The sequence below is a fragment of the Neodiprion pinetum genome, chromosome 2 (genome assembly GCF_021155775.2).
Source record: "Neodiprion pinetum isolate iyNeoPine1 chromosome 2, iyNeoPine1.2, whole genome shotgun sequence".
Taxonomy (NCBI): Eukaryota; Metazoa; Arthropoda; class Insecta; order Hymenoptera; family Diprionidae; genus Neodiprion; species Neodiprion pinetum.
In genome coordinates this window covers 10,050,577-10,171,422 of record NC_060233.1, presented here as the reverse complement: position 1 = coordinate 10,171,422, position 120,846 = coordinate 10,050,577, and the positions used below count along the sequence as shown (strand labels likewise).

Here is a 120,846-nt window from a genome sequence, read left to right as displayed (position 1 = left end):
AATCCAACTCATGGCCCATTATCAAACAATGGCAGACAATAAATCAGAGCTTTAACCACAGTCTAAATCCTAAATGGAATCGGCGCAATCAGATATTAACTTACCAACTCTACGTACCGTATGACTCGACTCAAACTAACCGTGGTTTGCTACACAAAAGTATTTTGGGTTACCTTAAGTTGTACCCAAACAAAAGCTCATTTCCAAGAGCTACACAAAAAAGCGTTTAATTAGCAGATTTTCTATCGGCTGGGTTATCAATAAAGTAGATTGCTAACATCACAAGAAAGAGAACTGAGCATTAATCCTCCGTGTGAACACTGGGTCTTACAGGAACGGTAATCTTCTAAATATTAATTTTTATGAACAAGACTTCCAAACTTTTGAATCTACCGAATTTTGGATAATGCAGTCAACACTTTGAGAAGAAGCCCTGAATTTATTCTGATTTCTTGAAAGTCTGGAACACATCGAAAAAGTGTACCGACGAAAGATGTGAAGAACAAGTATTCACACGAAGGGCTAATGATCATTATACCCTAACCAGCCATACCAATCTTTGAACGCTGATGACATTACGACGTTTCGTAACATCTGCTTTTTGTAGGAGGTGTTAATGAACGACTTTTCGAACACACTGTATAAAGAGAATGGAAACGCCAAATGGCGCGTGGGTGATGTGTCGGGGGTGGTGCCAGACACCGCGTCAGTCCCGAACCCTCTCATGTTAGTTCAGAGTAGGGTGTTACCCCCTTCGCCCCTCACGGCCCTTGCCTATGGTCGAGAGTGAGACCTCGGGAACACCTAACAATTTCTCCTCAGTTATGTGGCGTAGTCGTGTGCCCGAGGAACCCTGCATGACAAAGTTTTGAGGGATGTTTGTTCATGGTCCACGTCGAGTTTATTCCGCTGAATCTTCCGACGAGTCGGAAGAGGGAAGTGGCGAAGAAGGAGGTCCTGGAGATGTTCTTCAGGTCATTTTTTTCGAGATAACAGAACGGAGAAAAAATTGAAACCAATTGCTTCTGATTTTCATTGGGACGTGTTAAACTTTTCAATCGTCTGATTTGTCGTCTTACAGAAACGCAGGGAAGAATGCGAGCGAAAGGCGCGACGTGGCGAGATGGATCCTCGTCTGGAGTTCGCGTTTCAGCTTCTCATGGATGCGACGGGACTCCCACGTAACGAGGTCATGGATCACGTATTCGAGGGGGATATGCTCGATGAAATCAACCACCTGTTCATGCCGCACATGAGATGCACCCTTGTTTGGTTTTACCAAGAAGTAGAAGAACCAGAGCCTCAACTTCCGGTGGACACGGTATGTTACGATCTTCACTGCTCTGCAATATTTTTGTGTCCAACCAACCAATTGTAAGAATATCGATCATTCTCTACACGTGTTGGCATCAGGGTCCAACGAAGACTGGCGGCTCAAGAACAGCACCAGCGGCCTCGGTACCCAAACCTAAAGAACCCAAAGAGCCACCGAAAAAAAAGTTGTTTCTAACAGACGGATGGCAAGTGCCTTGCTCTGGGATTTGTATATACATGTTTCGGTGAGGTTTTTCATATTTTCTTGATCATCTATTATCTATATTCTGTTGAAAATAATTTGTAAATTTATCGGGTAGCATCAACACTACGAAGCAACTACCAGAAGAAGGTTTTCACCGAGATCTTTACACAGGGATAATCGATGCCATCGCGGTTGGAATGGTCCCCTCTATACAGAGAATCGTGGAACATGTCTTCATGGATGCCTTGGCTCATCCCGGCATGGAGGACGAGGATGACTGTCCAATGATCAAAAGTTTATTGCTGCCTGGGCTGAGGTCATTCTGCAGTGCTTTGAAAGGTTAGGAGTTTATGAGAAATATAATCTTATAGGAATTTTGTTATTCACTCAGAACTTGTGGTTTTATGCAGTGTGTGAAGAAGTGGCGATAGAGGGAAGTATATTCGACGATGGAACGACCTTGATGGTAGATGTGCACAATTTCGAGGAGGCCAAAGCTTTCTTAGCGAAGGAAGGCGCCGCCGGCCAAGTCGAGCATAGAGTGAAGTCATGGATCAAGAAGTTGAGAGATTTTATGTTGGAAAGTAAACAAGTCAGAAGAGAAAATGATAACTCTGGACCCCAACAAGAGTTGGAGTACTGGAAAAGAAGGGGTGCGCAGTTTAGTCAATTGACTAGACGATTGCAGGTACAGTATACTTGCATTAGACAAACTTTTATCTGACGCAACAAGTTCGGATGGTTGGAAGGCTGGCTATCGAGGATACAAAGTTTTCTTCTTTCAGCAAACTGTTATACATGTATCGAACTTGGTTCCAATGTAATTTTCTCTCCGATCACGAGGTTTTTTCCAATCTGCTTCAATGCAATATTCGTCTCTGAAACACCGAAACGCCAGACCAAGTTCCTAGGCCATGCATTCCTCAAAATCTCTAGATCTTATCGAAAACTATGATTAAATCAGATTAAATACAGTTCCACAGTATTTCTACCACGAAAGTCATTTATCTCTGTACTCATTTCAGGAGCACGAAGTGCGGATGTCTTTACTCTGCCTGCAAGTGGCTCGATCAAAGACGATTAAAGATTGGGTAGAAGCTGAAGACGAGGTCACATATTGTTACAATGAGTCTAAAGACAACGCAAAGTATATTCAAGCGATGGAGAAGTGTTGTCATTGTTTGTATCTTGACGATCCGGTAAGCTATTCACGTTTCGTAATGACCAATTGTAGTAGTGTTTGGTATTACTAACTCTTCAGATTTAATATTGTGTTATGTCTGCGATAGATGATTTAATTATTTAGGTTCTTCCTCCACTCAAAGTACCATTACACCGGAAGGTGTTGAGTATATAAAAACGAGTCATGGTTTTATAAGTAAAATAGAATTGATGCAGAAGATTGCTTCGATGCTATTTCTTCACAGTCATCAATGTTCAAATGACACTTATACCTAGTCAAACGTGTGAACCATTTATGTTTTGAACGTATAATGCTGGAAGTAAAAATTATATATTTCAGGTAAAAATGAGGGACTCTCTGGTATCCTTGCTCCAAACCGTTCGCCTGATATACAGTGTGTCTCGATATTACAATACTTCAGAGAGAACTAGTTCTTTGATGGTGAAGATTACGAATCAGATGATCGCGGCTTGCCGAGAGTATGTGACGAAAAGAGGCCGGGAAACTGTATGGGGACAAGACAGGGCGGCTGCCAGATCAAAATTGAAACACTGTCTGCGTTTGAATAAGTGAGTACTCACAACGGAAATCGAGGGTTTAAATGTACTGCGATAAAATTGTGCTAATGGATGAATTTGTAATCTGAACAGAGCCTACAGAGAAACTTACCGACTAGTTCGGTGCTCACCTGCAGTCACGGAAGAAGAGTTCCGCTTTTCTGAAACCCATGTGTTTGGTAGATTCGATTCATTCTGTGCTCGGATAGGTAAAATTCTGAAAATGTTCGACCTGATCGAGGACTACCAGAGACTGTTCGAGCGCCGAATGGAGGGATTACTTCTCGGCGAATGTAAGAAGTTTTGGTTCCGTTCCAAGGTATTTTCAAGGTTGATTAATCGCCGGATATCTTTTAGCGCTGGACGAAGCCATGAAAATATTCGAGGAAGCCAAAAAGTTGGCCACTAGTAAATCGTACGACTATCTCGACCCAAGAAACGTGGACTTCGACGTGGATTACGATGCTTTCATGGCCAAGACTAACGTACTGAAGGAAAGCATCGGCGATATAATCGAGAAGAATTATGCCGACGTGTGGGAAACACCTCAGGGTATCAGGTTTCTGACGAGATTCGAGAAGGTAAGCGCGCAATACTGAAAAAAAAAACAAATCGGAATTTACCGCTTACTTCCAACTCATCTAGATTCGTTTATTCCAATACAGGTTAGCGAAAAGATCCCTCTGACAAAGCTGGACGAAAAATATATTCTGGCTGTTCGCTACTGTGACAAAGAAATAGAACGAACCCTAAAACTCTTTAAGCGACAAAGGGACGATCCACCGCTTCCCAGACACATGCCACCAATCGCTGGCCGTTTAACTTGGGCCAAGTCCTTGAAGTAAGTGAATAGAGTAAAAACAAATGTTCCGTTTGGTCAATGATGAACGTTACTACTTTTAGAGTACATTTAGACGATTTAGCGACATCTGTATCAAGTCACCCGGTGTTGAAGGCTTTGCCACTGACGGTCGATCTGGTGCGTAGATACAATCATGCCGTTGCAGCGTTGCTTCAGTATCAGGTAGACATCGCTGAGGTTTGGACGCACCAGAATTCCTGGATTGTGGAAGACTGCTTGAAAAGGTGAGTAGGTAACGTGGTGTTCAGTTTTGGACTTGAATTTATAATCGACTGTGACTCAATTTCGGTTAGGCCTTTGCTGACGATAGATCAGGAGTCGAGCAAGGTGCGAGTAAACCTTGAGAATCGCATCACTCTGTTGATTAGAGAAGCTGACTGTCTAGCGAAACTTCAATTGGAAATACCGATAGTTGCTCTAGCGATTCTCTCGAAACGGGAGCACTTTACCTTGGTCACAGATTCCCTGCAATCCATCATCGAGAATTTTGTCAGCACTGCACGCCGCGTTAAACTCGAAGTGAGACCTTTGCTGTTGCCTCACTTGGTAAGAGTCGCCTCTCTGCTAGGGCCAGGGCTAATTTCCCTGACTTGGACAAATCCAGCGTGGAAAGACTTTTGTGATAATACTAAAGAGGAGATTAAAACTTTCGACATATTGATAACAAGGGTTCACGATGTCTATACGAACAGGTAGGAAACCGTTTACTTTGAAACGTATTCAGATAAATGATAAACGACTTTTCAACGTGGTTCTTTCAATCCAAAAGAATTCTGCAAGTCTTGGCGAGCATGCAGAAGATCAGCCTCCATGCCTTGCCAGACGACGAGCCATGGGGTGTGGATGATTTTGTTGAGAGAACAGAAGAGGCCTGCAGAGCTGCGGCAGTTGACTTGCATCGAAAGAGTCTAATGGTAGAAGAAGCAGTTGAGGAAGTGTTAGAGTTGGTCAGAAATGCCGCGACCAGTTTTAAGAGTACTGCAGAGACCGATCAATTTGATTTCCTGAATCGCGAAGGTAATATTCAAACTCGCACAGAACTCTACATGAAGTAAGACTTCACTCTGAGTAAGAGCACTCTGAGAGTCGTTACATTCTCTAACGATTCAACAACTCAGACCAGGAGGGGCAGAACGGTTCCGACGAGGGCGGGCAACAACAGCAACAAGATTGGTCTGTGGTTTGGGCGTGTTTCGACAACCCGCATCAACTCTTGGCAACCCCCGGTGGCGGCCTTTCAAAAGGCATGCAGGAGATGGTGCGCAACGCCGTCTCCGAAATGAGAAGATACTATTCAAGAAAGGTCGTCGACGTTCTCATCAAAGTCACTCGGAGCTCTCTGGACGCACTGAGAAAAAGATTTATGCAAGAAACTGACAATGGTACGGATGACAAGAAGAGCGTCATTAAAGAAAAGCTTGAAGCTACTCGATGCTCGTTTTTACAGAGGATGTACCCCACCCGGTATTTTTACTTCACGCTACTCTAGTGATACCAGCTGTTACCGTACGACCGAACCTTGAACAAGTTCAAGATTCATTGAGTTCAGCGGGTAAATGTATCGCAGGAGTTGCTAGGGGTGTAGCGCAGTGGAATGCTGGCAAAAGCAAGGCGACAGAAAAGGTATGCGCATTATAGGCATATGCCAATAATCCCATCGATCTCTTCGACCTTTCATTGTAACTCAAGCAATTTCTGATCTATGTATGTACGTACTTCTAAATGTGCTTCTCTGAATCACCTTTTCTTACTACACTCTGGACTTTACAACTTATTTACTTAAGCTGATGCTTCGGAATGAAGTCTGCAGATCTTTAACTCTTCTGTAGTCTTGATTCTATTCTGTACTTATGTGGTTGGATGACCAGCCCAAATGGCAATTTCAGATGTGACACGTTATTTAGTGACGACACCATAACTGGGTATATGACCCCCTGTAGTTAACTTTGTGGAATGATCGTCTGTATTTATTAGTCGTTGTTTCACGTCGCATTGTGAAAAGTGTTTCTGATAACCCTAGATCAAGAAAAATTTAAATATGAAGAAATTTTTCACCTTTTCTATTCAATAGCAAAGCATTGTTAACAAGGCAGTCTTCGCAGATATACATTAGGTGAAATCAACGCCTGACTCCAATAATGGTAATCGGTAGGAGATGAACATATAAATGGCTTTGAAATTCTGTGGATTGTTGTAAGGTATTACATGTTGTAACTGAGATTCATTGTTTGCATCACCGAGTACTGTGTCTACTGTTCTCTATTTTCTCTTTCTATCTCACCTGTAATCTACTATTTTCTCTTTCTGTCTCACCTGTGGCATAACTCACCATCAACAAATGGCATGGTCTCTACGCTTTCACTGACTCTCGCTGTAAATACCACACTACTTCTGTGTACTGCACCTATTTCTCCACAATCGATGCTCATCGTAGCCCTCATGGCGAGGCCTTCCTGGAGTGCCTAAACGAAATTTATTTCACGTCGTCACGCTGGCTGAACAGGTAGCCGCTGAACATCAAGCTCGAGAAGCGGAGGATCCACGTGCCAGGCGAAGGCGCCTTTACAAAGTCGAGTCCGAAGAGAAGCCTGCTTTTCCCGTACAGCAAAGGAACTTTCATGCTATGGTCATGGAGAACAAAGAAGTTGTTAAGATGCTTTCCCTGCTAAGCTCATGTACCCAGGAGTTAAGACAGGCACGTGAAAATCGCATAAACAATTTGCTGATAAAGTTCTTTTCTCAAAAGGCTTTTTCTTTTACAGGATCTGACTAGTTTTCTTGAGCGCTGGAAACCTTACAAATTTCTGTGGAAGAATGAACGAACGGTACGAGAGTTATTGCAAATCGCGTTACCTGAGTTTGAGTCAACCCTGAGGAGACACGGCGAACTGGAAGATAGACTGGCCACTGAACCAGACATGGTTATTTTTGGCACGTCGATTGCCGTTTCGACGGAAAAGTTAAAGTACGGATTGTATACCGAGATTAAAGGTAAGTTTCACAGATTGAGGCTCGTGACACCTTGGCATTACAATAATGTTAGAATTGTCACAAAAATTTCTGCGAGTTAATTTCATTGTTGTAAAAATTGCTGTTCAAATAATAAAAAAATTTGGTACGTTAGTTTGCATGTCAATAAACTGTAAAACTGAATCAAGTACGCAGCGGCACTTGACAATATATTTCTATATTTCAGGATCAACGCACAAAATTGGTCAAGCAATGAAGAAGAAGTACAGGCGAGAGATGGAATACGTCTATGCCGTGATGAATGAGATGGAACGAAAGCTTGATAGGCAGATCCGCGATTTGGATGACGTTCGTTTGATCATGGACACGTTGAAAAAGATTCGCGAGCAAGAAGTTGACATGGAGCTAAAGATTGATCCTATTGAAGAAGCTTTCAATATCGTTACGCGGTACGAAGTTCCTGTTGACAGGGAGTGCTTGGAGCAGGTCGATAATTTGCGCTACACGTGGCAACAGCTTCAAGGACGAGCTTTGGAGAGTCACGTTCTATTGCTGACGTTACAGCCACAATTCGAAGAAGAATTACGGAACAACTTGGAGAAATTCCGAAGTGATAATGAATCCTATTGTGAAGAATACAGGCACTCGGGACCAATGCAGCCTGGCCTGACGCCTAGAGAAGCCTCCGACAGGCAAATATTATTCCAGAATCGATTCGATGGGATGTGGCGCAAGCTACAGACTTATCAGAACGGCGAGGAACTGTTTGGCTTGCCGACGACAGATTATCCGGAGTTGTCGCAGATAAGAAAGGAGTTGAATCTACTTCAGAAGCTTTATAAGTTGTACAACGATGTTATTGACAGAGTCAGCAGCTACTATGACATACCTTGGGGAGAAGTAAGTTGAAACGGTTGAAGTTACCTTGGTGCAATGGAACGGTGGTTGCTATATTACATAATCATGATACAGAAATGTTTTTTTGTCAGGTCAACATTGAAGAGATTAATAACGAACTGATGGAATTCCAAAATCGTTGCCGGAAATTACCGAAAGGCCTGAAAGAGTGGCCAGCCTTTTTCGCATTGAAAAAAACGATAGACGACTTCAACGACATGTGTCCTCTTCTAGAACTCATGGCGAACAGAGCAATGAAACCACGTCATTGGCAAAGAATCGTCGAGGTCACTGGCCATACTTTCGACTTAGACAGTGAAGGGTTTTGCTTAAAAAACATTTTGGAAGCTCCGCTTCTCAAGTACAAAGAGGACATCGAAGATATTTGTATATCGGCAATGAAAGAGAAGGATATCGAAGCGAAATTACGGCAAGTAGTGAATGAATGGTCGGCTCACGAGTTGACCTTCATGACCTTCAACAACAGAGGCGAATTATTACTGCGAGGAGACACCACTGCAGAAACTATCGGCCAGTTAGAAGACAGTCTCATGGTTCTTGGATCTCTTATGTCGAATCGTTATAACGCTCCGTTCCGTAAACAGATACAGCAATGGGTTTCAGATTTATCGAATACTAACGAAATATTGGAGCGGTGGTTACTCGTCCAAAACATGTGGGTATATCTGGAAGCAGTGTTCGTCGGCGGTGACATTGCCAAACAATTACCAAAGGAGGCTAAACGATTTAGCAAAATTGACAAGAGCTGGCAGAAAATAATGCAGAGAGCTCACGAAACACCTGGCGTCGTTCCATGTTGCGTGGGTGACGATTTGCTCAAACAGCTCCTGCCGCACTTGCAGGAACAATTAGAATTGTGCCAGAAATCACTTAGTGGGTGAGCATGAAAAGTATAAACAACAAAACTTGTATAAAATGGTGTAGAAATAAATGACGTACCTTGATTGATGCACGTATGAACAGATAAACATCGACTTATTACAGATACTTGGAGAAGAAACGAATGATGTTTCCGAGATTCTTTTTCGTATCCGATCCGGCATTGTTGGAGATTTTGGGCCAGGCGTCAGACTCCCATACAATTCAGAATCATCTTTTGTCAATATTTGATAACACCAGGTATGTGAGGTTTCACGACATCGAGTACAACAAGATGACGGCGATTATTTCTTCGGAGGGTGAATCAATTGTGGTGAGTAAGACCGGCTGTAGTTTTATCCGGTAATCTGTTCAGTTGAAGGCACGACAAACCGATGACGAGGCGTTTTACAGCTTGAAAGAGCTGTTCGAGCGGAAGGCTCCGTCGAAACTTGGCTGATGCAACTTCTCCAAACTTCCCAGCAGTCTCTACACTCTATTATCCGCCAATCTCACGCTATGATAAACGACCAAAATTTCAATCTGCTAAGTTTTCTTGACAAAATGCCCGCTCAAGTAGGGATCCTTGGTATTCAAATGATATGGACCAGAGATGCTGAGCTGGCGCTCATGCAGGCTAGGGCGGATAAAAAAATCATGGGTGAAACAAACAACAGATTTTTAGAGCTACTCAACACTTTGATCGACCAGACGACAAGAGACCTGACAAAAATTGATAGGATTAAATTTGAAACTTTGATTACGATACACGTTCATCAAAGAGACATTTTTGATATTCTGGTAAGACGAATTGATTAAACAACAGCTACATCGCCCAAACATTCAATGAATTCTCGGTAACGCAGTCATTCAACTTCCTGCTCTCAGTGCCGAATGAACGTGAGATCAGTCAATGACTTTGAATGGTTGAAGCAATGCAGGTTCTACTTCAAGGAAGACTTGGACAAAACTGCGATATTCATTACGGACGTTCAATTCACTTACCAAAATGAATACCTTGGCTGCACGGAACGATTGGTCATCACTCCACTGACTGACAGGTATACAATTCTACTTAAAATGAAACCGACGAGCTATCCCGAAGAAGCTCACACAGTCCAAAATTATGATTAATTTTATTTTTCATCGCCTTTAACCGATTTCAGATGCTATATAACTTTGGCCCAGGCCTTGTCGATGTCCATGGGAGGCTCGCCTTGTGGGCCGGCAGGTACTGGAAAGACTGAGACTGTCAAGGATATGGGAAAAACATTAGCAAAGTATGTCGTCGTATTCAACTGTTCCGATCAGATGGACTACCGAGGCCTCGGCCGTATCTATAAAGGTTTATCACAAAGTGGTTCTTGGGGTTGTTTCGATGAATTCAACAGGATCGAACTGCCCGTCTTGTCTGTCGCTGCACAGCAAGTTGCTGTTGTCTTGGCCGCGAAAAAAGAAAAAAAGAAACAATTTGTATTCACCGACGGTGATCAGATCGACATGTGTCCCGAACTCGGAATATTCATCACAATGGTAGAATTTTCTCATACTTGACATTGCAGTAACGACAATTCAATAATTGCGATACTCGTGCTTCAAAATTAATTGACAATTGGTTGTAATTTTTTTTACAGAATCCAGGATACGCGGGACGCAAAGAATTGCCAGAGAACTTGAAGATTCAATTTCGTACCGTAGCCATGATGGTACCCGACAGACAAATTATTATTAGAGTAAAGTTAGCCAGCTGTGGTTTCCTCGAAAACATCACACTGGCTCGAAAATTTTACACTTTGTACAAATTGTGCGAAGAACAACTCACAAAACAGGTACATCTTTCCTTTTACACGTCGTTGAGTAGAAAATGACAAAAAAATCCACATACTTTTCTTTAACATGTTGTAGGTTCATTACGATTTCGGACTGAGAAATATTCTGTCAGTTTTGCGAACACTTGGAGCATCAAAAAGAGTTAACTCGAAAGATTCGGAAAGTACTATAGTCATGCGAGTACTCAGAGACATGAATCTTTCGAAATTAATCGGTAGCTAAGTTAACTGTGAAAAGACGTTAAGCGATCACTCAAGCACTGTAGAGTAGAAAAGTTGCATAGATTCACAGAAAATGTATGTTATTTTAAACTATTCCTTTGCGAAATAAATCAATACATAATATGGACGAGATTCTTGAATACGCTTAATATACGCATAATATTTCTATATGCTTATAGATATATTCATACTTATACTTCTTTTTACATTTATGCACACAGAAAAAAAGTAAACAATGTACTTTGTTCTCACAGATGAAGACGAACCGCTGTTCATATCGCTGGTGGCTGATTTGTTCCCAAACCAAGCGCTTGAAAAAACAGCTTACCCGCACCTGGAGACAGCCATTGATCAGCAGGTGCAAGAAGCTGGATTGGTTTACCACCCTCCATGGGTCTTGAAATTGATTCAACTGTATGAAACGCAAAGAGTGAGGCACGGAATAATGACTCTGGGTCCTACTGGTGCAGGAAAAACTACGTGCATTCACACTTTGATGAAAGCTTTGACGCAATGTGGGGATGCCCACAGGTAAGTATGATTTTTCGGTGTTTATTATCTAGTGATATGGCACCATAACTATTTCCATCGATCTATAGGGAGATGAGAATGAATCCGAAGAGTATAACTGCTGCACAAATGTTTGGCCGGCTTGACGTGGCCACTAATGACTGGACTGACGGAATTTTCTCTGCACTATGGCGGAAGACTTTGAAGCTCAAAAAAGGGGAACACGTGTGGTTGGTCCTGGACGGGCCAGTGGACAGTATTTGGATAGAAAATTTGAATTCCGTGTTGGACGATAATAAAACCTTGACCCTGGCCAATGGAGACAGACTAGCGATGGCTCCTACATGTAAGATAATTTTCGAACCCCACAACATAGACAATGCAAGTCCAGCTACGGTATCACGGAACGGAATGGTTTACATGAGTTCATCGGGCTTGGATTGGAAGCCGGTTGTTACTGCGTGGTTGAAAAGTCGGGCGACTCTGGAAGAGGAGGTCTTCAGCGAAATGTTCGACCAATCATTTTCTCAGCTGTACGCTTGGAGTACGCAAAACTTGGTATTTTCGATGAGGATACTTCAGTGCAACGTGGTTCGTCAAATGCTTTGCCTGTTGGAAGGTTTGGTACCCCCGGAAGTTCCCGTTGAAGAAGACGAGGATGACGAAGACATCGAGAGAGATAAGCCACAGCCCATGTCGGCGGAGCATCTGAGACGGTTTTACGTTTTCGCAATGATTTGGGGTCTTGGAGCCTTTTTGGAAACTGCAGATCGACTCAAGTACGATGACTACGTGAGAACGAATTTGACGGCGTTCGACCTACCTACATCGGAAAAATACCCGAAGGCTACGGTCTTCGATTTCGTTGTCAATGACAAGGGGAAATGGGATCCTTGGGCGACTTTAGTTATGAATTACTCGTACCCTGATTACGCTACTCCAGATTATAGCAATATCTTAGTACCGATTCAAGATAACGTGAGGATTCAATATCTGGTCGACCTGATCGGACGTCAGGACAGAGCGGTTCTGTTGATTGGAGAGCAAGGATCTGCTAAAACAGTCATGATGAAATCGTACATGAAAAGAGCAAATCCAGAAACAACTTTGGGACGTTCGTTCAACTTCAGTTCTGCTACAACTCCGTATCAATTTCAAAAGACGATTGAAAGTTATGTTGAAAAACGACTTGGTAATACCTTTGGGCCACCGGGTGGAAAGAAGATGCTTGTATTCGTCGACGATGTTAATTTGCCCCAAATCAACGAATGGGGTGACCAAATTACAAACGAAATTGTCCGACAAACAATGGATATGAAGGGATTCTATTCCCTCGAAAAGCCTGGTGAATTCACAACTGTTGTTGACGTTACGTTTTTGGCTGCGATGGGACAGCCGGGGGGTGGACGAAACGACATCCCTTCGCGTCTGAAGAGACAATTTTGCATCTTCAACTGTACAATTCCGAATGACGCTTCGATCGACAGGATCTTCAGCGTTTTGGGCGAAGGTCACTATAATACAAAAAGGGGGTTTTCAACGGAGGTCAGGAGTCTCGTGAAAAAAATGGTACCGCTGACCAGAGTTCTCTGGCAAAGAACCAGAGCCAAGTTATTACCAACGCCAGCCAAGTTCCATTACGTTTTCAGCCTTCGGGATTTATCACGCATCTGGCAAGGAATGGTTGGCACACTATCAACGGTCATAGAGAGTGAAAGCGTTCTCATGCTTCTTTGGAAACACGAATGTACAAGGGTATTTAGTGACAGATTTACCTTGCTAACGGACAAGCAATGGTTTGATGAAGAGTTAGTCAACACCGTAGAAGAAGTACTGGGGACCAATTACGTACCTATGATTGATAAGAATCCAGTCTTCGTTGACTTCATGAGGTAAATACTCAATGCAGCTCACCAATGTGTACATGCTTGCGTTAATACGAGATTTCATCGCGCGTTTATTCAATTCTGTTTTTCAGAGACGCTCCCGAGCCGACTGGAGAAGAGGGAGAAGACGCTGACATGGAACTACCAAAGGTTTACGAACCTGTTGAAGAGCACCAAATCTTGAGGGATCGATTAGAAATGTTTTTATCCCAGTTTAACGAAATGCAGAGAGGGGCTGGTATGGATTTAGTTTTCTTCCCTGACGCCATGTTACATCTGGTTAAAATTTCGAGAGTCATCAGGCATCCAAGAGGGAACGTAATGCTTGTTGGTGTCGGTGGCTCTGGTAAACAGAGCTTAACGAAGCTATCGTCTTTCATTGCTGGATATAAGACCTTCCAAATTACATTGACTAGATCCTACAACGTGACAAACTTCCTTGAAGATTTGAAATTTCTTTACCGCTCGTGTGGCGCTCAAGGCAAAGGTACGACCTTCATATTTACCGACCTTGACATCAAAGAGGAAGGGTTCCTCGAATACTTGAATAACGTTTTGAGCTCTGGAGTCATAAGCAATCTGTTCACAAGAGACGAACAGGCAGAAATAATTTCCGAACTTACACCGGCCCTGAAAAGAGAAAATCCTAAGAGAACGTTGAACAACGAACTTGTCATGGAATACTTTCTCCAACGAACTTGTCAAAACTTACACGTGGTGTTCTGTTTCTCTCCAGTTGGTGAGAAATTCCGAAATAGAGCCCTCCGATTCCCAGCTCTCATATCCGGATGCACGATTGACTGGTTCCAGCCCTGGCCAAGAGATGCATTGGTCCTAGTGGCCGAGCATTTCTTGCACGATTTTGAAATCGCCTGTACAGATCACGTCAAAATGCAGTTAGTCAACGCATTAGGCTCTATACAAGATGTAGTGGCAGAAACTTCAACCGAGTATTTCCAGCGGTTCAGACGAGCCACCCACGTTACCCCAAAATCTTACTTAAACTTTATTGGAGGATACAAAAATATATACCAATTGAAACAGCATGAACTTGGAGAAGGTGCGAGGAGAATGGACACTGGACTTGCTAAATTAGAAGAAGCATCAGTGTCTGTAGAGCTGTTGAAACAAGAACTGGCTGTTATGGAACAGGAATTAGCACACGCGTCACAGAAGGCAGAGACCGTGCTTTTGGAGGTGACTGAGCGAGCAATGCAGGCGGAAACTTTTAAAAATCAAGTGCAAAAAGTGAAAGAAAAGGCAGAGGTATTGGTTGCCTGCATTGCCGAGGAGAAAGCGGTAGCTGAGCAAAAGCTGGAGGCTGCGAAACCAGCCCTCGAAGAAGCTGAAGCTGCCTTGAATACTATCAAGCCGGCGCATATAGCTACTGTCAGAAAGTTGGGCCGACCCCCGCACCTGATCATGAGAATTATGGACTGCGTACTGATTCTGTTTCAACGAAAAATCGGATCAGTCGTTCCCGATTCTACGGCCTTATGTCCAAAGCCCTCTTGGGCAGAGTCACTCAAAATGATGGCCAGTACAACGTTTTTGCTACAATTACAAAACTACCCTAAAGATATAATCAATAACGAAATGGTCGAGTTGTTGCAGCCGTACTTTAAGATGGAAGACTACAATATGGAAACAGCAAGAAGAGTGTGTGGAGACGTGGCCGGTCTTCTCTCATGGACCAAAGCCATGGCCTTCTTTCATTCAGTGAACAAAGAGGTTCTTCCACTAAAGGCAAACTTGACTTTACAAGAGGCTAGACTCAAAGTAGCTATGGAAGATCTTGCCAATGCGGAAAGAGAGTTGTCCGAACGAGAAATGGCCTTGCAGGCCGTTAAGGAACAGTATGACGCAGCTGTGTCAGAAAAACAACGTTTGACGGATGCAGCCAACGTGTGTCTTAGAAAAATGACTGCTGCTACCGCTTTGATAAATGGTCTGGGAGGTGAAAAAATTCGGTGGACACACCAAAGTCGAGAATTCAAAGACCAACTCGGACGATTGGTTGGAGACGTTCTACTAGCAACCGGGTTTTTGTCCTACTGTGGACCCTATAATCAGCAATACAGAGGTGGGCTCGTCAACTCTTGGATGGATATTTTAACCACTCGAACTATTCCGTTTACTAAAGACTTGAATATAACTAACATGCTCGTGGACTCTGCCACGATATCGGAATGGACCCTGCAAGGTCTTCCGAACGACGAGTTGTCCGTGCAAAACGCTTTGATTGTGACAAAGTCATCGTCATATCCCCTTCTGGTTGATCCACAGAACCAGGGTAAAATGTGGATAAAAAATAAAGAAACGTCGAATGAGCTACAGATAACATCTCTCAATCACAAATACTTCAGAACTCACTTAGAAGACAGTTTGTCACTAGGAAGACCGTTACTTATTGAAGATGTCGCGGAGGAACTCGATCCCGTTATTGACAACGTATTGGAGAAAAATTTCATCAAGTCAGGTTCTATCGAGAAAGTAATAGTTGGGGACAAGGAGTGTGATGTTATGCCTGGTTTCATGCTCTACATCACAACTAAATTGCCGAACCCAGCGTATAGTCCAGAAATATCAGCAAAGACGTCAATCATCGATTTCACCGTAACTATGCAAGGGTTAGAAGACCAGCTACTCGGTAGGGTGATTCTGATGGAAAAGGCTGACTTGGAGGCTGAACGTGTTGCTCTATTCGAGTCAGTGATGACGAATCAAAGATCAATGAAAGAGCTTGAGAGCACTTTGCTGCACAGATTGACCTCCTCTGAAGGTTCGCTGGTAGATGACGAAGCTCTGATTCGTGTTTTGCAGGAAACAAAATCGACCGCAGAATCGGTTAGTGAAAAACTGCAAGTTGCTGCATTAACGGAAAGGAAAATCACGATAGCAAGAGAAGAATTCCGTGCAGTAGCTGCTAGAGGGTCCATCTTATACTTTCTCATAGTTGAAATGAGTAACGTGAATGTGATGTACCAAAACTCTTTGAAGCAATTCTTGACTATATTCGATAACTCGATAACGAAATCGACTAAGAGTGCAATCACTAATGAACGGATAGACATTATTCTCAGACATCTGACCCTTGAAGTATGGGGATTCACATTGCGGAGTTTGTACGAAAGGCACAAGGCACTTTTCACGCTCATGCTGGCAATGAAAATAGACTGCCAGCGCGAGGCGATCTCCCACGCAGAATTTATGGCATTTATAAAAGGAGGAGCGTCTCTGGATCTCAACGCAGTAGCGCCAAAACCGTTCAAGTGGATACTGGACATAACTTGGTTAAATCTGGTGGAAATCAGCAAGCTCGAAGTATTCTCTGAAGTGTTGACGAAAATCGAATTCAACGAGAAAGAGTGGCGGCAATGGTATGAAAAGGAGAAACCCGAAGAGGAGGAACTACCTTGTGGTTATCAAAAGAATCTCGACGTCTTCCGGAAATTACTGTTAGTCAGATCGTGGAGTCCTGACCGAACTCTTTCTCAGGCGAGAAAGTATATAATAGAATCCCTGGGCAAAGAGTATGGCGAGGCGAGAATTTTGGACCTAGAAACTACGTGGTCGGAGTCAGAACCAAGAAGTCCTCTCATTTGCATTTTATCCATCGGGTCAGATCCAAGCCCGCAGATAACTGCGTTAGCGAAACAAAAGGATGTTCGTAAGTAACATGACACACTAATGAACGGTGAAAGTTGATACAATGAAATATGCGGAACGTGTTTAACAATTTACTCGTGCTACAGAACTCAGATCCGTTTCGATGGGGCAAGGGCAGGAATTTCATTCTCGTAAAATGATCAGTGATGCTATGGCCACCGGAGGATGGGTCCTCCTGCAGAACATTCATCTGTCTCTTCCTTTCTGCACTGAAGCTATGGACGCTCTGGTCGAAACCGAGAACATTCATGAGTCATTCAGACTGTGGATGACGACGGAAGTTCACGCGCAGTTTCCAATTGGTTTGTTACAGGTAGGTCGGAGTAGGTACATATTTTCTTTCGTCGACAATAGAAAAAATCGCTACCGTGAGTAACCATTCTCACATCTCTCTACTCAAATGCAGATGGCCATCAAGTTTACAAACGAACCACCGCAAGGCATAAGAGCAAGTTTGAAGAGGACGTACCAGGGGGTGACACAAGATGCTCTAGATTACAGCACGCAGGCTCAATGGCCACCGCTTTTATACGCTGTTGCATTTTTGCATACCGTTGTACAGGAGCGAAGAAAATTCGGACCACTAGGTTGGAATGTGCCGTACGAATTTAACCAGGCGGACTTCGCTGCGTCGGTGCAGTTCATTCAAAATCATTTGGACGATATGGATCCTAAGAAGGGAGTCTCTTGGCCGACAGTATGCTACATGCTTGGAGAAGTAGGAAATCGTTACTGATTTTCGTTGATTATGATACAAATAAATTTTCCACAGCGGAGTTGAACACGAATTTTCATGCATAATTGTTTGACGACAGGTTCAATATGGAGGCAGAGTAACAGATGATTTCGATAAACGTTTATTGACAACATTTACGCACGTATGGTTCTGTGACGTTTTATTACGACCAGGGTTTGAATTCTATCACGGTTATCGCGTACCTCAGACTCGAAACCTGCAGGGGTACATTGATTACATAAACAGTCTACCAGTTTCCGATACGCCAGAAGTATTTGGACTGCATTCGAATGCGGACATAACTTACCAGATAAACACCGCAAAAGGAATACTAGATACAATTTTGAACGTACAGCCGAAAGAAGGAGGCGCCCAAGGTGGCGAGACGAGAGAAAGCATCGTTTACAGGCTGGCTGATGACATGCTATCGAAATTACCACCCCAGTATAACGCATTTGAAGTTAAGGAAGCCCTGCAAAGAATGGGAGCTCTACTTCCGATGAATATTTTCCTGCGTCAAGAGATCGACAGGTCAGTGCTTGTGCTTCGAAGTTCATTTCTACGTTCTTGCAGACCATGTTTACAAAGAAGATAACAAAGTAGTAGCCAATGGATTTCATTCCAGGATTTCGCGTGTGATAAAGGAAGTCCAATCGACTCTAAGCGATCTCAAATTAGCCATCGATGGCACTATAGTAATGAGCCAAGGCCTTCGGACATCGCTAGACGCGATGTACGACGCTCGCATACCCGAAAAGTGGCAAAAGATATCGTGGGAGTCTGCAACTCTGGGATTTTGGTACACGGAGCTGTTGGAAAGGGATGGACAGTTTAGGCACTGGTGCGCCAACGGTCGTCCGAACGCTTTCTGGATGACGGGATTCTTCAACCCTCAGGGATTTCTAACCGCAATGAGACAAGTGAGTTGATTCGCGTATACTATTTGCGAGGCTGAAAGGATATCATAATCGGCTAAATCCATTACAACAGGAAGTGACCAGAGCGCATAAGGGGTGGGCATTGGATTCGGTGGTTCTTCAAAATTTGTTAACCCGGCACAATAAAGAGGACGTGAAAGAACCCCCACAGGAGGGAGTTTACGTCCATGGTTTATTTCTGGAGGGTGCATCGTTGGATAGGAAATCAGGAAAGTTGGTAGAGAGCAAACCAAAGGTGCTTTACGAACAGATGCCAGTTATATACATATACGCAATAAATACAACGGCTGGAAAAGATCCAACGCTCTACGAGTGTCCGATTTACAGAAAACCTCAGAGAACTGATCAGAAATACGTCGGATCAATCGACTTTGAAACTGATCATAATCCTCGGCATTGGACTCTGAGAGGAGTCGCGTTATTGTGCGACATAAAATAAAGGACCATGGGGTAATAAAAACTTACATACATGTATACATTACGTGCAAAGTTGGAATAATTTCATGTAATTAGCAAAGTTATTTACGTGGACTGCATAATTGATACATGGATAGTATTTAATTTTTATAATAACTACTGGAAGGAACAAATCATGCGTACGTACATGTCGCAGGTAAATTTCAATTTCGGACTGAGTTATCTCAAGTAAAGTAAATTAATTTTTTGCGGTTACAATTATAACGTACACACACATAATGTTACATCCTGATACGAAATAACATCAAAATTCATTCACACATATATATTTTTTTTTTTTTTTACAAAATTCATATTTAAAATTATCTGCGTTCAAATTTGAAAAACGCGACTAAAACACTATATTAAATTAATAAAATAATTCGATGTACAAATTCAACGTCTGTGCAAATATTATACTATTACTTAATTGTAAACGTACTTGCGGTGTATACGACCAGATATACACGGCATATATCTTAAACTACTTGAATAAAGAAATCCGTGGAATAAATATTCATGTAAATATTGGACACGTAATATTAACCAGGTGATTAAATATTCATTTCATGTAATATCTCATCAATCATTCAATTTGGTACCTGTTTTACTATCAAACCGTGCCACTTGATAAAAAGCTATCGATTTACTGTACATCAGCGCTAAGCTAAGATAAAATATTTCATACACATGAAATACAATACGCACATTAGAGCGGTCCTTATTTGGGTTATTTTGTTAAAAAAACAGATATTTTAAAATAAATTTTGACCCGATTAGGTGGACACTATGACTATTAAAAAATGTGCCAAATAAGGACCATAATAATACAAGCAAATCGTAAATAAAAATGTAATTCACTGTAAGTAACTTTTTATATAGTAAATCTCAAGAATATTATAACAATTGTAAATTTTTTATAGAAAACATTTAATTGGATAAATACCGCTGTAAAAAAGATTTACCAAGCAACCGAGAATTCTTGCACACAAAAAATTGTAATGCAAATTTATTTCTCTGTTTATAGAAGTATTATATCATAAGCTTTGAGGAGCACTTAAAAAATTCTACATTATAGTCACTGTATAATCTCTCTCGTCATTTTATTCAAAACAATGGCTATAAATCGAAATGTCAACGCATTTTTATATAGCTGCACCAAGAAATAAGTCGTCTAGTCACTGCAATTAAAAATCATCATTAATGTATATATATATATATATGTATGTATATGTATATATTCGATTGCAGCAAGGCGGCTTCCATTTTGCAGCTTGTAACTGTACATTTATTTCATTCAACGAATAATCTTGCATAGTGCGATAACCGACGTTCGAGCTTTTGCTGCCAGTAATTTGAAATCATACTAGCAGCATATGCAGAGTAGTGGCTACTTTAATAATGGCTCCGATTTTTGCTTTTTCTTCTTCATCTCCATAGTTCATTTCGATTAATGCTGGACTCGTGTCCAAGCTTAAGGCCGCAACGTAACCAGCGTTATTAGTCGTGTTCAGGCGAATTTCGTTCATCTCAATATTTAGAGGTATTAATATTTCTCTAAACTTTGAACGTATTGTTTCATACGACGATTCGCTATCAGACTTCAACTTGGCATCATTAATCAAATTGACAAGCTTTCCGATTGCCTCGTACCTAACATTATTTTCTAAGGTATTCTTCACTTTTATATGGTACTCAGATATTTTTACTCCCAAATTAGGCTTTTTTATAGCCGGCAATTTAGTTAATTCGGGATACTGGGATATTGCTACATTGTCTAATTCATCATCATACGCAGTTTTCTCGTTTTTCATATAGATGCTAATATCTCGGATTTTCCCAGCGACTACATCCGTGATGCGATCCATCATCTTCTTAGCGGCCTCATGTTTTGCCTGTCGCTTAGTAGTCGCAATACCTCGTTCTACAAAAGTTGAAACTATGCAATGAATTGTAAAAACTCTTGCATGAGGTGGCCCAACGTCGCTAACATTCTCGTAGCGAGGTTCTTGCAAATTGTTATCTGCACATAGTTCCTGAAAATTGAACACTCGTAATTTTTTATCTATTGTCCAAAATATCCACAAGGAGCAGTTCTTATTGAATTCAACAAGAATGCGAATTTTCATCCTGGTCCCTGTTGATTTTTTTGCCTTTTTATACAATTCAGCGTTACAAAGTGTCAGTCCTAAATTTTTAAAGAATGACTCATAAAGAAAGTTTTTAAAAACTCGAAACTTTCGTACAAAAGAGTGAAATTGTTTTACGATAACATTTTTCATAGGTCAGTCAAATTTCGAGCAATACGTTGCTCTATGAACTCGAATTTCAAAAATCTGATTTTTTGCATGGGTGTCATGAGAAGACCCTAGATTTAAAAAATCCGTAAACATTTATGGTTGATCCTTTCAGAGTGTACTTGAATTGTATCGAAGTATAAAAAACTTGGAAGGGATCGTGAATTCAGTTCTTCTATTTGATGCGTTCGCAATCACAAGTATACCTGCAATGTTCCTATTGCGTTGATAAATGCCATATTCGACGATGTTTGTGCTGCAGTGGGAGCCTCCGCTGTTGAAGAATTATGTTTCGGTGACTGAGCCGGGGATGCCGGTAGTTGGGGATAACCATTTACTTTAGCAATAGTTTCTAGCATTGCTTTGGCAGCTTCGTGTTTGGCATCTTTTTTACAACGTCCCATTCCAGTTGCAGAGAGACCGTCACACGTAACTTGATAGGTGAAAGTATTCTCATGTGACCCGCCTCCATTGTGGATAAGCTCATAGTTGGGTATTGTACATTTTTTCACCATCATCTCTTGAAGAATGGACACCGGAGTTTTGCTCATTTTGTAACCTGTAATTTCAGAGAAATTGATAATTTTGTAACAGGATATCAGTTTCAAGTTATTAAAACAATATTGTGAGGATACAAACTAGCTTGATATCTTCTTCAAATGGCTATTCAAGTATCACTGTGCTGACAAACATGTTCAATCGTTCCTTACTTGGAATTTTTACGTTTCAGTACTTCTATATTTCTGTACAATTTATTTATATTAGATTACATGAGTCTGGAAAAAGAGGCTAGTGCAGAAATCCAGGATTTTAGTAGTAAAAGATGAATAATAAAAACTACTGTCGTTGCATTTATTAAAAAATTATACGTTGCATAGCAAACGAGTGTCAGTGCATGCTTGTTACACAACTAGACCAGAGTCTCGGTGACTATATCTTAATATTCTACTCCTGTAAAAATATTGAACCTAACGATAGGCAGTCATAAGCCCAGCAGGCTGGTTTGAAGCAGAGCGATAATCAGCATCGATGTATCAATGTTCATTGTTTACATCAGTATCTGTTGGCGCGTTGATACTCTTGACAGGCTTCAATGTAACAAGTGTCATGCGCTTACACTGAACCGACAAAGGAGACTGAAAACAATTCAAGTTCGAAGAATATGATAACGGACGTATTCGTAATGAGTCGCGAGCATGTTTTACTATGCCCTAGAAAATTTGAGTCTCCATGTAAGGTTGAAATGTTGTTCCGTCGAAACTCGGTACCGAAACTGGAGCGAAATGAAGGAAATACGAACAACTGTGCCAGGTATGCAGCTGCACACTGCTTTCCTAACCTAAAAATGAGTAGGTTCTGCTGACACTGATATTCGGTTCGTGTATGCAACTTAAACGTGGGAAAATGTGAAGTGAGCTCTTTTTCCATCATGATATTCGCAGACGTGACATTTGTCATTCTCAAAGATCGTATTTGGGTTGATTCCGATCGGTAAGTTGAATTCTGATTTCAATTGAAATTCATCAGTAAATTTTATACTGTATGAAGTAAATTTACTTACTGTTTTTGTGCAAAACTACTGGCAAGGATTTTATCACTGATTACAAGCGTATCGATGGAGAGAATCGAGAAATTTTGAAACGACACACTTGTAACCTCAACTTACAAATTCTCTGGCGACAATCATCTGGGAATCCCACGGTCAGTAGGATCGTCAGAATGGGTCAAAGACTTGTTGCCATGCATTTCTTAAAGAACAGCGTTGCCATTATCAACTGCAAGGCATTCTGACGAGAGGATGCGTGCATCGGAGAAAACAGGAATGAATATTCTATAGTTGGTTCTTATCGACCGAGGGAAATGTCACTAATTCTCACTATTAGCAAAACAGTTATCTGCAACGGCTACGGACTACGTTAATTTAATCGCACGATTATTCGAATTTACGAAAATGATTATCAATTGCAACAATGTTACCGAAGCATGCATCATACAATTGTTGGTTCAGCAGCATGAGCGATAATTTTTTGTCGACGACAGGTATTTGATAAGTCCAGTTTGACAGTCAACCGTCCATTTAAAAAAAGGGAATCTATCTTGCTTAGGGGATTCTACAGGGTAATATTTTCACCTACCGACAAAGATCGCAAGATCTCGTTGATCGTAATATACAAATGATCCAAATATTTATTTATTTTAGAAGAAAACAAATAGGAATGTCTTTTGTTTATCTGCTATTCTATATAATAAAAATAGTACAAATACATCGGGAGTTCTCTGAATTTTACTCAATATTCAACCTTATTCAAAGAGGACATGCAGCTTCGTAACACGCAACTTCATGAGTGTCCTAAACGAGAGCTGCATCGGAGCCGTAGGCATCCTTATCTAGTACTATACGTCAGACAAAGATGCCTATGGTCCGAGTGTAGTTCTCGCTTTCCACGCCAGGATCGCATTTTTCGCTCGTTCCCGCGGTCAGTTTTTACACGTCTATGAATATAGAGACTGAGCGTGCCTACAAGAATCGCCGTGGGCGGCCAGAAATGACTCTACCGATGAGATTCGCGTTAATTTTGACAAATGGTCTGATTTGTCATCATGCTTACGAAATAACAAATATGTGTACGGAACAAATGCTTCTGCCCGGAATAATAATTGCAATAGTCCCGGCAATACCGGGTAAACTGCTATAAAGTATAAATTGTCTCTATGGAACAGGATGATTCCAAACGATTGATTAATTTCGTGCGACAGGGTAGCAACGGAAACTTACGATTAGCCGAGTCATTAGCGTAGACAGGAGAAAATGCCCGTCGGTTGGGACAAATAGAATCGATTTGGCGCTGCCGTGAATTTTGCGCACGGTCTCTATAAGAGAGTATGAAGAATCGAGTCCAGCGTTCTCAACATGATATTGAGAATTCTTGTGCTGTACTTCGGTTACAATCCAGATAATGCAGCATGGCGTCTTGTAGATGCAAGATGGCGCGCGGTTCGAAAGTGGAAGATGGAATGGAAAAATTCCACGCGCAGTAAGCAAACCTTCGACATCCAAGTGTCAGGGCCTTGAATATCACAAATGGTTTCTGCTATCTCCGGCGCATGCGACCATGTTCCCCATCTGTCATGGATCCCGGGAATAGTTTGCTATCGCGTATACGGAATAATGAAATACGTTCTCGATGAAAAATGTGGCGAACAATTGAAAACACAACAGAAACAGAAAGTGCAATTATGACTTGGTGTTAAAGCGGTGTCAAATTAGTGATTTGAGGTTCACAGGCGTGGAAAATTGGCGTTTAAAAATGAGCCTCGCTGGCACGGGCTGCTTTCTGTCATTTCGGAGTCGGGAGAGAGTGGAAACAGTAAGTAATTTCCCTACGTTTTTCCACTCGCTTTTTTTCAATCATTTTTCTCCAAACTCCCCCTTCACATCGGGCAGAGAATAACCGATGTTTGCGTTTTTGCCTCGCGAAATTTCTGAGAAAACGAGAATTTCCGTCGTACAGTTTGTTCGAGCGGTAAAATCCACTGAATTCAACCACCAAATTGAACAGTATTTTATCACGCTTCGCCGCAAGTGTGTGTATATTCTTACCTGCGCGTACACAATGACCGTCTGTTCAAAGAGCGGCAAGATACCGTCTGGATTGACTGTTTACATTGTGACGCTTTTCGAATCAACAAGCGGATTTTTTAAATTCCAATTAAACCCCGCATTAGTTCGCTTTGCTTTGATTTTTCACCGCATCACGCATCGAAACACGTCCGTTTGCGTTTCAAAATATTGCCGCGATTTTTTTTTGCATTTTATTTTTATTTATTTATGTATTTTTTTTTTTTGCACACAATCTGCGATCGTTATTCCTTCAATTTGATTCACTGAAACAGTATTTCGTCACGATTTTTCTTCGCCGCTGTTGGTCAATTCGATAAAGTGAAAGTGTAACGAGATTTCTCGCGTTGTGTCGTGTATATATATACGTTACACATTCACTGGCATTCTTATGCATAGAAGTATGCACAACACGTAGGTGTGATTGAAATACCGCGGTTCGCTGACACCGTAATAGGTCTTTCGAAAATTATTTCCACTCACCTTTAATCGATTATCCGTGTTAAATACGATTAGTTAATATTCGGCTCTCTATGACTGCAAATGACGCTGTTATGGACATCGCGGTATCGATACGAATAGTTATTATTTCCTCGGGGCGCTTTCCTCCCTGACCCTATTGAAAACAAATAAAAGTCAGCTGCCTGTACCATGAAAGGTTTCCCCCTTTTTCCTTATACATCGTGTACTGTTATTGCAATCTTTCGACTAGACCAGCAAACGCGATATTTCGTTCAGCCTTATATCTGGTAAAGGTCATGCAACATCTGCCAGCGACAGCCACATGTTTTCTTACACTTTCATTGTGATTATTTTAGGAAATATTCAATTTCGTTGATAATTAACGGTTTGGCTTTTTATAAACACATCTCTATTTGTCATAATGAAAAATACATTATAGGTGATGTATAAAAATTGGTGAGTCAAATATTTTTCCAGTTAAATTCATTCGGTGAATTACATTCTTAGCTACCAAGTTATCGTTGATGTAGATAATATTTTTTTCGCTCTAGCAGAAAATCGTTTGAATAGAGAAAGTTTCTACAAACGTTGATCAAAGGTACAAACACAGCTTTATTGTAAAACTTAAAACTTATTGTTTTTCCTGACCTACATTTTCATCAAAAAATCACCCAACCAACCAACTTTACTGTAAACATCAAGTATGAACAATTGTTTTATATTCGTATTACGACGAAAGCTTTTCTTGGAGAAATTAGGGAATTTGAGAAATATATTCAGAGGATTTGTTATTCAAAGTCTTCTCGAATCTAGTGAATTCGAATTATTCACTATACCTTAAAATCTGAGAAATATTTTTCCCTCGGTATTACATGAATATGACATTGTAAAACATGAACGAAAGCAAAAATGCAAAACATAAGAGCAAATAAATTTACGAATGAGCAAATAATTATACTCTGTCATTCCTGCGGGTAAAATTGTTTTTATACTCCTTCGCGGTTCGACTTTTATGACATGTGAATATATCACACACACACACACACACACACACGCACACATATGCGTAACAACATTACAATGTGCGTATTGTAGCAACTACTAAAAGACAAAAATATCACATATTATCCGGCCGACACCGTGAAACGTGTTCATGGTTTTCAAAACTGTTTTTAATGACTTCAACACAATTGCATCACCGAGTCAAAAATAGAAAAAAGATTTGACACTTTGCGTTGTGTTTGCGCTAAATTTTTTTCTCCATCAAGGCAGCGGCAGGTGGGGGGGGGGGGGGGGAAGAAGTCTTCGACGAACTTGAAATTGTTTCGCAAAACTTTTATTTTTTTTTTTTGTGTCTGTGCACATGTAATATATACGGTATAATGTACGTATAGCTATAAATAATTATAGATCCGAGAGACACCGAGCCTGTCATATTCGCGAGAGTTACTGCATCGTAGATTTAATTTGAATTTAGATGCCGAGTTTGTAATCTGATAATCGAATGAAACCTTACATTCCTATGCGGCGTATTGCTATTCGTTGTTTAAGGAGAAGTAGCAGAAGACAAAATAAAAAAAACAATAGGTGTGGGTAAGAGTCAGGATTCAAAGATATAAGGGTAATTTCTAGTTATGGTTACCGTACACAGTCCTCAATTATTTTCACTTTTTGTACGAGGCTGAAGTTGGTAACGATAGCGTAGCGAAACATAGAGGGGAAAAAAATCACTATTTTGAAATTTTCTAGTGACTTTGGAGTGGCTAAGTTTTGAAAATATGAATCACCGTTTTGCCTTAGTATAATTTACTGCATTTAAGAGGTTCCTAAAATTACGAAATACGAGGTTTTCTGAAAAAAAATTAGTAAATATAGTGAATTAGGTTTAACATCGCAATAGCCTGAAAACGTGTTGTTGACTACTATATATAATTACACTAAATAGTTACTAGTTGTACAAAATTTTCGTCTAATACCGAGGGTATTTAAATCGTAACTGCGACGATACCGAATTTACTAGAATTTCCTAATATATAACTTTATAAGTAGTGAATGAAATATTTCTTAGTTAGGGAATCGATATCGACAAATATATCGCTGCATTGATCCATCGGATAAATAAAAAATTTTTCATTTTTTGATCGATAAATTGCTCTCAGCAAGAAATTGTACAGCTCGCGCATTATATATTATTACATATAACAAGTAGGTGCGTAAATCCTTCAACGGTTCCGTGATTAACATGTGTAGTTAAAAGCGATAAGTTATCGTTAGAAGTTTTCGCCTCGGAGCCATAAATTTGGGATTAACACTTCAGTCTTTGTTCAGCCAACAATCATATTAATAAATTTTTTCTATTTATATGAGGCATTCCATACGAAATAGTACGATTTTTTCATTCGCACTTCATCCTACTAAAAAGATCAGTTTTAAAAATCGTTTCTGTGTTGTGCCGTTTTTCTGAATTCAAGACCCATCTGTGTGAATATAAATCTAAAAAACCTTTATACGATGTGAAAATTACTAGAAACACATTAACCACAACTGTTTTTTGCACCTTTTAATGATCAATGTACAATGTCGAAGTCGATAACAATTTTCAAATAAACTGTCTTGGTGTATAAAAAAAAATTCCGATGCCAAAAAGGTACAATTTCCTGAGATCTCCAATTTGACCAAGAAACACGCATGTGTAGGAAGTCATCGCATAAAACCCTTGAAATAATCACTGATTTTCAATTTCTTATGAAACTATTGCCTTTACACAAAGTCAAAAGATGCTACTATTACAGTGTACCGAAAAACAGTTGAAACAATTACAGATCATTACGAGGCAAAAAGCATTCAATTTCACGCGGAATGGCCCGTACACAATTTGAACGGTACAATTGATCACAATTATTCTTTTCACAAGGGACTTGCTAATATCCTAATTTTTTTTGTAAAAAGGAGACAGCGTTAACGAATGAGTCACCCCGCGGCTTCGTTTAATGTTGAAATTAGCATATTCCACTGTCGTTCAATTTGCTCGGTTGACGACGGGATGTAAATGATTTGATTAATTAATCGTTCAATTAATCGGCGACTAAAACAGGAAGAGCGTCGCCGTTTCGTTGTTTAACCTCCGCTGTCGTTGCTGGTGCTGTTGCTGCAGTAATTTGTTTCATTTTACCGTGTCGTTACACCTATAGCTGACCCCGATACAGTGGCGAGTTAATTCCCGTTACATGTTTCAGGATTGAAAAAAAATTATCCAACCAAAACCGAGCGATCGGTGCCGAGCCATCTATAATTCATGACTTGTACGAACAATTTCCCATTACATATTAAATATACAGGAAAATTTTATACCTAGATTATATAAAAAGGGAAATATATTCAAGCAATCTGAAGAAAAATACTCTTTTCCTACAGTGACTGAAATTTTTTGTTAAAATGCATTGTATATATATATACATATTTAAACGATTCATCTATATTCGCATTGCAGCCGGCAACGATAACCTTAAATGGTGACCGGTAATCACAAGACGAGAGATGACTGAATTAGTGGCGTCATTGGTTTTTTTGAATTTTTGAAGACCGTCGATTTTCCAGTCTCTTATGAGTCTATTCTACAATCATAATTATGCGTGCATCGTGTTTGCTAGATTTAATTTAAATAAAACACCAACCATGGTTTGATATTGTAATGTATTTTAGATTCTGTGATATCACCTGTTTAATTTGTACTCGACCGAATCTGCGGAATAATATTGATTTTTATTCTTTCGGGAGCATCCCTTCATCAATGCGAAAGTAAATCCCCCCCCCAAAAAAAAAATAAACCGACGTAACTTCGCCCTCGAACAATTCTTCCTCTGTATTCAAAACACGGATCCAAGATGGCGGTTATTATGCTTATGAGCATCGGGGTTCAGAACGTCCCAATAGAATCAGAACTTATCAGAATTCACCAATATTTTCCTCTTACAACACCCGTTATCGCAACCCTGAGAAGAATTTCATTTGTTACATTTACACTAGAAAATCTGGTGAATTGAGTATCGTTACAACAACAGTTCGAAAATTTCTACAGGTACCAATTTTTAGGGACAATTTTGTACGAAATGTTCCGATTTGTCTAAAAATTTGTAGGAAATTGCAGAAATCATTTTCACCATGGTACACAAGAAAATTTCGTTGAAATTATACTGTCAAGTATGAAAGTATGATTATAGTTGTCAATAAGGCATTTCATCTAAATATATTTGTTTTTTTAACCACAACATTTTCGTCAAAAAAAATTCGGTACATATACGAGTGACTGTAATAGCGACGAAAATTTGCAAAGTGGTGATTTTTCTTCAATATTTGGTTATGTCAACGTTTGCTAAGTTTGTTTCATTGTTTCTCTGCCCTTTCGTGCAGGTGAGTTTAAAAACCTGCAGTGGCGTTACGAAGATTGCTGCATCAACTTTTTGTCATTTCATTTACATTCCCCCCGATTATTACGCCGTCGCTCGTTCGTTCTTCTCGTACGATTTATAACTTGAGGCTTATCCTTACAGCGTACACAAAGCGGCGTTCTCTCACGGTATTTATCATGCACGGAAATGATGTTATATGCTAATTTTGACACATAGTTATGAATTTTTAAGTGGGCTTTATTTTTCATACGAACTCCTTGCGCAACAGATTTGATATAGGATTCGTGTCTGTTGGCAAAATTTGATGCATCGTACAGCATGAAAGCAATTCAGTCAAGGAAACTTTGCAAGTCAGATGACTTGACACCGTTGAAATAATTTTCATCATGCGAAGTTATGCTTTGGAAGTCAGTTTTCATTACAGTGTTTCGTTTACAGTCGATGCGGTACGTAAATGAAGAATCCACATTCGTCATGAGATGAGATAGCTATCGATACTTCGGATTCGGATCATGTATAAGTGGCAATGAACTTCGCGTCACTGCTTAATTTACACTGTTAAAAAAGTTTGTTGGAAATTTACTCAAATTGTAACGGAAGGTTTATCTTTTTACGGAAGAGTAAATTTACTTTAATTTTTTCAAGTATTCTTTGAAAATTAATTTTTTGAATTTACCGTAACATTATCGTAAATTTCTAAGTATATAATTCATGCAAATCATTTTTTGTGAGCACAAACAGTATTTTAACAACTTGTCAGTAGCTATAATCGATGAAAACGCATTTTAGATTTTTTAGAAAATCGAGCTCATTATTATTTGTTCTTAACCAGGACTCGAAACCCCGTCGTTCGCAATTTCCGGATTACTAGTTGGACACCATATTTACTAGGCCAAACTACTTTGTTGAGAAACCATGACTTTATTTGATTAATAATACAATGTACGGTCCACGCGGACATGGAAAATAATACAGTCACCGAAAACTCATCAATAAGATTATAGTTTTAGAATTCATAATCACGATACAATTTTGAACAAATCGACAAGAGCATTTAGACTATGGAATTTAAAGTTCATATGCGACATTTCCGAATCTAATTACGAGATATTCGAAATCGCAGCGTGAAATTAATATAGATGCATACTAATTTCTTTTGCTGTAATACATTTTTAATTTTAACAGACTGTAATTGAATTTCTTTGGACATTTATCACGTGAATTCTGCAGAATGTTTAGTAAACTTCAAATAGCGTATAGCAAATGTATAGTAAATTTACAAATATAATGCATTCATTACGTAATTTAGTAAAGTCGAAGTACGCTTTTGCGTTTCTCGAACCAAGTTAAGCAAAATTACCAAATTTTATTGCAAATCTAATGAGAACGCATAGTAATTCAGTTCAAAACATGAAATTTGAAATTTAGCTACAATTTTGTGTAGTGAATGTGTGGTAAATTTACAAACATTTTTCACAGTCTACGCTCTTTGTCTATGGTCCACTTCAATCCAAGAAAATACTCCGAAATGGGTTTCTGATGAGAATAATTTCTTTTTAACGTACAACTATATTCTAATCTCGAAATAAGTATTCTTATTGGCACGCTATGAAAATATATTGCATTGTAAGGTACCAGCTTGGCAGCTTTGTATAGTTCGTTGGCTGCATTTAAAAGTTTTCCCGTATAACACAAGTTATAAGTTTAGGATTCATTTGGCCTCCTTTTACTCTGGCAAAACGAGTGAATACTAGATAAACTTTAGATTAAGAAATACTTTGCCCTTAATAGTGGTACATGGGTTCACTATATATCTGTCCCATTAATTTGAGTAGGAATCAATTCAACGGTGAAACGGAACTCGACCCACGCCACGGTTAGGTTTTGATTGCGACTCGTATCCAAAGTTTCGATCGATCGAGCTCTTTTATTACGAGTTCCGATCATAAACGAATTTATACCTATATTAGAATATTTATTGCCTCAAGTTCATCATCTCATGCTCTCAACTAGCTCGTCGTACCTTTCATTTACTCCCCAATACCTTATTATTATAAAGCTTTCGATGAAGCTTGATGCCGGATTGGAACTTCGGGTATAGCAATGTTGAATAATTGATTCTCAGTAGTTGACTATTTTTTTGGAATCAAAACTGGAACGAGTTTCCTTTCCAAGTCAACTTTATGTGCCAACGACTAGCGACGCAAGCGACGGGATAAAGAAACGATACGTTGATCATGTACACATAAAATTTCTGTAGAAAGAAGACTCGTTTTAGTTTTGATTCCAAAAAAATAGTGCTCTACTGGGAACAATGACTCCCAATCTCCCACGTCGGCTGCATCGCGAGTCATTGTCACATAATTCGTACACATTCAAATTCACATTTTGTTTCGGACCGAAAACAAGGTAGCCTTTTATGAGGGGGCATTAATGCATATTACTGTACATGCTATAACTTTTAGTTACAAGAAAAATAAAGGGGTTCTCCGATAATAACGCAAACGCAGCGAAACACAGAAAATAAAGGGCAAAATCGTATATTCAAGAAAATGGGTGCTCTCAAGTTAACGTCTAGAGAAAGACTGTTTTTACAATAATGACGGTTGGCGCAGCAACCTGAAGTAATTCATCTATTCGTAACATGCTTTTAGCTCGAAGGGCTAAGATTCCCTAGTTTAACCTCTTCCCGGCAATCGTCCCATATTTGGAACGAACGCGTGAAAATTTCGGCCCGGAAGAGGTTAAATGTAAATGATGAGAAGGTACATACCTTCGTTAGAATTCTCTCGCTATGAACTTGCATCGTGATCCGAGTCAATAAACTTGCATTAATACCTCTGACATTCGTTTTGTCCGTAGAAGACGCGTCATTGAGTGGCTGAGGTAGCCTTCCAAAAACAACCAGCTTGGACCGGGAAAGGGTGATCGAGACGAGGGGTGCCAACAAGAGGATCGAAGGTGTCGGGACGGTGGTACGCAGAGTGCTTGTCTACGGGTAATGAGGCAGGTGGTGGTGCTGGAGCCGGCGGGCAGCGTCCTGGTCATCAGACAGACGTCCCTAGGTGGTGGCGTGACTAGCGTGACGACGTCGAGTGCAGCTTCGCATCAGAATCACACCGTGGTGCCGGTCTCAGTGTCAACGAGCGACCAAAATCAGAACAGAATAGTGGTCGTGAGATCGTCGTCGAATTCCTCGACGACGGCCTCGGTCAGTCAGAGTGCCCTTCACTCAGCACTGCAACAGGCCTCCCGGAAGGCGATCAAGGCTGGAAACAACATCGGCAAGCCAACCTCCGTCACCACAACCGCGAACGGTAACTGTAACAACAGTCAGATAGACGGAGGCTCCAACTCCGGAGCCTTAAAGGACAACTCCTCGTCGGGAAATGGAAACAACAACAACATCAACAATAGCGTCAACAACGTCAACGTCACGGTCAATGCCAATAACAGGATAAACGGAGGGTCGTCCAAGGTGAACGGAAACGGCGACGAGGACGCGGGAAGAGGTGAATCCGGACTCGGTGCATCGAACCGAAAACTGACCAAAGAGACCACCAGCCTCGAGGTCAAACCCGACATCGAGACCACTTCTGGTGAGGATTGTCTTCTTGTACGTTAGATTCGAGCGCGCGTTTCTTACTACGAGCGGCTGCCGACGATCACGAGAGATTCGTACACGGCAGACGTCTTGTCAGCATCGATTCCGCGTTATCTTGACTCCTCGATCTGCAGACCGATTGGTCTCCTTGGGGAGACCCTGTTCGGTCCGCCTCGGCTCTTTGCCAATTTATAAGAATTTCATGACGTTTTTATGTGTGCCCCTGTCGACGTGTTGGCTTCCGAACCCCTCGAATTTGGCAAATCTCGGGCGAGAGTTTGGCCGGTCAAAATCAGCCCCGGTCTCTGGCTGATTCGGAATATGACATGTGATGAATAATTCTACGATTCAGATCACTTCTTGTGAGGATATACTGTACGATTTATGGCGCTTCTGGGATTAGGCAGTTTTCCGATTCTGAGGTTTCTTGATACTAGCGCTAAGAACAGTTTTGATTTCACGTAACTCGTAAGTACAAGTTATTGAACTCTGAACAAAAAAACTTGGAAAGGTGTGCAACTGCTTAGACTCAATCCAATCGTAGTCTGTCTGATGCTTTAGGTTCGTCCTTATTCCCGACAAACAATTTTGATTGGTATTTTGAACTCATTTAGCGATGCTTGCTTTTTGTCAGGTCAGCGTTTCATAACCGGTAACAAAGTTGTTCAAAGTTTTGTTACAATCATTAAATACCGTATGAGTATAAATGCTGTAGTAAGAATCTATGCATGTATGCAAACACGTGAACACAGCATCTCTAATATAATCGGTGCAATGTTCATTATCCTGTACTTACACTGAAGTACATATAGTGCAGCTTAGATACTATACCCGTCATGCTGGGGCCGTACAGCATTAGTAATTGCGAGATTAACTATTGTTTAGGTATCGTCTCGCGTGTAGGTATTACAAATCACTCCCTGAGGTGCTCCAACTGCTAAGACGTGGCGTTAGTGAATTAGTGGATTAATGCACGAGTATCTATCAGTGAGAACTCATTGTCAGTTCAGTGAATACATTTTAATGACTTGGTACATACACGCTGATGATAAACCGTAGAATGCAATGTGCTGATAGGTCTATATCAATTTTTCAATGACCCATTTTTTTGGGGGGGTTTTCAAACGAAGACTAATAGAAAGATATGGCTTACGGTAAATCACTTGCCTGAGAGAAAAAAGAGAGAAATCAAGACTGCAGAGTTCCTTGATGAAAATCTACCTGAAATGAAAAAGAGTATATAATCTGGTACGAGAATTTAAACATGAAATTCTGAAAATAAGTACGATCTCTACACTTCGGACCAGCATCTTGCTCACATCGCTGTCTCACGATCAAATTATAAGATTTAAAATTATTCAAAGTAAGTGAAAAAGTTTAAAAATGAATGAAAAAAAAAGTTTCTTGCTTTCGAAGATTTTTGTCGGATGCAGGTAAGCCGAGGTGTAGCCGTGCCTGGATCGGGGGGGAAACAAGCCGTTCGAATCGGGGCTTTAGGTGTAGGGTAGGTAAATGCTGTCGGATGGTTCGGGTGGCGGCCACCAGGGCGGCGTCCAGGCTAAGCTAAGCCTGGCAGCAACCCTTAGGTAACTATATCCGTGACTGACTGGCTCGCTTGATATCGACCCTCGACCCTGCACGAGTCCGTCCAACCTCCGACCCTCCGACCTCGAGCGACCCCGAGAGGCCTCCTCCGGGGGTAGAAAATATCGGGGGAAAGAGAAACGGGCCTCGTAATAGCGATTCTAATTTCCGAAACGATTCTTAATGATTGGCCTAAATGTAAAACAGGCGTTACACACAACCAGGGGTGTCCAGGTGTCCGTGTACTTTACACGACTCCGCGGGTTGCGTAACCTGAAAGTATCTTCCCACCGTTCTCCAGGTACCGGCAGAGGCGGCGGGGGTTGCAATCTTATTGATTGTCTTAGCCTGAATGTCTCGTGTAACGCTAACGCCTAACACCCCTGGGATTCTCGTGTAGGTGCAGGCTAGGATAGGAAGGAAGGAAGGAAGGAAGGAAGGAAGGAAGGAAGGAAGGAAGGAAGGAAGGAAGGAAGGAAGGAAGGAAGGAAGGAAGGAAGGAAGGAATGAAGTGAGGATAGTTAGGTGAGAAGAGAAAGAAAGATGAGACAGAGATAGAGACAGACAGCTAGTTGAAAGAGCCGTTGCCAAGTTTCTATTTAAAGCCAAAGGGTAGCGGGTTGCTGCTGTTGGTCGTCGGTAATTTACGAGCTTGGTATCCAGGGAGAGGCTAGAAAAGGAAAGGAAAAAAAAGGACAGATTGAAACAGAAGGAAAAAAAAAAAATAAAAAATACACACGGAAATAAGGAGAACGCGAGGAGAGGTCAGTGGAGGAAAAATAACCAAACAACTTTGACACCCTTGCACATTCGAGAAGAAGCTTATACACGCGTAGGTATAGAAAACGTGAGCCTTTGACACGCGACCTACTTCCTCGATGACTTTCAAACTATGCATGATGTACGAGGCTGGGAAATTTATCGCCGTGGCGGGTTGTTATACCGCTGGGTTATTCTTTTCAAAAATTATTAGCCTCTCCTCCGAAACGATGTCGTAAAAGTGAGAACAAAAGTATTATTCCTCTTCAAAGAGAACACCGAATTACCCACGGACGAACATCGGTTCCGCCATCCGCGCGTTGGTTCCCGGTTCTCGAAAATTTGTTCACCGCGTTCCTCGCGTTATTCCGCCGCACCCGGATTCCTGTCCCTCGAATATCACCCCCTCCACCCCTTCTGGTAGCCTTTCGGAGCGATAAATTCGTCGCTATATGGGGTCACTGTAAGGTGGCGGCACCATTCCCTCGAATTGCGATGCAGCCCGACGCGTGAGCCACGTGTCTGTTCGTGTATGTATCCGCTTGTTAGTGTGGAGAGATCGAGTGGAGCACACCCGGGTACCACCTTGTCGGGATGGCAGCGAGGGATGTGAAATGCGCGAGCGCCACAGGGTTAGGTACCATCTATAGGATGCTTTGGAAAAGAGGGGCTGCTGGTTGCGCGCGGGAGAACGAAGAGCCACGGGGTTCGAGGACGATGGGCGGACGTGCGAGGGGTGGAAGAGGGGAGTAGGAAGCGAGGAAGAAGAGGGCGAGAGGTAGGAGACAAGAGGAGGCTCACTCTGCGGCTCCCGCCGCTCGGGAGCAGACAAGCAGGGCCAAACACAAACTTATTGAAAACTATTTTATTAAAAATTTGTAAATAACACTCCTTACTCTACTGTAATAAAGCGAAGCAACAAAAAAACCAACAACGTTTAAAAAGAATAAGTAAGAAAAATCAAAATCACGCAACTATCCAATCAACTCCAATAAAAAGAAGAAGAAAGAAACAGAAGAATGAAAAATTATAACCGTGTAATAGTAAACGCATAAAATTTGAAATAAAAAATTTACTCGAAATATTGAATAATATAAAATACAAAACAAAACGGATAGAAGAAAAACACAAATTCGTTATTTTATCAAAATTCTCAACAACGAAACACTACGACTAACTGACTAACTAACTAACTAACCTCACTGACTAACCAAATAACTACTTACGCATAAAACAGAAACAAAACAAAACAAACAAAAGCAGAAAAGTAATCAACCAACAAAGCAAATAAACAAACTAAACGTAAATCGCAAGCAAATGCAAATTTTCATTTAATATGTGTGACCCTTACATTGTTTTGTCCTACCGCGGGACGGGTTCAGTGTTGTAACTTAGTATATAAGGAAAATAAAGTTCCGAACCGTCGAAAAGACGTATCAATTGTACGTACTTATATACCTTTGTGCCCTGCTGACAAAGAATAAGGGGAAAACCGTATTTGAAGAGTTGGTGGAAAGATCGTTGAGAGAAATAGTTGGGAGACGAGATAATGAAGATAAAAAAAGAAAGAATTTTAAAACAATAAAACTAATAATAATAATAATAATAATAATAATAATAATAATAATCATATATAATCAGGGCTTTAATTTTTTATATTATACGTATAATATAGTAATAACAGTAATATTTATAATAATAATTAACAATAACAGTACAGATATTAAAACTGCAAAAGAGATTGGATAACAATCGACTTAGCGTCCTGAACCACGTGCACTGGGAGCATATACGCCACGTGCGCGCTAATTGCTACTAATTGCTAAGCTAAACACTGCACTAAAAACTTAGTTTAAAACGTCTTGACTCTTGACTTTTGGCGAAATAAAAAAATCTCGATTTAAAATCGAACAATAATATAGTTATATAATAACTCCACTTATATTTATGAATTTTTTTTATCAATCGATTCGAGTGGCTGTGCACAATATTATTGGGATGTTCTGCGGTTCAGTAATAGTAATAATATTGATAATAACAGTAAGAATAATAATAAAATTATTACCTCGAAGTGTCATCCTTCGGTATTTGACAAAGTTCTTCGTTGTCCCGTTTGGCAACAATTACCTACAATTACTGGATCCTACTTGTATTGCCAATGCATCTTGGCGGTAATTAACGCACTAATTTCCCTTCCTATCACGGTCTTTAATCATTTTCTTGGGTCACACCACGTGCGCTCTTTGTACAAATCCTTTTGAACAAACAAATGATACCCTTTTATATCCTATCGCGGTACAGCATCGCGATTCTACATCGAATTCTGTATCCGTTCCAAAACTCCTCATCGTCCATGACGTTAATCGTTGAATAGAGTATCTCTGCTTCTGAAGCAATTCCTCTTCACATCCGCACATCGCTTTCCAATTCTGCCCTGCGAGTTCAGGCCCGAGAAAGTAAAATAGGAACAATAACTTTACCAACGATAGTAATAACAACGAACAGCATACGAATATCATTGACTACCATCAGATAACGTGCCCATCTGTCTACATTCACGTTAGATAATAATATTATCATATTATCCGAGTGAAACGAGAGGTCGTGAACGATGGCTGGATACAATCACGCGAATCCGCGTGCGGTCTACCATGGCACCTACCCAACGCCACTTGCCCCGAGTGAGTCGTTTTTCCATGTTCAGTATTTAACCATTTAATATGAATTTTTGATCGATACTTACACATACCTTGAGGTGACTACTGTGAAAAATCATTTATGGTCAGGCATGGAGCGTTGCAAAGTGATAGTATCTTTTAGTTTAAGTTAGTGTTCATAGAGCATTTCGAGAGACTAATGCACACTGCAGTTTTAGGAACAAATCTGTTGAAATGAAATGTCAACCTAACGTTGAATTAGGCTAGGTAATTAACATCTTGAACAAGGTGCACATGCTTGTCAGATAAGTTATTCCCGCTTGGCTGAATATTCGAGAAATGACTCGAGCCACTCCGTGATAAGTCCGGTTCATATCACAGATAATATACCGAAGCAACGCCGTTCTTTCAAGTTCCTGGCATTGACACAGTTCGTATAGTACGAGAAGTCGTTTCCAGCGCGATTATCAGCTGGCTATAAACTGATTATGAGTTCGAAGTACACACGTGCTGTGTGTGAGCCAAAGACAACATGCAAGAGTACAAGTTACATAAGATAATAGTATAGCTTAAAGTCGTCTCTCTGTTCAGCGATTTTTTCGACCGATGTAAAGTAATGTTCATTAACGGGTCTCCAATGGCTGACTGTTATTTTTTAATCAAAGCTGAAACTAGCTTTCTTTCCAATGAAAACTCATGTCTCTATGATCAACGTACCGTTTGTTTCTTCTGTCGCTTGCGTCGCTAGTCATTGGCACGTAAAATTTGCTTGGAATTGGAAAGGAAACTCGTCTCAATTTTGATTTAAAAAAAATATTGAGTCACTGGGAACCCATTAGTGAACATAACTGCGACTATCAACGACAACGGCATGGATTTCTAACAAAGTACTATTTAATTTTTGTCCCGCATGTGACTGTCGTCACCATGGAAAGACGGCGACCCGATAAAACTACCAGAGAACTTAGAGACCCTGCCCAGGGCGGAGCAGTTTCCGACACAGAGACATCGATGGAACACCAACGAGGTGAGTCTTTAGCCGATTGATGAACGGCCGACCTAGTCGGTCACCCAGTCAGTTGGCTGGCTGGTTGATCACCACCCCAATGAAAAGTGGGGTGCTGGTTCGCACCCAGACACAGGTCCGGGTTCACCGAGTACATCGTGCCATGTTCCTCTTCTCGGAATTTGGAAACACCGTAACGCAGCCGACGACTAGGCCTGCTCCGGTGTTCCTCGGTGACCCCGGCTGGCTGGTTGGCCTCCGACAGCCCCAACCCGGCCGCTTTCCGCCCCCGGTAACTCCTGGTGCCCACCACCCACCCCCGATCAATAGTGGAGAAGAGTAGCTAAGCTTAACGGAACTGAGCACACGCGCCTAGAACCTTTGCCTCTCGGCCCGTTCAGGGCTGGCACTGCATGCACGTGTGGCCGTGTATCCCACGAATCCTGGACGTCACCCTGGAGGGGTAGGACCACGCGATCCCGTCGGAACTCGTGCGGGAAGGACGAAGTCATTCCAGATATAAACGTTCCAGCCGATAAACTTATAAGCTCCGAGTCCCGCATACTATTTTTGCCGTTAATTAGTTGTTCGAAACTTTCACTGACACAGTCGTGTTCGTATATACGTATATATATATATATATATATATATATATATATATATATGACAGGATTAACGGCCGGTTGTTTCGAAATTTTTATTCTTTGAACAGTCGACGAACGATACTGATATTAATTATACCCTCTCGGATTTAAACTGTGGCCTGATTTAATTTGTTGGTGGTTCTTGTACGGTTGACTTGCTTTTCAATTAACTTTTGGCTATTGTATGTTTCTGCGCACGCGGTAACCTGGTTTCTGACATAATTCTTTCTATGAACGGTAAAATACATATAAATTATTACTTAATTAGTCGAGAGGACTTTGGCGGTATTTTTGCATGCGATGTCACGCTCAGCTATGAATTATGATTCTCTAATTATGGTTCATTAATTATCTCGACCGACTGTTACCTTGACTTCGTTTTTACACGGATCGTACATCCAACGGGTATCACAAACTTTATCTTCTATTTGCAAAGCTGTTTTACCCACTCTTAGGTACCCTACAGGAATCACATCTCTTACAATTTCGAAAATTTAATGGTCAAGTTCACTTTGATCTAAATAAGGAAGTTGATGAATTTTCGAATTTGACTGAAATGAGCTCGAATAGGTGATTTGCAAACACCTGCGGAGAGTGCGAAAAACGACAAACATGATTGTAAACATCAACATTGACTGTGGTATGAAACTTCTCATCCTTAAGCGCGGCATAATGTTCTCACAGAATCGATATCATCGACTTGTTATTCCAGACGAGAGTTTAAAATTGATATCCATACCTCCGTGCACACTCGCCTACGGCAGCTAGGAAAGAGTGGAACGAAAAATAAATCTTCGCGTTCACCAGCTCCGGAAAATACTGCCTATAATTCCACTACCTCGAAGAGAAGTTTTTAAAATTAAATTTCTTCGACAAATTGCTAGTAATTATTTCGCGGAACGTAGCTGTAGTAAATTCTGATCACTGAAGGGTATAAGTTCTAGTGGTTTCAAGTTACAGTCATGATGATAAAATATGGTATCGCACATGTTTTTTTCTTAAACGTTATTTGAATATACCAAAAGTATTAAAAATATTAAAAAACAAATTTTCCATCAATGTGCGAACGAACCACACCCGACGCGAATTCCTGGTCATTGAAAAATCGTCAAACGCTGTATTGTCCAATTCGTCCCAATACCGTAATCATTGAGCGACATGCTTGGAAGTATTCTAACGTATGTTTTGAACCATGAAACGTATTATAGTGTAATTCGTTGTCTCTTGACACCTGACGAGAAATTGATTCGAATTGGTACAGGTTCAGAAATTGGATCGATTATCTCCCACCCATAATATCGATAGTTCGGGTATTTCACAAATGAAATCCGCACCTGCGGTTGACCTGGTCGGGTTTTTCGGCCTGCAGGTTTAGTTAGGACCGGGAATTTGTTTTAGCCACGGTTTTATGACACCGGTAATGGGACTGCTGGCTTAACTCGACGCTGCATGGACGATGTCACACTAATGACTCGGTCGAGGATTATAAGCCAAGTTCTGGCGGTTGTGGATCGACTGGGTATCCTATCACGTTTACCACCGTAGCCAGCATATTGCATGCAGAGTCGCGGATTCTGGACCAGCGGATGACTGTAGTCGCGGTCTATTTCATTATCACGTTACCTAACGAGTGCGGTTTACCCTTTCCTGTTTGCGGTGGAAATACTTAATTACAGTCATCGTTAATGATTCAACAATAGTAATTGACGGTATCCACACAACACGTTTACAATTAGTCGTGGGAAAATATTCGTCCTTCGCAAATCGTGACCGCTGCTCACGTCTCTGAAGCATATGATTGTATAATCGCTGCATTACTTCCTGTTGTCGAACAGGAGCTGATAGCATATCAAATGATTACCTTATGCTACTTCGCAGGCTTTTTGACCTTGGCTATGGTGACAGGGCTGGTTATCAGTAACTCTTTTTTAACGGAGGGCCTTTTTGTCACTTTTTTCAAGAAATTGTCACATCAGTTACTTTTTCAGCCGTAATTCAGTTGCCTGTATAAAACATTTGGCTGTACAAAAGTTACTTATATCACTTTTTTGAGACGATTTAACTGCTACCACCCCTTTAATATGCATCTCTGAAGACCGTTGACTTTTCAATAATTGGAAAGGGTTTTAATTTTCAACGTATAGATTGAGCGGTGGACGTTCACAAGTTTCATGGAATACTTTACACCGAATTCCAATTCAAAAAATAAATTCATTATTTTGAATCCTGGGCTTACGGAATTCTCAATTATCTTTTTCGTTAACATTCACCTGAAAAAAAAATCATGCTAAAATATTGTGCAGCCGATTTTTGCGTTCAAGCTTCATAACAAATTGTTCGAGTCAACATATGTTCTCTGCAAGGCTCACTTGATCATCATTTCTTGATACCAAGTGGGTCAAGGTTTTGCAAAATTTCGTCGCGTATCTCAATCGACTCCCGAAATTTTTCCGCAGTCACATTTGATCTGAATTGTATTAACGAATGGACTGTTTTCTACTTAATAACTGTTTCGTTTCAAGCGTTCTTTTTTTATATTTCATAAAACTTACGAAATAATTTTCAAAAATTTCAGTTTGTCGCTGAAACCGGTAGCTAAAACTTCTGTAACATTGTCACCAACTACTGCAACTTAATTGATGTACCCGATATTTTGCGTTGAAATTTTTTAACAGCTGATTTTGATACAAAGACATTTATCGGGATGACGAATTTACGTGAAAGACCGTATTTACTGATCGTGTAGCTAAAACCAACCGTTGCTGATCGAAGTTCCGTGGCCCTAAAAACCGAACAAAACGAACAACTGATCTCAAAAAAAGAAGAAAAATGAAGGTGGAAAAAGACACGTTTGAAATAGGTTAGCAAAGCAGCAAAAATTCCGTAGTTAGCTCCAGAGCGACTGCCGTGATCGTGCGAGGACGGAATTCGGAATTCGGAAGTGTTTTAAAATTCAGTCTGGAACCTCTCGGCCGACTGAGGAGCCTCCCTCCCAATGTACTATACAGCACCTTAAGCACGATCAGTCAGTTCTGCGTGTACCGGGCAATCGGCTCGACTTATTGTTAGTAGCAGTTGGACTCAAGTTGGACACGTCGAAAGTTGCACTCTGGTATCGATGTAACAGAAGTTGGTAACGTTACTATAACGATGCACGTTAAAGAAAAATCTTTGCTTCTAACCAAACATGCTCATATTTTTCGAAAGCCAAATAAATTTTTTTCCTGAAGTTTCGTGACGTTAACGTTAGTCTCTTCAACCTCTTTGGTATCCTCTAACCGGCTTTGACACGACGTGTACCGGAGGTATGTAAAATAGTTGCACACCGTTGCAAATCCGCGCACTACATAACTGTCCGTGGATGTAATCCACCTTTGCATCATGAACCTGGTAAACGTCACCCTACACAAGCTAACTGGTCGTGTTACCACGAGCCCCCGAAGCTATACACTCTGTGACCTCTTTCGAGAATGGGGGGGCGGGGGCAGCGGCACTGACGGCCAAACCAAGCCGCACGGAGCGGGCTGCCAGAATGCAAATGATCAATTAAGCGATTGTAAATCACTGCAACGTTATTGTACCTAGACTTGTGTATGTGCATGCGGGGAAAGGGTGCCAAGGGATTGAACGGAGTGCATGCATGCCGGGTTCACCTATCTGTCTCCCCGCTCCGCGTATCCCGACCCCATCCAACCTGTCCCTCCTGCTACCAGCCGCCCCTGCCGCCCTAGGGAATATTTATATCCGCAGCCCCATCGCCCAACGTGTTCGCCCTGCCGGAAGATAAAGGTGAGGCCGTCCCGGCCCTCGAATAACCACCCCCAAAGGCCACCGACTAACCGCCCGTTTCTCCTGGCCTTGCCAACTAATGGTCTCGCCGAACTGACTATCGCTAGTCCAATTTTATACTTTATTAATAAATGCATTATGTAATGTATGGCTTTGCCTTGAGGTTTATTTCATCGACGAAATCGGTCCATCTTTTCGGTGCTCAGTCAAATAAACATATCGTTGTGTGCATCCGTGCAGTAATGTGTGCATGGTATGCATGTCCTGTCGATAACAAGATAAATTTTTATTTGTACGTATCTTCCACCTTTCGGAATGTGGAAAAGAAAAAAAATACGTTAGTTGATTCTTTTCAACTTGACGTGTCTATTTCGAGACAAAATTTTTGTCGTATAAGAAACATGATTGGTCGTATTTGTCTTCTGGAGGTAAAAATAGACTACATAAACTCGAATTAGATTCAGGATCTGCTCAGCGTGTGAGAATGTACTATCATATTCGTCGTGGTAAACTTGCCATATGAGATCTGTGAGTATGAATCTCTACCTTTTTTTTTGTTTCCAACAATTTGTATCCGTGAACTATTTTCCGTGTCACGTGGTCCTTAATTTTCGTGATCAAATATAGGCGGAAACTGAGTATTTATAGCGTGCGAAGAAGTAACGCGATAGCTGGATAGCAATCTACATAACGAATCGATACTGAAGCTAGTTCGAAAACAGTGTCACATGGGTGTAAGGCACCACCAACGCCGAATCGTAGATTCTCTTTGGAGTGAGTTTGCATATCTACTTCCTTGAGATGATCCCTCTTCGAGACAGCGCATACGTGATATTGAATTTATGGAAATATACGGCCTGCAAGTCGGAGTTGAAGCTCTCTTGGATTGAATAATGGCGGTGGGGGATTTTCGCGGTCCTCTCAACTTTAAAATTTACTTGCAGAAATATGCTTGTGCGCACTAAACAAAAGTCAAGTCTTTACATATTTTCTTCAACAGTTTCCTTAACTGATGTTCAACGGTCCTTCTTACAGTTCTTTTTTCTTATTCTACAAAAATGAATTTACTAACGAAATGTTGAAGTTTTCAACAAAGTTTTTCGTCTATTCGCTAGATATTTGCCTTATTTGAGACGGTTTCACCGAAATCTCAAGAATTACGATTGTTCTCGGTAATGGATTTCGGAAAAGGTGAAATAAATTATTTGAAAATATGTGTGTTCATAATTTTTTGTTTCGAATTGTCTTACAAAAAATGTCATTGCAATAATTCTCCCGATCAAGCATACTGGATAAGTTCTTTTTGCGGCTATACTATACTGTCATAATTGCGGTAAAAATTTTCTAACAAAGTAACGCAACTTGTGCACCGATAACGATCAAGGGGATGATGATGACGCCCCGTGAGATGGCGCTCGTCACGTTCGCGTGGAAATCGCGAATCAACTTCACCTAACTTTACCCCGTGCCTCACCCTCGTCGCCTAGAATTGCGCCTCCTTGCCTTCCGGGCGCCAATCAATACCCGGCTCTTTACGTAGCGTTCGCGAAACCCGCTGGTATGCCCGTTACGTACGAACCATACGACACTAGGTCGACACGGCACCACGTGCTTGTGTTTATGCATGTGAGTTAACGATTTGAACAAAACCCGCCAGCCCTCCTGATACGAGAGATTACTCGTTCCGTTAATACCCAGCATTCTACGTCGTCATTTACACATCCAATACCCACAGCTACATTGGTGAAGTCGAATCAGCATCGTTGGAAGATATTACACCCAATGATTCGGTTTTCGGACTCTGTCTGGGTACGTCTCCCGTTAATGACTAAAATTTGACCCAGTGAATCTGACTAAATGGAAGGTTGAATGACTGGGGTCAGTCTAGAATCGTAATAGCACTGGTATCGGAGTCCAATGAATTTATTATATGGATCTTGATCTAGACATGTACACATGACAACCCCGTAATTACTCGATCGGGCTCTATGGAGTAAATTTCAGAACGCGCTATCTGCGACGTGACTCGTTCGAGCTTTGACTGTTCCAAAGCTTTCCGCGTTAAATATCAACAAGAGTATTGATCTAAACTTGGTACCACCCCTGATGAAAGTTAGCGATCCCTGCTCTTAACGAGGTTGAAAATATGTCTGTATTTCAGGAAATCGCTGCCATTTTGATAAGTTTCCAAAGGCACGTGGAATGGCAGAGTCGAGAGGTAAAAGTTCGTCCAAAAAGCGGATCGATGCTGTTATATTCACGGAAGAAGGTACGATATCGGCGGGATGGTTATTGCTGGAAAAAACGAAAAGACGGGAAGACAACTCGCGAGGATCACATGAAGCTAAAGGTAGATAATAGACTCGGTTGTGTTGAATAGCCGGCGCCCACAATAGACAGTGTTAGTTGAATGGAGCTCATTTATCTGAGGTTTAGGTGAGTTTACCATTGCCAAGTCACGCTGTTCACTGTCGGCGTTGACTGAAATGCTATCGGTGCCTGTTCAATCATCAAAACATAACACAGACGAATGAAATTGACTTTTGAACGACGTGCAGGTTCAGGGAGTCGAATGTATATACGGCTGCTACGTTCACTCGGCTATCCTGCCAACCTTTCATCGAAGATGTTATTGGCTGTTACAAAATCCAGACGTTGTTCTCGTCCACTATTTGAACGTCCCTTATCCGGACGGCGATGCAAAACTAGCCGCGTTACCACCGTGCCTCGCATTACCACCGGACAAGAAAGAGTGGACCCGGGATGAACTCGCTTCTCAGCTGAGGCCAATGTTCCTCGGTGGAGACGTAGACTATGACGATCCAAACGCAACGCAGCATTCTAATCATCCGGTCGACATGATCGTCACTCAGCTCCTCGACCGGCAAAGAGCATCCAATACCCCGTCGACTGGTGGAGCTCAGCTTGCTCCCAGAAGACTAACGCCCGACAATCAGGTCAGTTGGATGTCGATACATTCATTGTAGCGTCATAAGAATCAGTCGAGGTACCTTTGATCTTATTGTATTATCGAAAAAAAATGATGCTCTGCAAGGTGACTTCCACAACGGGGGGTCAGCAGCCTTCTTCCACAGCACCGAACGCACCTAGGGTATACTCGCGACATTCCCATTCCACCCAGAACCAACAGCCAGCCCCCCTGGTTCTGAGCTTACAGCAAATCCAAGGAGGAGGTGGCCTCTTGATTCTGAACAGCCAGCCTTACCATCAGCAACAGCAGCAGCAGCAGCAGCAGCAGCAACAACAACAACAACAACAACAGCAGCAGCAGCAGAATCAGCGAATTGAGATGAGGCAAGTGACGGAGCAGCAGATAGTTCAGCAGACGAGCGTCGACAGGGAGCAGCAGACTCAGCATGAATTGGATAACCAGGATAGCATGCAAAGGTCGAGCACTCAAACACTGCCAGCGTCCAGTTCGGTAGTGACAGATTTTGCAGAAACCTTGGACCTCAGTCAGGAAGACATTCAACGAACGTTGTCAGCGAACATGGTGCCCCCTGCTCCATCGCCCTCTCCAGCTGACGACAATATCATCAATCCAATGGACTTTATCGACTCCTCAGACGACGTTCTCGTCAATTTAGACGCCTTTGACGTATTTGGCGATCTACCAGAGCTTCACGACTTTGAAACCGAGCAAGCGAAAGCCATTGAAAGAGGCAGGTCGGATAGCGATGCGAACTGTCACCCGAACACAGCTCATATCGCCGAATATAGTCCCGAATGGAGTTATACAGAGGGTGGCGTAAAGGTAAATACTAAATATTCACCTTCCTGGAGTACAGGAAAAGACTAACTTATCTCGTGATTAGGTACTAGTCGCTGGACCATGGACTGGTGGTAGTGGATCTCAATCTTACTCGGTCTTGTTCGACGCTGAGCCAGTAGAGGCCTGCCTGGTGCAACCTGGGGTGCTACGTTGTCGATGTCCGGCGCACGCTCCAGGTCTGGCTTCCCTTCAAGTAGCCTGTGACGGTTTCGTGGTCTCGGACAGCGTTGCATTTGAGTATCGGCGTGCATCAACAGCCGAACCGAGTCCCGAACGGGCCCTTCTAGACAGGCTGGCTGACGTCGAAGCCCGCCTCCAAGGCCCTGGTCCTCCCTCGCCAGCGGCTCACTTCGAGGAACGACTTGTCGCCTATTGCCAGGTGCGTGAAATCAAGTCCGATCAATTTGATAGCACCCGAAACCGACTAGGAGAGCTCAAGAATTTCTTCGATTGTTAGGAAAGAACGGAAAACGAACGAATGTTGGTACCTATGAATACTCATGGACAGCTAGATGGTCTGGACCCAAAGTTTATTAGAAACCCTCAAGTCGCGACCCTTTTTACTTGCTCTAGGACGCAGTTGCGCGACCTTGGCAGGTCGGCGCTGAACCTCTGCAGTCCGGAGGACCGACTCTTCTGCACTTGGCTGCTGGGTTGGGCTACTCTAGGCTGGCTTGTGCTCTACTTCATTGGAGGGCTGAGAATCCCAGCACCGTACTGGACGCTGAAGTCGATGCCCTACGGCAGGATGGAAGCGGACTCACGCCTCTTGCCTGGGCGTGCGCTGCTGGACATGCCGATACAGCTAGAATACTGTACAGGTATGTGTGTACGATAGCATATGAATTGAGAGGGAAGGAAAACATGAGAATTTTAATATGTCACTTTAATACCCATGTCGTGTTCTTTAACGATTAAACATGACCCCATACAGCACAAGTGTGTTAAAGAAATCTAACTTTGGTGTTATTATGTATGTACATTGTGACATTGAAGATCTTCTGGTTGAATAACAACTCGTTCGTATTAGCTTCTTCCGTTTTTTATATTAATATAGAAGGTCGACTTGGTGGATAAGAAAATTTTCAATCGTAGATCGAAGATGATTTCAACTTGCAAGCAGGAGGTGAAACGTTTCAGATTATGTTTGAAATAAATGTGTTGGTTTTCATTTCGATTTAAGAAGGTTATCTAAGGATTCTACTTTTACTGAATGACGTCTTTGAATATTGTTGTGTGTACACGAGGAGTGAAACGGAATGAGTAAATCTTGAAACTTCAAGTCCATCTTGCATTTACATGCGTCGTAAATTTGAGCTGTTTTTCGTTCATCCGTTGAAATGCTTGCAATGAAACATTCTGAATGTTACATAACATATGCTAATAAACTTGTTGAAATGTGCATTATATATCTGTGGCTAAAGTTTTAACCATAAACCTGTCCTGTATGGGATTATAATAATGAATGACGTGGTATAGCTGTTCACGGGGAAAAGAATAAAAGCATTTTTATAAAATAGGTGGAACGCGATGGCATTACGAGTGAAAGACAATCGAGGTAGAAGCGCGACTGAGATAGCATCGGGAAACGGTCATTCGATGATAGCGGAAGAGTTGAATCAATTAGAAGCGCGGAGGCAGGACGAAGGGCTTTTTTTGCGTCCAGCAAGCCCTAGGAGACCTTCCCAAGACAGTGGCCTTGATTTAGCGCTATGTAAGTTTCCAGCCAATGTCAAGTAATAGTTTATACCATTAAAAGGGAAAAGTAGACTGTATACTCGCGTCGGTTGAGCGAGGGGAAAGATTCCGTATGTGCATCGTGTATTAAGGGGATGATTATCGATGAAACACAGGTGGCTCACCGCTGTTGGACAACATGGAGTTGTTGCAAGAAGACGAAACATCGTTGAGCCTCGGCCAACAGAAAATGGAGAGTACTCCTAGTGCTCCCAACCCCCAAGAGACCGTAGGTCCGTACCATCCTCGTATCTCCTTCTGTCTGTTTGTCTGTCTCTTGTAACACTGTCGTCTACTTTCTGAATGTATGAGAAACACCTTCTTACATACAGTACTAGACAATACTCTTCCTAGATGAATATCATACGTATGTGTATCAGCACATAGGTATTTCTGTCTGTTTCTCGGCTGCGTCACATAGAGTTAGACAAATACTATGACGTGCTATCCTGCAACAACATTACGTCATTATCTAACATTGTGTTATATGTATATTGTTCATTAACAATCGCGACTCCTAACCTTCTAACTATTGCAGTTTCTTAGCAGTGTTGGGTGTTGGTGTTGCTTGGCCTTGGTAACTGTTCTTGGATATACTATATATCGTCTGTGTTTAACACCTTATATTTATATGTTTCCGATGTCGTCTATAACAATATAACTCACCCCACCCTTCTTATTACACCTATATTCATCACAAACTTTGGTACCAGGAAGGTTGTGTTCGAGAGTGCTCAACTCGTGTGTTATGCTTCATATTCAATGTTCCGCAAAAAGCACCGAACATTCGGTGCACCAGAACCATCGAATACCGTTCGTTCAATAAGACTCTTGGCGTATACGAATGGAACAATAGCAACAACCTCTCTGGTACAATATGCATACGGTTATCTCACGTTATAAGGACGCTTCTGCTACGTTCAGCCTGTAACGTTCCTTCGCTCAAGTTGCTCTGACTCAAGGGTTGGCCTTATAACGCGAGAAAACTCTTTGTTTACTGTGTATAGCCGTTATTATATTCATACCAAACGAAATAATGTGATGGCTTTGATTGTACGTTGCGATTGATGTGGTTTCAGCAATGTCCATAGTGTACAACATGTTATACACACATGCATATTCTTTACCTTTGAGCTAAGTCGGTCACGTCCAAGTTTCCGATTGATCATTTTTTCCAGGGGAGGAAGATGCCAAGGTACTGACGTTGGCGGAACAGATAATCGCAGCGCTTCCAGAACGAATAAAACGTGGTGACGGAGAACCTCCCTCGCCATCTTCACCCCCGTCACCGCCTCCGCCGTTAACGCCACTGGAAGATGCCTTGATGGAGCAAATGGTGACTTAAGATACACACGAAAGCATAGTTAAATCGCATACGAAAATTCGTTTTAGTTTCATTAATCAACGTTGAATCATTCATACAAAGAACGGTGTACACGAACTGACACATAATTTCAGGAGTGTAGTTTCAAACGATCATCGTATTACGCTCGCTAATTTTTTATTTTTTTTTTGTCTATCAATTTTTAATTCTATCTGTGGTAAATGTTTCACGAAGAAACACAGGAGGTTGAGGGGATGTATAAAAAGCGGTTATGGTAGGCAAGATGTAAACCTGTGTTTTAATACGCCGGTTGAAAAAGAAAGAGACGAGAGGAAAAATACGTAACTTTTTCAACTGTCGATCACCTGGTTGACATCGGTTTAATTTCAGCCCCTGGATTCGGGCGAACTGTTCGATTCGTATCGGGACTGCGGCGGGGGAGCGGCATCAGTGTCAGACGTTGACGCTGATGCCAGTCCCTCGAGTCCATCGAGCAGTTGTCTGACGCCAGACTCGCCCTCGCCGCCACCGACGACTGCGGATTTTTGCGAATTCCTCCAACTCCAGCTACAGCTGGACGGCGGGAACGGTCACAACGCTCGTTACGGTTACGAAAACTGTGATCGTAACGTAGTTTTGGGCGGGGGTATTTGCGGCGGTGGTGGGGGTGACAGTGAGGCCGATTTGAGCAGATTGACACTCTCCGACCGGGAACAACGCGAACTTTATCAAGCCGCTCGAATGATCCAAAAGGCTTACCGCAGCTACAAGGGACGCCAACGGCAAGAAGAAGCCGAACGACATGCTGCCGTACTCATACAGCAGTACTATCGACGGTATAAACAGTACGCTTATTACAGGTGCGATCAAGATGTCATATTTTTTCATCACACAATACTACATCGAGAGACTTGTGTCAAGATCGAGGGGCCGGTCACTGATGGGACTGAGAAATTTAACAGATGGAAATGGAAACGAGCTCAAAATACTTCAATATTTTTCGAAGTAACGAGAAATCTGGAATCAAGATGACTAAAATCGTTGAATATCATTGCGAATCACTTGCGTGATTACGTTAAAGAACTTGCGCGACAAATGTGAGAAATCTTTAGAACCCATTGATTTTCATTTGATCACGGTCTGTTCTCCGTAATTTCCAGTTTACCAGGTGATTTCCAATGATCTCCCAGAGTTCTAGACGATTTCCAGTGATTCTCTCCCACCCGGAACTTATTGAGAACCGCCTTGGTCGGTTAAAAAAATTATTGAAAATCACTTAGAAACAACGTCAATGAACTGGATTCATTCGTTTGATTTTCAAGTGAATGGCTCCTCGGTCAAGATTGCCGATTTCTTTCAATGCATGAAACAGTTTTTGAAATCCCTTCAACTTTGAATTTTACAATCGACAGAATAACCGAGCAAAAAATAAATAATATAAATCTGAGAATAATGCGATATCTGTAAAGTTTCCAACAGCTCAACTTGAAATCCAACTCGACATTTGATTAAGCCAGACTTTTGATCAATTGAACACCTTTGCACATTTTCTTGTGACAATAATCTTTCTAAGCTCCTGGTAACGATTTTGAAGCAGTTCCCGGAATAACCTTTCCTCGCATTATGATTGTTCCTCTTTTTTTTAAGACAAGCAACTCGAGCAGCGTTAGTTATCCAGAGTAACTACCGCAACTACCGGGCTCGTCCTGGGTCTTCCAGCTCACGGCAACAAGCCGCTTACCAACAAGCCGCCCATCAAGCTGCCAGAAAAATTCAGCAGTTCATGAGGCAATCCAAAATCAAGTAAGCGGACAGACACTGAAATTCGTGCGTTAATGTCTAACTAGTAAGCACTCTAGATGTCTCAACAAGTACAAACGAGTAATCACTGACTGTTGTTTCTTTTGATCAATTTCTTATAAATTAAAAGAAACCCTTCACATTTCATATTACACCTTAATCCGAACATCCGAACATCTTGCACACCGAGACATCGTAACTTACAGCATCTTTCATCTCTTCGTATACATACATATTTGCGTGTCACTCTTTCTCGCGAAATTTTTCATGCTCTTAAAATCAACGGATCTGACTCTACAGATGTGCTTGTTGAACAAGAATATACAGTTCATCATTGTTAGACGCGTAGTCAGAACTTGTTTCAGTTAGAGAGAGCTTTTTTTTTTGCTGTGACTGAAAAATGATACGTATTCCATGTATTTTGAGTTGATTCAAAAGTTGTAAAATTGACGATGAGATCGATGATCTATTTGTTGTACTACTGACTCATACAAGATCGGCTTTATCTGGTAAAGATTGAAATACACTCTGAGAAAAGTACGAGAAAGCTCCGTTAATTTGTGGGTGGCATGAAAAATCTCAAAAGTCTCTGGTAAGATATGACCACTCTAAATGTTCCAATGAAATAACGGTTGTGTGTGTGTGTGTCAATGCAGCTTGTCATGGGACGAGTCGCGACCGGTGAGTATAATAGTGCAACCGACGCATAGAGAATGATGAAAAATGAAATCTGTACTTTCGGAAAGAATGTAATGCAGCCAGCTGCAAAATTTCAAGTAAAAAAAATTTTAAATTCGATTGAACAAAAACTATCAGTATATAAGGACAAGTTCGAAGCTTATCAAAGTCTGGAGTAAAACGTCTGTCTACTACTAGGTTTGGCTTTTAAATTAATGATACACCCCGAAATTTGGAGAATGTACCCCGAATCTTTGAAGATTAATTCAGAAAGTTGCGGTTGGGAAGAAGCGGGAGGAAAAATGTAGAGTGATCAGAAATAGCAGAGTCAGAATATCGAATTTTTAAAACCGTGATAATCTATTTCATAGAATTTGAAAATATGGTAAATCAAAACATGGAAAAGTGAAAATATAGAATCTTCAGAAGAAATAAAAATTTGGCAAGTCAAAAAATTTGGTATTCTGTGCATACTTAACCTTTCCATATTTTGATTTTCTTATGCTTCAACTTTCTACTTTTCAGAATTATAGAAATTATATTCTGACGTTTCTCAAAATTCGATATCGCAACCCTTCTATTTTTTAGTCTCCCTACACCTTTACCCCCACCCTTCCTTAAGAATCCAACTGAAAATCAGTTGCTTGCCGTTGTAAAACTTGTCGATAAAATTTCACGCCAACGACTAGAAAAAATCAAATATGGACTCAATTTTTCAATTTGCTACTTTTTTTTTAATGAATATTTTCGTTTCTCCAGACTGCAGAGCGCCAGGGCCGTCGCAAACGGGAGCGTGAGGCAGCCGGGACACACTTCACAGGGGGCTGTTGCCCTCCAAAGCTCGCCCTCATCTAGCCCAGGGGCCAGCCTAGCAGCCGCGAACCAAGATGCCACCCAGCAAACAAACACCGTTCATCCTTGCCATCGGTAGCATCGGGTGCCGGTTTCAACCAGAAGCAATGCCACCGTGTTTAGGTATTTCTGTTTTAGTGGCTAGGTAAACGGCACAAGGTACAAAGAAACAAAAAAAAAAAAAAACGAAAATGAAGGAAAAAAACCCGATGCCATCAAACGCTATGTACTGTGGCGATAATTGATCCGTTGTTAATACTATTACCCTCACGGTGAACAGTGGCGTGTCTCGGCTGGTTCCGTCTTTCAAAATATACTAAAGAAAATCAGAGACAGAGAGAAAGAGAGAGAGAGAGACAGGGGGAAAATAGTATATTTTGCAACAAGGAGGCAAACGCGGTCTTTTCGGGTCGAGCATAAGTTTGCAATGTGAATCGTAGGTGAGCTGATGACGAATATTGCAAATACGCATGGCGAAAAGACCGTTGGCTCCTTGTTCCACACGATTCTTTATGTAACAAGAGTATGTTACGCGTTTTTTCACGAAGCATGAAGTTGAAGTTAGGGTCGCTTGATGTCAGATTCGTTCGCGACAGCGCATGCGCGTAGTACAGAAGAAGCCACTTTTAACTTCTAGGACTTGAAAGTGGTTTCTTCAGTACTCTGCGCATGCGCATTCGTATACTCAATCGACCTTCATAGAAACAGGTACTTTGTGTATGGAAAACACGCATGAAAAAACGCGTGAAACGTGCTCACGTTATATAAATAGGGCATTTCATAACTAATATGGATGAGGCTTGTTGAGGAGACGTGAGGCTTGCAGTACGAGCCACAGACGAGTGCTGTAACACGTGAGTCAAAAAACATCCATACGAGTTTCGACCTGTACTTTTGAATACAAGAGCCACGAAGTCACAACGTCGCGATTTTGAGCTTAGTGTGCTAAAAAAATATTGTCCGATTCATCCAACGACGAAGATCTGCAGTGCGCGTTGGTGCGTTGCGCTGAAGACGACTCCGTCCTTCCTCGATAATGAAAGAAAATGATAAAAATTTTTCAACGAATGAAGATTAAAAAATAATGATTGAATGAATAAAAAAAAACACACAGAAGCAAACAAAAATCACGAAAAAAACGTACAGAGAACGGAGCGAGTATCCGAAAGTCCGAAAATCGAATTGCCACTTTTGCGAACTAGTGCGAAGATGCTGATTTCTATGGATTTGTACTGACTGACTGACTCGAGTAGCCCAAGGCTTAGCTTGCTGCCTTGTTATTATATTACAATTGTTCCTAAACGCAGGTAAAGACAGTATGTAAGCGTGCGCAGATACACACACATCATATATTTATAAATGTATAAATAATTGTAATTTATCAAAATTTGAAGAAATTTTATTTTTTATTTTTTCATCAACCTCTCGATAATTAGGTTTCCCGACGCCTCGAAACGACACTACGTGAAAAAGGATAGATAATAATTAGTATCCAAGGTGACTTTTTACACATGGCGCTCATAATCATGCGTGATCATTTCGTTCTTTCTGGTCATCTTTATTGCACTCGCGTCTGTTGAAATTCGTATTGAAACTCGAATATGTACAGATAAAATCTGACAGCCGCTCTGATAATCGCATACAAATGTATATTTAAGCGTTTCCTGCAGTAACGGAGGTGAGAAATAAGATGTAACGAGGTTGCATTTATAAAAACTCGAGAAAAACACGACGTAATACAACGACAAAACGAGAAACAAACCGATATCGAATGTACTTAAACTGCTCGAGAAAAAGAAAATAGAAAAAAAATCGAGAGTATCGATGAACGGAAAAGAATAAACGGCATTCCCTGTAATTCTGTTATAAGGTAAATCACGAATTGCGAGCATATCAATTCCCACGAAAAAGGAATGTTGTGTAAGGGAAAGAAATAAACGTTGAACGAAAACGTTATTATTACACCTACTTAATTACGTTGCGATGCGATATAGCTTTTATTTTTCTGTCTTTCATTAGTCATCTCATAATTATATTGTACGGACAGAGTGTGGTGCGAGAGAACAGCGAAATGAAATCGAACGTTTATTACACGTATGCAGGTATAATCTGTAAGAATTCAAATGTATTATGATCCAACGTTTTTATTTGATATTCTAAAACTGAAAGAGAAGAAAAAGAAAAATTGTTCTTTTTAAAAAGGAAGACGAGAGCTCTTAGTGGAGCCCTGATCGACGGGCTGTGCTTAGTGAAATCACACATTGTAATGAATTTTCTTATTATAATATATATTACACGAAAAAAAAAATATATATATATATCCAGAGAGAAGAAAGAGGAGATTCGTTGAATAGTTAGATAATTGAATACTAAAAATTATCTACATACCTTGACTAATTCTATCTATAATAATTAACCATCTACCTACTTATGTATAGCTACCAATATTTCTCTCGTAGGTTTTCATCATTCTCAAAAGAAAATCGCAAAAAAGAAAAAAAAAAAAAATTTCTCTTCTATGAGATAGAAATCGCATACATAATTAACATAGAGGAAGCACACTCACGGATTTCCGTCAATAAGTCTTATAATAAGAGTATAAACATATAGTGTTTAACTGATCAAACATTGTGATAACTCCAAAAAGTGATCCAAGAAAGTATTTCACGAAATGAAAATGTCACATGTATACATTATTTATGATGATGACATTTGTTAATTGAAATAGCAGAGACAAGTAGACAAATCCAATCGATGATACCCTGCATATTTATGCTCACGTTGCGTTTGAGACTGGAGTTTGGCACGCGTGAATCGCAAACTTAATTTCAATCATCGTGTTTTTTTCATTACTTTTATTATTTCTCAATTCAATACAAATGATTTAAAATCTAGGCAAGAATCGGAGCCTCGAAATCTTTCGTAGATATTTGGAAGAACTCGTTTTTCAAGCATCAGTTAGGAAAAAAATTGAATGAATTAGTTTCATGGAATTCTATTATTGGGAATGAGCAGAAACACGAAATACAAATTCTTCAGGATTTAAATTTATAGAAGCAGGACTTTTCAATTGAAAAAGAAAGTCCGAGTTTGTATCTTCGGAACGTGAGCATAATTTGCACGTAATATTGAAAATAATGTTGTTTAACACACGAGTCAATTCCAATGAGCATTTTCATGCCATTTATAAGCTTAAAGATTTATTATTCTTAGTTGTTATAAAACGTCGAGGATGAATTTCGAGAAAAAAAGAGTTATGAAATAAAGACGAAAAAAACACATACACGCGTAAATAAAGTAAAATCATCGAATGTTAAAAAAAAAAAAAGAAACAAAATTTGAAAAACTTCAATCTTTCAATCATTGTTATATCCATTAGTCATGATGTTACTGCTGATACTTAAATGAGACTAGTAGTTATTCTTATTGATATTGTTGTCCTTATTATTATTATTATTATTATTGTTATTATTATTATTATTTTTATTTTTATCATCATCATTTTTATTGTTATTGTCATGAATATGATAATAATTATTATTATATACAAACTATTGTTATATTTATATTTTTGCTTAAAGTAAATATTCCATAGCTCTATTATACCTACGTTAAAGTAAAGTTTAGTACCTAATTGAAATTCTAGTGACAAAGAGCGTGATAAGGGTTGAAATACATTATATATGGCGCAGTTTTCTTCTAAGTGCGGTTTTCACAAATGGCAATCAATTTTTGAATTTTACATTTGTATTTAATAAAAGAAAAAAGCTAAAATAACACAGAATAAAACAGAAAATAACGATTCGGCAGCGGGACGGAAAATGATTAAAAAAAAAACAACAGTAAAAATTAATAATAATCATAATGTGTCGGACACCGTCGCGCTTAGTGGTAAAAACTGTTAATCGGCTAATGGTTTAGTCTAAAACATAGGAGCTCAACTACAGGAGCGGTAAATTGCTTTGATATTTTCAAATTCTAATAAAAAGGATAATAAATTGAACAAAAAAAATTTAATCATAACAATATCTACGTAGCATTTTAGCTACGATTGAAATATATTTATAGAGATCCAAGATCTTTTCACGCAGCAGCATGAATAAAAATGAATTAACAATAGTAACAACAACTATAATAATAATAATAATAATAATAATAATAATAATAATTATAATAATAGGAGCGATGATGAATAATAATGATAATCTTAAAATAAAAACAATATTATGAAACAAATCAACTATCGTGAGTTGAAATTACGTACCTCCATATATTGATATATATATACATGTATATGTTATATATATTCATATAACATATATGTATGTATGTTATGGTCATTAAATTTTCTAGGGTAGGCGCTTCGAGGTATAATTGTAATACGTACCTTATACATTTTCAAACTTCACTTAAAAAGTGATTATATCTCAAATTTAAATTTAATATTATTAGAAAAGAAAAAACACAAAAAAAAAGAAATTGAAACTTCTTAAATCTATATTATATGATAAAGTAGGATAAGAAAGCCAAGAGTCAAAGACGAATAGATAATAGGAGCCGCATGGCCTAACCGCTGCCACTTTCATTAATTACATAAATTTGATGAGAACAGAAAACAAGACAAAATAATTAACAAAAAAAAATGAATTAGAAGAGAAATAAAGAAGAAGAAAAAGAAAACATAACTACAACGTGTACACGTAAATAATACTTCGAAATCTAACGATACGAGGGGAGAAATGTTATGCCACTTTTAAAACGATTTTTAGACGCAGTAAATTATTATAGATTAGCGTTATTTAAAAATCTTTCGAATCGATAATGGAATTATATAACCAGTGCTTCGGATCCAGATCCTTGATGCTTCTTATATCCTTCTACTTCCGAGTTGAAACGAATCGTTCATTTAATTCTTCGTTGATATGCATTTATTAACTGTATTATCGTCGTCTGACGGAATAGTGGAACGATAAAGAGTGAAAAAAATCAACGAAACGTAGAAATTTGTGCGAGGAAATAACTTGAAAACTGAAAAGGAATTCGAGTCGGTAAAATTAGCACAGTATTTATATTTCTTATATATATATATATCAATTGACTCTTCCTATATGGCAACGGTACAGTTGACGTGCAAGGTTTTAGAATCTGGATCCGACAATGTGATTCACTTTAAAGCTTATTCAGTCGAGAATCTTTAGCGATCTATCATATGAAATATAAAACAAATTTTTCAATCATTCACATTCAGGCCATTCCCTCCTATTCGATCCTCAGTAGCTTCTGGGGACGGAGCCTTTCGGATATGGCAGAACGGTAGTAATTCTTATTATCATACGGCTAGATCAGCGTGAAATCGCGAAACCTGCTACGGAGCGAAATTTCTGATCACCTATAAAATAAAATGTACAGTTATTCTTTGACAAATTTAAAAATGACCGTATTTCAGGATTTCATCGCACTTGAAATTTCTCACTTAAAAGCTGATCGTTTTTTCAATCTATGCTTATTCTTATAATTATTCTTCTAAAAGTTGCGCAGGACTTCACAAGCTTCTTAAAAAATTTCAACCTTGTCAATATCGGCGAACATAATTAGCGGAGGTATTTACAATAATCTTGACATAGTTGAAGACGTTTTTTTTTTACGAAAATTTTATACATCGTAGTTTTATAAAGAAACCCTTTATTTCCACCGAGTAAATGTATGCTGATTTAAAAAATAAAATACGTGAACATTTGTTTCTAACGAGATCTTCAAATACGGGTCTTTTTAAATTTGCCAACGAATTACTTGTTTTATTTTCAAATGATTTGGATTTCGGTTCGTGGGAGACTGCATCGTTTCATATCTGGACTCATCCATGCATAGAATACTTGAAAGTATTGAATAAAATTAGCACCAGTCTGCAGGCGCAGTCGCTAGAGATATTTGAACTAAAGAGAGATGGGAAGAAAGAAATCATTAAAAAGGTTCATTAATAATAATTACACGTACTCGATACCTCCTAATAATACTACCTTATTACCATATTATTATACTTGCTACATTAGAGAATATACGAATTACCTAAAGATTCAGGCTCGATATCCATTTATTGTAATATTTTTATTATCGCAAACCGTACTAAGTATAATTACAAATTATTCAATTATATTATACAATATATACTGTATATGTATACATATTATATACAATATACATATATGTATACACATGCGTATATATCTATCACTAACTATTATTTATTGACTAACTAAGTAACTAACTAACTAATTAACTAACATTGTAAATAATAATGAAAATATTTTATCTATATATTTCTGGGGGATGGGGGCAAGGTGATTGTCTTTATCTCATGGCAGCGCCGTTATCCCAGTTAAATCGTGACCCCCTCCCCCCCATCATTGTTACACCATTTCATCATTGCATTTAATAAATTATATATTTATTGACTTATTCACTTACTGTGCTTCACCTGCATGTTGAATTGATGATGTGCCACCAAGTTCCCTATTTGCAACCACATGAAACAGTATTAGAAAGGTATATATAGATAAAAACAAATTTCAAATTCAATCAATAATTTTTATACATTTTCATATGAAATTAAAAGAGGAGTTTTTGAAAATCGTGGCATACGTTATTTGGTACGCACTGTCGCAAGTTGAACGGATTTTTGAATAACATTTTTCATTTTGCCAATCTACAATTTTCTTGTCTCTGTCAATCCGGATTTCATCATTTTGTATCCTTTTAAGTTCTATCGAGCTTTCGTAACTTCGAATTCCATTTTTCAAAGAAACTAACAACGATGCTCTATATTTTCTTGAATGAGCTCACTCACCATTGCCGAGTAATTTCGGATGATTATTGGTGAACATTAGGGAAAAAAACTAACCAACTAACACAACAAAATGGGAATAAAAAATAACGAAAACATTGAATTAAATTTCCATGTATCATTTACTTTCCGCAACAATTTATTCAAAGCATACAAACGGTACAAACAATGGTTCATTCTGAGTACAAATTAAATTATTTCATTTGGGTATAATGCATCTCTATATATATATATATATATATATATATATAATGTATGTTTGTATGAATGACGTGTTATATAGTTGTGTGGTTCATGTGTATATAATAGCATACTTGTGTGCCTGCTTATGTGTGTAATTTTTACCTTTCCAATTTCCCCTTTCATGCAGGTATTTAAAGCATATTCATTAATTTTTCCGTCACGTATCGCATATTTTTTTACTCTGTGACGTGTGTTTAGGGATTTTGTGACAACGAATTGCACTCAACGCGGCGGTTCAATTTAAAACTAGTCAAGATATAACACGGCGCGAGTGAATTTGTGTCTGGTAAGTTGGATCGTCGATATACAGATATAACATGTAGGGTCTTCCTCCGGGGCTTCCCCAACAATTTATTTTCTTTCTTACCACACGCAGATAACGTCGGTTTTCCCTTTTTCTTCGCAATTCAACACGAATCTCTGCGCTGTTACACATTAATTGTATCATATAGAGTTATTAGAATTAAACGTTCCGCGGGAACGAAAGCGAGTCTACGTCGATTCTAATCGCATAGCTATCCTTATCGATCCAATTAAAACGAAGAGGAAAATAGAAGAAATACAAGAAAGCTAATGAAAATAACAAAAATCTTAGAGAATTGTAAAAAAGAAGAGAAAAAAATCAATTTCATTGACTAAATATGTATAATATTATCGTATACGAGTATACCTATACGTATCATTTTTTATAAATTATACGACTGAAGAATAGAGTAAAAAGACGCAAAAAAAAAAAAGAAAAAAAGAAACTGATGGATAAATGAACGAAGATTTAGAAAAAAAATTGACAATCAATAGTACCTCGCTGATCGGTATCAAGAAACCTGAATAATATACCTACAGAAACAATATCAACGCAGCGTATTGTACGCGTCGATTTAATTCAAATAAATGAGCATATGTATTTGTTTTATGAATGTAAATGACGATTCGACGGTGAACAGGTATGTATCTAATAATAAGCCTCTTCCTTTTTGATCCTCGTAAAATTGAATTTGCTGGTAATATTACAGAGATAATTGTAAGGAACGGATACGTAATAACGCTCGTTGACTGAAAACTGTAAAACACGGTAACCCTAACAAACTGTTCTGTTTCAGATGTTTTACGGGTTCGAGTCTTAGAATGAAACGGCCCACGTCGATAAAGAAGCTGCCAGATCGCTAGCACAGCTTCACTTACCCGCCGAGTACTGGTCAAGAAAATTTGCCCAGGTGTAACCGTCTTCAAATTCTTCCGTCAACGTAACGCTGTTTAGAAAACCTGTACACGATGATTTTCCCGGTCACAAACGACGATGTTACCGGCCGAGGTGACCGCAACACCCTCGAGTCCTCTGAACTCGCCGTCTCCGCTTCCCCAGCCGCCGAACGCTCTGAGGAAGACTCCCTCCGGGGTGAATATCTGTATCCGGTTGTTCCCCGAGTCGGCGACCACGATGAATCCCTGGTCGTCGACGGCGACGCCCCGAGGGAATTTGAACTGACCATCCTCCGAGCCCTCAGACCCAAATGACGTCAGCACCCGGCCATTCACGTCGAATATCTGCACCCGGTGGTTGTTCCCGTCGCTGACGATCACCCGGTTAGTGTTGCTCACCGCGATGTAGTGCGGGTGCTCAAGCTGGCCTCTTCCGCTTCCACACGAACCGAACTTACCCACGAAGGTACCGTCCGACTGGAACACCTGTTCAAATTGTTCCAAACATTGTTTTAACGGGTGTCTGAATGATGAAATGATGTCCGCGCAAGTTATTGGTTGGAGGTAAAAAAGAAAATGAAACATGTATCAAATCGGAAAACAGAATGATCACACATTTCGAAATTCCAAAACATCCGAAAGGCTGTTTCAATGGATTTTAAAATGTGGAAACTCGAAGTATTATTTCAAAAGTTAAGATGTAGGTAAGTCAAAATGAAGAATCGTCGGAAAGAATAAATTGGCCTTGAAAATATTTCTGGAAGTTTTTGATTCACGCTTCTCGCAAAGTTCATGTTTGTGGGAATTTTCAAACTTTTTACTGGGTTATAAAATTCCAAGTCTAATCCAGGGAAAGATATGTTAATTTCAGCGATTTTCAGAGAAGTATTTCTTTTGTTCCGAAATCATTCCACTTTCCATCATTCGTTTACAGTTTTCGATTTGCCTCGAAGGTGAATATTGAATTTTTTAAAGTTGTTAGAGCATTTTTAGAAAAATCTTCCATCAAGCTACGGAGAAAAAACTTTTACTGAGATTGAACTGTAAGAAACTGACAAGTTTGGAATTGATTGGTTCAAGTTTGGAGTGCTCAAAAGTGGCAATTACGGGTTTATAATTCTGAATTACATCCATATTTGAATTAGCAGTCTGATGAAATTGGACTCGGAGAGTGTTGATAAGTTGTGTTTCTCGGTGACTGTTCCGCGACTTGCCAACTTGAGTTGCCAGGAAATAATCGTGATACGGATCGTAGCTCCAGAAATAATTTTTCCCATATTGCAAAGAGATAAAAAGAGCCAGTTGTCGAGTTGGATCGTGTAAGACTGTGCGTAAAAAACACTAATGGTCGATTTATCAACAGTTGTAACGTATGCAAAGTTACAAGGTAGATTTTAGTTAACTTATTCACACCTGAGCAATCTAATAGAAAAGAGTGATTACTTTTACAAGATTTGGACGGAATTATTCTAAATTGTTTAAAAAGAAGTTACGACAAGCTGTCGTACTTACATACTAACAATTACACAATGGTACAGAAATGAGCATTGTTCCCTTTCATTACAAATGCAATCACTGTGAACTAAAATATGAGATGTGAAATTGAATTTGGTGTCGACCTGGGTCTATCTGATGTTGAATTTCCAATCGGCTCTTGTCAATTTTAACGTCATCAGTATTTCAATGCACCCATCACCCAGATCAGGCTGCAGAATGAGAAATAAAGGTACCTGTACACGGTGGTTCTCCTTGTCGCAGACGTAGATGAATCCCAAAGCGTCCGTTGTGATGCCCCAGGGGTAATTGAGCCTCCCGTCTGCGCTGCCCTGGGAGCCAAAGGCCCTCAGGAACCTTCCGGAAGGGTCTAGGACTTGAATCCGATGGTTATATCGGTCAGCTATTATGAACTGACCGATCCTGTTGACGGCGACTCCAGCCAGACAGTCGAACTCGCCTTCTCCGCTACCGTACGTTCCAAACTCCTTAACGAAGTTTCCGTTTCCGTCAAACACCTGTGGAGTTTCAAACATCCAATAAGTTTTTCAACTGACTTCAAAATATGGAAAGCTATCGCGATTGAATGATAAAGTCTTTCATCGTACTTGAATTCGATGGTTGGAGCTGTCGGCTACGACGATGGAATTGTCAGGGCCGACGGCCAGGCCTCGCGGCCAGGTAAAGCATCCGGCTTCGCTCCCCCGCATCCCAAATTTGAACAGCTGTCGCCGCTTCAGCAGGTACTGACCTCTGAAATAAGAGTAATAGATGATTACGGAAAAGAGAATGTAGGTACGGAATCGAGGAGCAGAGATATTCACGAGTAGTGTGCGGTACTCACCTAGTGGAGGAACCTGCTGCCGCGTGAATAGCGGGAGCTGCTGTAGGGGATGTGGGGGAGCCTGACGGGTTTTTTTGGTCCTCGTCAGAAGATTCGAATGAGGTCTGGCCGGTGTGTCTCAGTGGCAACCCTAGCGAAAGCCTTCGCGAGGCGGCACTCGCACTGCGTTAGGTGAAAAAAAAAATTGATGTCAAAGTTTTTAAAAAGACTTTTTCTTGCCCAATGAGCCAACAGGAACTTCGTGCCACGGATCATTTGTGATAATCGTATAAAATCGTCATCTCTGGTGAAGGTTATAGAAAGGCAGCCGAAGAATTAACATTGTTCGTAATGTGCACGGACCATCATTTCGTTATTAGAAATGTATTGAAACTAGGTACAAGCATCTCACTGTTGCCCTATTTTGAGTTACGGTATTGGGACACGACTCTACCCTTTGACTTTCCGTGAAACATTTGGAAATTTGCGAGAAAATTCGACCAATGATCAGAAAACTGAGCTTGACTCGATCAGACCAATGGCAATGTTCCAGAATACCCGTTTTACGCAACCAAACGGGTCTGTACCATGCAAAAGCTGTTTGGGTTCGCCTGCCTTTCTGTCCTTGAAAATAATTCCCAGCTCATTGTCAGTTAAAACCACACCGTCATAACGGTGATCGAATACGGTGACCCAGTTTCTCCATCTTCCAGGTGAATTCTTCAGCGTAAAACACGTCGAAGATCTGAGCTTCGTACTGAAAATTGGAAGATGGAAACTCTGGAAGATGGAGTCAATTTTGAGCCCGGCTCTGTGTTCCCCAGATACCACAAACTCAATGGTGATCCAGTCGTTCCAACTTCCAAGTAAACTGATCAGCGTGAAACATATCGAAGATCCGAGTGTCGTATTAAAAGTTGTAAGATGAAAACCCTGGAAGATGGAGTCACTTTCGGCTCCGGGTTCTCCAGAGACCACAACACAGCCGGCATTGAAGAACCCTGCGATATTCGAGCGGATGTTGAAAACGGGAAAGTTGAGGAAAGGGTCTGACCTCGAAGAGGCGGCCGCTGCAGAGGCGGAAGGTGGCTCCTTGTCCTTGGTGGTGCGGTTTCCGTACTTGTTCTTGAGGTAGCGAGCCCAGGAGCTAAGGGCAGCGCCATCCTTCTCCGTGGCTCCACGGTCCCGGTCCCGGTCCCTGTGGTCACGGTCGGGACTCGGTTCCCTGGACTTGAGGGCGTGCGTGCTGCGACTTCGCGCCAGCTCGCTACCGGCCCCGTACTTGGCCGCCAGGTAGGCGTTGGGCGACTGGGTTGTGGGCGAGGGCGGGTCGTCGTCCAGGTCCAGGTCGTCGCCCCCGAAGTTGTGGGAGCTTCTCGAGCGCGCCAGACGCTGTCTGCGTTCCTTGAGGGCCGCGTAACGCGACATCGTCGGGTGGGGCTCGGGCTCCGGATCCGGTTCACGCGCTGCCGCCATGGCCGCCTGGCTTCTGCTCTTGTTGAGGAACCTAAAACCGGCGGTAGGCCTTCGATTATTACCAAATTTTCGGAGCCTCGACCTCGAAGCCGGTACGGAAGAATCCGCCTATGCCAACGCCGACGCGGCAGACCTGCAGCCATATCCCTGAACGTTCCCTAAAATCTATCTACTTTTGTCTATTTCTTTTCTTTCTCTTTTTCCGCTGACAGTGCAAGGGCCTCGTGGCGGGTCGGTGACGCTGGCAAGAAGGCTTCTTCCGTAGCTCCTCTTTCCGTGCTAACTGAAAATTGCGTTCCTTATATCCTGTCTCTTAGTGGGCTAGAGGTTTTGTGCTCTTTAGACACGGTTCAAACTTCTTTAAAACAATCCCCAACATTTCTTGCGAACCATTTATTATTTGTTCAATGAAAGTCACTAGATACGTATAGTTCAATTATCTCTGTACACTATCATTGTCGATGGTACGTTACGTTGGTTGGTGAATCGTAAGCGTGCCTATCTGCTATAGTTTTGCAAACAGTGGAAAGAATTTACTTCGACTAGCATGAGTGATAACTCGCTTTTCATTCTGACCGGCAGTGAAACAATACTTTTTACAAATTTCCCTCGAATCATCATTTATGTACATTTCAAAGTTTAAGTTTTCAATATTCAATTCTCATGTTAATCAATATCGCTATAAAATATGTTAATCGCATAAAGTTAATCGTTATTCGTTAGCTGTGAGTAGAAATTTTTTTTTTTTTTTGTAACATCGGGAAAATCATCCCAAAGAAGTTATGTTTACAAAAACATTTATTTAAAGCTATGCTCATGTTGTAGTGTATGTGTATACTTGTAATGAGCTGCTTTCGTGAATCGTATGAGGAACAATTGTATAGTCGAGACGAAAAGAATGAACATTGAACATTGAGAATATATGTGTAAAATACATGTACGAAAAAAAAAAAAAAATTACAGTGATATCAATTGAAAATTAGGTAAAAGAAAAAAAAATCTCAAAAAAACTGCATCTTTTGTCACATTGTATAAATAATTAGGATATGTACAGTGAAAGGGAAATAAATAATGCGAGTTATCACAAAATGCAGTTTATTTACCACACCAATAACCATTATATCCTATGCAAGTCTATATGTGCGCCTATTATGCGTAGCATATGTATATATATTTTTTTCTACGAAAGTACAAAAAGCAAAGGATTGGAAAAAAAATCATCTCTACGATAGTATAAATGCGGTTTAAAGTAACAGATAAATTGATGTAATTTGCTCGTCGTCTCAACCATCCGTTACATTTGTAAATCTATACAAGAAATACGTGATACGATTACACACTTGCAAGTTGCAGCGATTAAGCGATGAAACAACAGTGAAAAGTAGTGCAATTTGTACATACTGTACTATATTTAAGTACGGACTTGAGCAAAAGAGGTATGTATGCCGATAGGAACGCTTTCGTTTCGAAGTTTATGTATATATAATGTACGGAAACATATATATTACTATATGTGTAATGTATACGTATCGAAATATCACAATGTATATGTATAATATTACACTATGCAAGTACAAAAATACATACGCTGCATAGAATGTTTATACGGACGCGTCTGTACGTCTACAAATTGAACGTATTCATTGGGTTCAACTACAAAAGATGATTAGAAAAAAAATGCGATTTTATCTAGCGAATAGGGATAATTAACATCATCGTATCATCATTTCAATGCCTTTTCGAAGGGAAAAATCTATTTGTAAGCTCCCACCACTGTTTCAACATTCATCCTAATACCGAATCTAATTCGCTATTCTACAGGTGTATAATCTAATTATGAAATGAAACGTTGAAAGATATGGTTCAAGTTAATCGAAGTTGTATTAGATCGCAAAAATGAAGTTGAAAAATCGGGCACTCGCATTGTACAAGCTCAATTAATTACAACTTCAGTGTGATCACGTTGTTCTAATTTCTACCTACTCATGTTGTTGATAAATTAATTTTTCAGGTTTCCCTTTCGATACGTATTTTGTTTGGATAGATTGTTTGACAAAAGAGAGGAAAAATCGTGGCGTATAAAACTATCTCAGGTTTCAAATAGGAAACTTATGGAGTATCCATTTACGAACGCACAATGAGCTGTAATTCATCAGAATGAGACAAATAATAGTTTGTTTTTTTTCTGTTATAAAAAAAAAAAATATTATTTACACTCTAAGTCGATTGAACAGCTTACTGAGTTTACGTAAGCTGTTTCGTGATTTTTAGGTCAATCTTAGGGCGATCAACTCAAGCCATATCTTCCAACAACAATGTATCATTACTATTTGTTCTGCTATTGTTTGGTTAAACTATAAACCGTTGACATTATTAATTAGCGTAACCCGACGCGGTATGCGGCGAAAGCTCATGAGCGGGTGACTTAATTATTATTATTATTATTAATTATTATTATTATTATTATTATCAAGATAGTGTAAAAGTAGAAAAAGAAGTTTAATTAACACGTATTTGCATGGATATATCGTGAACGGTTATACGTGTAATGTGTTATTTTTGTATTTATGGTTGTTAATATTCATTCGTGGCAAATCCGCAGAGTTTACAGACAGGAAGCGAAGAATGATGAATTTTAACCGAACGAAAGACAAGGAGGACAGCATCAATGTTTTCCCTCTATAAGGGAGGAACATCTGCATATTTCACGTCTGTAATCTCGATGGATGAAAAACGATATAGTACATAACTCACACGAATAATAAATTAATGAGAACGCTGTAACACAGTACGGACACACAGAAGACGGTGGTTACCATTTGCATTTGCGTACCTATGTCTAGACTTTCGTCACTTTTTTCAGACTTAACGGATTGGTTTGCCCCCGAAGCAACGTTCGGTTTCAAGGAATCGTTTTTTACGACAGCTGCTGCGCCTATCAATAACTCGCCGTCATCGGCACCGGCCTCGTTCGAATCGGGCGCATTTTCCCCATAACGATATTTAGCGATCCTCTTTACGCCGTCGTTATCGTTATCATTAGAGCCGCGATGGCCGTCCGTCAACTCGTCAGCCTCGTCATCCTTATCGTGGACCTCATTGACCGTCGATAATTCACTCTCTAACGTTTCCTCAATTTCGTAACCTTCATTTCCCCTTACCGACGTCAATTTATCTCCCGTGCTCGAGTCCTTCAAACTTCCGTCACCGCTATCTAGCTCGTTATCATCCCTTATTTTCGAGTCCCCTTTCACATTTTCCAAAACCACATTATCACTCGGACCAACTTCTATCTTCGCGTCAATCGGCGCTTCTCCGGCTGCGACATTACCCTCGGAGTTAGCAACCGAGTTCGTCGATCCATCCTCGTCCGACGAACTTCCGCTCGAAGTCACCCGGTCCTCTTCTTCCTCCTCGTCGTCTTCGGGATCGTTTCGTTCGTTCATCATCGACACGTTGTCCGCATTGTTGTTGTTGTTGCTGTTATTGTTGTTCTTGTCATCGTTCTCCCCCTTTCCCAAAGCTTCGTCTAGCTCCTCAACTTCCGGTTCACTCTTCTCGGCAGATTCTTCGCCCCCCGAATCTCGCTCGTCGTTGTTCTCGGACTCCGCGCTCTTCTTCCATACTTCCGAGGTCGTTTCCGGTTCCCGTGAACTGACGTTGAATTCCTCGGCGTCGGAACTGTCGATCAGCCATCCGTTGCTGCCCAGGGTCGGTGACTTTTCCCGCTTTTTGTAGGCGATCGTTCGTCCTTTCGGCCGATCGGCCGAAGCTTTCTCCTCTTCGGCGTCCTTCGGCGTGACGTCACTCGCGTTGGAAATAGGGGGGCGGTTTTTTGGCTCCGGGGAATCCACGCGCCATCCGTTCGAGTCGAACTCGTTTTCACCGACGGTATCGCGGCGAACGAGGCGACTTTTCGGGTCGGGCGAAGCGACGGCAGCGCCTCTAATCACGGGGGAAGAGGAATCGACCGAAGACGCGTTCGGATCGGTTGCGACTTTATCGACGCCGTTACTTAATCGTGTCGCAGTGGCAATCGCCAGCTGTTCCTCATTTTCGTCACTCGATTTATTTTCACTAACGTTTACCAGCGAGCTTTTTACGTGTGTAGTAGTAACATTATTATTATCTGAGTTCGATTTCTCGCCGTCGTTAATTGAAGGCGGCGAGTCGTCGCCTACCTCGTCGGGCTCGCATTCAACGATATCGTCGAGAGTGTTATTGGTACAATAATTGAAGTGGTGAATGTCATCGTTTGCTACGAACCTGCTGGTGTAGCCGCCAGAGGTCGCGCTCGGGGTCGGCGCCGCCGATGATGTCGTTGTTGAATGGGCGGGACTTCCCCTTGACGACGTGTACCTACGACACGAACAACAAACACAGTCTTTAAGCGCTCAACACTCGTTTATTCACCGATTTAACCGGACATTCTCTCAGCTCTTTTTCGCGTCTATCGAGTCGGGACTATCGCCTCATCATTAATCGCGTTTTCTCCGGCCGGACTCTTTATTCTAGTAATTATAACACCATTCGCGTCGAATCCCAAGTATATGAATTATAACGCGTTAACGAACATTGACTTTCAGTTGAATGCTTTCACATCAAATACAGATATGATTACAGCTAGCAATAAACTTTTTAAGCTGTTATAAAACTCTTCTGTAGTTGGGTTAAAGTATAGCCGAGCTGTTTGAAAGCTTGCACTCTATTGACCACCGGTTCCCTTGTCATTTTTAGGAGGTGGAGATGGCGAAAAAAGTCACTCGATACTAATCGTAATACAATGTCTTCTTACGTGGCTTTTGCAGATTAACAATTTCACAAGCTGTTTTAAGCTGGGCTTAATTCTACATCGATTACAAATTTGTTAAGAGAAACTTAACACCGTGGCAATATTTTGGGAAGATAGAATCTGAATGAGACCAAAATGCCTTTCGAAATTAATTCGGTCTGTCCAAAACTTCCCGACCCGAATATTAATAGATAATCATGGAAGAGCCATTTTTTGTTGAGCATTAAATCTCATCCTGATTATATAAACTACTTCACGATGATTATAGTACTTCAATTTTGCTACATCAGAAGTACCTTAAAGTGATTACTTCTGGACAGGATAAAGCTTGCTCAATAGACTTGGCAAAGAAATTTAAATTAAAGTCAATATTGGAATTATCAATATGTCAATTATTAAAAATATAATGTTCCTCGGACATTTAGAATCGATTGTACTTGAATTGACTAGTTAAAAATGTACCGTATGGACTCGATTTGAACATCGTTTGCTTTCTAGAGCTTTTGATACAAAATTGTTTTCTACAATTTGAAATTCCACAGAGTTTCTTTTGACAGCTTTGCTTCGCCAATAGAAATCAAACCCCACACGTTACAGCCATGTTTTTTGACACTGCAAAGTAAGAAGTTTCGTTTTTTTTTTTTTGGTTTTCTTTTCTAGACAGCGAGACGACCATAAAAACACACCGAATTTAAAGCGGAATATATCGAGGTAACAGATCGGATCAAGGTGTACCTGGTGGAAGGTGATTCCTCCTTGCTCCCTCGTCGGGCTTCCGCACTCCGAGCCAGAAGCGCCCCGATGTCGGTCCTTGCCATTGCTGATTCCCCGGATGTCTTTTGACTAGCGGATGGAGCCGAGCTCTGGGTGGGTGTCGAGGGATTTTCCGTCTCGGATTCCTCCTCCGTTTCAGAGTCAGTCTCCTCGGAGGAGCTTGTCGTCTCCTCTTCCTCCTCCTCTTCTTTCTTCGCCGGTTCTTCCCTCGGAGGTGGCGGTGCCGGTGCGGCACGGTTACCTACAGGATGCCAGTCATTAAAACCTTAATTGCGGGATGGAACCACCTCTCATTAAAGTTATCACTGCCTCAAGAACGCCGTCAGCTTGGGGCCTCCAAACACCTCAGGAGGAGTCTCGGTAGACACTCGCCCAACACCTTGGCCGGTCATAGAGACACATCGCAAATATTTGCAAATGGGTGTTTGTAAAACCTTTGCACTCGTTTGGACATACTTGATTTTCTTCCACAGATTTTCACGTGATTATATAACAAACAAGTATACAGTACGAATAGTGAAGAAGTTGGTACACATTCAATATCTAATTTTTCTCCCTAACCAGCTACGTTGATAATGAATATGATATAATTGATATGATAATGAATGAATGAAATATCTAACTGACAGTGCTGATATTCTGAATATGGTTGAACTCCTGAGAAACGACAAGAAGTCGTAATGTTTTTCAGAGAAAACGGTGAGCTGTTTATACTAGGCGTTGAAATCGAAGTGATCAATTTCAGAGTCTTCGAAATGTGCAGTAGAATACATATTGCGCAGCTGTTGAGCAGAGCCGAATCTAAGTTGCAGAAAAGATTATTTTCACTAGTCTAGAAGGACTACGTTGGACTAACTACTTGAATTCTACAGAAAAACAACAGTTTGTACTACGTGTACACGTGGAATTCTTGTAATCACATATAACATATTGAATATAAGTAATGAATAAATAAACAAATAAGTAAATAAATAAATAAACAAATATACACAGACTATATATATATGTATATGTATCTATATATATCTATATATATATACGTATATATAAAGGTATATATTAACAGGGGGTGAACTACTTGTCAAACACCAGCACACCGCAATAATCATATCGCGGCGTGAAATCTGCCTAAAGCGTAAGTAGGGAAGCCGACAAGTTATGTAGCTGCGGTGTCAAGCCTTGGGCACATCGAATTTCCAGCTGATTGAGCGTCGTACATAAATGAAAAAAAAAAAATAAAAAAAATATACCTCCGCCTAAAAAACGACTCTGAAACGGTCTCTGCGGCGTTGTCGTCGTCGTCGTCGTCGTCGTCGTCGGAGCCGCCGCCTCTCGGGGGATGTTCGCCGGCGGATTTGGTGATGCCGATACGGTTGTCGTCGTTCCTGTCGCCGGCGCTCGAGACAAGTATCTCTGCTTCATCTCTTCGGCCGTGAACGGAGCACCGGTGCTTCGGATACCGGAACCCGTCGAGCTTTCCGAACCGGTGCTCGAGTCGGAGGAAGCGCTTCGAGTTGCCGGCGGATGCGCATCCTGCGCTGATGTCCTTCTGGAAGAGTAAATGGATTCTCGAATCAGCGCTGAGCGAGCGTTTCATCTGTATATGTACTGGTTCGTTAAGGGCTGGGTTTGTTTGTAGGTTTGTTACCGATAAATTCAAGAAACAGTGAACCGATTTATGCGAAACTTGCACTAATGTTTTACCTATGTCTGCAGGAGTCGCATAGACTGTATAAGTTATGCAACGTCGGTTTATATTTAAATGGAAAAAATTATAAATATATGATAAATATGCAGACATTTTGGGATTTGGGATTCGAATCATGTAACGTATCGGTTCTGCATGTACGATATTTTTTTATAGTGTTGAACACGTGTAACCATGGCTAGAGTTTTAACGGCTCAACTCAAAATCGGATGGTAGTCGATTTTGAAGAATTCTTTTTTAGGCAGTTGATGAAACTGATGCAGAGCCATAGTATGCGGCTATGACTGAGTGTAAAATTTGAAGTGTTTACGGTGACAAGATGTGAAATATAAAAATTACTTTATGGCTAAAAATTCGAAAATCAATTTTTATGCTCTATAATATGTGACAAAAAAAAAAAAATTATAATACGTTCAGAGAATGTTGTAAATCTATTGACCTGGGATGAGTTTCGTGGTGAAATCTGCAGATGTTTTTTTTTAATTCTCGTCAAATAAATGGCTAGGATAAGGGTTGCAATAAGACAATTCAGACAACTCGTTCTCATCAAAATATCATTTATTTTGAAAACTTTACGGAACCATTTTCTTTTCACTTTTTAACTTCACACTGAGAGAAGTATCTGGTTAAATAAAAACTACATTCTAACTAGAAATTTTTATGAGATCTCGTGATAATTACTTAGAAATAGTATTCGTAACTTTTTGTACCGGAGTTGTTAATTTCAGTGAAAAAAAAACCCGTGAAATTGTTTACATTTTTGCGATCCAAAATTTTACTGTATCTGTAAAACGGATGTAAGAAAACCGTTGAAATCGGTACATTTGAAATACTGCAGATCTGTATTTGCAGTATGGGAAAAATTAATATTTGCCGCGTCTCTGATTCTCAAAACAGAATTAGTGATTCGTACCGAGGGCGGTCTGTGTTGACATTTTTTTTCTACAGTTTTGAACAGGCATAGTTAGCCTGGTTATATCAGTTTCGATCCAACCACTCTACACATCGGTCGACACAAGTATAAGCCTACAGTGCAAGGCATTACTGCTTTAGAATTGGTGACTCGGACACAGTGTTGCAATTAATTATGAAATCGGAGATGGTTTACCGTGTTTAATTTTTATTTTTTTTAATAATGATCGGTGTTTGCGGCCATTGGTGAGTAATCAGTTATTATTGTGTTACCAGTGACGATGGCAGTTGTTGACTGAAATATTGATATTCTACTACATTGCAAATCGTTGAGTCGGCAGAAACGGTTGGACAAGAAAAATGGCTAAACCGATGTTTAAGAAGGTAAATTGCAACAGTTAATTGGCTTTAATTTTATTTATAAACGAAGCGTGAATTTGAAGGAAGTAAATTTGTAATTACGAATAACTGTGGAGAAATTTCGTGTCTTATTTTTCAATGTTGAGATTGTATTGTTTATACAGCTTTGATTAATCAAGACTCATAACTTTGCGTTTTGCATAATGAACTATGATTTATAAATGTCGAAGAAAAAAAACTTGGCTAGCTTTATTGGCGTGTTAACAATCTGCTTTAATAACTAGAAACTACTGCGCCGAAAGCAATTTCTATTTCTGTTTAACATACGGTATTCAGCTATTTTTATTTGTCACCCAAAAAGAAAAATATAGTTCTGAGTACAGAATAAAAGTAAGTTTCGTATCTGTAACAAGAAAATTTAGTACGTATTATGATCTTTTTTAATCTAACACACGCAACATGTTTTCTTGTCATTCATTGTTCATGCAAGAATAAATTAATGCCAGAGCTTTGTTCAGCTGAAAAAATTTACTCAACGGAACAAACAGACGGGGCGGGGTTAAAATTCCGTATCTGCAAAGTTCCGAAAGTGCCAAATTCCAAATTTTTTGGTGGCAAAACTTAAAGCAAAGAAATCCAACTTTGACGAAACATCAAAGTGTCGAATGGTCCAAAACCTATCGCTCAAGATTCTAAAATTGCAAAATTCCGAAAGTGACGAAATGTAAAAATCTGTAACATCGAAATTCCAAATGACCGAAGATTTTCAGTTCTGTGAATTTCTGGCTCGATGAAATTTCACCACTTTGATTTTTCCTTGTTTCGTTTTCGATTTTCGGCTTTTCTGATTTTTTACACCCACTCGTCGAAGTAAACTACGCTTTGTCAGTATACTTTAATTTTCCAAATTTCACCGCATAGAAACTTTATTTTTCGGAACTTTTGAGTCGTTGAGATTCCGGCCGTTCGAAACTTTGTTGATTCTTCAAAATTCGATTTCTCTACTTTAAGTTTCGCTGCCAAATAATTCAGAATTAGGTGCTTTCGGAACATCAGCCCCGCCTCGAACATACAAAAAATTCTAGGCAGCTGTAAGAAAAAAAAAAAAAATCCTTCTCACTGCATAAATGGCAAGTTATCTCCGTTTTTGCAACACGCAAGTAAACTTGTTATTGGATTTACCTAGCGGCCGAAGTTCTCCTAAGCGATTCCTCAGATTCGCGTTCCGCCGGTTCCCTCGGTTGAGGGACTGTCGGAATAGTGACGGAAGTTGGGGGATGGACTTCTGCTAACGCCGTTTCCGAGGAAGACGGTGCGTTTTTGTTCTGCTTTTTGATCCTCGATATCTCGTCGTCCTCGCTTACCTGCCTTGCGGCAGCAGCGGGTGGCGCCTTCCTCACTTGGACCTATTGTTTTTAATCAGACATTGGTTTTTTCGGGTAAAAGGGACGTATGCAAGCGCCGGCTTTAAGCTCGGATTAGGAATATTAATTCGGGATATTATGGGCAATTGGATACCAGGGAAGAATCTATAACGCTGACCGATCCATTCGATAAGGAACTAGATTTGATGGTTCGAAAAATATTTTGCCGACAAACGATCGAATCTCCTTTTTTTCGGAGTTTGAGGGAGAAATTCCTATTCGTGGTTTTTATGTAATCGATAAAAAAAAAAAAACAAATGCAGACAAAATTTGAGATTGATTTCTGTTTTTCATCAAAACTTTTAAAACAATCTGATGAGATGTCCTCGATTTCTTCAGGGTGAAAATTCTCACGAAAAATTTAAAGTCACTGTGTATTTGACAAGATAGTTAAAATCGGTGAAACTTTTTATCCGACGGTCAGTAGCGAAACTGTCCAGCTGTTTATTCCGTACAGCACTACGTGCTATATTCTTAACGAAAAATTTCCAAAGAAATCGTCACAACTTTTTTTTTGTTTTTCTAGTGTATGTGTAGGAGTGAATATTGCAGACGGGAGCATGAATGTGAAATTTGATGGAGGAAAAGTGTGTGAAAAATAGTGAAAATCAGAAGAGTATGAGTAAATCTTCTACCAAATATGAAATGCTGTTTGAAATGTAACGATTAAACCTTCTTTATTAGTCAATTCTGTAAACTCAGCCCTAGGTGCGCATGCTTAACACTGCTCCATATTGATATTTTTAATATTAAAAAAATAAACGCTGCTGATTAATAACTGCGATGAAAGAATAAAGAATTTTCAGCATCCTATAATAGCGAGGAAGCCGCACTCTGAATATTTATATTGAAACGAATGAATAAATAAAAACAAACAAAGAAAGTAATAGAAGTTTTTTTTTTTTTTTTTTCAAGAAATAAGTAAATTAATGAACGTAAATAAAATACAACTTGGAAAAAAACACGATTAGATTAACAAACGAGTGGTGAATCTTTTACGTGAATATGTGCAGTATACTTAGGACAAGGTGACGTTTGGTTACTGTTACATGTCGCATTATGCGTTATGATAAACACGGTACATCGCTTCGAACTTATTTTTCGTTGCAGGTAGGCCGAAAGCGGAGGAGCAGCCGCGGCTTCGTTTTGGTCTTAGGCTTATAGGGCGGGCTTATAGGCTCGGCTAGGAATCACTGTCAAACATAAAATTCCGACAGTTTACATATGTCTCGATATTCGCTACTACGGAGGATCTTTTCTTGATCAATGATCGAGATTTTCGAGATGCCAGCTGCGGCAACTCGGTGTTAAGCGTGTTGTGTGCATGAAATATGATGACGTACGTCACTGTCTGAAATAATTTGTAACGATATTTGCAATTACTCCGTCTTCAAAGTTTGTTTCACCATTTTGTTTGCGTGTTACGTTTAAGTTTTGATAACTGTTACTGAAAGGTGATTTTGCATAGGATCGTGAAGATTTTCGAAATCAAGTTTTAGGCGTGATTCAAAAAGCTTTTAGCTAGTTTGACAAAAGGTTTCCACGATTTGCAGATTTCAAGAGATCCGAAATGATTTCAAATACTTGATAACTGTTCTTTAATTTCTGGGTATTCAGTCCTCATTATTTCATCCCTTCGAGCAATCATTTTCAACATATATAACCATCGAAAGTTCAAATTTTGGCAAGAACTCGTTACCACCGTTAAAAATTCGAAAGTTAGCGTCTTTGGTACTTTTGAAATTCGGAATTTAAACCCCACCCTCTAGTACGCGTACTTTTTTTCCCAACCCAGTACGCAAAACAATGAATTCCCGCACAAGTGCGGGAATCTACTGTTTTGCCCACTCATTCGGGTACGCAAAGTAGAATTTTCCCCACTCAGCGAGGAAAATGTTCTTGCGGAACGTTCGAAAAGTATAAAATCGTTTCAAACAGCGGTTGGCACGCATTTTTTTTTTCAAATTGGGATTCGTGCTAACCTGAGGTTTCGGTGGCTGCGCGGGTTGCGTGGCCGCGGGAACTTCCTCCTTCTTCTTCTTCCCAACGCGCTCGCATTCCTGCAGCTTGAGCATTACACGGGGCGAGTCCGTAAGCCGGAAAATACCAGACAGCGGTCCTTTTCCCGCATCCTCCGTATCCAGGACCTTCTCTCGGGTCGGCGCAGCTCCCCCCGTCAATTCCGTTTGCGCCCCCGTGAACCTGACGGCCCTCGTATCTCCGTCGGAATCCTCCGCGTCTCGTTGGCGCATGAATCGACTCCTGTACCGAGATTTGTTTCGGGGCGGCTCGTAGTCTGGCGTTTCGTACCTACTCCGGAAGATTATGTCGAGATATCGGTTAAACGGAAATAGAAATAACAGGCTTGACGAAAATGAACCTGCCGTTTATTAGGGGAGACTTCAATTGGATTGGAATACGAAGAATAGCTCAACAAGTTTTCAGCAATGTTACTTGTGTCATTGAAAGTGAACGCAAATGAAACAACAGTCCATTTTCTGTATAACGGAAATTATTCCAGAAAAATTTGAATAACATAAGATATTGTCAATTTGAGAAAAGATTTTGTAATTAAAACGTTCAACATATATCAACCATATTTTTTTTCATTCGATTCTAACGTTTTTTGTTCAAAAATCGCTTGCATTAATTAGATCTGCAATCACGTTCCGCAAAATGACTATTCAAACACAGAAACAAAACATCAGTTGTCATAACTGGAAGTTCATGATTCTTTCTCATGGTGTAGATGAGGCTATTTATATCCACTGTGGAGACAACTATTTGCCAAAATTATGAGGCCATTTCCGGACATCATTATAACGAGGAAAACAAGTATAAAAGCTTCATAATTGGATCAAAAACAGCAGAGTTTAGTAATTGTGAACGATCCTGGAACTCTGTAACTTTTTCTCAAATTGTCGATACCTGAGCTTGTGTAACTCGAATTTTTCAATATTCATTTTTACTGAATAACAGTAAACAGGTTTCCTCCATTCCTAACCTTCGTTTTAGACGGTTCATCGTCAAACTTGAGAGAAACGTGTATGTAAATGATTCTGCACCAAATTCCATTACAATTCTCAAAAATCAGTATTTTCCGAGATATTGGTTTCGGAAGGGGAGTGCATGGATTTTTTGGTATCCATGGATTACACGGTTTTCACGAATTACAAAGCTTCAAGGGTGACTTGAAACCAAATATATCACTCAAAAACTGCACAGTCGATGCGCAAAGACTCCGCGGCCACGTGAAAAAAAATACAAGTCGTTTATTGCAAGAGTCTCGTTCTTCACGCGTAATCTGAGGTTGCACCTCCTTTCAGTAAATCAGTGAGTTCATGGATGGAATCAACGCATTGATGGAATCAATCACAGCTTCCTGCCTATTTTTGCGAATCAACCGTGCAGTTTTTTTGAGCCATTTGATTTACTCAAAGTCCCATCGAAGTTCTATAATTAATGAAAATCACGAAATCCACAGATATCAAAAAATCTGGACACGTATCTAGTAAACTACTGATTTTTGGGACTGGAGTCAATTTTTTTTTTTTCTTTTTATAGAGGATCGTAAATATTCGTGGTGGAATAAAACTCACTCGTAATCGGGAACGTAGCGGCTCCTCGGGGTGCGTTCATCCTCTTGTTGGCGATACTGAGAGGCGAGGCGGTGATCGCTTTTACTCCTCATAAGACCCTGAGGTCCTCCGGGAGGCGCAAGTCCTCCGGATCCTCCCAGCATGTTGCCACTTCCGGTCTCGGGTTTGATGTTCAATTCACCGTAACCGGCTAGGTGCAGCACCATCTGGTTTGGTTCGTGAGGCAGCATGAAGCGCACCCTTCGACTGTAGTCTCCTGCTTCATACTCGAAGTTTCTGCGGAGAGAAACAAGTTTTCAATTACAAACAAGTTTCATTACAGCGAACTTGCCCGGCTTGATGCAAATCGAATCGTTGAAAATGACGTGTCAATTCAACAATTCATTATCCCTGCGGTATTCTGAGGTTAGATTCGACGGTCGTGGGTTATGTTACGTTTATTGATATTGAGTTGGTTTCGCGCTCGGCCGACTGCGGCGCTGTAGGTTTCTCTGTGTTGCCAACATAACTGTCTGGCGTAAAAAATTAGCCGTCTCATTGTCAGATTCATTGTCCCCAAGTGTACCTGATGAACTCGACGGTGCGTAGAAAGAGTTCCTTGGTGTCAAGCAGCTCAGCGTCATCCCACGGGACGTTTTCGTTTATGTGGGCATCGGCGAGGTCGCAGTTGCTCTGTATGTTCGAAATTTCAAGCTCGAGATTTTCCTTGAGGTGGACGAGCCCTCTGAGCTCCGTGCCCAGATAGCGGTCCACCTCGTTTCTCAGATAGTCGGTGCGGTCTTTCAGCGCCTTGGTGAGACGTCGGTAGAACTCGTCTATCTCCTCCGAAACGGACGTGCAGTTTGTTTGGAGACCAAGGGTGTTCTTCTCGACTAGGGCCAGGGCGTCCTGGAGTCTATGCAGGCCCCTCCGCACCTGGAGCGATTCAAACGGATTAGGGAAAATTGGTTGAAAGCTCAAGGACGAGGATGCGGGAGGATTGATCGTCAGGTTACGAAAAACAACCGAGCTCCGCACGCAGAGATAAGATCGTTTTTCCTTTACTTCTTCTTATCAGCCCTTTGTCCAAGGAACACAATGCCCGGGCTGATCTATACCCGGTTTTTCACTTCGTCCTCCAATTACTCTCGCTTCGTATGTTCAGGATAATAAAACTTGCTTTTTACCGCGCCCTGTCTCCTTTTAAGAGTGAAAAAATTGACACGCGATTCGCGGCCAATGAGAAACGAAGCGCATGTTTTGTTCGCCAATTTGACGCGCGGCTTTCGCTTAACCAAATTAATGGGAAGTCTTTCGATTATCATCAACTCGTCTCATCGTCAATTCAGTGATGCTAAATTCATAACCCCTACGTTTTATCGCGCAATTTACACGCGGTATTTCCACTCTTACTTTTCTGTCCTATATACGAATCGCCATGGCATCGAACGTCAGAATGAAAAGGCTAATGATGAAATTGAAGAGGCAAAAGTGAGACGCTTTATCGACTTCAATTTTAGGGCACAAGTGGAGGCTGGAAAGCGGTAAGCTTCGCAAAATATTTTGGTGTCGAGTGACGAGGGGTTTTATTCTGCACAAAGGGGCTTACCGTTCGTCAAGGAATGTCTGAGGGTCCACAACAAGTACAGAGCGATCCATGGATCGACCCCACTTCGACTAAATTCCGAGGTGTGAAGTAACTATAGCGTGACGATAATACGCTACCTTAATTCCTCATCTCGAATATCGTTATTCGGCAGATCACAAGCTACGCGCAAGAGTGGGCAAACAGTTTGGCGAAAAGAGAAGCTTTCGAGCATAGACCCGACTGCCTGTACGGGGAAAATTTATTCTCTGCATTCGACGACAGCGACGAATGGCTTATCCTTGCAAGCGATCCCGTCCGATGCTGGTGATCTTATATTCGTGATGACGAATGATCGGACTGTCTGAATAAAGAGTTCGAAGGGAATTAAAAATCTCTAGTAACGTTATCCGTGACAATTAAACGAAACAATATCCTAACCGCATAACCAATATTTTCTGATCGCGAGAGTTTAATTATTTCGAACGTTTTCATTGAACAACCCTTTTCTGAAATTGTTAAATTCTTAGCTTGCGGTGTTCGAATTTCGTGAAATGGATAATTTTATTACATGGTAAGGATATTGTTCGCTTGTGTTTACGATTATTGGCGGAACTAACGATACTGGAGATTTTTCAAACTGTTTCTATCTTTTTTTCTAACTTTTGATACAGACGCTACGATCTATTCATTCTTAAGCTGGGGTAGGGTTGAAATTCCGAATTTGAAAAGTTCCAAAAGCGCCAAATACCGAATTTCTTGGTGGCGAAACTTGAAGTGAGGAAATCAAAGCTTGACGAAGTGTCTAAAGTTTCGAATGGTCCGAAATCCGACGCTCGAAGTTCCGAAAGTGCAAAATGCCGGAAGGGCATAACTCCGACGAGTCAAAGTTCCAAAAGTGCGAAAGAGACAAATTTAAAAAATTTAAAACATGGAAATTTCGAGTGATCGAAGATTTTCAGTTCCGCGAATTTCTGGCTTGGAGAAATTTCACCACTTTGATCTTTCTGTTTCGTTTTTGATATCAGGTTCTTCTGATTTTTTCACCCACTCGTTGAGTAAACTACGCTGTGTGACTATAATTTTATTTTAAGCATTTAACCTTATCCGTACTTTATTTTTCGGAATTTTTCCTCTATCGCAATTTTGCTTTTCGCAACGGAACTTTTCTCTATCTTTACTTGAATTTTCGGAATCTTGCATTTCGGAACTTTGAGCTGTCGGGTTTCCGATCATTCGAAACTTTTTTTGTTTAGCAAAATTTTGATTTCTTTCCTTAAAGCTTCGCCACCAAATAATTGGAATTGAGCGCTTTCGGAACTTTTCGAGTTCGGAACTCAAACCCCATTCCAATGAGTAAAAGCTTTTAGGAACAATATATCCCGACCAGTCGAATTCATTAATCTTCGAAAACCATTCTCGAATCCTGAAGATACCCTGTCTAAAAGTTTCTCTCGGTAGTCCAGGTACTCTGAGATCGAGCTTTACACCTTCGACGAGTTTTTAGTCCAGCCAAAGACCTCTAACACGGGCCGCTTCACGCAGATGATTTGGAAAAGCACGTTGGAATTAGGGGTGGGGATATCGCTGCACTTCTCAGGCCGCGTCTACATCGTGTGCTGCTATGATCCGGTTGGAAACATCTCCGGAAATTACAACGCGAACGTTTTGCCACCAGCGAAAGCTGCCAAGTACAAAGACAAGGTACGTGCAGTCAGCTCCGCGCCGCATCAAGCACAAAGGCGAAAACAAAGCTCGCTATAAGCTTGCGGCTAGTGGTCACGAACCGTGCCAGAAAATATTTGCGTGGCAGTATCTACTGCGCCGAAGTTCGTCTATTTTGCCGCAGTACCCCTTCTCTCTTTACGTAGGACACGTTTTTGTGCTTTTCGTGGATCCGCGGTCGCGCAGCTTGCGGAACTGAAACTCATGCCGCGGAGCTTTTGATATAAACACTTGTCGGTAATTCCTCAGGCATTGCGATGCTATTTTTCGGACATCGACAGTAATGGAAAAGATTCCAATGTTTACTAATTTTCCCGAGTTGTTGATAGAATTATTATTTCCCTGTTTGTTGCAATTACCTGAATACATTTTTTCATCCGAACGCAGAAAACCAAAATAATCTTCTTACAGTATTTTAGAGTCTTGGCAATGAATGAAAAAGATTTTCCGGGTAAAAATTGACTGTGAAATATTTGTATATGTACTTTTTATTTATTCCCAAAAAATTTTCATTTTACTGCAGACTTCTTCATTTACTGACTAATATTAAACACATATCACACAGTCATTTGACTTTGGTTTTCGTATCGGATCGCTTACGGATAGCGCAAAACTGCACAAACAGGAGAAATTCAGTGAAATCGGTTAAAAACTTGTTCCATCGAAACAAGTCCATTGCACTGCGCACACAAACATGGCAGCTTCGAGTGTCTAGTTTGTATATATTTTTGTATGCCTACATCGAAAGTTCGCGATATTCGAGCGAAGAAGATTCGCGCGCTAAATTCACAACGTAGCAACGTTACTCTTGCTCTAATAAACGAAAACGTCTTGACGCGTTGCAAGAAACATTGCCTTTGGAATTTTCGATACTTTGAAGCGATTCCCGAACAATTTCCCAAAACAAATAACCCAGTTCTGCATTCAGCATTTTTCTTTAAGTACCGCGTCAACGTCTCGACTGAGTAGAATTCGGGTTCTCACAGGTTTGTCTTCGCCGTTACGAGGGGCAGTCGTAATTCGTAGGAGAGTTAATTCGGCTGCTTTCGATCGGCACGTAGGCTGGTCGAAGAAAGAAAAGAAGGGACAGAAAAAAAAAAGGTCGCTATAAAACCCTCTCGCGATAAAACAACCCGGCGAGAGAAAACGTGCAAGAGTGGACGGGGAAGGCCGAAAGCTAAAGCGCTGCGCCAGCTACGGAGCTTTCTACGTGCCGAAAAGCTCCCGTCGATCCTCGTGATTTTTTCTCCGCGTCTTAGGCCACCGAGTTCTCCGCATCATCTCGCTACGGGACAAAGAAACACGACGCGATTCGAAACTTGTGACTTACGTATATGTATATATAAGCCGGTCCACTTGTTGATAGAAATAATATTAAGTCAAGTGGACAAAGCACATTCAGCACGCGTCATGTGTACCGAAGAATTTGACCCCCGCGACAAAGCCGGTAGTTGGGGATTATTTTAGACAAAAAATATTTTCTCTTTGCTATTGTCTTGCGCATTTTATATCGCGTCAGCTGTTCGACCATTTCGGTCACACATTTTTCAACTCAATATTTTGGCCCGAATTTTCTCACTCGGGGGTTTTTGGGGTCGCTGATCACGAATCTGAAGTCAAAATTTCGCACATTCTAAATCCAAGATGGTGGTGATTTTTTTGGGTTATACGAAGTAACAAAGATCATTCGAAGTTGTAAATAAACTGCGATAAGGCTAGGAAATAGAAATTTTTTAGGTGGAACGCTGACGCCAATTTGTTTGGAGACTTCGATTCTCTGTTGTTAGTTCTTTGTCTTCGTTATTTACACTGATTGATTTTATCATTTGGTTGCCAGTTTTTGTGGGAAAGAAGATTTCCCTCTACTCGAAATTTCAAGACTTTGTGACGAGGAATTAATTGATGCGAAAATGCCAGACAGCCGGAATAAGGTGTTCTGAAGATGTACCAACGATGATCTAAGATTCTACAAGTTTTGCAAGCAATTAAAGTTTCTTCTCCCAATCAACAAAAACTGTTGTAATGCATAGAATTTGGTAAATTTTTACGGAATTCGATTGACACCCAAATGAGTTCTGTATATTTGGAGAAAAACTTGCAACTGAAATTCCAAAAGAATGACGAATTGTGAATAAAGAAAATTAAAAGTCATCCGTTTTGTTGTAGCATACGTTAAAAGATTCGTGCATTTTTATAGAACTTTTTGAAAATCAGACTATCGTGTCATTCATCTGACATTGATCGAAAGAAAACGAGAAGAAAAAAAATTTTTAACGTGAATTCAAATAAATTCCGAACCAGTCGGGATTGCTTTGATTTTTAAAAAAACGACAATTTGTTACGAACAGTTAAAAGACTCGTCTTAAAAGCTTCCGAATTGGATTTTCGAAGATTTCGGCAATACGTTCAGATTCCCTAACTCACTTCTACCCGTATCTCAGTTCACAGTATAAATCCTCGCAGAATTAGCGATTCGTGAAATAACACGATTCGGAATTATCTCCCGAGGCTGAAGAACTCTCGTATCCAAAAAAAGTTGACTCTGTTAACGGCAATAAAACAATTCGCCATCCCCAAAAGCATGTAGCGAAATTTATTATCTCGCTCTTTCGCGTTATAATTCCGCCGTTCGCAACTGAATGCCTTCGCTAGGTTGGAACGGGTCTTCGAAAGCTCGTCCCTGGTCCTCTCGACCTTCCTCATTACCCCTGTACTTAATGTACCCGCCGTAGGGGTTCGGCACCAGCGTTTCCGATTACGCGATATCATCCTCTCCGAGCTTAATGGGACGTTATGACTCCCAGGATTTTGAACTACCCCATTTTCATCGCTTTTCCCCGGAAGATAAGGCCCGAGGAATATTCCGACGCGTCTTGTTCGCGAAATGAAAAAAAAAAAAACATTGCGATCTACGCAAGTTGCAAGAAAATCGTCGTAGCGAAGGTCAATCTTTCAGGCATTCGATTTGTATCGTTAATTTTTTTTCCCTTACATTATTTTCTTTTTCGATTCCCTCTCTCAATTGTATCACGCCTCACTCACTCACTCACCTGTGAATTAATGCGAGTTATCTCACGCCTCAAGATGTCCATGTGGGCGTCCTTGCATTCGGAGCAACATTTTTTGTCGCAGTGAACGCAGTGAGAGCAGTAACTCTTTTCGGAACAGACACCGCATCTTTCCATCGTCTGACCGCTCGTCGGATCCGGAAGTTCGCCTGTGATCTCGATGTGCAGCTCGAGGAATCGCTGGAGCGTCACGTTCGTTGGGAAGGCTTGAACACCCTGCGAAAAGTGTTGAAGAAGAGAAAAAACAAAAAAAAAAATAAAAGAAAAATAATAAGCCCTCGAGTAATCGCCGTTTTTCGAAATGCGCGGTTTTTGAGGCATTGAAAAAAATTTCCCGTTTCGCAAGTCACACTTGTCGCTGATACCTGGTATGGGATGCGATGCTCTGCTCGGCACTCCGGGCATTTCACTTGTCGTCGAACGTAGTCGACCAGCCCATCCATGCAGGGTTCCATGCAAAAACTGTGCTGGCATGGTAGCAGCTTTGGATTTCTGTACCGGTCAAGGCAAATCGCGCACGTTAGCAGCTGCTCGAACTGCTCCATGCTTCCTGTAATTTAATTTGTTGATGAGTTTTACCGCGTGAAAGTTTTAGCAATTTTCAATTCGATAACAAAGAGATATATTCCGAAGATGACAAGTGATTTAGCTAATCAATTTACGGGGCGAGGCTGAGGTTCCGAATTTAAAAAGCTCCGAAATCATCTAATTTCGAATTTGTTTTCAAAGTTTCGAAATGTAAGATTTCGAAAATTCATGTTATGATAGAGCAGAATTTCGAAAAATAAAGTTTCGGTATAGCAGAAGTCCAAAAATTTAAATACATTCACACAGCGTAGTTTACTCAACGAGTGGGTGTCAAAAAATCAGAAAAATCGGAAATCAGAATTATCCGGATTACGAATGTAAAAATATCGAAAATCCGAAACAGAAAGATCAAAATGGTGAAATTTCACCAAGCCAGAAATTCACGGAACTGAAAATCTTCTGTCATTTAGAACTTGGATGTTTCAGATTTTTCAATATTCTCACTTTTGCACTTTCCGAACTTCAACTTGTCAGTATTACGCCCTTTCGGAATTTTGAGCGTCGGGTTTTGGACCATTCAAAACTTTGATATTTCGTCAACGTTTGATTTCTTTACTTTAAGTTTCGCCACAAAAAAATTCGGAATTAGGTACTCTCGGAACTTTTCAATTTCGGAATTTCAATCCTGCCCCGACTTTGAGGAATCGGAACTAAGTCTGGCCTAATTTTTTTTGGAACGATGAGAGTTAAGCAACAGCTTAACAACGGTTCTCTGAATTGCATATCACGGCAAAAAAAAAAAAAAATGCTCTGTGAATATTTAAGGACTACAATCCGATGTCAGTCTAACAACATCCGACGTTAAATTTCCGTATTGTTTTGAAAAATTGTTCTACAACAGTCGACATCAATTCAATTTCAACACCGTCATTTTTCACAGTACCTTCGTAGAGCTGAACCTAATTATCTAGATAAAGCTCAAACCTCAGTTTGCACCAGCGTTTCTTTCGTCTAGTTTAACGACCGTCGAGCTTTCTCGAGCTTCGAAATCACCAAAGACGGTAACTGTATTTTCTCTTTTCCACCTCCGCGAACGCGAACACTAGACGGTTGATTTCCCCGTTACAATGAAATTAACCCAAGTTTCACGCGGTGAGCTTGTTTTCTCGATCAGAGTTCGAGAAGATTTTCACTTTCTTTTGTACCTCGCAACTTCGCCGCAACGAAATCTCCCGACCCTGGATTCCGATAAATTTCGAACAGTGCTGTTTAACCGAGGAATAGAATTTATACAGCACTAACATCTGGTCGTCTTCCTGCCGCGAGTTAAACTGAAAACTAAATGCCGGCAATCGCGTTGCGCGCGAATGGTCTATGAGTGTAAATATAATTCGGGAATGCAACATATTCGAGAAGATCGGTGCCCTCTCTCTCTCTCTCTCTCTCTCTCTTTCTATATATACACGTTTTTTTTTCCTCTCTTTCTCTCCTTTGCTTTTTCCGCGATACGTTTCAACCACCGAAACGTGGCGTTTCTCACGCAGCCTCTGATCTCTAGCTTAAGTGTGCGTGTGCGTATCGACAGCAGGGGTATTCCACGTAGTAAATTAGGGAGTCTTATTTCAGGCTTGACCTCACGTCTCTCGACGTCCGACGTCGCGACGCCCACCGTTCGCCCGTACACACAGACGAAGCTTTCGCCCATTCGTGTTGAACCACCTTCGAGACCAGAAACACACGCTTCTTCGTACGTGTTTCCGACATTCGCACCGTTCGGTTAAACCTCGTCTTTGACGTCACGCGCCCTCGTTAATTTTCGCAAAAATTTTCACGCTTACCTTACTTATTTACACGTACAACGTGCTTACCTCAACCTTACTCCTTCTCCCTCCCCGATTTCAACCACAAAGTGCAAGCACGGTTATATTCGCGGAAGAGTTGAAACGGAATGTTTTCAACGAGTCTCTTAACCGACTCTTTCAGGAGCTTGGAAAAAACAAAAAACTCTTTTTTCGGTCTTCGGAAAATCGCGGTGGGATTATAAACTCCGAAGCAAGTTGGGTTCGCGAATTAATGAATCGTGTGATTAAAAGTTCTCTCAGCGATGACTGCGGAAGTAAAACTATTCACTGCGTCTTTACAGTTCTCGCAATTTATAGGCGCCGGTACCGGATTGATCGAGCGATGATCGATCGGATCCTGATGCGATTGGTGGGATCGATTCAGTCATCAGGAAACGTTCGCCAATTCACTTGAGGTGTAGCGCTACTTCTTGAATTAGAGGGGATTGCGGGATGTATCGAGACCAGTTGACTGGCTTAACCGAGGATGTTGATTCGCCTCTGTTTATCATCATTGGCTGAATTTCTTCCGCTTCCACTTCTTCTTGTTCTTTTTATTTATCGTCTTGGGTTTATTTTAAGATTCTATAAATACGACGTAAGGTTTATTTTCGCACGTGTATGACGCGTATATTTCGCATCTTTTGTTCCATTCACAAGAATTTCGTCCAACAAGTATACATCGCATCTATTTACACATGTGTTTTGCCAAGTTAGTTGACCCGACTTGAAAATAGCCGCAAGGGTACTTCGCGGTTTGTAGAACGAGTACTCGCTGCTAAATTACGAACCCTCCACGACGAAGGACAATAAAGCCGTGCAGCAAAGCGTCGCGATCGAAACGAGAAGGAAAATCAACTGCAAGCTCGGGATAAAGGGTGGATGAAATCATGACTGCGGTTCGTAAGGCGTGATTCAGCTTATTCCTTTGTTTAAACAACGCTGCCGCAGCCTCGGAGAAAGGAGGATAAAATTTGGGCAACGATTCAAAGTCGTGGGAAGGTGGGATAGCGGCGAAACTGAGTAAAAGCTCGCGGCTTTCCTGGACTCTGTTAGCCGTTCGTCCTACAGATACGTACTTACAAAAATTTGACCAAGTATACGTGTTTTATGATTTACCGCCTTTGTCGCCGATTCGAACTCGGTGTAAATCGCCGCAGCCTTGTGTTTTTCAATGCGCGAGCTTTCTCATCGGCGGGAAACTTTCGGACGGTGATCCTGAAGGATTTTTTTTTAAATCCTTGGGGGCTGCAGGTGGGCGGCAGAGCTTGCGGAGAGGATATCCTCGGGTTGCAGGTACACGTTTGGTGGATTGGTTACTTGGCACTACTGGCCGGTGCTTCGGCTAAACTTAGGTACCTTACATTTCCAGTTTCTTATTTTAAACATGGCCGCCCTCTTAGAATAGAAACCCGCTATGCAGCGTCCGCGACGAAAAGCTCCAGAACCACGTGAAACTCGACGTACCGGCAATCCGGAACACGCCGCAAGCTTTTCCACCCGTTTCGTCGGCAAGCCCGATCTCTGTCTTACCGACTCAGGCCGCAACGGGACTGCGAAAACGCTGCCGCGAGATGGCGTCTAGTGCACACAAAGCTCTTTAAAAGCTCACTGCTCAAGACACGCGGAATGCGGACGCGGTAAGATTTGAAGGTTGGTTGAATGAGTGTGTGAAGAGAATGGAATAAAATGAGACTTGAATCAATCGAAGCTTAATTGCAGGAAAATTTTAACAACTACCGGTATGTTGTTTGAAAAACCATGATTGTTTACGAATTCGTGAGGAGATTATTCGTGATATTATTGTTTTATTAAAGTAAATTGCGCAGAATCATTGGAAGAGGAAAAATAATGATAAACGATGTTTGTACCGGTTAATAATTTTGAAGAATACTGAAAGTTTTCGCAAAATTCTAATCGGATGTTAATTTAGTGGTGGACTTGACTAATCTATTCGAATTCGTATAGTCCAGTCGAATTGGATTAAAATGAGGCAAGTATAAAAATTAACCGGTGAAAAGATATAAATTGAAGACCTTTATTTTGGTATACTTTTGAGGATAGTAAAAGTCCTGAAAATATCATTCCCTGCTGCCACAAGAAAGACAGCGCTTATGATGTGACGTTTTTTCATTTGATATTTGTAACCCAACGCGCCCGTCCCGCCGAATCAATTATCAGAGATGTTAAAAGAGTATGATAAGATGGAAAATTTTGTGTACGAAATGACGTAACTAAAATGATCACCGGCTCTTAGATTACAGCAGGTCTAAATCAGAGACTATTGTAAGACACTATTTCGTAGCCATTATTATAACGATATTCAGTATGAAGAATTTTAAAATGTTGCTAATAATAGATTTAAGAACACAGCGTGTAAGTAAAAATTGTGTCTGTGTTTACCGACGTAATACAGAGATAGTATTGAAAATATGAAGAAAACGGAGTTGTACCTTTTTTATAGAAAACTTAATGAGGTTTAATTTTTATAATAACCTTCATCGCGATCGGACCAACGATTATAGAGGTATGATGAAACAACTGGATTGGAGAACTTTTTTCAAGACGACGGATCGAGTTTCGGAGGTAAAGGTCGGAACTTTTATCATCTTCGAAAGTATGCCAAAATAAAGATCCCCACTAATTTATAGCTTTCTACCGGTTAATTTTTCTACTTTTGTTAATTTGACTGGACTTACAGGCGATGTGAAAGTTGTGGAATCATGCACGTATCTGATCTACGTTCCGTCAACTCATCTTATTTGAAAATGAATCTTCTGTCTATTAATATATTATTTATAAAAATAAAAATATTCGAGGACTGACCGGTAACCGAAACTAAAAATTTATGTCAGTGTAGAAAATTTATCTGCCAACAAATTGAGTTACGATTCGTCGGCATTACTCCAACTCCAACGATATCCTTAATGTGGTGTTAAACCGAAGTATAGTAGAATAATAATGCAATCTCTAATCTCTGTATAATCGTAGCTGGCAATCTGGTGTCCCCGATTGAAATTCATGGTTCTGAAACGTTTTTGCGTGGAGGAGACGACGTTCCAATTGAACTTGGCTTAATTATACAGTTTCGCTGTCTGCTGACGTCTAAGTAGTATTTTTGATCCAGCGATTATACGAACGATACAATCTTTATGCACGAAGAATTTTCTTTTCTCCGCCTATTTATTTTTTTTTTTTTGCACGGACTTTGAAAACTCAATTTTAATTTCTATATTAACTTCTCATGAATTTATCTTCTTGGCATGAAATTGTAAATCTCTTTGAACCCGGCCTCGTTGAATTTAAACAGTCAAATGTTCATTCGTTCGGTTTATCCGATGCCGAAATTGCAACAAATGCGTCAGTAGCAACCCGCCATTATTCTAGTCTCGGGTTATCTTTTCATTTTCGTGACTTACAGATGTGAAATCAGATTTCCTTGAAGCTCTCACTACTCGGCTTTTAATATGAGAGTAACTAAAGGCGTATTACATATCATTAGAGAATAACAAAAATGATTCATGGTCACAACTTCCTGTTCCGAAATAGTTTCTCATGCGCGATTATTCTTAAAGCGAATAAATACGACTCGTATTTGGCGACATAACAAATACCCTCGAATCGAATCATCATTATTATTGTACACAATTTCTTTCCAGAAATCAGCATTTCCATTACCTTGAATCTTTTTTTTTTTTTTTTGTCGTTTTAGGAATTTGATAAACGCTGAAATTGGAATTGAAATTCTCGTAATGTTTTCATCGATTTTTTTCTTCGAAAGAAAGAATGTCTCGCGTAATAATGCAGAAAATTTCTTAAAACTTGTATTTTTGACTTAGAAAATTTCTAGATCGGAAAAAAACAGGCATAAATCGCTTCGAATGGAACTGATCTAAAAATTTTGCAAGTGAAGAATAGAAGTTTCGAGAATTTTTGGGAAATCTTCAGACCGTTCAAACAATGCTTTAGTTGGCCAAAAAAATGTAAGCGCTGAAAAAAATTAATAAAAATAGACCCATTGAAATATTTGGAATAGAAGATACAGTTTTTGAGACTTTTAAAAAAGGTCCTTTTCAAAACCATTTTGAATAATTATAAATAATTGAGCGGTTGAATCAAAAATCTAAGAAAAAATTCCAGTTACTGCTTCAAAGTTGGGATGATTGCAGAAAATTATTTACACGAAATAAAATGTTCGTATGGAATTGCCCATATATAGATATATATGGTGTACGTATAACGTGGTTAACTCGTAACTCAACCTGCAGCAGAATCGCTTCACAGAGTTAAGAATTAACGGAGATAAAGCCTATGAATAACGGCCAGTAGAAAGCAGACAATAGCTTTTCACGATTTGTATTTGTATTATTATCAGGCATTATATAATTCAAGTTTGTCGAGTCGTCGCTGCAACCGCGCTTCGCGGATAATATCTCTTCATGAGTAATTAATTTCTGGATATAAATTATCGCCTACCATTGCGGAAATTATGATTATTAATCCGCACATCGGCTCGCTAAAAGTTCATCCAATTATTATTATTACTACTATCATTGTTATTATCATTCTCATGATATCTCAATTATTTCCCGTGTTATTTCATAATTTAGATTTTGTTGAGAATTTTGGAGACAGGTGCATAACTGCGTTGAAACTACGGAGTAAAACTTTAGGACAACGTTGACTAAATTCCGTTAAAAATCCCTGACTCACTCGAAAGCGTGACGTTTAAATCTGGCAACGAGCCATTGAGAGGATTGGAACTAACTAGTGATAGAAGAATCGAGAGACGAGTTGTTAGCGTTTTAACGATGTCATCGGGAAAGCGCGGGAAGAGTTGAAAAATTGAATATTTTAGCAAACACCAAAATGAACGAACTTGTCATCAAGTACAATACGCCGTGAATAAAGAAACACGCAGTTTCGCAATAATTTTATCTGTCAATATTTTCTAAAAACTCAACGTATCATCAAAGTATAAATAAACGATTTAAGAGAAGGTTCAGGAATTTTGAAAACCAGATTCGGTTCATCATTGATAATTGTGAATCAATGTTATACGTTAACAAATGACGCAAGTTATATTATATCTTGAGGAAAAAACACAAATGTGGGACGATACAAACGAAGCGGGAAATTTTGGAAAACTTTACGTCGAAGCGTTTTTGCAACGAGAGAAATTTCTAATTATCGTTAATCAACTGTAATTACGCTAAATATTCAATAGCAACATTTTTTTTTTTCTTTCAAAGTGCAGTAACATTCAAACCTTCGGCAAGTATAATAAATGAATTTTCTCCCACTGCGATCGAATTGATCGAGTAATAGGATTGAAAAATCAAATGACATTGACTTACTTGTGATTCACTTCGCCTTTCGGCGAGCTCTTTGCGTTGGGGGCCCACTTAACAGGGCCCCAATGATGGCACTTTTCTACCACCAAAACCGAGCGCTGTACCAGCTGCAATAACGAAACACTTTTTTATAATTTTACCCTTTCTCTCGTGCCGAACGCGGCCCGGTAAAAATTCGAAGCCTTTCGTTCATTGAACCCGATAAATAACAACTGGTTAATTATGAAACCGTGCAATAATACATCGACTAAACCAAAGGATAACGTTGCTCAGAGGGATAATTGAAAATCCGTCCTTAGATTCGGATGAAGGGAGGGGGGATGATTCAAGCACCGTGTTATATCTTGAGGCATTTTCAGCCCCATTCAGGCGGTTGGATTAAAGTAAGGTGAAGGATATTAATGAGGACAATAAGAGAAACGCATTAAAACAAATTCCATAAGCGTTATATAATAACGTAGTCGGTATCACTGCGTACGGTAAACGTATATTAACAAGCGTATATACATCTACGTATATGACGTATACACGTCTATGTATAGGTATATTTTACACGGGTCTCGAATTTAGTCAGGGAGAGTCGATCCTTGAACAGGGTCGCGAGTATTAACCAACCGGTGAGCGTGATTAATTACTGATTAAATTATTACATATTTCTCACTTTATTTTCACGTCTTTTCACGATTTATTTATTTTTCTTTACGTTTCTCTTCCTACAACTTGAATAAACCGCATAAATTTTCTCCTTTAAACTCTCTAGTATTTCCGTCACCGGTCACCGGTCACCGAGATATTTTAACGTCGTACCGCACGATGTGGACTTATTACATTTTTTATTTATTTTATTTTTCCCGTCTCTTCTTCGCCGTTGACGTGGGATTTTTTTTTTAATTTCTCTGTTAAACTTATCTTCCCGGTTTAGACACGGTTCAGGGATAAGTTCTAGGAGAACGATTTGAGGGAGGAATCCAAAAACGGGGATTCAAAAAAAAAAAAAAAAAAACACAAAGTGCAAAAAAAAAAAATAAAAACTAGACGAATAAATAAGGAAAAAAATATATATATGAGATACGAATAGAGGAATGGGAACGGTCAAGTAATTGGACACCGGGACGCAGAAGTAGCGGAGGATTCGGCAGGCTATATTAGAGCACGATACTTGCGACCGAGAGACGAGACGAGACGAGACGAGATGAGACGAGAGTTGCACGAGCCATTTTCGTACAGATTGCCTTGGTGGTGTAGGTAAGTGTAACGTGGAAGATGCCGATGCAGATTACGATTATCTAACACTTAAAATTATACCTACCGACCCGCAAGGAGGGGGAGTGAAAAAGAGTAGAAAAAACAAATTTCATGATAGCTGTATACACCAAATGGTAGCGTGTTTAATGCTCTTGATTAGATGTAAAGAAAATTGGATTTAAATTTTATTATACGTCAATTTTTCGCTGAACGCGAATTTTTTGCAGAGATCAAATGACAAAAACTAAAAAATAAATAAAGAAAGCATTGATAACAAACACCGCAGCTGTCGCACGATTTCACTGTGATATCCACGTGTATCCTTGACGCAGAAGGTCCTGAAGATAAATCCTTGAGCCTTGGGTTGTTCGGTTAGCAATCGCGGTGGCAGATTCGGATTATTACCGATTATTAGTTGACGGTGCCGTGTTTTTTTTTTTTTTTTTGTTCTTATTTTCGGTAGATCGTATATATTAGCACTTGTTAGAGACACAAACCATACTGGGATAATTTAACGAACAATAAGCGAACACAATAATATGAAAAATGGATAGAATGAACGATGAGAAGGGGGAATTAGAAGGCCAGTGCGTTGTAAGATAATCGAAGAAACTTTGCGAGACGATGAGAATACGTAAATTGACGAGTGACGGGAGTGAAATTTTGCGACGAAAAAAAAAAAGAAGAAGAAGAAAAAAAAAGATTTGAACGAGACGAAAGAATACCAAAGAACGAAACGGAGGAAAACGGTTATTCAAATTTGATTTCCAGGGTGGGACGCACCGCGTTTCGTCCGGGCCGGTTGGCCGCCCGTCCCAGAGTGAATGTCTCGACCCCTTGGTTATTTCTGGCCTCCTAGACCGGTTTCCATTCTCGTTTTTCACTAGGTATCTACTAAGACGATCCCCTGCCCTCCAACCCCCGCGCTTTTCCCGCTCGCGCTTTATCTTCTTCTTTTCTTTTTATTCTTCTTATTCTTCTGCCTCGCTCATTTCGAGAAAAATGGTCTAGCCGAATAAAAACGGCGAATCTACCTCCGCTGAATTTTTTTCAACAGCTTCAAATCAAAAAATAAAATAAAAAATGTCTGAAAAATTACAGCTTTCTGCGTCGATTTCGAGGAGTCGTTTTTTTCGATTTCTGCGGTTTTTAAACCCAGCAGGCGACCAAAAAATTTGAAAAAATTCTGGAAAATCAAATACATCACAATATACGTGGAAGAATTTTCTCCAATTTTATAATACTAAACTCTGTTTTTTTAATCATCGATTCTTTCTTTAAAAAAAATCATTTTTTAGTGTATAAATTTTTCTACAGTTATGAAAAAATTGACACGATTCTAACTCTTCGTTCTCTGGTTATTGAAAAAAAGTTTCAAAATTCGACCTGAAATACATTTGAAAAATAGTTTCATAATTCAACCTGAAATACATTTTTTTTTTAAACGATAAAGTTTCACATTTTCGTCGAAAATCCATACATAATTCATTCTTCAGTTGTAGCTCTGAGACATGACAAATAGATGTAAACAATAGGATTTTATTACTGATTTTAGACAGACGCTTTTCTTTTTTACAGTTGTCACCTAAAAATTCTAAAAAGTGGAGCACCATTACGAAAACGGTTTGAATATCGCTACAATTACAAGAAAATATGACGTAAGTGTACTCGATGAAAAGTCTTATCGATCGAAATAAAATTAGTTGGGAATAACAAAATTTTTGCATTGTTATACAGTTGAAAAAATTCGGATTCAATGTAAAATAATTATATCTTGTTTGGTCCCTAAATTGATTTTAAACCTTTCAGAACTGAATCAGCTACGTTTAGCTAAGTAAAAAAAGTTTCTTCAACATATTTCGATGATTGATTGACACGATTCTCTATCTTTGAACTATTTGTAAGATATCTGACACTTTCCCGAATTTTTCTGAACTTATATCAGAAGTTACACGCATGTCAGTTACAGTGAATAAGTAATGTTTTTCGAGCTTACAACTTTGCGTTGATAGGTGCCGAGCTTTTATATTTCTTTTCACGACATTTAAGACCATTTTAGAAACATGAATATTTATTTCACCAGACAGAAAAATAATCTCAAATATCCTATGAAATTAGAAATTAGAATGAAACTGACACGCATCTTTTTTCGACTACTTTAGCTGCACTTTTTGGTCTACAAAATGTACGTAAATGAAAGGAAAGTCTTCGATATATTTTTTCAGGTTGGTATTGAAACTGTCGACAAAACACGTCCCTTAAAAAAAATCTGATCAGTCGAACTTCAGTTGTGAATTTTTGAAATTTATGTCGACTGGAATACACAACTGTTCGTAAAGGGTTGACATAAAAAAGTCGGTTTAGCGTTTCAGCAATACAACTAATTGTAACTATATACATTCAAGAAAGTATTTTTTCTTGGAGGTGAGTCTACTTTTTCGAATCTGAATCAACCCTTTTTTCAAATTGATAAACTTCCATGAATTCCATAGAAAAAAACAAACTTTTCTTGAATGAAGAAAACGGTCTTGTTGCATTTTTCGAAATCAAACAAAACTTTACTTACTTTGAACGCGTTCTTGCTTTAGATTGAACGAAGGAATTTGGAAGGAATGCTTTTGTGTTGCAAACAACTTTCTTTTTTTTTTTTTTTCTCCAAGTGTAATTATTCAGGGTAATTAAATTCGCCGCTTTAACATTTCTTCAATTAAATAGGGTCTTAATAACATCGATTTATTACTTCAACAACATTAAATTATCACAATAGTTACAAGAAAATATAGTACAAGTTACCACAGTCATAAAGAATATTAATACGTGCCTGATTTTCCCGTTACAGTTATAGAAATTAGTTATTATTTTTCACCCAAGACTATATTTTTCTGCAGTTATTGCAATGAATGATAATATCGTCGTATGTTTCGCATGAAGGATGATCTCTAGTTTTTAATAAAATGTACAATATAACATACACGGATATTTTCAATTTTTTCCGAGGAGAAGGTATACGGTGAACTGGGGTGAAGGAAAACCGAGCCCACCTACCATCGATTCGGTGGTGGTCAAACAATTTTTGTCATTTTTAAGGGTATTTTGACTTGAATCGCGTCTCATGATTTACAAATTAATTTTAGAGGAAAAAAAGTTGAATAATTTTTTGCGCGCTATTTTTTTCTCTACAACTTTTGTTTGAAAACTTTTTTCATATTTTCATCCAGTATCGATTTATCGCGATTTTTACACTCAATCGATTGTTTCAACCCTTTTCCTATGGGCATAAAACTTTTTAACATACATATTCGTGTTCGCCAGGTCAAAATCTATGATTGCCGCATACCTCACTTTGCCTCTACGTAAATTTGCCCATTTTCGACTTTTCGCTTGGACCAAAGCGCCGCAACACGCGTCTCGAATCGCATAGAAAAAGCTCGCAAGCTCTAGCCAGGGAAACACTTTTGCCCGAATCTCAAAGCCTCCGGAGTTCTGAGATCTTGAGTTCGCAAAAAAAAAAAATGTAGATGCGAGTTAGTTTCGGTACTAATAACGCTTTATTTTCTCCTCTTTATCATTCCAGTATTCCACGAAATTGCAATTTTTGTTTCTACATTGTCTATTTTTTTTCATAATTGTACCTTTAATTATTCCCTAAAGTTTAACACCGAGTCTAATTGAAATTTGCTCTCGTCGTGACAGTATCCATCGTCTCGTACGTGCGGCTTTACGGGACTCAGCAGCTGTCTTCAGACGCCACTTTTGAGGGTGTAATAATATTCATCCTTGCCTGGTGGTTTGTACATGACGAGAAGAAGCGAACTCACAAGACTTTCCGGAATACCGTAATTTCGCTCTTCAATGTTAACTTGGAAAAGTACACACAATTACGCTTGCGCACCTTTCCGTTTCTCATTTAACATTCACCGTATCGAACACGTTATATATTAGCGAGTGCTATATTAATTTATTCTCCGTCTTTCGTTTTAGCTCACATTTGCAACCTTTCGTGCAAAATGCGCATCCGCTACTAAAAAGGTCCACATAAATTTCCCTTGTTTGAAGTGAAATTTGGGCAAACTATCCTTATTTTTAAGTCAGAAACTCTTGTAAATCTCTCTTGTTTCAAGTCTGATTCCTGCGATTTTCTTTTGCTACGAACATAATTTGGACAAATTCTTTTATAAACTTCATGCAGCACGATTCAGAACACACGATTATTATCAATAGAACTACATTTCTCACGTTATTGTCGATATCGTAAATCAAAATGACAAAAATTAGAAAGAAACCATTACGACGAAGTCTATATTTTTTTTAAACTTCTTTCGTTGCATTAAAATCGCACAAGAAAGATTCTTTATTTTCTTTCTCTCCGCGTCTCTTATTCTCAAACAATTCCAGCTAAAAACTTTGCACTTCGTGACTTGACGGTGGCAGAGCTGAGACATTTCGACAAAGAGAGAAACAGAGAGAGAGAGAGAATGGCGAAAATGAGAAAGAAAAACGAGGGAGAAAATAGGAACGGAAACTTTTAAGCAGAAGAAAAAAGTGTGCCGTCTAGCCTCGGAGAGTTGAAGAGAAAGAGAAAAAAAAAGAGGGAGGCAAATAGAGAGCGAGAGAGAGAGAGAGAGAGTCCTGCAGTCTCAAAATCCGGTTAATTTTCGCGAACCGAAAGAGCGACAGAAATCAATCCCTCGCGGCACTCAGCAAACCTCGAAGCTCGGCGGGAGGTAAAGAAACGCTCTACAAGCTTCAACACTTTGAGTCGGATCGAAGACTCCGTAAAGAACTAGGAGCTTGCGGTAGCTGGGAAAGGACGAGGGTTGTAAATAATTGCAAACGATTTGCGGGAATCAGGGTGAAAATTGCGCAGGTGATTTTCCGCCGGGATACAGCCCTGTCGGTTATTTTCACTGTTGGCTATTATTACGCTCATCACGGTGAGTAAGATGCCCGCGGTGTCTAAGTGATTCTTTCTGCTCTTGGCTCTTCTGCATAGTGTACTCATATTATATACAACATGCCTTGGATAGGAGGATAGTTTATAATTGCGAAGAGTAGTGCCCGAAGCCAGCTCTCGAGAACCCTCGCAAGCTAAAACTCGGAGAGGAAAGAGCGGGAGATTTGAAAGCTAACGGCCGATCGACGCGGAGTTGCGTCGACGGTTTATCAACGAATTCGTAACAAGATTGTATTCTGTGGTTTTTGGGGACGCTGATTACGAGTCTGAAGTCAGGTTTAAAAAATTCAAGACGGCGGATCCAACATGGCGGACAAAAATTTCAAATTTAATCAAATCCGGTCACAAAAACTTTATGCACTGGGTTTCGGGGTCGCTGATTACAAAGCTGAGATATCAGAATTCAAAAATTCAAGATATTGGATCCAATATGGTGGATAAAAATTTCAAATTTGATCGAATACGGTCGAAAAACTCTTGGAGGGGTTTTTTGGGTCACTGATGGGGTTCACCGTACTGAATTTTCAAAATCTGATTTCAGATTCGTAAACAACGACCCCAAAAACTTATGATTTATGTAAAACAGTATATGTGTAAAGAGGTAACTTTCTCAGGATTGCACCATTTTTTCAATTTTCACGATTTTTTTCAATCAACTTTTTTCTAACAACAATAATTTACGTTATATCGGAATAATTACTCCGAAAAAATCCGCAAAGAAACAAGTTGAAAATTGCTCTAAATAAACATGAAAAAAAAGTATATAAAATAGGTGTTGAGCAATACTTACTATTATGACTCGAAGGGTTAATATATGTAAGATAAAAGTTGATCAGTACTTCGATGTACGTATGTAAGAATGTACGTGAATAGATGCGAGAGTCAGAGACGGCGAAGAAAACGCGGTTCGTTTATTTCGCTCGACAAAATTTTCGGCAGGCGATTTTCGACGGTCTGAATTTAAAAAGTTTCCAAATTCAAAATCAAATAAACCGCAAGAGACAAATTGAGTTTTGGCGATGTCAAAGGAAGAAAAATAAATTTGAAAATTTTTACAAATCCATCGTAACGATACCAACGGTCTTGTTATTTCTCGGAGGTGTAAGAAAGTTTCGCAACTCGATGCAAGGTAACCTGCAACGCTTATTGTTCGAGTGAGGGAAAACGGCGAAAAGGTGAGCTTTTCTATGCTCCGCACGTAACCTCGTTGCCCATTCTTCGTTTCAGGGATATTATATATTTAGAGAAAGAAAAAAAATAGACGGCAACAGCAGCGCAACAACAAAGCTGACCGCCTCAAAGAACATCTCTGACAGGGGTCGGTATGCTATGCTCAGCGTTAAACGTTACACGGTGCCTATATTCACCTTTCTCGAGGTTCTCCGTCTGCATGCCGAAAACTTTTCGGGGTTAGAATAAGCGCCGAGCCACCGTAAACCGAGGGTCGCGACCCATAAAGTATCTTCTGTTCTGGCGATTCCCTCGTTTTTTTTTTTATTTTATTTTATTTTTTTTTTTGCAACATTGCAATATCGCAAGCAGTTTACGCCATCGTTTTGCACCGCATCGTCAGATAGAACCTTGAAATATTACGAATGAAATTCTGTCGTCGTTCCAATTGCAGGGTAGAAAACCTATCTCGGATCCGGATTTTCAGAAATTGAAAAATGTCATCGACTGATCGAAAAAGGTTTTCGGAATCGAACCGTGTGAACGTGGAATATTAACATCGCCTGAAAAAATTCGGATGCACCATTTGACCCAAAAAACTTTTCAAAAATTTTAACCATATATGCATATAGACAAATACGTGAGAGATGTTTTGATTCATTCGTTATACGAAGCCCTTAATTATCAGTGCGAAAGCGGAATTTTTTCACATAAGCAAATCGAGATGGAAAGTTAGTTACGGTGATAAATTTTTTCTGCTTCATCGGAGATAAAGTCATCACTTTTTGATGGTAGTCGGTATACTTGAAAATGTAGGTATGTTTTGAAAATTGTAAAGCTCGCACTCAAGAAATAATAATATTGCGATACATACGTCGAAAATGAGTTACGTATTATTACGTCTCAAGTTTGTGGTATATTACATATACGTATACATGTATTGCGAAAACCACTCGCGAAAACTAACAGCAAGTACTTTGAGCATACTCACAGTTGTATATGCACGAATTGAGTGTAGAAATAAGTTTTGGAATCCTATAAACGACGTCTAAAAATTCCGAAACTCATCCCGGTGGTTCAGAATCATCGGCTCGGCACATTTTTGCAATAAAGAACGTTTACTCACACGTTGACACTCGACTTGGCCATCGTTTTTGTTTATAAAAATTGTAAAACCGAATTGAAATTTCACACGATGCGTCTAATTTTGCACCCGATACTTTTTTCCAGGCAGCTGAAACAGCAGCGAGAGAAATCAGACTTGCAAAATGGGGGACGCGAAGGGAAAAGCTAAGAAGTCGTCGAAAGCGAAGGAGAAGACGGAAAAGAATTCAAGGGCGCAAAATACGAAGCTGGTTTTAACGGAGTCGGAAAAGGAACTGGGAATCAGAATTATTCAGCCAGATCAGTAAGCCCCTTTTTGGCCAGGCCTCTGTGCTCCGGAATTCAGGATATTTTGATTATACCGTGGTAACGTAGCTATTCGGAATACGGTGCGTAGGAATTAGGCAAATTGACGAGATGATGCGAGGCTCTGTTAAGCCTGCGTAATGACAACAGACGCAGGGCCAAGTAAACTGAGGGGCTTGAAAGCGAGACCCGTGAAACGAACAGACAGACGGACAGGCGGCCCTGGGCTAAATGCAGTTTTAGAATTCTTTCCGAAGGTAGAGGACGATTGGAAAAAGTTGGGCTTGACGTGTAGAGAAAAGGTAGGGATGGAGAAAAGGAGAATCTCGTGGCTTTTCACGAACCTTTGGCGAAGGAAAGAACGCCGCTTCTTTCATATATGTACCTTCGATCGAAGTAAACGATGATTTGTTTCCCTGCTTGCGACATTAAAAATAGAGAAACAGGAATACGTATATTTTCACATTTTTCTTTAAGCTCCCGCGAGTGTTTTTCCCCCGCCCCGATACGTGCTTCTCAAATTCTATTCTCTATTTCTAGATGGACGAAAAATATACGGTGAAATGAAAAAGTTGATATTTTATATCGTACTTGTATACTTTTTACATTCTATGTATACACCGGATTCGCGTAGGTGTTTATTTTCTCGCAATATTCTCACGCGTATTTTTAGACGACGCGTCCGCAGAAGTCTCGGATCGACCGTTTACTCAACCCTGGAAATTAAATTCCGACTTCCGCAGGGTTGTAATAATAATATTAACAACAACAGCGATGCTCACGAATGTCATTGCTGCACTCGCGTTCGATAGATTCAAGAGCTCCGGTTCGTTTGAAATAGTCTTCGTGTTTAGTTAATCGGTAAATTTAGACCGAAACTGTACGTGTATAACCAGTCATGCTTAAAACCCACGTAGGTGGGTCTGTAGGTCGAATGACGCAAGTCCCGCCCGCCTTAAAACAGGAAAATGCTTCAACTGTCGTCATTTTTTACGTCTCATGTAGGTGCGGATACTCTCAGCGTTCGCGTAACCGCAAGACCGATAATGGAAAAATATGTCTGAATACCGAAGTATTGCAAGCCCGCAGTGCTTGTCTCGATACTGTGCAGTACGGAATATCAAGCACATAGGTATTCAGACGCTACAACAGAATCCTCAAAAGCTTGCGGAGGAAAAAAAAGGCCGCCAGAAAATATCTGTAAACGTTCGAAGTTCTGATCTCCAACTTTGTCGAGAAATTCATCGCCAGATTTTTCTCGAACTTGGAGAAAATTAGTGATGGATCGATTTTTCTACCGCGATAATTGAACGAGGAGACGTATAACAGCGTTCGCGGTTGATTGGATTGAAATTGAGTTCAAGATCGATGGCTCTCTTCTTTTTAAAATTTTTTTTTCACCAAAGTACGAGTTGATTCTTCTCAGGTTAAAGGTTTTTGCTTGTAAATGTATAAGTGACTGTCTTGCAGGCGTTGGAAATATGCGATATTATATCGGTACGTTGGCATTATTTTACTCGTCTCTCTATCTCTCTCTTCTGTCAATCTTTTACGTAAGCTCGTCAAGTCTTATAAAATGGAAGATTTCGCAGCTTGATGTAATAAAGGTGGAAAATTGTTAAACGTAACTAGTCCTGCTAGTATAGTGATGTGCAAACGTCACGTGGAGTGGCTCGATGCCAGAGTATCTAATCTTGAAATCTTGAATCCAGAGTTGAGAGATCCAACCTTGGCTTATGTAGGCTGACGAAATTTCCGTCAGCCGGTGCATTCTATAAATATATGATCTTGTGCGTACGCCTATCTATACAGTAACGCGTTTCTCGTTCAACCTTCGCCGATATTTTCACAAGAATATTACCATACGTACCTATGTTTAACACGCTCCGGCCACGCCGTTAATTCAGCCTAAGTTTCCATCTCGCGCTGCCTCGATGTACTAAAAAAAAGTTTCAACCAACGTACGTCGAATTCATCGACTGTGCAACGTTTTTTCGCCTGATTGATAAGAGGACGATCTGTATGATCGGTAACTCGTTCAGAGGCCTCACCGGCGAGGTGAATGACAGTCAAACGAACTTAAGATGAACTTTCAACTTGTCCAGGAAGGCCATTGACGCCATGACGCGCTTGTACGCCGTACCATCCGAAAAGCTCCGGGTGTGGACCGCCTGGCTAACGAAAGTTGGTGAAAAAGCCGAGGACTGGCAATGGTGGTTACGGGCCCAGATTCGACTCACAGCGAGGATCAGCAAGGGTCTTCAGCGCGCCACTGCCGCTTTGGAGGGGGATGAAAATGGGACATTGGATCATGGAGATGATCTCTTTGAAGAATCTGAGGTATCGTTAGCAAATAATCGGTGACAGTACCGGATGCAGATTCGTTATCGACGCTTCACTTATTACTAGCCAAGACACAAACCTTTTTATGGAATGTTCTAGGATGAGGAGATATCCCCTCTCTGATTGACTGATTATATCGATCGTCGGATCATTTCGTCGCTCTATCTTAATAGCAATTTAACCTGCCTTACCATACTTTCAATCTTTATCGGGCAAAATCCATCGATCTTGTTTGGTGAAGGATTCATGTCGCTAATGCAGTTGCGGGATTTTACCCGATGATCGTCGAAACTATGGTAAGGCAGAGCACAATGCCGAGCGATTTTTCCTGATAAGAGTGAAAATTGTGGCAAGGAAGAGCAAATTGCCAGTAAGGTAGAGCAACGAAATAATCCGATGATCGATAAGGTCAGTCAATCAGAGTGGAGATGTCCATCCACCTACAAAAATTGTAGAGAAAAGTTCGTATCTTGGATAAGCGAAGTGTTGGTAACGGATCTGTATTCAAAACAACCTGTTTCGAGAATATAGTATGTAGGTAGTTGGAAACACCGTTAGGGAATCCCAGATGTGCTTCATAGTCATGTAAAGCAACAGAAGCGCCGGACGGAATGTACGAAATTCCAACCCTCTGCTGATTATGTACATGATTTGTTTTTTCCCGTAGAACCTTTGTCATATTTTCTAATTATACTCAAATGACGCTGTTCCAATTGGAATTTGAGTAATAATTAGTTGACCTCACTACGTCACAGTCTCAATTGATGAACAAAAGATACATTTGCCAATGTTTTGGTCTGGCGTTTGTGTTGTGTTTGTGTGCTGTAAAACTGTATATAATATGGAAGATTTATAGTTTGTATCGGCTGGCTAAATCGAGACATTGAACCGAATTGAAACACGTCACAGCTTCTCGCGGAGTTTATGTAGAATTCGAGTAAAATCTTCCGACATCTTATACCGACCGCCGACGCCGATTCAAAACTAGACAACAACTTACGCAAGGCAATATTTTACGCGAGAGTAGCTGTCCAGGAAAGATTCCTGAAATAAAGTTGGAGAACGAGAAGTAATAATAATAACAATAATAATAATAATAACGAAAAAGAATAACCTAGAGATATATCTGGACTCGTAAAAATAACGTTTAACTGTTTGACTTGCCTCTTGACACGGCCAAACGACAGGATCTTAACACTTTCGACTAAGGATTATACAAGCTTAAAAGTGACGATGGATCCACCGTTGCTGCGGCATAACTGTTTCAACAATCAAATTGTAATTGTTTGTCTTTCGGAAGGAAGAAGATACCGTGGCGGTTGATGATGGCCAAGATGAGCCGGAGAATCCACCAAAAGTCAGCTCCATTCCACCTGAACCAGAATCGACTCCGATAGTAGAAGAGGCGCCAAGTACGGAAGAGACACCAAAAGACACCGAGAAAGCAGCGGAAAATCCAGGTGAAGGTGCAATTTTGCGAGAAAAATAGCAACTGTAGACGGTCGAGTGACTGGAACCGTTTCGAATCCGAGGAGAAGATGTAGAGAGCGCAGAGATGGGGTTTCTGTTTCGTTTTCCAAAGTTTGTACATATCGTGGAACTGTTCGAAGCATATTCTTTGTGTTGGGGAAAAAAGAGAGCTGTCACCTCCCGAATAATCCGTTCTCGAGACGTGACTCCACGAAATACGAAATATGAAATATTCGAGTTTGCGTTTCCTTACTCAGAGTTTTTACCACTTTTCTATTGTAGGCATGTGCATGGATGTGTTTTCTTTCGTTGTACCTAAACGCGGTGAACAGAAACAGGAAAAATGACTTCGGAAAAAGACGTTTCGGCTTTATCATATTCGGAGAAGTGCCGAAAAAAAAAAACGACTTCCGCACATGACACGGATATCTGAAATTTTCATCTCAGCTTTTTTGGTTCTTCTTGGAATCGGGATTCTTGCAACGGCCCATCAGCTCGGTCGTATCTGATATGCATATAGCACAACCATTTCGCAGAACGTGCTGGGGATTTTAGACAATGTTCAAGGTTTCGGTCCGTACGTTGAATTGGTTTTGAGCGTTATTTAAATGTTCGACATCTTTTATGTATTCGGCGTTTCTTTTGTTATGATTACGAAGAACAAACATGAATTCATTGTACGAACAGTTCCTGCGAAAGCTTTCGCCCTGTGATTTCCGATATGCTTCACACATTCGTGACACTATCGAGCTGCCGAAGGAAGTTGGCTAGCCTGCGAGAATCGGTACTTTTTGGTAATTTCATTGGAATATAGCCGTGCATTGAGTATTTATCAAATCATCATATTCTCAAGCTTCCTTTTTAGAAAGACGAAAATAGAAAATATTAAAATTATAAACAAAAGCTCAGATACCCAAGCTTCGTTTCAAATCGATTCGGAATTGTTAAAAATCCGATAGATATTCAATAATTCAGAAACGATTTTAAATGAAGCAATTATATAATTCCAGTATTTTCAAAGATATATTGATCACAGATTACGAATATAATAATTCCAATAAATACTAGATGCACGACAATGTAAAATCGATAAAAATGATCGATATTCAGTCCACCAACCTTTTCCTCGAATAATCGGCAATAGATTAGAGAAATCGACTCGATCATCGTTAATGAAAATTAAACAGCGGAAAGAAGCATGATTTTCTTCCCTCACAGAACAACGTCGTCATATTATTCCGTAAAATTTCCTCACGTTCCCTAACCTTTCGCCGAGAATGTCGACTCTATCCGCGATTTACAGATTTCGTCAGGCTGCAGGTGTTAATATCCCAGATCCTCGGTCTGCCATATATATCCGTAGGTCAAATGAACCCAGAAATTTGTTCTATTTTTCTATGTATTCTTTTTCCCCAGAAGGTGAGTCCGGAGACACCGTGACGAAAAAGGGCGCAAAAGGGAAAAAGGCAAAGGTGAAAAAGCAGGGTAAACTGAAACGGAAAATGGAGTACAAGGAAGGGTTTTGGCCGCTCGGGGTTCGCTGGGAGCCCTTCTCCCATGCCGGAAAGTGGAAACCACCCCCTAAACGACAACCCGACGTAAGTGTCTCGTCCCTGTTCAATCCTCCTCCCGTTCCCTCGCCCCTACGCATTCCATCTACATCGAAGCCCGAAGGGACGCGGAGCTCCTTGGCCCGTCTGGTTTATTGGTTCGAAGACGGTCCTCCGTCACGCTCCCACCCTCCGGAGATCTAAACAAAGTCTCATTCCCGAAGAGCCGTTGCCGGATTCTCTACCGGTCCGGTGAACCCTGCCCGTCGCTTCCGTCCGGCAATCAGGATGATCCTTCGCATTTATTTTAGAAATTTATTGAGGGATCTTCACGTGAAAAAGTCGCATGTGTGTAATATTCGAGAGTTGGTGACTCAAATTTTAAAGAAAATTAATTTGTAATAAGCGAATGGAAGGTTCTTTGTTATTACCAGGAATTTATCGAAGTCACTGAAATCGTATTGGAATTCATTTGGAATTAGTTAAAAAATTCGGAAATCATGGAAATCGTTCTCATCTTTGTGGGGAAGGGCAAATGGTTTCGATTCGTCAACGCTGCATGTATAGGCGATTCTATCTTACAATTAGCGAATAATTTTCGCACAATTAGTGAATCTGTACGATCGACAGTCAATGAGAATGCTCTGGAACGTTTGGAAATCATTTGGAATCAGTTTTAATGTGCGAAATGAGTGGAAATCAATGAAAGTTACTTGATGAGATATAAGAATTCAAGAAAATTCACTGGTAGTCAATGTCAATGAATTATGATCATATGTTCGATATTCAACCGAATGGTCTCTTCGTTATGAGAAATATGGGCTAGAGCGTTTAAGCTTTCGATTGGAAAATTAAACCTCTATAACTGTAGGAATATATTCAACCTTCGGATTCCATGTTTTAGAAAATTCCATTTATCTGATTTAATATCTTTTTTCCTCCCTTGTTATTATTGTACAGGAAATACCGATACCCAGAACCGAGGAGGAGATGATTGATTTGATCAGAAAAATCAGACATCAAGGAGTGGTTTATCGGAGCTTGTACAAACACTGGTCTCAAACTGCCGATCAAGTAATTTAAGTTCTACGTTTACACTCGGAAACCGAAATTATTGACCGGAGAAATTCGAGTTGAACAGAGATGGGCGATGTTGGTAGAAAACATTCTTGGTGAAAAGAAGCGCGAAAATGTAAAAAATTGTAGCTACAATTGTAGTAAGAAAAATGAGCGCGAAAATTTCAAATTCCAAATTATCATCACTGTTAAAAGTGAGTAGAAAATATGAGAATTTGACGTAAATTGAATCAGTTAAATGTTCCAACTGACAGCGAGAAATTTAGTAGAAAATACAGATATATTATCAAACTTAGAAACGTTTATTTACTTTTTACACATAATAAGGTATCGACGGATGTTTATGCAGAAATTTAATTTATTACCGACTTGACGATATATCGACTTTGAAAAACGTCGATCGGGAACATCGATGTTCCCGTAAAAAAAAAAAACATCGATCTACATCGCCCATCCCTAGCGTTAAAGCCTCCACTCGCGTTCGCGGCTCAAAGAGGGTGTAGAAGTAAAAATCTCGAGTCGTAAGTCTGCTGTTTCTGGTTCAATATTGAGTCTTACATCGAGGCGGCCTCCCCTCGTAAGCTTGCAAGCTGTTATTCAATCGACTATTATTATTTTCTCATTTAAATAACGGAAGCAGCTATACGAGGAACCGACGCACGAAAAATTTATACGTCCCGTTTTATCCCCTCTCTTTATATCATCTACGTATGTGCTTGCATAAATTTTTATCAACGAGAAATTCTTTCGTTCAAATTGTCTATTCACGAGCTGAAACGATATGTACGTCGAAGGGTTCGAAGTTTTCGCTTTGTAAATTTATACCGTTTCTCTCCTATCGGTATACATTCGTATGTATAATATTCGCGTCTCTGTGTGCTACAGTAAGTGTTTCTTTTTAATAATTTAGAATGAGCGAGAGTCCCCGTGCGACTATTTTCAAATTTGTATGCACTTACATCTTTACTCGGAGTATCATCTTTGCTCAATTTTTCAGAGATCCAAGTTACAGATGAACAAACGGTATGGAAACTCGACGGTTGCTTCTCGGACAATTGTTTTTCCCCTTCTTCGTTCTTTGAACCTAAGTTTTTTCTTGACGTAAATAACAGACGATGAAAGATTCAAAACCGGCTCTTCAACTCGTTGTATTTGCATATTATTTTTCATCTAGTGTTATTCAACTAACTTGTTGTTAATTTGTGAATGTCTCATATCACAAGGAATAACTCAAATCTATTTCACAATTTTCTGATTGTTAAATCGTCAGAATCATAGCACCGATCTTTTTGTCGATGAAAATAAGACCATTCTTTTCGGAATTCTTAGAGACTTGGATTTTTTTTTTTGTGAAAATCAGAATTCTGAAAAATATATCAATCTTGACATCGAACTGTGTAAAAATGTCTTTAATGTACCTTCAAAAAGTTGTTTTTCGTTATATTGTGTGGACCAATTTTTATCTCAATTTAATACGTTCTTCGGAAAATTTGCAGATTCTTACGTCAAAGTACTTACGTCTTCCATGAGTTTGGAAATTTACGGTATCCCATTGAAAAAAAAAAAGAATAACGAGTCTTGATTTCAGTAAGTGTGTAAATTTAGCAATTAATCCGTTGACTGTTGAATTACCTTCACGTTCATTGATTTCGTATGCTTAACTCTGTTAAGCTCTACCGAATATTTCAGCGTATCTGTACCAGTAAAATTGCTGTAAAAGCTACCGCCGTGAATTTTCAGGTTTTTACCCCTTCCCTCAACGTCACCAGAGCATGCATGGCTTTGCTTTATGCCGGTAACGTGGGAGGGGAAAATCGACAATTCGCGAAGGTAATTCAATAGTCGGTTGATTAATTCCTAAATATGCAGGGAGGGGGGTCGAGAAAAAGTTGCGCAGATGACAAAAAGTTAGTTGAAGACAATTTTTGTTGGCGACATTTTTGAAAGGTCGCCCGGTCGACTCCAAGGATCAAAAAAGCAAGTCTTTTTCTCTGGAACAAAAATCACTTTTCATTCGTAAACGCCAATTTTATCCGGTTTCTTGACGTTCGGTATGAAAATTGATTCGCTATGCTTTAGAAAAACGGGCACATAAGTGCTGAAATGGTTTCTTTTATCCATTTTAAATTGATATTGTGCTCTTATTCAACTCCCGAAATAAACTGTAGTAGCGTTCTCAAACTGTTTGAACCCCTTTTACAGATTTGCATAAAAAATTGATACAAATTTAGAAGGAACATAAAAAATAATAACTGAGAAAAAAATAGAAAACGACAAATGAAAAAATGTAAAATGTGTAAATGTAAATCTATCTAGCTTTTCGAATTAAATTTCGCTGTTATTATAGTGTATTATGTAACAAGGGAATAAAGTCGAGGTTTATTCCCGCGGGTGGGTTTACTGCCCAGTATTTTATTTCCGATTCAACTCTGGCCGCAATATTTATTTGAAAATTGGGACTTTTAAATTGGTCTTATATTTCCCGAACATCCAAATCAGCGGGAAAAAACGACTCTTAAATAAATATTGCGGCCAGAGTTGAATTGGAAACAAAATTGTGGGTAGTAAATCCACTTGCGAGAATAATCTTCGATTTTATTCCCTTGTTACAATGATAAATTGATCATATTTCCCGCAAAACGTGTTTTAGTGAAAAATATGCCACTTTCGTCCCGTTTTTGAGTTTAAAATAAAGTTAACTTTATGATTGAGTCGGGAATAAAAATTCTTACTCTGTCCAAATCTGTAATTATACCAAACCCTCTAAATATTGTAAGAAAAATAAAACTCCCGGAGCTTTAAAGGCTAATACGACGCGACGTTTTTCATCGATTCTGTTGTACAGACGTTGAGAGAAATCCTCGGAAGAACCGTGTTGCCAACTAAGCTCGTCCACCCGAATGGCGAAGAGGTTCCGTACAGTTTCAGCCTCGAAACTGATCCGGACATCGACTACGCGATCGAGCACGAGGACGAGGAGGTCCTGCCGGCGGATCCTGGGAGGGAGAGGATCACCCACGATTTTGTACACCTGTACTTCAACCTGTCGGACAAACCGGGGAAAGGATGAAAGTCCTGGCTGTGACGTAAATCCGGTTCGACGTGACGTCGAGCATCAAACGATTGGCTGACGGGTGTAGGGCGGCTTTTTTTTTTTTCTTTTTTTTTTTTTCATATGCCTTTTTTTCCCGCCCGCGAGGATCCTGCAGGACTGCGATCCTAATTCGGTTGATTTTCTCGGCAGCTTTAGCTTCACCGTGGGGAGAGTGTCGGTCTCTTGATAGACGCGCTTCTTGGTTACAAGCCGCAGTTACACCGACAAAACCCCCGATAAAACGGAGCTTAAAGGAGGGAAGATGAAGAATACTGGTAGAAATTTTTCTCGTGAAATTTTCTGCATAGTTTCGTGAAAAACTTTCAATATACCGACCATCATGTTGCAGATTAATTTTTTCTGATAAACGCTGTCCGACGAAAAAAATTGATATTAGAAAAAAAAACTCGGTTATTGCACACGTAGAAATAAATTTATCTTGTGGATTTTTTCAGAGAGCATTCGAGTAATTTTTTGGGTAATGATTGGAATTAACTGCAGGATTTGCGGAGAATTTCTTTTGTTTCTTTCATCAAAAGTATTGTATTCCGTTGAAATATTTCGACACGATTAATACCGTAATTTTCTTCCAGCCCATAAATTTTCTCTGAATAATAAACTTGAAAATTCAGTGTAACAAGGTTTGAGTGATGATTGCGGCGTTTATCTTGAAACAAATTTCAAATATATATAAATTTCTCACCCAATATGCAAGCGAAGAATAATGAGGAAGAAAAAGGAGGGGGCAAAAAAAAAAAAAAAAAACAGAGGTTAGAATTCAAATGGAGAAGCGTAGAGATAAGAACGTGACTGCTGGATGGTCGCTGCCGATTACGCGCGTTTTTTCTGCCTCCGTGAATATAGCCAGTGGTCTGAATTCACCCCGAGAGTTCGGCGTCCTATAGCCCAACATCCGGAGATCAACGCGGCGATCATTAAGCTTCGAAAAACTGCCGCCACGGCGTCCCTTGAGGCTTGGAAAAAGAAAAAAAAAAAAAAAACAACGCGTTGGATTTAAATTTCGGATCGTTCCGAGAGCCTCCCTTGTCATTTCGCTGCTCGCGCAGTTCCGATTCCATTTACTAGTTGTTGGTAAAAGCTCCTCGCACGCTCGATGACCGTCCACGAATTCGTCGGACAGAATCGAGACACCCACGCGAGATTTTATCACGACAGAAAGTGATCGTACTTTCGTACTTAGCAAAAGAGACGTTGAACCGAAGAACAAACGGCTTTAGGCTGGCCATGAGCCAGCTCTCGAATTTCCCGTTCTCACACTGCATGTTCCCCAAGTTCATGGAGACAAAAAGGAATAACGTCCAATTCGAATTTCGAACTATAAATTTAGATTTTTGATCAACGATTTTAAAACTCTCGAACACCGTATTACGTGACAATACGATGATTTTTTTTTATTTTTAACCACTGTAATCGATCCACTATTACAAATTTTGGAAGTCTGACCTTGGATTTGTTATCTGTGACCCCAAAAACTTCTACTAACAAATTTATACCAAAATCGGAATATTTGCAGATTTTTTCAACGCCATATGGCATCGCCATTTTGGATTTTGAAATCTGACTTCGGATTCGTGAATAGCTAACTAACAAACCGACCAGTAAAAATTTTCATCAAAATCCAAATTTTTTTTAGTTTTTTTTTCAGCCTATCGAATAAGCCAAATTTAAATTTTGTAAATCCAACCTTAGATTCGTGATTAGCGACCCAAAAAAGCTCACTGTACCAAGTTTCATTCAAATCCATCGTCTGTTTTCAGGATATCGAACATTTTCATTTGATATTTTGGAATTTTGTTACTTGAATAGCTGAAAAAGTACCAAATCGATCAAAGCCAAAATCTAATGTGCTCTAAATTTGGAAAAGCCACTTTAAAAAATTGATCACACATGTATACATACATGCACACACACACACAGACATCCATCTGAAAATGATTGGAAGTGATTCTATAAACTTCAAACCGTGGAGATCTAAAGAAAACTCTATTTCTCATTCCCGGGGTGATTACAACAATTTCCTCGTTCCTCTGAAAACAGAGAATCGAGGGAAGTTACAAAAAGTGGAGGCGTAAAAGAAGGAATTCGATTGCACGGGTGAATGATTGAAGACAAGAAATTGAAATCAAAAAACACTTCATTTTTTGTGTATTGAAAATTTTCCATACCTGCGAAATGAATTTATTTTCGGCTGTTGTCGGGAGAAAATTTATTTTTTCAAACTCAGCTACGAGTTAATCGTACTCGATTACTCGTCATCTTGTTGATACAAAGGATGCGCAATTTTCGTGATGCTTCCTGATTTAGAATTCAGTGTCGTTGAATGTCAAGGCTAATCGATAATGTTTGGTTTAAATTCTTTATCGCGCTAAATTTACCAGCGAATTCGAATCTCAGTGAACGAATGAAAATATAATCTCGCGTCTATGCGAGAAATGTTAAAACGAGGGCAACCATGTGAAATAAAAAATTAAGATCATCGTTACTTTTGATACATGTTTTCTTCCTCTGTTCCTGTAATCTCTCAAAATTCATACGTATAGATAAATATTACGAGGTCTTTCAACAGCTTTACGTAAGATTAATTCGGTTCCCTGTAACTTAAAACTGGTAAAATTTGAATAAGAATCGCAAAAGAAAAAAATGCGGCTTCAATTTTCTCACGTCTGGTTCGGCTTTGAGGAAATCGAATGACGCTAACGTCCTGATGAATTTTTCTACAGTACTAATCGTCGAGTGTTTTCGAAATGCTACTTAATTTTTGATTCGGAGCGATTAAGACAGCACGAAAAAAACATGGAGGGGTCGAAAATTCAGGCGGTTGATTTTTCGCGACTAACGAAAAGAGAACGGAGAAATATAAAAGAACATCGAGGCGTAAAATTGAAATGATAAAGGACTCGGGGGAACTTCCGGTGAGACATGGTGTACATTTATTCGGGGATCATGGGCAAAGTGGCACGATGTGACGATTATGTCCGGAGTTTCGGAGTAATTTAGGACGGAGGTTGAAGGGTGGGCTGCTAACGAGGGTGAGAGAGTGTCCGCCTATACATTGAAACTTGTGTTCGGGAAATCAGGGGCCGTTTTTCCCACGGATTCTCTACTTCGGGCGTGAATTAACGTCTCCGTGGAATGTTCCTTCCTCATAACCGTGACAATAAGTATCATACAAGGAGAGCCGACAAGCGGGGAAAAGATCGAAGCGCCGGCATAGATCGCGTAGGTATATTTTACTCGATGTGTTCGCCAAATTCACTCTCGCGAAACTTTTGCTCTTCTATTGGAACTCCTTCGAGTGGATATCCTTGGAGGCTGTTCCAACGAGTTTTGCCACTCTCTCGCCTAAATATTATACATACACTCGGAGGCCTGTGAATAAAAGAAACAAAGTAATGTGAAAAAAATTAAAATATCAAACGGTAACAGAAATTCCAATCCCACCTGATCAAAGCCTGTCAACGAATTCCGTAAATATTATCTACGACTGCCTAGTTTCACTCGTCACGCTCAGCTGCGCTCCAAAATCCATCTATGTATTATTGGGATCAACTCTTGATGTCTGTAACGAAAATCTCGATCATAGTAATGACGCAACAATGAATGAGAATAATTTGAGTCTCTATAAAACGGATCAATCGCTTCCACTTTGGCCGCTATTTTTTATCGAACCGAAAATGTGGAAAGTTTCAAAGGCGTATAAGTAGGCAGAAAAGTTGATGCTACATGATGTAACATGTTGCAATATTAGCGTCTAATGATATCAACACCATGAACCCTTGCTCGAAATCAAAGTCAGTGATGTAACGGTTGTGTTCTATGAGAAGAAATATTATGAAAGCCTTTTGTTTTCACTCACCTTTTACGTTTATTTATTGCTGTCCAAGCAGTTATCGTAGTTTGTTGGTGAATAAATAGATGGATATCTAATAACAGATTTTGTCACGCCGTTGCGCCATTTTTTCGTTATTACATAGATTTCCATTGTTATGTTTTCATTTGTAGTCTTAGACAAGACGCGACTAGACTTTGTTCAACAAAAAAATGTAGATTCTGAAATTTGAGTACAAAAAACAAAAATCTGCAAGGTGAGCGTCCTAACGTTCACGAAAGGGTTAAACTGTCACAATGCTTTTTGTCGTGGAAAATTACGAATTTCGATTATCAGTTTACACGTGCTGTATTTTAAATAATGAAGTAAGCAAATAAATTTGATATTTTTTAAAAACTTAGAAACACTTCAGAGACCACGTGGCACGAAAAAGCTCTGCAATCGTTACCGAAAAATTTATTTAAACGAACAAAAATCTGCAAAGAAAAGGTGAAAGGGGAAAGGAAAAGGGTTAAACCGTTGCAATCGGACGGAACGATCGGCTCGATCAGTGGCTCGTAGATCGGCACGAGAGCGCATCGAGATCATAGATCACGGGTGGAACACGCGACGAGCTTCTATGGCGCAGGCGCCCCCTTTCCGCCTCCCTTTCTCATCCACCCCCACCGGTTGGTCGACGGTTCGCCAGCGTGACTAGGCAGCAGGGTTCGGGGGATTCGGCAGACAGTGCCACTCCAGGACTCCGGTGCTCTGGTCCAGTTGGCTCCGCAGACGTCGGCTGCACCCCCGACTAGCCCTGAGCGGCGACGCCTCGACTCGACGGAAACCGGAAACCTTCGAACCGCCTTAATTAGACTTCCCACCAACGACAAAAGTTCCGCGCTAAAATCCTCGCCCGGTATTTAAACCGCCGTCACGTCACCTTTGGATAAATTGATTTTCGACAGGCAATTGGACTTTACTTTTTTGTTTTGTACTTCATTTTTTTTTTTTTTTTTTTCAAATTTTTATTCTTCTTTGCTCGATTATTTTCTTGCAAGAAAACAAAGCTCGGTTGATACGCGCGATGCCCTCGGGACACGCGGGAACTTGTTGTTTCGCTACTCTTCTCCTTCTACGCACTTTCAATCTTCTCTTATTACTTCAAACTTCAGTTTGGCTCGGCTTAAAGCGAACCCGCTCACCCCAAAGTCGACGAGAGCTTGCGGGAGAAGAGGAAATTTAAAACATACTTCAAGTTCAACCATTTTAATCTCTCTCTCCCTCTCTCTCTCTCTCTCTCTAGCTCTCTTTGTCTCTCATTTATTTCTATCTTCTACTCCTCGTTTGCAAAGTTACTCAAAACTTTTCAAAGTTATTCTTTTTCCGATCGCTTTCTTCTTTACGTTCGTTCCATCACTCGAGATAAAAAAAAAGTTTTTCGACGAAGATAAGAGCGGAAAAAAAAAAAAAAACTCGTCAACCGGTTCACCGGCTGTGTTTCGATCCTTTTCGCACTACTATTATACCTTTTCCTTTTCCATGCCTCTTTTCCGTTTCTTTTGTCTTTATAATTTCCCCGCACCCGATCGTCGCTAGGATTTTATTACGACGCTCGTCCATTTCTGAGTGGAATTCACTTCTTTATTCTTTCTTCTCGCCGATTATTTATTCCGTGCCGAAAATCTCCTTCGGCTTTCAATTATAGAAATATATTACCAGTTGGAAAGTTTTCTCAGCTTTTTTATCACTAGCCTCAACTTTCGATCGTTTTGAGCTTGATGGAAATGAGAAAAAGAAAAGTCGATCTCGGCTGTGGATGAACGCTTCGATGATGGATATTGACTCTAAGACTCTGAGACGATAAGACGTTTCAAAAATTATACTCTCACGAAACGGTGTGCAAAATCAACGTGGAATACATTATCACTTCAAAAATGTCATGACGAAAGTTTGTACGCTTATGGAAACATCAGGAATGATTTTAAACGGTTTTAATACAGTCTAAGACTTCACAGATAAATAAACGCGAGAGCATAAATTTCATATAAAGAAGATAAACAATAGTGTCAATTCGTGATAAGTGATCGAAAAGTGAGTTTGAAAATTTCTCGAAACTGTGTTTATTACAATTTAAAAAAATAAAAGTTGCGTAATCGTCGTTGACAAACTTTCGACGAATGAAACTTCAAAACCACCCCGATCTGAAAAAAGGACAACAAATAACGTACAAACATTGTGAAAATTTAAAACGAGTGAATATAAATAGGTTTCACCTAATTTTTTCTTTCCATTTTTTTTTTTTATTTTTTGTTTTTTTTTTTTCGCTCCCCTCTAATCTCACGCAACGTCAAGCTATTTGCCTAATGTTGATTGACTCATGTATCTTCCAGCCACCTTTGCAACGCTGTTTCAACTCGCACGGCGCTAATCCCGGTCCCTCGGGAAAAGAGCTCACGCGGGATTATCCCGATCTCATAGCGGTCCCATAATCGCCGACCGTAAAAGAGGCGAGCCCCTAATTATGATTAATAAAATAAGAAAAAATGAAATATAATGATACTGAAAACAGTGCCGGAGTTGTAAAAATTTTTGACATTTTTCCAAATACCGTACTCATCGCGTAGTAAATAACGTTCGATCACTGTGTGAAACAAACCAATTATCGAGGTTAATAACTTAGAGTGACGGAACGCACTGCGAATGAACCAGATTACGGACTGTGATGGTGTGAAATTGTCTGAAAAAGGAAGGAATAAAGGAAAGAAAAACGGAAGAGAGATAAAAAGGAAACAAGTTTGTGCGGTGGGATTGGATTCGATTGAAAAATGAAGGGGCTAAACGGAGGATTTATGGGGAATGAAGCGGACTCGTGTAGATGACGAACTGCAATCTGATGGTGTAATTTTTTGAGGTTCGTATATAATACTCGGTGAACGTTGCTGGGAAATAGTGAGAACAGTGTATTTTTCAACGTTGAGAAAAATGGAAGGTTAAAGAAAGAAAGAAAAAAATGAAGTAAGAAAGGAGTAGGAGAAGAGAAGAGAAATGGTTAAATTATAATATGTTCTGCAATGATTACACAAGGGATCTTATGCATCGCCGGTAAAATTGCGTAGGGAAAGAAACTGCGGTGGATAAATCTTGTTTATAACCAGAGTTCGTGCGGAATCTTTCGCAGAGAATCTTAATCAATCATAACGCGGGTTGTTTTATTTCACATTATCCTGTAACGCAGTTACGACTGTTTTCTTTTATGTCATTTACTCGGAATAACGGTCACCATCTATTGCTTGGAGAAAAACGAAAAAAGAGAAAGGAAAAAAGTAAAAAAAAAAAAAAAATTGAAAGTGAAATAACGACGATGAACGGAAAAAAATACTCTATGCGCGCATTTGTGTGCAGAATGGGTTTGCGCATATTTCAAAACGAATGCCTTTCCTCGAAAATTTGCATAAAGAAACTGCGAGATATTAGATTTATGCGAAGGGGAAACATTCTCTAATTTCCCTTGCTCTCGGATAATTTGAATTATCTATGTTTTATATACCTTAAAAATTTACCGCTTGTTCTTTGTTATTTTCGTTTTCATCATTCGACTCTTTATACCAACTATACGTCATTATTCGACGTTATGGGTAAGAGGGGTAAAAACGCGAATTGTTACACCCGTTAATAATTTGAAAATAAAATAATTCTATTCTCGAGTTTATATGCTCTGCTTACTGTTCGGAGTAAAGTACGTTGCTTCAGAATTTGGCAAAGAGAATTCAAATCGCGAAAATATCTTCAAAGCCTTTGACTGAGGGGTGAATTCGCACCATCAACTTTTTTCATATGGGAATATGGCGTTATCTGAGCGAGTTGAGGGTACGAATTCACCCCCAAGTTGTGGGCTTCGAGGGTTTTCCTTCGCAAGGGAATATTCACCCGTTCATTTTTACTCCTCAAGTGTTACTGCGTACGATACAAAAGTAAAACTGATTAGCAGGATCGAGTCAGGAAAAAAACTGCGTCACATTTATGTACTTTGAAATTATCTATCTTCTGCGGTTTTTTTTTTTTTTTTCGTAAATTACATAATTGATGAGCTTTAGGAAGCAAGCGCGCATCGATATCAAAATTTCTAAGATTTGTTTTTTGTTTTAACTATGAAAATTACCCTGAATTGAACACGTTTGAAACGCACCTTGATTTTTCAAGGAAAAGAATGTTATATAATCCTGCTGAAATTCGAGTCTCCATTTCATCCTTTTTCCCCTATCCAATGTCAATTTTTCGTAACCGAAGATCGATGAGAATATGTTTGGAATAAATCGAGGTAGTTTAAAATTTCAAACAATAATTCGTCATTTGTGAATATACGTTAGGGTGGTCCTTATTTATGGTGGTGATGAATTTTTACTGTCTCACCCCCCCCCAAATCAACTTCAAGTAATTCAAAAACAATTGCCTAATTTTTTCAGATTTTTACCTCGCATTAAAAATAGTCTGCTTTGTGATCGAAGTGCCTTATAACATGAGAAATACTTTTTTCGCAGTATATATTTTATTGCAAGAGTAATAATGTTTCAAAAAATCTGTAACCGCGAGGTTTTATTGGACATTAGTGTTACTAACTGAAAAAAAAAAAAATATACATCATCGTTTCAGGCAATCTCGACGAATTGCACACCTTTGAAATCTGACTGTTTTTTTTTCATTTAGAGAAAGTACAATTAGTCGAGATTGCCTGAAACGATAATGTGTATTTTTTTTTCAGATAACAGCACTAAAACTTCGGAGTTACAAATTTTTCGGAACATTATTACTCGTACAATAAAATATACGCTGAGAAAATAGTTTTCTCTC

The 120,846-nt window shown here is 40.0% G+C and overlaps 6 protein-coding genes across 18 annotated transcripts; 4 read left to right on the top strand and 2 right to left on the bottom strand.

The window, feature by feature from the left end:
• Positions 1 to 875: 875 nt before the first annotated feature.
• On the top strand, positions 876 to 20,163 carry Dhc1 (Dynein heavy chain 1). Its single transcript, XM_069133831.1, has 33 exons — positions 876 to 974; positions 1,082 to 1,312; positions 1,414 to 1,559; positions 1,635 to 1,858; positions 1,930 to 2,207; positions 2,545 to 2,718; positions 3,042 to 3,271; positions 3,353 to 3,552; positions 3,617 to 3,840; positions 3,925 to 4,100; positions 4,163 to 4,345; positions 4,415 to 4,813; positions 4,891 to 5,138; positions 5,240 to 5,503; positions 5,569 to 5,744; positions 6,556 to 6,816; positions 6,884 to 7,112; positions 7,318 to 7,991; positions 8,081 to 8,886; positions 8,994 to 9,201; positions 9,282 to 9,668; positions 9,756 to 9,928; positions 10,034 to 10,400; positions 10,502 to 10,696; positions 10,773 to 10,911; positions 11,173 to 11,449; positions 11,518 to 13,320; positions 13,407 to 16,984; positions 17,070 to 17,296; positions 17,390 to 17,701; positions 17,799 to 18,250; positions 18,345 to 18,639; positions 18,710 to 20,163. Exons 1-33 carry the CDS (start codon positions 876 to 878, stop codon positions 19,094 to 19,096), a joined length of 14,022 nt encoding a protein of 4,673 aa, XP_068989932.1. The 3' UTR covers positions 19,097 to 20,163.
• On the bottom strand, positions 19,758 to 23,220 carry LOC124212145 (protein Loquacious). Of its 3 annotated transcripts, none has more exons than XM_046611923.2 (3): positions 23,077 to 23,220; positions 21,617 to 21,969; positions 19,758 to 21,149 (listed from the first exon to the last, which is right to left on the bottom strand). In XM_046611923.2, the coding sequence occupies exons 2-3, from the start codon at positions 21,959 to 21,961 to the stop codon at positions 20,475 to 20,477; spliced, it is 1,020 nt and encodes a 339-aa protein (XP_046467879.1). In that variant the 5' UTR covers positions 21,962 to 21,969; positions 23,077 to 23,220; the 3' UTR covers positions 19,758 to 20,474. The 3 variants fall into 3 exon arrangements, with proteins under 3 accessions (XP_046467879.1, XP_046467878.1, XP_046467880.1); XM_046611922.2 differs by having other exon boundaries at positions 22,972 to 23,200; XM_046611924.2 differs by lacking the exon at positions 23,077 to 23,220 and adding an exon at positions 22,050 to 22,068.
• Positions 23,221 to 23,965: 745 nt separating this feature from the next.
• On the top strand, positions 23,966 to 60,583 carry Camta (Calmodulin-binding transcription activator). Of its 7 annotated transcripts, XM_046611916.2 has the most exons (15): positions 24,448 to 24,778; positions 32,763 to 33,499; positions 39,440 to 39,531; positions 46,105 to 46,293; positions 46,502 to 46,900; positions 46,999 to 47,718; positions 47,780 to 48,115; positions 48,310 to 48,557; positions 49,257 to 49,450; positions 49,590 to 49,706; positions 50,652 to 50,809; positions 51,188 to 51,657; positions 52,445 to 52,600; positions 53,254 to 53,278; positions 54,035 to 60,583. In XM_046611916.2, the coding sequence occupies exons 2-15, from the start codon at positions 32,902 to 32,904 to the stop codon at positions 54,128 to 54,130; spliced, it is 3,798 nt and encodes a 1,265-aa protein (XP_046467872.1). In that variant the 5' UTR covers positions 24,448 to 24,778; positions 32,763 to 32,901; the 3' UTR covers positions 54,131 to 60,583. The 7 variants fall into 7 exon arrangements, 5 of the variants coding, with proteins under 5 accessions (XP_046467871.1, XP_046467872.1, XP_046467873.1 ...); XM_046611915.2 differs by lacking the exon at positions 53,254 to 53,278 and having other exon boundaries at positions 23,966 to 24,778; positions 51,188 to 51,633; XM_046611914.2 differs by lacking the exon at positions 53,254 to 53,278 and having other exon boundaries at positions 24,450 to 24,778.
• Positions 60,584 to 61,071: 488 nt separating this feature from the next.
• Positions 61,072 to 95,972, bottom strand: tn (tripartite motif containing protein thin). 5 transcript variants are annotated; one of them, XM_046611912.2, is made up of 16 exons: positions 95,882 to 95,971; positions 93,857 to 93,960; positions 86,496 to 86,680; positions 86,113 to 86,346; positions 80,339 to 80,688; positions 79,774 to 80,049; positions 78,157 to 78,484; positions 75,933 to 76,156; positions 73,021 to 73,319; positions 71,732 to 72,011; positions 70,471 to 70,563; positions 65,783 to 66,235; positions 64,750 to 64,911; positions 64,514 to 64,658; positions 64,142 to 64,423; positions 61,072 to 62,897 (listed from the first exon to the last, which is right to left on the bottom strand). In XM_046611912.2, the coding sequence occupies exons 3-16, from the start codon at positions 86,673 to 86,675 to the stop codon at positions 62,466 to 62,468; spliced, it is 3,738 nt and encodes a 1,245-aa protein (XP_046467868.1). In that variant the 5' UTR covers positions 86,676 to 86,680; positions 93,857 to 93,960; positions 95,882 to 95,971; the 3' UTR covers positions 61,072 to 62,465. The 5 variants fall into 5 exon arrangements, 2 of the variants coding, with proteins under 2 accessions (XP_046467868.1, XP_046467869.1); XM_046611913.2 differs by lacking the exon at positions 70,471 to 70,563; XR_006881583.2 differs by lacking the exons at positions 61,072 to 62,897; positions 64,142 to 64,423 and having other exon boundaries at positions 64,519 to 64,658; positions 69,038 to 70,563; positions 95,882 to 95,972.
• LOC138190470 (Golgi-associated plant pathogenesis-related protein 1-like) lies at positions 81,191 to 83,371 on the top strand. The gene is made up of 5 exons (XM_069133697.1): positions 81,191 to 81,243; positions 81,354 to 81,441; positions 81,513 to 81,664; positions 82,804 to 83,041; positions 83,312 to 83,371. The coding sequence occupies exons 1-5, from the start codon at positions 81,191 to 81,193 to the stop codon at positions 83,369 to 83,371; spliced, it is 591 nt and encodes a 196-aa protein (XP_068989798.1).
• On the top strand, positions 94,037 to 114,647 carry LOC124212144 (uncharacterized). The gene is made up of 10 exons (XM_069133577.1): positions 94,037 to 94,470; positions 94,934 to 95,098; positions 96,677 to 96,756; positions 102,453 to 102,630; positions 104,738 to 104,972; positions 106,276 to 106,441; positions 107,862 to 108,043; positions 108,956 to 109,069; positions 111,918 to 112,208; positions 112,317 to 114,647. The coding sequence occupies exons 4-9, from the start codon at positions 102,491 to 102,493 to the stop codon at positions 112,140 to 112,142; spliced, it is 1,062 nt and encodes a 353-aa protein (XP_068989678.1). The 5' UTR covers positions 94,037 to 94,470; positions 94,934 to 95,098; positions 96,677 to 96,756; positions 102,453 to 102,490; the 3' UTR covers positions 112,143 to 112,208; positions 112,317 to 114,647.
• The last annotated feature ends 6,199 nt before the right edge of the window (positions 114,648 to 120,846 follow it).

Excerpts from the sequence above, each read along its gene's own strand:
- Dhc1 (XM_069133831.1), top strand. The coding sequence starts at position 876 with ATGTTTGTTCATGGTCCACGTCGAGTTTATTCCGCTGAATCTTCCGAC. Across the intron at positions 1,313-1,413 it reads AACCAGAGCCTCAACTTCCG|GGTCCAACGAAGACTGGCGG; the intron begins GTGGACACGGTA and ends TGTTGGCATCAG. Across the intron at positions 5,139-5,239 it reads TGATTTCCTGAATCGCGAAG|ACCAGGAGGGGCAGAACGGT; the intron begins GTAATATTCAAA and ends TCAACAACTCAG.
- LOC124212145 (XM_046611923.2), bottom strand. The coding sequence starts at position 21,961 with ATGAGCAAAACTCCGGTGTCCATTCTTCAAGAGATGATGGTGAAAAAA. Across the intron at positions 21,150-21,616 it reads ACGCAATAGGAACATTGCAG|GAACTATGTGCAGATAACAA; the intron begins GTATACTTGTGA and ends TTCAATTTTCAG.
- Camta (XM_046611914.2), top strand. The coding sequence starts at position 32,902 with ATGAGGCAGGTGGTGGTGCTGGAGCCGGCGGGCAGCGTCCTGGTCATC. Across the intron at positions 47,719-47,779 it reads ATACAGAGGGTGGCGTAAAG|GTACTAGTCGCTGGACCATG; the intron begins GTAAATACTAAA and ends TCTCGTGATTAG. Across the intron at positions 50,810-51,187 it reads ATGCCTTGATGGAGCAAATG|CCCCTGGATTCGGGCGAACT; the intron begins GTGACTTAAGAT and ends GTTTAATTTCAG.
- LOC138190470 (XM_069133697.1), top strand. The coding sequence starts at position 81,191 with ATGGCATCGAACGTCAGAATGAAAAGGCTAATGATGAAATTGAAGAGG. Across the intron at positions 81,442-81,512 it reads CACTTCGACTAAATTCCGAG|ATCACAAGCTACGCGCAAGA; the intron begins GTGTGAAGTAAC and ends GTTATTCGGCAG. Across the intron at positions 81,665-82,803 it reads AGCGATCCCGTCCGATGCTG|GTACTCTGAGATCGAGCTTT; the intron begins GTGATCTTATAT and ends TCGGTAGTCCAG.
- tn (XM_046611912.2), bottom strand. The coding sequence starts at position 86,675 with ATGGAGCAGTTCGAGCAGCTGCTAACGTGCGCGATTTGCCTTGACCGG. Across the intron at positions 64,912-65,782 it reads GCAGCGGCCGCCTCTTCGAG|TGCGAGTGCCGCCTCGCGAA; the intron begins GTCAGACCCTTT and ends CACCTAACGCAG. Across the intron at positions 64,659-64,749 it reads GCAGCAGGTTCCTCCACTAG|AGGTCAGTACCTGCTGAAGC; the intron begins GTGAGTACCGCA and ends CTCTTATTTCAG.
- LOC124212144 (XM_069133577.1), top strand. The coding sequence starts at position 102,491 with ATGGGGGACGCGAAGGGAAAAGCTAAGAAGTCGTCGAAAGCGAAGGAG. Across the intron at positions 108,044-108,955 it reads CCCCTAAACGACAACCCGAC|GAAATACCGATACCCAGAAC; the intron begins GTAAGTGTCTCG and ends ATTATTGTACAG. Across the intron at positions 109,070-111,917 it reads GGTCTCAAACTGCCGATCAA|ACGTTGAGAGAAATCCTCGG; the intron begins GTAATTTAAGTT and ends TCTGTTGTACAG.